This window comes from Electrona antarctica (assembly GCF_951216825.1).
Source record: "Electrona antarctica genome assembly, chromosome: 10".
NCBI lineage: Eukaryota > Metazoa > Chordata > Actinopteri > Myctophiformes > Myctophidae > Electrona > Electrona antarctica.
In genome coordinates this window covers 27,353,063-27,470,300 of record NC_136791.1, presented here as the reverse complement: position 1 = coordinate 27,470,300, position 117,238 = coordinate 27,353,063, and the positions used below count along the sequence as shown (strand labels likewise).

General features: G+C 42.1%; 5 protein-coding genes and 1 pseudogene across 7 annotated transcripts; 3 read left to right on the top strand and 3 right to left on the bottom strand.

Moving 5' to 3' along the window:
* Positions 1 to 10,236: 10,236 nt before the first annotated feature.
* LOC306930796 (homeobox protein Hox-D9b-like) lies at positions 10,237 to 13,865 on the bottom strand (the record flags this gene model as incomplete). The annotated part of the gene is made up of 2 exons (XM_079511893.1): positions 10,237 to 10,527; positions 13,067 to 13,865. 2 exons carry the CDS (start codon positions 13,863 to 13,865, stop codon positions 10,274 to 10,276), a joined length of 1,053 nt encoding a protein of 350 aa, XP_079368019.1. The 3' UTR covers positions 10,237 to 10,273.
* A 4,987-nt stretch (positions 13,866 to 18,852) lies between these two features.
* LOC306931076 (2-aminoethanethiol dioxygenase-like) lies at positions 18,853 to 80,517 on the bottom strand. 2 transcript variants are annotated; one of them, XM_079512263.1, is made up of 5 exons: positions 80,287 to 80,517; positions 79,475 to 79,685; positions 78,670 to 78,897; positions 20,131 to 20,272; positions 18,853 to 19,143 (listed from the first exon to the last, which is right to left on the bottom strand). In XM_079512263.1, exons 2-5 carry the CDS (start codon positions 79,665 to 79,667, stop codon positions 19,050 to 19,052), a joined length of 657 nt encoding a protein of 218 aa, XP_079368389.1. In that variant the 5' UTR covers positions 79,668 to 79,685; positions 80,287 to 80,517; the 3' UTR covers positions 18,853 to 19,049. The 2 variants fall into 2 exon arrangements, with proteins under 2 accessions (XP_079368389.1, XP_079368388.1); XM_079512262.1 differs by lacking the exons at positions 18,853 to 19,143; positions 20,131 to 20,272 and adding an exon at positions 74,545 to 77,404.
* LOC306931437 (uncharacterized protein) lies at positions 70,176 to 71,081 on the top strand (the record flags this gene model as incomplete). The annotated part of the gene is made up of 1 exon (XM_079512838.1): positions 70,176 to 71,081. One exon carries the CDS (start codon positions 70,176 to 70,178, stop codon positions 71,079 to 71,081), a length of 906 nt encoding a protein of 301 aa, XP_079368964.1.
* Positions 80,518 to 88,307: 7,790 nt separating the features above from the next.
* On the top strand, positions 88,308 to 89,147 carry LOC306930795 (large ribosomal subunit protein bL19m-like; the record flags this gene model as incomplete). Its single annotated transcript, XM_079511892.1, has 1 exon — positions 88,308 to 89,147. The coding sequence occupies one exon, from the start codon at positions 88,308 to 88,310 to the stop codon at positions 89,145 to 89,147; it is 840 nt and encodes a 279-aa protein (XP_079368018.1).
* Positions 89,148 to 90,467: 1,320 nt separating this feature from the next.
* On the top strand, positions 90,468 to 91,010 carry LOC306930794 (large ribosomal subunit protein bL17m-like; the record flags this gene model as incomplete). Its single annotated transcript, XM_079511891.1, has 1 exon — positions 90,468 to 91,010. The coding sequence occupies one exon, from the start codon at positions 90,468 to 90,470 to the stop codon at positions 91,008 to 91,010; it is 543 nt and encodes a 180-aa protein (XP_079368017.1).
* A 5,794-nt stretch (positions 91,011 to 96,804) lies between these two features.
* Positions 96,805 to 97,527, bottom strand: LOC306930793 (large ribosomal subunit protein bL9m-like; annotated as a pseudogene). Its single transcript has one exon. The product of its transcript is annotated as a large ribosomal subunit protein bL9m-like (transcript).
* Positions 97,528 to 117,238: the final 19,711 nt, after the last annotated feature.

The window sequence follows — 117,238 nt, the reverse complement described above, 5'->3', positions numbered from 1 at the left end:
TGACCGTTACGCGCGCACATATGACCGTTAGCGGCCAATGGCGAGAGGGACTGGCTCGTAAAAACAGAGAGAGGGAGAGAGAGAGAGAGAATAATAGAACTATAAATCAGCATTCTATCCATTTCTCTTTCCCCCACTGACCACACATTAGGCTATTAATATAATCATGCCATTTTGGGTCCACATTTCAACTAATTTATGTTCAATAATATGTATGCATCACTGATATAAAACCCGAAATATTGTTCTCTCTCTCTCTCTCTCTCTCTCTCTCGCACGCAGCACGTGAATAGAATGCTACTAGTTCTAGTGTTCACTTGTCCTCACATTTTTGTCATGTATTAATGTATTAAGTATAGCCTACTTGTCCATCCCAGTGACCGCAATTATGTTTTTTTAAATCAATAATGTATGTATGTATGTATGTATGTATGTATGTATGTATGTATGTATGTATGTATGTATGTATGTATGTATGTATGTATGTATGTATTTTTTTAAAGACATGAATTAGTGGAAACATTTGAATGGACGTTTTCATTCGGACATCGTGGACATTTTAATTCTCAGAGGATCAATCATGCCAAACCTACCGTTGTACACAATCTATAGGCTGACATATTGTCTATTCTATAGGCTGACATAGTGTCTATTCTAATATGAGAACAACAAGCAAACAACAGGCTCTCTGAGCTTACATCATGAATACCAGCAGTGATCCTGGAAGCCCAACGTCGCCCTCTGGCGGACATAAGTCGTTACGACTTCCAGTGGTGGGCTTGTATGTTACTGCAATGTCGATAGGCCTATACTACTGTTGTGCTACACGTAGAAGTCCCGTACAGTAAAAGTACAAAAGTATCTGCATCAAAATATACTTAAAGGGATTGTGGAGAAAAGAAAAGGGATTGTGTGAAAAAAGGTTTTTGTAATTTTTCTTAGGTTTTCTGAGCTCAATTGCACCCAAAAAAAACCTGAACTTTTATCATTCAGTAGATTTTCTGTGGTCTGGGGTTTTCTGGCTCAAACAAGTACTCCTGCCGTTTTGTCACAGCCTGCAAATCCCATATATGTCAATGTGAGTTGCCAGCAGATGTCACTGATTTCACTGTTTTGCCTGTTTTCATTGCAGCTCAAAAGGCTTCCAAACCCCAGAAGAAAACTCCAGACCACAGAACATCAACTGAATGTTCAAAGTTTTACTTTGAACATTTTTTGGGTGTAATTAAATTGAGGTCATAAAACCTAAAAGAGTTAGAAAAATAAAAATAAATTAAAATGAATGTCATGAAACCTTTAAAGTAGGCTAGGCTATACCAAAAGTAATAGTGTAGAAAGTCCCATTACATAAAGATCAGAATATATTTTTTTTAAAAACCTTTGAAAATAGCTAATCTACAAGCTCACAATGCGTTGTTGCATCATCGTGACACATTGTGAGCTCGTGCTGTTTTCAAATGGCAGAAATATAGGCTATATATCTATCTATGGCTGAAGTGGTTAGTGTGTTTTATAATAATCAAAATCTATAAAGTAACATATGTTTTCATATCATGTCAGTGGAGTTAAAGTAGGTACAATATTTGCCTCTGAGATGTACTGGGGTAGAAGTAAAAGTACCTCGAAATTGTATTTAAATACAGTATACTTCAGTACATGGCATACTTTACACCACTGATTATAGGTGAGATCATTGATTTACAGGACATCATTATTTATATTAAATACTTTAATATCCCTGCAGGAAATGGTCTCAAAAAGTCACATTTATAGTTTCTGCAAGTTTCCTATTGCTTTCATCGATTGATTGATCGATCGATTGATACTTTATTAGTCAGAAATTACTTGTTTCAATTGTGGTCCTATATGTATTCAGTTCATATTACCACAATAATACATGTCATCAACAAATACAAACACTTACACTGTATGTTTGTTGCTGATTATCGTTGCAGTTTATAAATGCATGCACCACATCTCTGTACGTCTGTCTGTATACAGTACAGTACGTACGTGTGTACGTCTGTAATCCACGTAACTCGAGAACCGTTCGCCCAACCGACTTCAACACACACGTTCCACACCCACACAGGGGGTGCAGTGCCCGGTGTCGAGTCCGTCGGACCCCTGGTTGTCCAGAACCGTCACAAAAGCCTCTGCCCGGATCTGGACAGGGCCCAAATTAGCAAATTGATCACACCTAACCCTAACCCCTATTTTTTATTTTGAAATTTCCCTGAAGGATAGTCCCTTGAGTTGCAGCAACTTGTTTTCAAGGGAGTCCTTATGGCACAACATACAACAAACAAGTACAGTACAGTACAGTTAGATCTCCATATATGGAGCTGGCCTGTTCTGACATCACAATGTTGTTCTGACATCTGCATATAGACTGCATATATTTGGGCATTCCTGACAAAGAACTGCATATGGGCATAAAAGGGACACAGACGTAATATCTGTATGGGGCATTCATTTCCAACTTGCATCGTTCCAAGTAGGCCCAACGGGCACCGCTCTAGTTCATGATAATAACAATCAATCATCACCACCATCATGATAACAGTTTGTTTACAAGCAGGTATAGGGCCTAATAGTTTTCTTGTGTTTTAGGCCCATAGAAGCAACATTCACAGGCACGTGCACACATAGACATGTCATACTGTCATACTACTACATGTTATACACCACATGTATAACATGTAGACAGGTCCATTTGGTTCCATTTGTACACCGAGTTAAAGGCCCTGTAGAGGTCCATTTGGTTCCATTTGTACAGTTAAAGCCAAAGGCCCTGTAGAGGTCCATTTGGTTCCATTCATACACCGAGTTAAAGGCCCTGTAGAGGTCCATTTGGTTCCATTTGTACACCGAGTTAAAGGCCCTGTAGAGGTCCATTTGGTTCCATTTGTACACCGGGTTAAAGGCCCTGTAGAGGTCCATTTTGTTCCATTTGTACACCGGGTTAAAGGCCCTGCAGAGGTCCATTTGGTTCCATTTGTACACAGAGTTAAAGGCCCTGTAGAGGTCCATTTGGTTCCATTCATACACCGAGTTAAAGGCCCTGTAGAGGTCCATTTGGTTCCATTTGTACACCGAGTTAAAGGCCCTGTAGAGGTCCATTTGGTTCCATTTGTACACAGAGTTAAAGGCCCTGTAGAGGTCCATTTGTACACCGAGTTAAAGGCCCTGTAGAGGTCCATTTGTACACAGAGTTAAAGGCCCTGTAGAGGTCCATTTGGTTCCATTTGTACACAGAGTTAAAGGCCCTGTAGAGGTCCATTTGTACACCGAGTTAAAGGCCCTGTAGAGGTCCATTTGTACACCGAGTTAAAGGCCCTGTAGAGGTCCATTTGGTTCCATTTGTACACAGAGTTAAAGGCCCTGTAGAGGTCCATTTTGTTCCATTTGTACACAGAGTTAAAGGCCCTGTAGAGGTCCATTTGGTTCCACAGAGTTAAAGGCCCTGTAGAGGTCCATTTGGTTCCATTTGTACACCGAGTTAAAGGCCCTGTAGAGGTCCATTTGTACACCGAGTTAAAGGCCCTGTAGAGGTCCAATTGGTTCCATTCGTACACCGAGTTAAAGGCCCTGTAGAGGTCCATTAATGCTTGCGTTAAAACACGCTCACCCTCATTTCTTTCCACGGACCTCACACCGACTGTTGGTGGGGCGGTGCTTGTATTCGTTATACTGAGAATAAGGTTAGAAATAAATAAGTTTAGTGTTGGGCATAGTTTTACTGCGATTAGGTCAAGTTTTGGCACCATTTTTTATAGGTTTAACCGTTTAAGCATATAGTTTACCGAGGTTACGTTTAGGAATACCAGGCAGAGACCATTCCGCCGGTTGTACGCCCTGCAGGGTGACTGCATTTTGAGGCGAGTGTTCAGTATTCAGTTAAAGACCCTGTAGGGGTCCATTACTCCATTTGGACCTCTGGTGGTCCCCAAATCACATGACGAGAACCCGTGAGTTTAGACTACACCTCCATGCAACTTGAACCAGCTGCAGCACAAGCTAGACGTCTTATTCAACGCTGCAATTCATCGGAGCGACGTGTATCGCACTGAGGGTGGAAGTGCACCGTTATATGGCGCATCCCCACCGTCCACCAGTGACGTGACTCACGTCCCTTCCTTTCATTACGTTCCTTGGCACCAACCAAGGTACATGAAATGGAGGTAAATCAAGGTCATCAACGTCATTTTCACTATCACGCAATTCCAGACGGCAGATTCGTCGCACCATGCACGGGAGCCAAACTGCACCCGGAAGTTGGCAGAATGCACTGGAGTCAATAAGAGCTCAGTGACCAGCTCATGAACAAACGCTATTTCTGAATGACAGATCTTTTGTAAAGTACCGGTAATTGCTTCTGGCAAATAACAGAAGACATATAACACATTGTTTGCTGTGTTGCTTATGTGTACACTGTAATTTTATAGAGGTATCTAAAGAGCAAAAAATACATTTCTGCACGTGCAAAGTATCGCAAGACTGTCCACTGTTTCCTGTCTGGCAGCCAAATCTCGCGATACCCCCGGAACAGAAACAATACCTGCTGCTGTTTAAATCCTCAAATAAAATGTACTGTGCACTTTCTGTGCACATCGAAAAGCAAGTGATTAGAAAACAAACTGTGATATGTCTTCTTTTATATGCCTGAACCGATTATATGACACAGGTCTCGATGATTCATAAATAATGTTTGTAATGAGCTGGTCAGCTTGCTCCATTCACTGCTTTGTATTCATGACACTTCCTTCTCTACGCTTCCTAGGCACCAACGCGGAAGCTTGCCCTCACTTGAGGGGATCACCTTTTACGCAGAGCCTGGGAGTCGATGGTCACTGAGGGGACCGGATTAAGGTTGGCCACAAAACGGCCTGGCCAATCAGCAGCTATCCCGCCTCTAGCTGCTGCTGATTGGCCAGGCAGTTTTGTGGCCGGGCATCAAGTCTGCCTGAGAGTTCCCAGATGGGAGCAGGAGGGGGGAACCCAGTGTACTCTCTGCTGCCCCATCTGGCGGAGTCAGGTTAGAGAGGTGGTGGAGTTAGTTGCTTTAGCAGAGATTTTGAGGGTCCAATGGAGTTAAGGTTTTGTCCAAAGCACTTTACTACTTTCCATCATATTTTCGAAACAACACAGACGTAAAGGGTGTTCAATAGCACTGATTTATGGAGAAAAAAACCTCAAAAAACCTCAAAAATTGAGTTATGAGGTTTCCTCCCGACAGCAACGCTGGACAATGTAACTGGACAAGGTTCCCCAAGTCGGTACGGGTTCAGAATGAACAGAACCAGAGGCTGATGTAACAAAAAAAGTGCCAAGTTTATTCAACATGTAGAACAATATATTCAAGTTAAAAATACTGTAGGGAAGAGGATTAGTGCTGGGAAATCATGATCCTATAAAAGTGGGGCTGAGCCCAAGGGCAGGCAACATATGTGAAGGTTTCAGGGCGTACTTGGTCCTCCAAACTATATACACAGCAAATAAACTAATCAAATCAAACAATACAAATATGCAAAACCAAAAGAAAATAAAGTAAATTCATTAAAGTAATCACAGCAAACAAAATCCAAAAGATGCATTATTAATTATTATGGCCCAGTATATACACCCATGTCCTCAACACCGATGGTATATGGACCAACAAACATTTATTTTACCACCAAATCCAGTCTCAAGTACAATATGGCACGCTGGTTACTCCTCAATAGTCAATACAAACTCATTACATTATAGAAAATGTAGCTAAATAGCTCAAATGCAACAAAATACCCAAACCAATCAATACTCAAGGTTGTATATGCACTGAATACTGTGGATGTGGTTAAACCAGAGGATAAATTAGGCTAACAGTTGACTAACATTGTTCCCGTGTCAAAAACCCTCTTAAAAGTTAAAACCCATTCCCCTGCAGTTCCCCTGTACCCTTTACTGACTCCCAGCTCCACCTCACAAAACCATCACACCTGCCGAACTCTGTAAATGGAATATAGAATCATTCAGAATGTCACCGATTAAAATATATCCCCATTAAATAAAATAAAAAAAGCACCTCATGCCTCCTCCAGGTCCCCAACAAACACTCAAATCAGGCTTCTGGACAAACATGAGGCCTCAGAAAAACATGGTCACCCCTTTTATGCACTACCCTTAAAGGGGCAGTGCTACATTAAGGCTATTATTAGGGGTGCACGATTATGAAATTATGACCGATATCCGATCTCTGATTATTTGCAGGGTCATATCTGCCGATACCGAACGAGTCCGATATTATACAGAGAGGACCACAATGGAAACAAGCCTATAGGCCCTGGCATCTTGGCCCAAAGTCTTATAATAAAGTCTATACTCTGTTCCAAGTGTCTGTTTTCACAACTGGTGAAAACCGATTAAAATAATCTGGATTATTTTGAGACCGTTCCGATACCGATGTGGCATTTTTATGGCCGATTCGGCCTATATTTTCCGATTATGCTACCAATTATATTGTGCATCCCTATAGCTATTATTATTATATTTAATTGTTTTAACATATTTCTTGGGAAATCTTTAATTTATTAATCCAGCAAAGCATTGAAAGAAAAGAAAATGTAATGTGTAATTTGTACTTCTGAATAGGTTTGATATGTGTAGCAGTGTTGTTTTCGACGACTAAAACTAAGACGAAAAATGTTCGTCGACTACCTTTTTCCACTGACGAAAACTAAATGGAAACTAAATGAAAACTAAGCTATGATGACTATAATAAAACTAAGACTAAATATACTGACAATTTCGTCAACAAATAAAAAGTCATTTTACACTTGGTTGCATGCTGAAAATAGCCGATCTTACAAGCCTGCACTGCGACGTGTTGTGAGCTTGTAGATCGGCTATTTTCATCAAGACATCAAGGCCCGCCAACAGTTTGTTCGATTAAATCAACTGCAGATTTAGTCGACTAAAATCTTATGATATTTAGTCGACTAAAACACTAAAACAAGACTAACACTAAAGCATTCCAGGTGACTAAAATGTGACTAATAAATAAAAACTATTCAAGAGACTATGACTTAAATTAAAATCAAAATTTGCTGCCAAAACCAACACTGATGTGTAGGTTGATGTTCTTTGTACCCACCACCAGTGTTTGGGCCTGTCTGGTGAAATCAGACATTGTACAATGACCGCACTCCGCGTTTTCACACAGGAAGCGCCGAGCAGTAAAGCCATAAGAATCTATATGACTGTCTGGACTGAATTACTTTATGGTGTGTGTGTGTGTGTGTGTGTGTGTGTGTGTGTGTGTGTGTGTGTGTGTGTGTGTGTGTGTGTGTGTGTGTGTGTGTGTGTGTGTGTGTGTGTGTGTGTGTGTGTGTGTGTGTGTGTGTGTGTGTGCGTGTGTGTGTGTGTGTGTGTGTGTGTGTGCGAGAGAGAGAGAGAGAGAGAGAGCGAGAGAGAGAGAGACTATAGGATGAAAGTCACGTTTATTCGCCAAATGCATGCATTTGGTTTATGACCCTGCACTCTAGGGCGGACACACACGCAGACACACACACACACACACACACACACACACACACACACACACACACACACACACACACACACACACACACACACACACACACACACACACACACACACACACACACACACACACACACACACACACACACAGCCTAAAATGACAACAAAACATAATTATGAGAAATAATCATACTTTTAAATATGAACATTAGCCTACTACTGTCTACCACCAAAGAATAATACAATTAATATTGAATAATATTTAGGAAAATAATATTAATAATTAGGTCTAACTGTAATTAAATAAATTTGTATTTGTATTTACACAGCAATCCTGATTCCTCAGTATCTGTTTTAACTCAAAGAGTGGACCCGTGTATAAACCAAATTAACCCGTAAGGTGAAATGAACATGCAGCATGGGCGGCATTATCAAATAGACGAACAACAACCTCTAGACATTTTATTTTATTTTAAGTTTAATTCCGTTAAAAAACACAAAACACAACACAAACACATGTCATGAGCAGCATAATTATTTAGTTGAAGTAAAGCGGATAAAAACCTGCTGTTAAAAATCCTTAGTGTAGAAATGCACCCTCTGAGGATAGAAACGACCCAAGTGATTGTGTCAGGATCTGCCTTCTGTGTGTTGTGTATGTTGTTCTTGAGACTTATTTTGAAGTGATGCTTTTGTGTTTCCTGTCCTCCTTTGTAGTAGTTTCCTGCCTTGTCTCACCTTCCCTGATCTTTGGTTCTTTGTTTCACCTGTGTCTTGTTCCCCCAGCCAATCCTTGTGTTGATTTGATTTGAGTTCACCTGTGTCCTGTTAATCGTGTGCCTATTTAAACCCTGTGTTTGGTTGTGTTCTCTGTTGGATTATTGTCTTGTATCCTGAGTTTCATAGTCTGTTCGTTTGTTAGTGTTGCTCTCCTGCAAACCTCTGTCTAATTAAACTTCCACTTCAAGATTCTGACTTCCTCGCATTTGGGTCCTACTTGGAAACCACCTCCTGACATAAAAATAAGTCTCAAGAACAACATACACAACACACAGAAGGCAGATCCTGACAGATTGTTTTTACATGAATGTGTAATACATTTTTTATTGTAGGCCCACGTTTACTTTCAACGATAGTCATTTTACTTTGTATAGTTTTAATTCAAAACATTTTTAAGCTCCATATTTTACACTTCAAGCTATTCGAAACCGCTTAGGCAGCTGCTCTCGCGGCTTCCGGGGGTCCATTACTCTCAGAGGTATCAACATTCAACACTCAGGGTTTCTATATTTTATTTTTAGGCTAACATAGCCGAGTTTTTTTTCTTTTGCTCTTGGAGCGAATTGTAGTTGTTTGTGCGTCAATTTCAGTGACAGATTGAGAATAATAATAATAATAATTAAAAAAAAGTTTCAAATTAACTGACAAGTTGATTTGAATTAATTAACAGTTCATTTTAATTAATCAAGTTAATTATTTTGTGTTCCAGAATGAAAACAGCTCGCTGATGTGAACAACAATAAACACACACTGTCTGACAACAAACAGCAACAACAATAAACAAACAAACAACCCGCAAGTTGCGGCAACAAACAGCAGTAATTACAGCAATAATAACAACAAAGCTATTGGAACGTCCCGTGCGAAATCAAATACAAAACGCCGTCCAATGCCTGCAGCTCCCATAGTCAGACATGTGACGCGGCGGTTGTTTTTGTTTGTGTAGGCCTAGACCTCATTTTCAACTTGTCCTCCATATTTGAGGCATAATTTATATCAACTGTCACTTGTGTACATTTCAAATGACAAAACCATGACAGGTCTATTTGCTATGGAGTTCAACATCGTCAATGAATGGGTCAAATAAGAAATCCGTCCAATTTCAACTTTCAACAATATCACAACTTTCACACATCATGTAGCCTATTGTGCTAAATGTGTTGACGTAGCTCTCCCATATGTTCATATGATGATCATATTATGAATTCAGTGGCGTCCGCCGCGTCCCTCTCTCTGGGCGGCGAACATTCGGCATAAAGAAATACAATAATAACAGATCTACAGTGCAATTCAATGCATTATTATTATGAGATTGTAGGCCTATATGTTATTTTTGGTGTAGAACTTTGGTGTGGCCTACAGCTGTACAGCAGTCAGTCAGTGGTTCCAAATCTGGGAGGTCGTATACTCCCGAAATGTCGGCCGCTCTCCTCTCCCCTCAGATGCAACATTGTTTTCTCACTGACTGTACAGTAAACAAGCCAACAGTAGGCCTATAGACTATAGGCTAAGTGTGTATACATGCAGGGTATATCTGCACATTTCTAAAGTGATAATGTAATGACTTTAACACTTTTGTTAATAACAAATTGGCCAAATTGTCAAATATTTCGTATAAAGAGCAAAGAGGCAAAGACGTTGTGACATTGCGCATCCTGCATCTGTAGTAGAACAGAGCGACTCAGACTAAAATATTTTGCAACCCATTTTTTTCCACACATGTGTCAATTTAATATATCCTGGGGCGGTAGACTCTCTCTGGCAACCTGGGGAGAGCAACAGACTGACCTCATCATGCCAAGCGCGCAAGCCGCTTCTTTTCACTTGCAGGGGGGATAAACGGGCCACGACGCGGCCTATAAAATGTTCTGGAAACTCTCTAGTCGTAGAGAGAGAGATAGCGGAATATATTACAGTCCAATGAGTCCATAATGTGTTCTGAATGAGTCGTGCGTCATCATCCTCATCATCACAGGACGGTTCTCCTGTCGCGGCCCATCAGTTTCTTCATCTTCATGCGTCTGTTCTGGAACCAGATCTTGATCTGGCGCTCGGTCAGCCTCAGGCCGGCGGCCACCTCCAGCCGCCGGTCCCTGGTCAGGTACATGTTGTACAGGAACTCCTTCTCCAGCTCCAGGGTCTGATGCTTGCTGTACGGGCAGCGCTTCTTGCGCGTGGAGCGGGCCGTGATCCAGTTGGCGGCCGGGTTGGGGCTGCTGATGGCTGGGGAACACACACAGTGACAGACGGGGGTGGGAAAACTTTCTTTTTACCTATTGGACCACTTCTCAACCTATCTTCATATAATTGGTCCTCACAAATGTTCATGATAAAATGCCACATTTTTTTCCTGGACTAGGGCTGTGGGCAGTTCAGAAACCCGCCCACCAGTGACATCATCATTTGATCATTAGGCCGATTTAAACAAAAACAAAAATGCAACTTTTCAGGAAGAGAAAGCCTGCGGTTTCTATTAGCTTGGATTCTCCATCGATATGTCACTGGTGGACGGGTTTCTGAACTGCCCACAGCCCTCCTATGAGACACAGACTGAGTAGCCTATAAAAAAATGGTGCTATTTCATCATGAACATTATTGAGGACCAATTATATGAAGATAGGTTGAAAAGTGGTGTAGGCCTATATGTTGCAAGTAAAGTCCAGAATTCCAAATTGACTAGAATGTCCCGTTTCACAATGTATCATATGTCTGACTAAAATGTATAAAGATCCTTTGAAAGCAGGTCTGCTATTTTCAAATAGTCAAAGTTTAAACAGGGCTGAAGTGATTTATGTAGGCCTATATGTTTTACTATTAAACTTTATTTTAAATAATTGTAGGCCTACTGCTACTGGAGTAAAAGTACAATATTGAAAAATGTATGTAGGCCTACTTAAATAAAAGCATGTGCCATTTTGAAAATATAGCCGATCACAATATGCATCGTATTGCGACGCATTGTGCTTCAATATAGCCTACCTGATGCACCAAAGTAAAATAATATTGTGCAAAAATGTATTAAAATCAAATAGCCGATCTAAGCTTTTAAGATCTGCTATTTTCGCATGGACGAAATATATATAGGCTGAAGAGGTTAGTGTGTTTTTTGTAATAATGATCTAAATCTATAAATAAACTATAGTAGGCCTAACTAAAGTTTTCATATAATAAGTAACAGTATCCTAGGCTACTTTGCTCTGAGATGTAGTGGAGTAGAAGTCAAACAAATAATATAGCTTATACTGAATTATCAAAGCAATTGTTTTGCAATAGGCTATACCCAACGTGAAGTTGTGTGTGTGTGTGTGTGTGTGTGTGTGTGTGTGTGTGTGTGTGTGTGTGTGTGTGTGTGTGTGTGTGTGTGTGTGTGTGCGTGCGTGCGTGCGTGCGTGCATGTGTGTGTGTGTGTGTGCGTGCGTGCGTGCGTGCGCCATGTGCATTAATGCATATATACATTGCGCTACTATAGTTCTGATTGAATCAGTATAGCGCAATCTCCTAAATACAGTGTATTCACCGCGGTGCGTACGATGGTGTCGCATGCCGAAAATAGATCTGCAAGCTCACACCTCTATAGGCCTATTATAGCACATCTTTGGCCTTGATGGTAGCCTGCTGCATGCTGTGCTGCATGCATGCTGCCTCATGGTGGACAGAGAGCCTTGACACCATGAACCCTACAGGCCTATGGGCGAAAATAACAGATCTAAAAGCTCACAATATGCGTTACAATGCAAAGAAGGGTGAAAACAGCCCGGTGTCTGTCAGACTTTCAGTGGTTAAAATAATCAACAGTCTATTATTTTTATTTTTTTTCATTTTTCTGAAACATTTGACATGAAATATTTGTTTATTTTTTTTCTTTGTGCATGGTGTGAAGATGGTGTAAGCATGCGGTGTAAGAATTTGGTTGGGAGAAGCAGTATGGTTTTAGCGTGCGTGTGCGTGCGTGTGGTGTGTGCGTATGTGCGCGTGCCACCACGGTGGTTTAAAAGTGACGCCAATGTTAAATGAGTTTGTGTTGTTCTGACCGCGCAGTGCATGTGTGTGTGCGTGGCTCGGCTCCAGACCTGAAACCACACCGTAACTTTAACACGATGTTACACTGCTCTATAAACGGTTGTACAACTGGATTAATGTCATACAATATAATATATAGGCTAATACTATTACTATTAAAATATAAAACATGTTATTATATTATATTCCATTATATTATAGCCTAATAGAATGGAATAGAATACAATAATATGTTTTGTATTTTAATAAACACAATATAGGCTATTCACAATATATCGTCCAATATAATATAATGCAGGCTAATTAACATATTTATAGATTGATATTATTTGATACAAACATCCAAAGCAATGGACCGAATAACTGTCGAACATTGTCTTTTGCCTTTTTTTCTCAAAACAAGAGCTTGTTTTGCTTTATTGTTTTTAAAAAAAAAAATAACTGAATGAACAGATTATGTTATTTAATTTAAATTTGTTTAATTTGGTTCAGAGTCTCAGAACACTCTGTCTGTCGCTGTGCTGAATATATACCTCTGATATTACATAAATTATTTTGATGGACAATAAACTTTTACATTTAACTATTTACAAGACATTTATAGGGCAGTAAAAGTCTATAGTCACACACACACACACACACACACACACACACACACACACACACACACACACACACACACACACACACACACACACACACACACACACACACACACGTATAAAGATCTATAATGGCTTACTAGTGTCCAGAAGTAGTTTTTCCTTATTCTCTTTATTATCTCTCGGCTCCTCCGCGGCGGCGGCGCGCCTGCCGGCCTCCGCCTCGCCCTCACGCCGCTCAGGAGTCGCCTCTGTCGGACTGACGAAGCTAGAATCCTCGGTGGTGGTTCTGGTGGAGCTATTGTTGTTGTTGCTGGGTGGAGGAGTAGTAGATGTGTGTGGTTTGGTGAGTTCATCGTCGTAAGACCCCGCAGGGCCGGAGGAGGAGGTGGTGAACCCGGCCTGGGAGGGCAGGGAGCCCGTAGCGACCACCGGAGACTCTCCCTCCCAGCAGCGGACAAACTTCCCCTCCGACGCCGAGGATGGCGCGAGGTGCTGGGCGTGTGTGTGGCTGTGCGAGCCGCTGCTGTAGTAGGCGGAGGACTGGTGGTGGTGGTGGTGGTGGTGGTGAGGGTGGGGGTGGTGGGGGTTTAGGGGCTCGTGGTGCGGATGGAAAAGCCCAGGTATCGACGAGGAAGAGGAGGGGGAGGAAGAGGCGGTGATCCACGGGGACAGCCCGTTCAGGACGCTCTGTTTGAAGCCGCCGGAGAAGCCGGAGGAGGAGAAATGGTGGGAGAACCCGTTCATGTTCATGCTGCCTGCGGCGGCGGGGAGCACGTCCTCTCCTCCTCCTCCTCCGCCTCCTCCTCCGCCGCCGCCGCCCCGGGCCGGCGCTGCGGCTTTGGCCGCAGCCTGCAGCCCTCCTCCCGGCGGACCCTGGAGGAACGCGGCGCCGCCGCCCGCGTACAGATCCTGATCGCTGCTCTCGTGGCCAATCATGGAATAATAATTGGTTAGAGAAGACATGTTTTTATTTGATCATTTCAATAATAATAACAGTAATTATAAACTATTAAAAGGGTAAAGCTGTATAGGTGGGGCGCTGCTAGCTTTCATCCTCCCCTAAAAAAAACGTAGTATTCTTTTTTTCCTGCTCATGTCTGAGTCTTGGATGGTCATTGGTTCAGTGCAGGATCACATGGTGATCCTATATTTACCTACAGAGGAAGCTAATGGAACCATTCTGTTGTTTACTGGTGAACAGAATTATTATTATGATGCCACATGCCGGTGGTCCTCATGAAATGATGGAGAGTTGGTAACCAAATGGACCCCTTATAGATCTTTATCTTTTGAGAGTGTATACATGAAATGGGGCCCTTTATACGGGTCCATTTGGTTTCATTTCACACTCTAAAGTTAAATTATTGTTATACATCTGGCATTACTTATATTTACAAGAAGTCTATACAAAATTAGTTTTGAATTGATCTCCTAATGGTACCAACATCAATACAGCATGGAATTGTGCAAAAACACCGCAAATAATGTAGCAGTTTTTGCATTGACCTGTAGGCCTACCTTCCTTGGACTGTAGGCCTATTGCTATATTCTGCAATCTGTTAATAAAAATGTCAATCAATCAATCAATCAAATATGGAGCAACATCGTGTTTCCATCCATGTTGAGAATGGTTTACAAATGTTCAAAACATTTTCAGAAATATCTCACAACAACGCAACTTGCAACCCATGGTGTGTGAGCTTGTATTTCTGCTATTTCCACTATATTTATGATTTCGTAACAATTTCTGAGTATTACAAATATTAAATTTGGTGCATATGTTGATTATTGCCAGGTGTCTGTTATTTGTCTGTGTAGCCTATTTTTGTCATCATGTCTGACTCTGTCCCCGTCGTGAAACTTTCGTCTACAAAGCCTAAAAGCCAAACAATTCAACATTTAATTTAAATGATTTGTTTGTATGTCAATTAATTGTCATGTAAAATGTCAACACTGTTTATAGGAGTGACAACCCTATAATTACCTTCTCTGTGCTCTCTTAATCAATATCATATTCTTTCACTTTGCCATTTTCAAAGCCTTTAGGTTCATATTTATAACAATTTATAGTCTGTCTGTCTGTCTGTCTGTCTGTCTACGTTATTGACTTTAAACAAAGAATAATCATTCATAGATTGTTTATAACGGTCAGAGGCATGACGTCAAGCTCGATGACGTCAGAGGGAAATGGTCGCCTATGAATACAATATTCACACCATGCACAAAGTTCCCTGCTCCTGCCTCTAGGTGTCGCTGTTCCTCTAGCTGATGATGAGATGGGTCGACATGCAGTTAGCTTTTGGTTTAATGTCACATAGTTTAAATTAATTAGTTATATATATAGTTATATAGTTATACTGTTATTAAGAAAGATACACCGATTATACAAATAAAAATTGTATTTTTTTATGAACACGTCACAGCGTATATAAATTATAAATATAACAAGGAAGGGCATGGTAAATATATACAATAATAAATGTGAACAATAACCCAGTGAAATTATGAAACAAATTACATCACAGGTTTGTACATTTTAATTTATTTATTTTATTAGACGTTTAACTGGATAATTTATATGACACGAAGTTTTCCTATATTCAACGGCTTTACATCAAAGACTATTAGGCCTATTTGTGTATGGTCAAAACATACACAAACTCTATCGTTTATTGCCCGGCCGGAGTCAATGCTTGTGGCATTCATTCCCTCATCCCTTCTCTTCAAACACATGCACGCACCTGCAGGCCGGCATACGCACGCGCGCACATAACACAAACGCATTGAAGAGAGAGAGAGAGAGAGAGAGAGTGTGTGTGTGTGTGTGTGTGTGTGTGTGTGTGTGTGTGTGTGTGTGTGTGTGTGTGTGTGTGTGCGCGCGCGCGTGCGTGCGTGCATGCATGCATTGCCCCAATAAAGCCATTATGTTCAGGAAGTTATAGGGTTTTATTGTCTCGGTTCAAGGTTTGCTTTCAGCCTTGGACCCTGTCTGTCTGTCTGTCTGTCTGTCTGTCTGTCTGTCTGTCTGTCTGTCTGTCTGTCTGTCTGTCTGTCTGTCTGTCTGTCTTTCTGGCCTGCCTGCCTGCCTGCCAGCCAGCCAGCCAGCCTGCCAGCCTGCCAGCCCGCCTGCCTGCCTGCCAGCCAGCCAGCCAGCCAGCCAGCCAGCCTGCCTGCCTGTCTGTCTGTCTGTCTGAACAGTCCAGATGCATCAAAGGGAGGCCTTTAAGTTTCCCATTAAACCAGCATGGCTGCCAACATTAAGACTCTGAGAATCCAGGAGATTAAAACTTCTAACAGTCATTTCCTGTGTTCTGGTGAATTTGGAGACTGATATAGAGCAAATTAAGGGTTTTCAACCTTTTTATACCAAGTACCATGCACCACAGAAAATATCTGTCTCTCCACCATAATAACAGATGTTAAAATACAGGAGCGTAGACCTGGACCATCCTATCCAGCTATAACACAGGAAGAAAATGTAATTTATTATTTGAATTGTTTTGTTTTTGTTCCATTCCTAAGCCAATTTTGCTGCTGCTCTGATGAAACTCTGTCAAAATGTAATGCTTTCATGGTGTCGTCCACACATGTGTTGTGCTTGAAATGTACCTATTCTGCAAACTGTTAATAAATACTTCAATCAATCAATCAATCAATCAATCAGCACAAGTGATATTTCTTCATGCTCATTTCAGCATGGCTGGAGAGGCCTATACCTGTAGTAATATAAATATTCATCATTCCACTTTTATATTTTTTCTCCTTTTTTGGGTGACTCCTCTGCGTACCACCAGTGACCAGAGGTACTAGTATCCCCCTCCCCCCCCCCCACACACACACGCACATATATCCCTCATAGTTCTATTACGAATTTATATTGGCTCTTTTTTATTGTAAAAATGTGATTATTAAAAGTGATTTGAAATTTGAAACATTTTAGATGCTGATAACCAAACAAAACAATCATTCATTTGTCAATCGCTGCATATACAAATCCCCCCCCCTCCCCCCCACACACACGCAGAGATTAAATAGGATTTCACTGTAAATTCAATCACATGCGATTATTTTTTTAAATGTGCTAATAATAATAATAATAATAATAATAATAATAATAATAATAGACATAAATGTTTGTGGTGAGCCCAACGTAAACATTGTGATTACAATTTAGAAATTTAGGATCCGGAGCGATTTATCTATTTCTATATAGATTAAACTATAAGAACTAAAAGTAGAATATCCGGACATTGAAATAAACAGGATGCCAGATCAATGATTAAATAAATAACAATAACAACAACAACAACAACACCAACAACAACAATAATGTACGGAATATATGATATGAAATGTTGTGGTGAGGTTAGATATGTGTTCATATTGTATTCAGGTGTAGGCCTACAATATATTTTTGTACAAGTCCTGCCTGGTCATACATGGTTCACATCTGCAGGGAATGTCATCATTTTATTAAAGCGTGGGATAAAAAAAAATCACACCTGTGTGAAGTGAGGGGCGCTCATATCATCGTACACCATCATGACGTAACATGTCGATTTGCTCGTACATTCTCCATTCATTGTCAATGGGAATTTAATGTTTGTGTAGGCTTAGGACAAAATAGCCGATTTGCTCGTCCACATACGACGTAAATTTTCCATTCATTGTCAATGGGAATTTAATGTTTGTGTAAGAAGAAAATCTACACTATAGGCTATATCTGAATATAGGAGGGGCTAGCGCCCGTCAAAAATACTTCATATTTAAATGATAAAACATTCAACGTTCAAAGACATTAAGTTCACCGACATGTCTGGTGATGGAAGAAGTACTCCACTACATTTATTTACTCAAGTTAAAAGTATTGAACGTATACTCATTATGCAGAATGTCCCATTTCACATGACGTTTCCAAATGTGTGAAATCCTTTAAAAATAGCCGATCTACAAGCTCACGTGTCACAAAGTGTCATATGTGCCCCATGTGCACCTTTTGTCCGTGAAGCCTAAAAGGCCAAACAGAAACGTAACAGTGGGCTCGAGTAAGGAGCCCTCATGTTATCGTAAACCTATCGTACCGGACCCGTTTATTGTACGGTTTCGCATCGTACCGTTATCGTACCGAGCCCATGTTATCGCTGGAATCGCTAAGCGCAACTGTTTGAGCGACAATTAACGGGAATTAAGTATAAAAATGTCATAATGGTGCGACAGCCCCCCTGCCGCTTCTTCACTTGGAGAGGAGTCCAAGAACGATGCTTCCTGTGTGTCTCCAGTTCTCGGGGCATGTCCCACTGGCAGGAGGCCCGGAAGTAGGTCGGGAGTGGCTTATTGTCGGTATCAGCCAGTAACACGCGGGAGTCTGTCCCCGTTACAATGCCCTATAGACCCCTGGGAGATGGCGTCTGTCCCCATTACAATGCCCTATAGACCCCTGGGAGATGGAGTCTGTCCCCGTTACAATACGCTATAGACCCCTGGGAGATGGAGTCTGTCCCCGTTACAATGCGCCAGACCCCTGGGAGATGGATTGCTGAGGTGGAGCGCCACACCTGCCATTTACTACACGACTTGCCACACCCAAGTCGTGCTACTCATACGCTGAGTTGGCGATGCCCGGGATTGAACCCAGCATGAAAACGGTAAAAAAAAAGAAGAAGAATGGTGCATTTATATAGCGCCTTCATCCAAGTCGCTTTACATAGATTGTGCATTACATTCACCCATTCACACACACATTCATACACCGATGGCAGAGGAAACCATGCAAGGCACCAACCAGCACATCAGGAGCAATTAGGGGTTCAGTGTCTTGCTCAAGGACACTTCGACACTAACTCTGGGGGAGTCCGGAACTTGTGATCCAAAGGCGAGAGCTCTACCGAGTACCGATTGAGCTACCCGGACACCGGGGGTCCTTCATGGGAACGCCTCACAATCCCCCCATGCATGAATGAAGTATAGTTAAGGTGGTCCGGGGAAAGGTTAGGTGTGGAAATCTCTGTTGGAACTGTTTCCCTCTGCGACGCGACTCCCGGATAAGTAGATGAAGATGGATTTTTGCTGTGTCTGCATCCATCACAATCACAACAGACGGTTGGATGTGGTTTTGACGCATCAGAACAGCAGGTTGGATGTGTAGTACTGGAGTCGTTCTCTGTTCAGCTTCTTCTCCTTCATTCGTCGGTTCTGGAACCAGATCTTCACCTGTCTGCAGAAGGAGAAGAAGAAGAAGAAGAAGAAGAAGAAGAAGAAGAAGAAGATTGTCGACAACCTTTTTTTTTCTCTGGCACAAACTAAATCATATTAATGTAACAAAATATGATGACAATTTCGTTAACAAATATAAGCTAGAGTCTAGCTTATATTGTTAATTGGGCCGCCCCAGTGTCATGTTCTCATTCACACCTCTTCATACCGGCTATTTAAACTGGATGTTTTGCACTGCTCATCCTGCTTGCTTGCTGCTGCGTGCTGCGCACACTGATTCTGCTGCGCTGCGCTGCTTTCTGCTAAATGTTTGCTGCTCACCCTCCTCCACCCCAGCTAGCACCTGTCTCACTCTCCTCCACCCCAGCTACCTCCTGTCCCACCCTCCTCCACCCCAGCTACCACCTGGCGTTTTGGATCTGGTGTTTAGGTACGGAGGATCCGGAGTTGGGACTGATGTGCTTGATCTGAGTACCTAAAAAGCAGATCCAGTTCATCACCAAACCATAATACATATATTGCTCATTTTTATAATAAATAAATATATATTCCAGCCATTCATGAGTTGTCCTGACTGAAGTGTAGAAGAGATCTAGTTGAACAATTATTAATGAATAATTCTGAAATAATAAAGTATCATTATCAGAGATACCCTATTTATTATATATGCACTTTTGTCCTATACGCACCTTTTTAAAGGCATCAGCCTTTAAAAAAAATGATTTGGGCACCAACATTTGGTGACCAAACTGTGGAATTGCTATAACCTCCATGAACGCGCCTGAATCGAGTCACGAACGAGTGCTTTGTGTTAAACCACAGCTGCGCGCTCCTTTGCTCGTCCATCTGCACGCACGCACACACGCACGCACGCACGCACGCACGCACGCACACACGCACGCACGCACGCACGCACGCACGCACACACTCATACACTCATACACACACTCATACACACACATATACACACACATTCACACACACACACCTGTCGGTCAGACAGAGCAGGCGTGAGAGCTGAACTCGTCTCTCCCTGTTGATGTAAACGTTGAAGAAAAACTCTCTCTCCAACTCTCTGAGCTGCTGCTTGGAGTACGGACACCTCTTCTTCCTGCTGTTACCACACGACTCTGTGGAGATTTTAGAGTTTTATTAGGATCCCCATTAGCTGGTGCATAGCAGAAGCTAATCTTCCTGGGGAACACACAGAACATAAAAACATGACATTCGACATGAATGACATTACAGGACAATGATATATAAATAAAATAAAATAAAATAAATAAATCAAAATATTTGATCAACAATTTCCTCATCCACCTTTTGATTCCCCATTTTCTTGGAAGAGAAACAAACCAAAAAGCATATAATTATATCTACCACAGTTACATATTAGCCTTCCATTCTCCTGGGGTAGAAAACAAAAGTAAAATAAAATAAAAATTGAAAATATTATCCTAATCATGATCATGATCATGCTGTGTGTGTGTGTGCGTGTGCGTGTGTGTGTATGTGTGTGCGTGTGTTGTATGCGTGTCCTGCATTGAGAGAGAGAGAGAGAGACAGAGAGAGAGAGAGAGAGAGAGAGAGAGAGAGAGGGAGAGGGAGAGGGATTATTATTCTACATTATATTGTCGTAATTTCTATTACAAGTTCTATCACAAAGTTGCAATGTGACAGTCCTTCAAGGAGCTACATTAGTTGTTTTTATATTTGTATTGTGCACTGCAGGGCACTGGATGTTGTTCTGGGACTCAACACAAGCACAACCCCCAGAAAACAAACAGGACTAAACCAAATTATAAGTAAACACAAAGAGAAGAAAAACATCTACCCAAAGCCAGAGCAAAACAATATGCGATGTAGCACTAAGGTCTAAACACACCGTGGCAGAATACATGAGCACTGTGACTGATCCAAAACGAAGGAAAACGTTCACCATGTATGCACATATGACTCAGTGAGCAGTCTTGCGATCAAGAATGGCCGCCATAGGCAGACCAGACCAGACAAGACAAGAGAAGACAAACACTGCCCACGAAACGAGGTAGAAACTTCACCCAACATGTCTGTTGCAGTGATGTAAATAGGTTTTCAATGTAATGAGTCCCGGGATGCAGGGATAGTCTTTTAGATGAGTCCCATTTATGAGTCCCACACTTCAACGACGTTAGGAGTCATTTTGCCATTTTTACAAATTGCAGCATTTAACTCCCATTTCATTTTATATGGTTATAATGTGGTTATATTCATGAAGAAAACAGAAGAAGAAATGATTATTATAACTAAAGCTAGCAAAATAAACTAGAATAAAAAACAGTAGTACAGTAGTGCTTCCCGTGGATGCAGATGTCGTTTTATTGCATCCCTCAACTATAAACTGTGTTTTGGGATGAAAAATGCACCCTATTTTAATCTCTGCTGTTGGTGTTGGGTGCACAGTATCCGTTGAGTGACATACAACAATGTGCAAACACAGCAGCAAGATTTGTGAGCTGTTGTGACAGGAGAAGACTAATGGAATACAGTGACCTAAAAACTACAAATCATTGTGTGTCCCTGCACTCGGTACATGCATGCTGTACACATAGAGCAAAATAATATTAAAAAACATTTTAATAAATTGCGTTCAAATATTTGGTATGTTTACACTTTTTAATATTTAATTGTGCATATTGTTTTGATTGCTTTGTTTTACGTTTGCTTCGGCAATCCACACGCGCGCGCGCGCGCGCGCGCGCGCGCGCACACACACACACACACACACACACACACACACACACACACACACACACACACACACACACACACACACACACACACACACACACACACACACACACACACACACACACGTGCACACACACTCACACACAGAGAGAGAGGGAGATAGAGAGAGAGCTATGCCACAAAAATGTGGAACGCCCTACCGACGGTCATAAATTAAACAGGAATCCCTATAGCCTCCTTCAAAACCACTCTGAAAGAGCACTTGGCTGCAACTCAGAACTGGCCTGTAAAAAGTCAAACGCCTGTCCAATCAATCAATCAATCAATCAATCAATCAATCAAAATGTATACTTTTTCAGTAAATGTACTTCTTCCGCTGACTGTCTGGGTGGTGGTGGGGGGGTGGTTTTGGGGACGGGGGGTTGGGGGGGATTCAAGGAGAAAGTCAAAGTCTTGAGTCAGCAGGAAAAGTTCAAGATGGCAGCAGAGGTCATAGGTCACTGAGTCGTGACCTCTGTCACATGACCTCCGTCTGACTGGGCCTGTGTCTCATTTCCACAGTGCTGGTCTAAGTATTTATAAATACTCAAGCAGTGTTGATTTCGTCGACTAAAACTAAGACGAAAGATGTTCGTCGACTACCTTTTTTCACTGACGAAAACTAAATGGAAACTAAATGAAAACTAAGATGATGACTAAAACTAAGACTAAATATATTGACAATTTCGTCAATAAATAAAAACTAGACTGATATGTTAGAAGGGGACTAGTGGACAAGAGATCCAGTATAAGTCATTTTACACTTGGTTGCATGCTGAAAATAGCCGATCTACAAGCTCGGCTATTTTCAGCATGCAACCAAGTGTAAAAACAGTCATTACGAGTTACGACGGCATCAAGGCCCGCCAAAATGCATTTTAGTCGACTAACTGTAGATTTAGTCAACTAAAATCTCATGATATTTAGTCGACTGAAACTAGACTATAAACACTAAAATATTCCGGGTGACTAAAATGTGACTAAAACTAAATGAAAACTATTCAAGAGACTATGACTAAAACTAAAATCAAAATTTGCTGCCGAAAACAACACTGTACTCAACACACTCAAGTATTCAAACAAACTAAATGTGTTTTTTATATATCAATGCATTGCTGTTATTGAAAAAAAGGTATTAAAATGGTGAAAATGTGTGAGTTTGTAGATCTGCTATTTTCACTATATTTGAAATATAGGGCTTAACTGGTTAATTCATAATGGATATTTATTTTGGTCAATAGTCCCTAAAGCGCCTGATGGCCTAGCGGTCTAGGCTCATATACCACATATCTGTTTCTAATCCAATCCCGAGAGCCAGGGGCGAATAGTTTTCATAAACCTCATGGGGGCCCGTGCCGCCCCGCCTCCCTTTTCATGCACATAATATGTCAGAGGGCAGTCCGCGGACAAATACTTCTGGGTGTCCTTTAAATGGAAAAGAAATGGGAACCACTGGTTTAAACAACATTATAGGAAACAAGCCCAGATGAGCAACTTTACTATACACTTTAAAAACAAGCCTATAAAATCGCTTATTGGGGGCACGGTGGCACAGTTGGTAGTGCTGTCGCCTCACAGCTAGAAGGTCCTGGGTTCGATTCCCGCTCGGGACGCTGTGGGTGCTGGCGGCGTGTTTCCTCCTCCGCGTCATCAGTGCCCATACCCGAGGCCGGGTTGGCGATAGGGCCTTTCTGTGTGGAGTTTGCATGTTCTCCCCGTGTCCCCTAGGGTAGGTACCCTCACAAAAAACATGCAGTAATCTTGGTCTCTAAACTGCCTCCCCCTGGCCAGCCGGGGCGCCTGATGGAGGGGAAAGGAACTGGTTGGAATAACGTGTTCCTTCCACGCGCTACGTCCAACCAGGGAAACTCCTAGCCTGGCTAATAAGCCAGACTAATATCACACAACACTGTCGCGGTATATCAGTCTGGGCTGGCTCCACTTGGATTTCATTTCCCGGGGGGCGGGTTCAAACATTTTCTCTTTGACGCAATTGGTCAGAGCTACTGTCAGTCAAAAGTCTCAAGCATTGAACGTCACTGTACCAAAGCCCGCCCATATTGCATACCGTGTCCCGATTGGTCCGACCTGTTCTCGATTGTAGGAAAGAGGCGTGCTACTGAGCCTCGCCAGACCGAAATCCGCTGGTAGGCAACTTTTTTTTGCCAACGGCTGATTCGGTCTGGTTTATTAACCAGGCTAGGAAACTCCCCCCTGTCAAGTGTAAAGGAGCAACTTGGACACTCAGGCATGAAGGAAGCATGAGTTCAAGTCCATTGCTCTCCCCATGTCCCCCATATATGGGGACTAGGTTGGCGGAGGGTGTGTAGAGCCCAGGATCACATTAGATAATTGACACAGGGGTGAAAAATGGGTTACAAAATCGTGGGATAAAAATAAAAATAAATAAAAATAAAAATAAATCACTTATTACAGTGGTTTTCAACCCTTTTCATATCAAGGTCCATTATTCATTATGATGGTCCATGACCCACGGACCATCATTTGATGACATTTAGCCTCAAAGACCCAAAACGTAAAATAATATTTTGTTATCGTTGGATACGATTTCGTCCACACCGACAGGCAATAACAATTATTCTTCCACATTCTGTAGACGTCTTTTAAATTAAGTAATGCAGATGTTTAACAATAAACTTGAGAGTTTCATTATTTTTTAACTGTTTGGGGACCACCTGGAACCCCCTCAAAGACCACCTGGAACCCCCTCAATGACCACTGGTGACTGTGACTTATATGCCTTGGAATGTGTTCTGAGGGCAGCATTCAATTTCATTGGCCCTCACGTGCGTCCAATCGGCTAAGAGTGTGAGGCGGGTCATTGGCAGTTTTAATTTTGGAGCGGCAGCCATTGCTTCACTCTGCTCCAGCTTCCAAACCTGCTCTCTGCTCCTGCTGAATTTACACCAATTCCTGCAACTACTGCTCTCATAAGGTACAACTTTTAAACATTAATATGTTAAGTGCTAAGTGCTACTTTCATTTAGCTAATGTTAGCTACTGTAACTATCAAATGTTACCATAACTAGTCTGCTATGTTGAATCTAGCTGTTAATCTTACATGTGTACCTTCCATTGCGTGAATTGCAGTGATTTTAAATCATTTTACAACTTAGCTAGCAAGCTATAAAGGCACATTCTGCAATCAGGGCTCAGCTGCCCTGAGACCAGCATTCAAAAGCTGCCCTCAGGGCAGCAATTTAACATTGGTGTATGTATAGCATTTGACTGCCCTGAGACCAGCATTCAAATGCTGCCCTCAGGGCAGCAATTTAACATTGGTGTATGTATAGCATTTGGCTGCCCTGAGACCAGCATTCAAATGCTGCCCTCAGGGCAGCAATTTAACATGGTTGTATGTATAGCATTTAAGCTGCACTGAGACCAGCATTCAAATGCTGCCCTGAGAGCAGCAATTTAACATGGTTTGAATGTATAGCATTTAAGCTGCCCTGAGACCAGCATTCAAAAGCTGCCCTCAGGGCAGCAATTTAACATGGTTGTATGTATAGCATTTAAGCTGCCCTGAGCCGACAGCAACGATATAGCAACATGTGTTTTTCAGAAAACGGTTGGGATTTAGAAGACATTTTTAGAAACGACCTCAGGTCTTAATAGTTTAACCGTGATTACAGTTGAAGAGCTTCCAGACAGAGGTCATGTAGCCTGTATGATGTATAAATATGTATCTTTTATATACTTTTGAATCATTACATCCCTAGGTACATCCCGGACAACTTTGCAGACTCGACCCCTGCATCTGGGGAAATGATTTCTGGAGAGTGGAGAAGACACAGTTGAAGGGGACCTCAACCTTCAGGCCACAGTGAGACTGTCCCGTTCTAGAGCCTCACATTCTGCTCATGTGACCAGGGATGATTTTGCAGACTTCTTCCAGACACCAGAAGGACTTGTACCGTGGCACAGCTAAACGTCGTCCGACAGGGTTTACTGAATGTTTAAGCCATTTCGGCCATTTCGGCCCAGACATATTGGTGGGAGATCGTCTGGCTGGTCCTCTACTTTACACCTGACACATTAGATCAGTTGTTTTCAACCCATTTCATATCAAGGCCTATCATTTACTTGGCATTTTAGCCGCACAGACCACCATTTGATGAGATAATTTGGGCTCGCAGAACCGAAAGAATATTTTGTTTTTGTTGGATGGATAAGATTTTGTTCATAATTCCATGCTGTATTGAATGTTGGTACCATTAGGAGAGATAACAGGCAAACGTTGATCAAAATAACAATTCTTCTACATTCTCTAATTGTAGACTTCTTGTAAATTAAGTAATGCAGATGTTTAACAATAATCTAAGTCTTGAGAGTGTAACATTAAATTACATTCCATTTTACAATCGAGAGTCAACTCTCCATAATTTAGCAGGGAACCAAACCATCTGGAACCCTCCCAAGGACCACTGGTTGAAAACCACTGCATTAATGTGTCTACTAGAAGTAGAGTCTACTTGAATGGCCAGAAAGTCTCACTTCAGAATACTTTCTTATATATATTTATTTTATTAGCATTGTGTTCTTGCCTTTGTATTAAGTGCATATGTCATACTCGTGTGCCTCTGTGATTCAGGAATAATTCCACAACCAAACTTTGTTTCTTCGGTGTGAAAGGGGTTTTATGGAAAAGATATGTGCCATATACAGTATATCTTTGTATTCTCTGAAATACTTTGTTCAATGTGTCACCACTTATGTTGTAGCTGATCATGGCTATGAAAAAACAAACAGTAAATTATATTATATCATTATTTATTGTGTCAAGGCTGAACTACTTTAATGCATTTGACACCTTGGGCTATATCTTGCGCCACCCCTTAACCCTTATCCCTTATTTGCAATTTTTTACTATTTAAAACCTTTTAAAATAGTTAAAATAGCTGATCTACAAGCTCACAACGTGTAGATGTAGATCGGCTAGTTGAACTATTTTAAAATTATTTTCAAAATAGTAAAAAAATGGCAAATAAGTTTAGGGATAAGGGATAAGGGTGGCAAGATGGAGGCCCTTATCTAATGTGTAAGGCGGTCTCCCTATATATCTATGTCTCATGAAATGGGTGGACAAATTCTTGTTTGAGTTTTTGACTATAGCTGTACATCTCTACTTCACATTTTTGTATGATAACCATTGCAGAGTGCAGACTTGCAGCTTAGTGATATCATGCATTGAATACATGCACCCCTATATTGTCACACGCAAATTGTGACAACAAATATATGATTCACTTTTGAGCCGCAGAGACCAATGAAACCACCATATATTTTTTTTATCCCATGATTTTGTAACCCAGTATTCACCCCTGTGTCAATTATCTAATGTGATACACCAATGTTAAATTGGTGTATCACACTGGTGGTCCCTCAAAGACCTCTGGTGGTCCCTCAAAGACCTCTGGTGGTCCCTCAAAGACCACTGGTGGTTCCCGGACCACTGGTTGAGAACCACTGACTTATTAAAGGCAGGACATGGAACCACTGGTAAACAGGAAAGCCATTGTCGATATGGGCTACTGAAGTACAGTACAGTATATACTTGAGTAAATCTAAATGTAATTAGTTACTTTCCACCACTGTTTACTGGCCATGTGTCCATGGAGAATGCTGTCAGCTCTGATGTCTAATCCATCAGACACATTTAAAACTCCTCGTCCGCACAGAAGAACTGGGCCTTTTTACTTCATGCCATTGCGGCGTGCGTGCGTAATTATAATGATCCAAAGGATTAAACGATAATGACCCAAAAAGATGAATTATGCACGAATGAAGACGAACATATAGGCTATACACATGTGACTCAAGGTCATTCACACCATCCTTATGTAAGTGGATATGTGTTGTAAAGTCAGTTATTTGTTTTGCATTGGCGTGTTAACACACTCCTTCCATTTATACATAAAATGCTCTTATATAGTGCAAATTAAGGCCTCCTCCTGATAGCAGTTAAATTAACACTGCATTTTATTGTGCAAAAACATCCGTCATGACGAGAGGGAACTAACTGTATCCTATTTTACAACATCCGTCAGTCATTTGCATCATTCCAATAGTTTGTGTTCCAATGGATGCAATGCAATCGTCTTAAGTTCCTTTTGAGAATAATATTGTTGTTGTTGTTGTTGTTATTATTATTCACATTAGGTCGGGATAACCCCCCCCCTCTTGTATATGTTTCTTTTGCCTTTTTACCTCCTTACATGATTTCCTGTTCTTTTTGGCTATTAGTGTCTATTTGTATGTCTCTAAATGTTCTGATGAATTGAACATGGTGGACCATGTTGTAAAAATGGTGCAATGCTTTATCAGTGTGTCGTCCACAGTAACTTTGTATTGAGTTGTGCTTTCATGTGAAATATGCAAACTATACAAAATATACAAACTCCAACCAAACAGTCTGTCGCTAGACCCCATGGGAGATGGAGTATGTCCCTGTTACAATGCACTACTAGACCCCTAGGAGATGGAGTCTGTCCCCGTCACAATGCACTACTAGACCCCTAGGAGATGGAGTCTGTCCCCGTCACAATGCACTATAGTGAATAGACCCCTGGGAGATGGAGTATGTCCCCGTTACAATGCACTATAGTGACTAGACCACTGGGAGATGGAGTCTGTCCCTGTTACAATGCACTATAGTGACTATAGACCCCTGGGAGATGGATGCTGAGGTGGAGCGCCACACCTACCATCAGCTCCAGTACTTATCGCACGACTTGCTGCACCCAGGCCGTGCTGCTCATACTCATATACGCTGAGTTGACGGTTCCCAGGATCGAACCCATGACTTGTGGTCCAAAGGAGATAGCTCTATACCGACTGAGCTATACCCAGACACAAATACTATAGGCTACTACTACTACTACTACTACTACTATATACTACTACTATTACTACTATTACTATATACTACTACTAATAATACGACTACTACTACTATTACTATACTACTACTACTACTATTACTACTATTACTATATACTACTACTAATAATACGACTACTACTACTATTACTATACTACTACTACTATTACTACTATTACTATATACTACTACTAATAATACGACTACTACTACTATTACTATACTACTACTACTACTACTATTACTACTATTACTATATACTACTACTAATAATACGACTACTACTACTATTACTATACTACTACTACTACGACTACTACTACTACTACTACTACTACTACTACTAATAATAATAACAATAATAATAATAATAATAACTATTATTATTATTACAACGTTTTATATAGAGCACGTTAAGACAGTTAAAGTTACAAAGCTTTACATAAAAAATACATCTAATAAAACATAATAAATTAATTAAACAAAGCCAATAAAGCTATACTAAAATACCTGGATTATAAAACAACTATTTCATCTGTGTCATATGTCTGTGTTTTGCAATGCTTTATAGCCTATCTAGACTATAGGTCTAAATGCTATATTAAATTAAATAATATCTATAGGCTACTATTCATAATTAAATATGATCAGATTTAATCATGAGCGATGGTCTTACTGGATAGATGAGGGCCTTCGTCTCCATTGCAGCTGGATAGGAACGAGTCCCCGTCCTCCCTGTCCGCCCTGAGGGCCTCAGACCCCGGCCTCTCCTTCTCGTCCACCCCGGGCCCCTGCTCCTCATCCCCGGGTGGTCTCTGCTGGTCGCCCCGGCCCGCCCCGCAGGGCTCCGCCAAGTTCGTCTGTCCCTCCCCCTCCTCCTCCGTTATCCCCCGTCCTTCGTCCTCCGTCGGCGGGTCGTAGAAGTGGTCGAAGCCGTGCGGGAGGACTCCGCTCCGTGGTGAGAGCAGCAGCGGTCCGCCGGGCCGCTCACACGCCGTGGTCCTCCGGGCAGCGAGCCCGGGGCTCTCGGGGGGGAAGTGAAACGCCTGGCCGTAGATGAAGCCGTCGCTGTTGAACCGTCTCTCCGTCGGCGGCGAGGAGAGTCCCTGGACTCCCGCCGGCTCCCTGCTGCGGAAGAGCCGCTCTGCGTAGCAGCAGGAGGCCGAGGACCCGACGCGGTTCGCCCGGTGGTAAAGTGACAGTTTCCCCGCCTGGTGGTGGAGGTGGTGGCACCGCGGGCCAGGGCACTGAGAGCAGTAATTTGGGGGGTAATAATCTGCTGCATTGCCAGTCGGGTGGTGGTGGTGGTGCTCCAGTAATCCCGATGTAGGCTCGTATAAATCCCGGTAAACGGTCGCCGGGTTGGGTCGCTGGAGGGCGGCCGGGTTGGGTCTCTGGTGGGCGGCGGAGGCCTGCACCGTCAGGTCGGTGTGGAGAGGCTGCTGGGCCGACGGAGGGTGGACGGAACCGAGGTAAGTACAGCTGGGTAAATACATGACGGGATCATAATACTCCACATGACAAATAAAAAATGCATTTGAGTAAATCTGAATCAAAGTTTCTCATATATGCCTATGTCGACTTTCCAAACTCTATACTCTTGTCCCGTAAACTTTTCACATCCATATAAGTGTTGATTCATGAGCTGTTCTGTTCTTTTCTGCTCAGTGAACTTCAGAGCTGTCTCTTATTGCAGAGGCGGGTTTTTTCATCTTTTTTCCCCTTTTTTTTAAAGGTGTGTGTGCGTGGGTCAGATTATATATCCAAGGAAGCCTCGCCTATACTGCTCGCTGCACACGCACGCGCGCGCACACACACACACACACACACACACACACACACACACACACACACACACACACACACACACACACACACACACACACACACACACACACACACACACACACACACACACACACACACACACACGAACACACACAAACACAGTAAAACATTTTCCAGCTTGTTGGTGTGTGCGTTTTGCAGTGTTGCACCATTATTCAACAATTAAGTGTACATGTGTGTGTGTGTGTGTGTGTGTGTGTGTGTGTGTGTGTGTGTGTGTGTGTGTGTGTGTGTGTGTGTGTGTGTGTGTGTGTGTGTGTGCGTGCGCGCGTGCGTGCGTGTGTGCGTACGTGCAAAACACAGTCGGCGACAGTAGAAACAAAAAAAAATGTTATAACATATGAAGCCTATCTCAGCACTGTAGGCTATCAACCATATCGGTATGCAGATGCAGGCAAATAATATGTGTAACAATTCAGATCAGGAATAGGTCCTATAGTGCAAAAGGGCAAAGACGATATAGGCAGATATACGCATTCACTAAATGCAATATTAGATTTGTATATTGTATATAATTAGCATTATAGGCTGCAATGATTTCTATAGGCCTATACTTTAGGTCATAATTTTGATAGGCTACCAATAGCCTATACTTTTGTACTTTTACCCAAGGAATAGGTCCTATAGTGCAAAAGGGCATGCCATATGCAGATATACGCATTCACTATTAGTTTTGTATATTGTAGATATATTATATAGCATTATAGGCTGCAATGATTTCTACTATGCCTATTGGTACTTTAGGTCATCATTTTGATAGGCTACCAATAGCCTACTTTTGTACTTTTACTCAAGAGTCAAGATAGCCTTTAATTCTGGACTTGTACGTGGGTCCCTCTTGAAAATGAGATGCTGCATCTCAAGGGGCTGTCGATCCTTCAATACAAGTCTGACATCTGAAATCTATACTTCAGAATATTTCTACATTGCAGTATTACTATACTTTAAGTAAAAATGTGAGCCTATACTTGTTCCACCACTGCATGTTGAAATGGAATACATTCAATAATCCCGTAATAATTCCGTAAATTGGAGGTTTGTGTCTATATGTAAAAGAGAATCTACCATGCAATATACGTGATCCCCTCATTATTTCCACTCTAATCCATTCTTCAAGGCTGCTTATAGAGGACATCACAGATCACACGATATTTTTATAGAAATCTACATGCACGATTAATGACTATATAGCCTACAGTTGTTGACTGATACGGAACACGCAAAATGCATTTTTTCTATACATTTCACCCAGTTTTCCTATAGAATCACGTCCAACGTTGCTTTTCCTATAGACGATAATTTCGTGTCTCCGTGCGATTCTGATCAAACATTAAATAGCCATGCAATATATTAGTCATCTTAAAGCTATTTAAAACAACCCGATTTGTCGCAATATAATTGTTCATTCATTGTTGGTGGAACTTGGTGCCGATTGACGAAGGAAATCTCACCTCAGCCCATTTTAAACTTGGGTATCCAAATGAATATAAAGCTGTGTGCTTAATATAGTGATATATATATATATATATATATTACAATTAAGTCATTAAGCCAGATTTAAAGCGTATATATGCCTTATAAACCACCTTATTCCTAACCTTTTAACCTCAGTAAAACTATGCCTAAACCTAACCTTATATAGGCTACATAAACTTAACCCCAGTAAAACTAGGCCTAACCCTAAACGTATTTCTAACCTTATGCTCAGTAAAACAAAATAAAAATAAAGAGTATAGGCCTACAAGAACCGCGGCACCGAGCAGTCGGCGGAAAAAAATCGAGGGCGAGATGGAAGGGTGACGGACGGTACCTCCGTACCTGATACCATTAAAGAACAATACATTCAACAAAACAAATGCCAACGGTTGATGAATATAATATAGACTATAGCCTATAATATTTTACCCTATAATTTATGAATAGACCACTGTCATATGATTATGATTGAATGATTAAAAATAACATTTTAACATGGCGTCGTGAAGGTGCATCACATTGATCATAGTATAGCACATATTATTTTAATTTTAATAAAACTAAATGCAGTTTCAGTGATGTGTAATTCATGTCAAGCTTAGCCTATACTCTCTTGTTGTTTTTATTGACGCTCACATATACGGACCAGCCATTGGTTAATGCGTTTGTTGCAAGTCATAATGGAAATTCCAGAATAAATTAAAAAAAAATAAGAAATCTGGCATAATATGCATGTCCATATGAACTTTTTAACCGACAGCATATAAGATATTAATTATTGCGTGTGATGATAGCCAGCCTGCAAGCCCTCGCCACTGGAAATATGATCTAATTTTATTCCAATTTATACTCCATGCATGACAAAAATATCTGATGGCGTCTATTCGGCAATTAAGCGACGATCGACACTATACATGTTGTATTGGCTAAAACTAAAATAATCGACATTTTTCAGAAAGCAAAGTGTAGTTAATTGAAAATCATATGGATCGGTCGGTGAATGAGAACGGGGCTTATTTAGAACCGCGCACACAATGCACGCACGCACACTATCTATCTATCTATCTATCTATCTATCTATCTATCTATCTATCTATCTATCTATCTATCTATCTATACGAACGGAATTATATAGCAGTTTAAAAATCATAATTCTATGCTTGATGCCCTTTTGAACAAATTCCAATGCAGATGTTGCCTGCATGGAATTGCTCAATCTACGCGCGCTTGGCTTTCACCTTGACGGTTCCAATTAAAACTACATTTGACACATTTTTAACTGAAATAAAACAAATAAAAACGAGGCTTTGTACATTTAAAAAGACAACTAGAAAATAAAATGCCCTTATAGTCTTTGTCAAATATATTAAAGCTAAGAAACCGTCACGGCTGTGCTTGCAGGTCTGCTATCATTTGAAGATATTTTTGTGACCTTATTGTTGAAACACATTTAAAACCGAAAGTCAAAAAAAGTTCTAACCCATAATGTAATATAAATTAACCTCTGTCTTGAATCATAGTCCTCTTACCTCGACTGGTCAATCCAGACAAAGCATGGCATGCAACCACCACATTCACAGGCATGAGTGTGTGTGTGTGTGCATGTGTGTGTGCCGCTGCGTGTGTGAGACAGAGCAGACATCTGTGTCAACACCACTGTGCGTGCGTGCGTGCATGTGATTGCGTGTGTGTGTGTGTGTGTGTGAGTGTGACACTGCCAAGTCCAAAATCCCCCCCCCCCCCCCCCAGTTGTGGCTTTGAACCATATAGAGTCATAAAACACAGCAGAGCATCAGTAGTTTGTTTACTGTCTGCTAAAAGCCCTCTGTGTTTAACACTGTTAAATGTTAACTGATATTGTGCAGTCTTTCAAGTGACAAGCTATACTCAACTCCACTGTTCACTTCATCAGTGGTGGAAAAAGACACAAAGTACTGCTTTTTTGCCAGGTGGTATACAAAGCACCTATTTGCACACACCACTACTGACCACCGAAAAGACGACTCTAAACTCCCCGCCCCCTACGAGGACCCATGCAGGAAATAATTATACCTGTTCATTCATAGACATTTCAAAAAGTATTTATTTAAAGACCTTTTAAGCCTCGTACAAAGTCACAAATCATGAAAACAAACATAATTTTTTAGGCCAGACAAATAATTAGAAAGAAGAAGAAAACGGCAGTTTACAACACTTTTTGTTGTTGTTTTTCTTTAAATTGCAATAGTAATCGTTCAAGGTTTTTTATGTTCCTGATGAGTATAGGTTCATCCAAATAGCATATTAAAAATATAGAGTATTATATGAATTGTGTATCATGGCAAATTCAGGGGTTGAAAGTTGGAGTACACCATTAAAAACCTATAAGGCATTTTAATTATGCTTTAAGAAGCATGTGTCAAACTTAGGGGTTTTCATGATTCCTAATCCTAAGGATCAGAAAAAACTTTGAAGGATTACTTTTGCAATTTCTTTTGGGTCAGGCCCTTTCTTAGCTTAGATTGATTGGCCTATAGTCATGATTGGCTGCCTCCTAAACTAATGGGAGTCTGAACGGCATAAAAACCCCATCTGAACGCAGTAACGCGGAGCAGTGGCAACAGTCAGCTAATGCTATGAGCTAACATGCAGGAAAGCCATGACAAAACACAGTGAGTGAACCAACAAAAGAACGAAAACGGGCGCTACAAGAGCTTTGTTGCACCTCCTGGCATGAGTCATGACTGAGTCATTTTCTTGTTTTTTTACTAAGTAAAAGTATCAATACCGTGTAGAAAATAAATACAATGTAAAAGTCAGGCAATTCAAAATGTACTTGAGTAAAAGTACAAAAGTATTGGCATTAAAATGTACCTAAAGTACCAAAAGTAAAGTACGAATTATGTAGAATGTCCCATCTCAAGTTTTCAAATGTGTATATATATATATATATATATATTTCATATATTTGAAAATAGCAGATCAACACGTAGATCTGCTATTTTCGCCATTTTTGGTCCCGGGTACTAAACTCATTTTCTGCCGAGATCGCCTTTTGATGCCTCCTGGTCCAAACGCCCTCCACGCCAAGATCGCCTTCTGACGCCTTTTTTTTAATATAAATTGATTACGGTTCACAACTGTGTTCTCTACGCGCTCATAACACTCCGGTCCGGGTGCGATGAAAAAACAAAAAACACAAGAGAAAATTGCGCTGGCTTATATGCTGTCTATGGTGACGCAGTTTTTAGAATCGCAATCTCGGATTCTTCTTTTTGGATCAAAACAAGCTTGATTTGCGCCTCATTTCTATAAACAATATGATCCCTGGTTACAAAATTAATGTTTTGAGTGAATTAAATAACATTAGTGGGACCCGTTACATAGTGATTATTCACTTCCTGCTTCTCGGTTTCCGAGTGAAATTACTTTCAAATAAAAGCACTAGGGTCCCTCATAAAGAATGAACTACTGGCGGTCCTGGACCTGGAGTACACAATTCAGACACCAGATGGGGGTGTTGGCACTAAAAGAGTTAATAAACAACAGACCTGAGTTGCACTGTGATTGGTGCATTCCTTTTCCATCCACACCAAATTAAATCTCTTACCAAAACATTCGGCAAATATAGCAGATCTACAATCTCACCACAAAATATGTGAGTTTATATTTTTGGCAGAATGTTCCCCCCAGAATAGGGATGCTGGGTTTCAAGTGGTTAAACGTATAAAGTATAACATTGCTATTTTCAATCTGTCCTATAATGGAAACGGATATTCTGTCAAGTTTTCCTCGTGGACATATAGCTATAGCTACTGTATCTAGGAGGGAAGATTTACACATTTACCTACCGTAATGTGACATACGCTAAATGTAAGGCGCTGTACCGTTAATAAAAGTATCAATGTAATTCAGGGGTACCATGGATGAAATATAGTTGTTCAAGGTTCAAGGTTGTACTTTATTGTTACATCTTGTGTAATTTTCCTGCCGCCCTGACTCTGAGACAAAAAGGTTTGAGAACCACTGGCGTCGTAGCTCGTATAGGGTGTCACGCTCTGGAAATAGTTGATCTACAAGCTTGTAGATCTAACTCAACTAGATTTATGGAAAGGTAGAACCTAACTGGAGGCATGGCATGGTAGTTAGTAAAACATGGCTGAATTATAGACCTATAGAGCACCGAAGTCTGACGTCAATATCGGTAGAGGGCGCAAGTCCACGGGTTCATGTACTTTTCATTTGTATTATAATCCCCATAGGAGGATTTTAGATCGCCTCATATAAGATAAATAATGAAAAATAAACATGGTATCCCGGCCATTTCACTCATGGATATGAAGAATCAACTGACTGAGAGAAAATGCTATTGTTACTGCTACTGAATTAGTTACATTTTCGCTAGAAACAGACTATCATATATGAGTGACTGACTGTCGCAAACGATACAGAGACACCTTCCTGACAATAACGCAGAGACATCTTGTTTATTTTTGGAACACAATGCTTATATGAAACGATTTTAAGATGACTCCATGTTATTCTCCATCTAGAAATGACTTCCGGGAACCAGGCAGAACCAGGGGATGAGCGAGTGACGTCAGGACTTCGGCGCTCTATTGAGATGAGATGAGATGTACTAGAACTAGATTATCCCCGCAGGGAAATCGATATACGCTACACCAGCATAGTGTAAAAATAAACAACACAACACAGTAATCAAACAGACAGAAAACACATCAGACACAAAAGGACATAATCACAAGTTCACAACAAGACCAAGGACCAGACACAAGGCCAGAAGCATTGGGGGAGAAAGTTCTTATGTGTTGTATAGTCTGATGGTTGGCAGGACGGAGAGTCTGTGATTGGTGGAATCATAGACATAAAAAGGCGTGTGTTTCTCGAGAGTAGGCAAGCTTTCCCGAGATTCCTTGCGAAGCATAGCGGAAAAATGAGAGGAAGCTTGCCAGGCTTCCGCTTCACAGAAAGGAGACGTTCGGTAGGTTGGCCAATCAGAGGCAATATGAATGTTTGTTTTCTCATGCCAATAAAGCTCCCTTGGATTGAATTCCAGTCCCAGAAAAGACACGCTGTGATTGGCCAGTAGTCACTTGAGTGGCAGCGACGCAGTCCGCCTTCCGCTTGACTTCCTAGACACATGGCTCCGCCTCCAATGAACTGCAGCGGCCATTGCCGGCCAATGAGGCATCTATTTTTGCGTGAGCACAAACATTGGCTTGTGATTGGGCTGAGCACCCCATAGCGATGATTTGATTGGAAATGGCTGAAGCTAAACATGAGGCCAGAAAAGTGAAGACAGAAAGGTGAGGACGCAAATTGTGATTGGCCGGTGTGATGATGTATGTATGTATGATGATAAGAGACAAGGGTGTGATTATTATTATTTTTTTAATATCTATGGGTGGGATGATGATTGAATGACCTGTTGAGAGACAGAGATGAATGCTGATTGGATCATGAGACCTGGGAATGAATGATAGACAACAAGAAGGCAAAGGCAGGGGAAGAAAACAGCAAACTCAGACACAAGTGTATGCCTGATGATCCAACTAAATCCAAGATTTAATCTGTCTTTTAGTAGGACAAAATTAGAAGAACAAAATAAGACAAAACATTTGCTGTAATTAACTTTTTTTATCCCACAATTTTGCAACCCATTTTTCACCCAGTGTCAATTATCTAATGTAATCCTGGGTTGCAGGTCGCATGGTGAGCTTGCAGATCTGCAATGTCTAATCTAACTCCAACCTGAATCTTTTCCTACTTATTTAGCCTAACCTGAAACCACAAAACAACCACTTCTCTTTGAGGCCCAGGAAATGGTCTCACGCACGCACGCACACGCACACGCACACACACACACACACACACACACACACACAATGAGTTGTTCCAATGCATGCAGTAAAAGTACTCAGTGTGTTACACAGAGAATTTTACTGTGTGCACGTATCTGTGAACACAAAGAGCCTGCTGGCTAATGTCAGTCCTCCAGACCCTCCACCTCACCACATGACGTCTGTCTGTCTGTCTGTCTGTCTCTGTCTGTCTCTGCCTGTCTGTCTCTACCTGTCTGTCTCTGCTGCTGCAGGCAGGCAGGCAGGCAGGCAGGCAGGCAGGCAGGCCGCCCGCCCGCCGGGTTTAATGTTTGTTTTTAGTTCAATGTTTGTTTTAAAAACGCCATTGACAATGAAGGGAAACACCATCTTGTCCCTAACACAAACATTAAATGCCATTAACAATAAAGAGAATTTAATGTTTGTTTTGCGGGCGGGCCTGCCTGCCTGCCAGTCACGCAGCGCTCCAGTGCAGAGTGAATGACACCCAGGAGGGTCCATGTCTCAGCCTCATACAGCAGCACTGACTCCACTGTGAGGGTTCATACTGAATTACTGACTCCACTGTGAGGGTTCATACTGAATTACTGACTCCACTGTGAGTGCCCATACTGAATTACTTACATGTCTCATACAGCAGCACTGACTCCCCTGTGAGGGTTCATACTGAATTACTGACTCCACTGTGAGTGCCCATACTGAATTACTGACTCCACTGTGAGGGTTCATACTGAATTACTGACTCCACTGTGAGGGCCTATACTGAATTACTGACTCCACTGTGAGGGCTTATACTGAATTACTGACTCCACTGTGAGGGCCCATACTGAATTACTGACTCCACTGTGAGGGTTCATACTGAATTACTGACTCCACTGTGAGGGCCCATACTGAATTGCTGACTCCACTGTGAGGGCCCATACTGAATTACTGACTCCACTGTGAGGGCATACTGAATTACTGACTCCACTGTGAGGGCCCATACTGAATTACTGACTCCACTGTGAGGGCCCATACTGAATTACCGACTCCACTGTGAGGGCCCATACTGAATTACTGACTCCACTGTTGATGGATCTGGTAGATCTCCTACTTTGGTATTTTTTGTGGACATGTGTCAAGTGTTCATATTTTGTCATCTTGCCCTTTGACCATCAGTTTTATCACCCTCCACAGGCCTAATCATCTCAGACCTATATTATTATATCATATTATATTATGGGTTGCCTGACGCCAAGTTAGGACTCACTGTCTGTCCCCAGTCGAAAGTTAACTTGCAATACTGAGAGGTCTATTTTGATTTGAGACACTACATGTATTTGGCCTTGATGCCCAGTGAGAAAGTAGATAGGAGTATTTCTCTCTGTCTCTGCTAGCAGGGAAAGAATGTTATCAACAGGTTGCCTGGCAACGCCAGCCTCTGTGCTTTCCCGGACTATGGCCATCAAGGACGGAATTAAGGAAGCTGTCCCAATATCAGTCCCATCATCTATGTGCTGGTCCAATCAGCGTTCGACACCTAGTGCCAGCGTGGCATTGTGGAAATTAACTGTGTAGTCAGCCAATGAAATGTGTATCAACAATAACGTATTCTACAGTATGAATAGCCTTTGAAATGAATTGTTCGTCAGAGACTACCCTGTGCCCTTTTGGTGGTACAGGGGAGAGTAATTTGGCTGTATGCGGATCTGTTCTGTCTCTCTGATCTGAAAATGAATTAACTAAACCATAATTGCTCGGACTGGACAATCCTTCTTCCTGGTGGTTTCATCTTTTAATTGGGTACAAGGTATTTTTTCTAAAAGAGTATTTCCTGCTTAAAGTACTCCTGTTAAAACTAATTGTTAACTTGGTCATAGGCTCTCGGCCTAGTTGTGGTGCTGGGTATTTCTGTGTACTCTTTGAGTACTTTCTCTAAAGTATTTTTTATAGTTTAGCCCTGTGTGGCTCAGTAATTCAGTATAATACAGTCCTTTTATATCTTTGGTCCCTTTTGCATTTTATATGCAACAAATGGGTTTTATCTTAATTATAAATCCATCAAATTGGTCCATTTCGAACCGTCTTTTTTCCGAGTATAAGTCTAATTTATTTAATTAGCACCTCCGACAAAAAGGAACCAGCACCACCCCCATTTTCATTTTTTTTTTCTGCCGGAAGAACAAAGTCCATGGTCATATTTTTGGAGCAGGGGTTTTGTCGATCCATGTTCAAGTTCTGGAACCGATCCTCCCCATTTTTGGGAACATACAAGCCGCGGATCTGTGGACGAACGAACGAAGCATGAGTTATACAGCTTGCCTTGGCCGGTCCTCCACAGACCCTCCTGTCGTCTGTCCGAACGACGGTTCCTCTCCGCTTCGGTGCCCTCTGTCTGGGTCCGGTCTGTCTACGTGATTCTCCCAGCTTGCCTTTCTCAAGTTAAGTAATTTACCTTTCTGTTACTTTCATAGATTATACTGTTATTATAATTTATTGCCGTACATTCATGTCTGGGACTTAATCCCTGAACATGTCTCAGTCACATTACTTTTCTTCACTTTAGATTTTCAGGAGGCAACGCTCCGCGGGCGCTGCGTCCTAATTCTATTTTATCTATCTGCTTCGATTTCTTATCTATTTATAGTATTTATGTCTTTCAGCATACGGTTATCATTCGTAGGACACCCTTGTTGATATATCGCTGTAAGAATCCATAGATGTTACTTCTTTTATAGTCTTCTTTCTCTCAAACCTCGGCCGGGGTGCGAGAGTAGAAAGGTTCTTTTTATACCGTAAAAGGTCTGTGAGCCCTTTCACCATTGCATTACACATGATTATTTTTTATTACCCCTTTTAACATTGTTTTTAGAGTGTGTAGGCTCCTTATCTAAGGAATTTAGGGAGGAGAGCAACAGGCTCTCCTTCGGTCTGCTTAGGGACTGAGTGCGTGGGCGTGCGTGTTAGAACGCATGGCTCCTTCTCTCCTTTTTCTCTATCTGCCTGTGGGCCTCTCTGTCTGTCTGCGTGCGTATTCGTGCGTAGGTGTGTATATCACTGTCTTGTGTTGGAATGGATGTGTGTGTTGTCCCGTAGAACAGTTATTCTTCTTTTAGGCCTAATAGTTGAATGATGTGGGTGTGTGTGTAGCGTGCCATTCGTTCAATGTCACCTATTTACGCTGTACATAATTTTATTTGTATTTAGAGTGACTGAGTGAGTACGTTTATCCTGTGGGCGGATATGTTGCCCTTGTCTATGTGTGTGCATGCGTTCGTGCGTGTGTCAGTAGCTGAGACAATTACGCACAGGGTGCGTGTGTGCGTGCATATGTGTTTGTCCGTGTTCATGTGTATATGTGTGTGGGTGAAACACCATTTGATTGTTTTTGTTTTTTTTAGAGTGTGACAGTACGGGTACTTGCGTATAGCCTCCATTCTAATGATTAGTGATAATATTAGGGATGCGTGACGACTATTTACTATTGATTTACTTATCTGTCAGGCTCCGTGTCCCGCCATTTATCATCATTTCATACACTTTATAATTGCCTAGTGGCTGTGCCATGGTTTTTCAATTTTAGATAGGACCCCATGAACATTTAAAGGCCCATTATCATGACAATTTATTATTGATTTCAACCAATCCCCTTATTGATTTAAATTCATTTATTATTTTGTATTATTTAATTTCATTTATTTTTGAGTGGTGTCAACCATTCATTCCCAAGACATTTTAAATTCCCTATTATTATAATACTTATTATTTTATTTTTATTTGTACTCTACTCTCTCTTTTTCTCTGCCTGGAACGAGTTCTGCAGGCTCCTACAGGTAGAACTTGTGATCTCACAATTTCTTTTTTGGCGTCTCTTACGCGACATTAGCTACGTCATTAATAGCGTATTTGATAAGTACATTAGCATACATGTGTTTTTTTAGGAGTGATGACCTACATTGTTTATTTCTGTCCGTGTTTGCAATGCCATGCCATATTATGCATGATAGTCTTAAAGTCCAGTGCAAATACAGGGCAAAATAGACTTGTGCGTTTATTCTGTCATCATCAAGCTGTGTTTCCTGTGTTAACGGATTAATCACTGCACCAGTATTATAGAAAACAATTAAATAGAAAAAAAATAGAATACTTTGTTTTCTTCTTGAGATATCTTTCTCTCTCTCCCTGTCTCTACGTAACCTCCCTCCAGTTGTTTATCTCTGTGTAAATGCGTACGTAGAACGCTGGGTCTCTCTCTCTCTATCTCTCTCTCCTTGACCTGTCTCTCTAAGTACTCTCCCTCCATATAACTGTGAAATGCGTGCTGTGAGAACGTCTGTCTCTCTAAGTACCTTCCCTCCATATAACTGTGAAATACGTACTGTAAGAACGGTCAGGAGAAGTACAAATATTAATATTATTTTTTTTTATTATTATTTAAATTTTAATTTTTTAAACCATACCCTGTCTACCTACACGCCCTACTTTCACCATAGCTGTGGAACATGCGCGGTTGGTAGAACAGTCATTTTCATTTTTTTTAAAAAACCATACCCTGTTGATGTTTACCCTGTTGATGAATTGTTTATCATGGTTGTTTCATTTCATTCACCAGTTGTTTTTGTTCTTTCTGTTTTTATCTCACAGATACGGATTTCTGGTGGTTTCGTGGGTCAGGAACAAACCCGGGACAGAGTAATCTAGAGGTCAACAAGAAGTGATGGAGAATAGTGAAGGAATGTGTTGTCGACCTCGAGATCCCTTTTCCCTTAAGTTTAGGGTTTGCCCTTAGACCCCGACCCACTCAGAACCGTTTAAAAAACAGTATTAGGCCCGACCCTATAGAACAGTATAGGCCTTATGCCATCTGCCCATAGATTTCCCATCGGGAACAAATTAGAATTCCACTCATGTTTCACCATACACATAATTGTTCCATGTTTTTCTTTTCTAAGACACTGTATTTTGCTAAAACGCTGTTACCCTTCCCTACCTAGTATTAGGATTCATTTGATCATTCCTTCTCCCCTCAATTGATTAATATGGTATTTTGACTATTCATTTTCCAGATCCCAGATCTGCTTCATTATATAGATTATGTAAACTGAATTATCCCATCTTTGGACAATCTAAATTTCCTTCCATTAGGATTCATTATCCCACCTCATCATATTTTTATTATTTTAGATTTGATTCATATTTTACCTCTGAATTTGGAATATCCCTCCATTGTAAACATTTAACCTTTATTATCCCCGAACCACCCCTTGACCTTACATTAAGTGATTTAGAATAGGGACATCTTCCCCTTTCATTTCATTTTTATTATTTTGTTTTCATCACCTTGAGTTTGACTTGATTAGGCATATATATCCTCCCCTGAATAGACTTGATTCTATATTTGGCCTTCATGGTACTAATGGACTCGCCAGGAAGCGACACGACATCATCAATTACCCTGTCCCCCCCTTTCCAAGCTCTGCTTGGTATAAGAACTGTTAGGGGTATCTCCGGCCGTTTTCTCCCGTTTGAATCACAGAGATCAATTATCTGTCACTGAGAAAGTATAGGCTGAGATTGTCACCTATGGGTCACCTGTTATGTCACCCATCCTGGGGGACAGGGCGAAGATTCGGCTCCGACAACGAGCCAAACCATCCAGTGTCTGCTCTGATGAGCCACAAAGAACTTTGTTGTCAAATGACACTTTCGACGGCGTAGGAACGCTGCAACATTGCTGAGTTCTTTGAGAACCCCGAAGATAGAAGATCGAGAGAGAAAAGTCATTCTGTTTCTCTCCCACAGTACCATCTAAATAAGGAGTGATTGTTTGCCTAGTCTTAAGTCAAAACTATTTTTTATTTTTCATTGTTCCTGTTTCCAATCTAATATAGAGTGAATTTTTATTTCTCATCTCCCAATTGACCCTTATATTATTTTAATTTAATTCCCTGAAGATTGATTATTGATTATTGATCACATTTGACACTTCATCCACAAAACGTGATGGAGTTGATGGATCTGGTAGATCTCCTACTTTGGTATTTTTTGTGGACATGTGTCAAGTGTTCATATTTTGTCATCTTGCCCTTTGACCATCAGTTTTATCACCCTCCACAGGCCTAATCATCTCAGACCTATATTATTATATCATATTATATTATGGGTTGCCTGACGCCAAGTTAGGACTCACTGTCTGTCCCCAGTCGAAAGTAAATGGTAAATGGTAAATGGTGCATTTATATAGCGCCTTTATCCAAGGCGCTTTACATAGATTGTGCATTACATTCACCCATTCACACACACATTCATACACCGATTGCGGCGGAAGCCATGCAAGGTACCAACCAGCACATCGGGAGCAATTTGGGGTTCAATGTCTTGCCCAAGGACACTTCGACATGTAGACAGGAGGAGCCGGGATTCGAACCGCCGACCCATGGATCATTGGACGACCTGCTCTACCTCCTGAGCCACAGGATACTGAGAGGTCTATTTTGATTTGAGACACTACATGTATTTGGCCTTGATGCCCAGTGAGAAAGTAGATAGGAGTATTTCTCTCTGTCTCTGCTAGCAGGGAAAGAATGTTATCAACAGGTTGCCTGGCAACGCCAGCCTCTGTGCTTTCCCGGACTATGGCCATCAAGGACGGAATTAAGGAAGCTGTCCCAATATCAGTCCCATCATCTATGTGCTGGTCCAATCAGCGTTCGACACCTAGTGCCAGCGTGGCATTGTGGAAATTAACTGTGTAGTCAGCCAATGAAATGTGTATCAACAATAACGTATTCTACAGTATGAATAGCCTTTGAAATGAATTGTTCGTCAGAGACTACCCTGTGCCCTTTTGGTGGTACAGGGGAGAGTAATTTGGCTGTATGCGGATCTGTTCTGTCTCTCTGATCTGAAAATGAATTAACTAAACCATAATTGCTCGGACTGGACAATCCTTCTTCCTGGTGGTTTCATCTTTTAATTGGGTACAAGGTATTTTTTCTAAAAGAGTATTTCCTGCTTAAAGTACTCCTGTTAAAACTAATTGTTAACTTGGTCATAGGCTCTCGGCCTAGTTGTGGTGCTGGGTATTTCTGTGTACTCTTTGAGTACTTTCTCTAAAGTATTTTTTATAGTTTAGCCCTGTGTGGCTCAGTAATTCAGTATAATACAGTCCTTTTATATCTTTGGTCCCTTTTGCATTTTATATGCAACAAATGGGTTTTATCTTAATTATAAATCCATCAACTGTGAGGGCCCATACTGAATTACTGACTCCACTGTGAGGGCCCATACTGAATTACTGACTCCACTGTGAGGGTTCATACTGAATTACTGACTCCACTGTGAGGGTCCATACAGTACTGACTCCACTGTGAGGGTTCATACAGCAATACTGACTCCACTGTGAGGGTCCTACAGTACTGACTCCACTGTGAGGGTCCTACAGTACTGACTCCACTGTGAGGGCCCATACAGTACTGACTCCACTGTGAGGGTCCATACAGTACTGACTCCACTGTGAGGGCCCATACAGCAGTACTGACTCCACTGTGAGGGTCCTACAGTACTGACTCCACTGTGAGGGTCCATACAGTACTGACTCCACTGTGAGGGTCCATACAGTACTGACTCCACTGTGAGGGCCCATACAGCAGTACTGACTCCACTGTGAGGGTCCATACAGTACTGACTCCACTGTGAGGGCCCATACTGAATTACTGACTCCACTGTGAGGGTTCATACTGAATTACTGACTCCACTGTGAGGGTCCATACAGTACTGACTCCACTGTGAGGGTCCTACAGTACTGACTCCACTGTGAGGGTCCTACAGTACTGACTCCACTGTGAGGGTCCTACAGTACTGACTCCACTGTGAGGGTCCATACAGTACTGACTCCACTGTGAGGGTCCTACAGTACTGACTCCACTGTGAGGGTCCATACAGTACTGACTCCACTGTGAGGGCCCATACAGTACTGACTCCACTGTGAGGGTCCATACAGTACTGACTCCACTGTGAGGGTCCATACAGTACTGACTCCACTGTGAGGGCCCATACAGTACTGACTCCACTGTGAGGGTCCTACAGTACTGACTCCACTGTGAGGGTCCTACAGTACTGACTCCACTGTGAGGGTCCTACAGTACTGACTCCACTGTGAGGGTCCTACAGTACTGACTCCACTGTGAGGGTCCTACAGTACTGACTCCACTGTGAGGGTCCATACAGTACTGACTCCACTGTGAGGGTCCTACAGTACTGACTCCACTGTGAGGGTCCATACAGTACTGACTCCACTGTGAGGGTCCTACAGTACTGACTCCACTGTGAGGGTCCATACAGTACTGACTCCACTGTGAGGGTCCTACAGTACTGACTCCACTGTGAGGGTCCATACAGTACTGACTCCACTGTGAGGGTCCATGTCTCAGCCCTTATACAGAGTAGTATTCCTCTTATAATATTTGTTTGTTTTATACATGACAAAGCAGCGAGGAGAACCATATTTATTCTCATTGATTATAATACTAATGACTTTCATACATTATTTTTGAGGGCCCTATATATACAGGTTTAATGTTTGTTTTTAGTTCAATGTTTGTTTTAAAAACACCATTGACAAAGAAGGGAAACACCATCTTGTCCCTAACACAAACATTAAATGCCATTAACAATAAAGATAATTTAATGTTTGTTTTGTCCCCGTTTGTTTTACATCACCATTACATCACCTAATCAACATAAGTTAGACTTTAATATATTAGCGCCCCTCACTTCACACGGGTGTGATTTTTATTATTATTACCGTATTGTGCCGAATATAAGACGACTCTGATTAAAAGGACCCCCATTTTTCAAGACTAATTTGTGGAAAAAGAACATTGAATGTCAAATAGTCTAGTCACCGATTATAATACGACCCCATTTTTTTAGGATATTTCCAATGGGAAAAAGTATTATATTCAGCACACGTATTATTGTTGTCATATTTCAGAATGACAGTCCAGAATATGTAAACATCATTGATTGATTGAATTTGATTGAAATATTTATTAACAGTATTGAGCACAAACTCAATACAAAGACTGTTAACTGTGAGTGGACGACCCAATTAAGCATTACACTTGTTTACAAGAGGGTCCACCAAGTTCAATTCATCAAAACATTTAGAGACGTACAAATAGGCACTTCTATAAAGTGGTTGTAGACATTGATCATCCAGTTTCAGTTAGTTTTAATTTGTTTTTAATATTAGTTATCTAGAATTAATGGATTGATTCGTGTATTACCATCAACAATACATGTAATTATTTATAATTAATGTATTCAACAACACTCACATTACGTCACCATTTTACTATAGGCTGGAAAGCTCATTTCACCGCTCCGTTTACACTGTGAATGCAAAACATAGGCTGTGCTGCCACCTTGTGGTGACAACGGACAATTGCAGAATACACAAACGTCCAGACTTGAAATTAGTGATTTGATTGCAGTGTTCATGATTTCGTCGACAAATACTATGACAAAAAATGTTTTTCGACTACCTGACAACTACACCTGACTACGCTGAAAAAAACTAAATGGAAACTATTAAAACTAAGCTGACTGTAGGCTAACTGAGACTAAAAATATTGACAATTTCGTCAACAAATAACTAGACTAAAATGTTAGGAATTAGGGACTAGTGGACAAGAGATCCAGTATAAGTAATTTTACACTTGTTTGCATGAGCTTGTGGATCTGCTATCCAGCCATTATGATGAAAATACATTTTAGTCGACTAAATCAACCGTAGATTTAGTCGAATAAAATCATATGACATTTAGTCGACTAAACAAACACTAAAACATTCCAGGTGACTAAAATGTGGCTAAAACTAAATGAAAACGTTGATTGAAGTGGTGTAAAGTGCATCTGCATAATGAGTATACTTTCTACTTTTGGTACTGTAAGTACATTTTTAAGCCAATATTTCTGTACTTTAACGCAAAAGTAGGCTATTTCTATATTGCAGTAAGCCTATTGATACCGGTAATTGTGAGTACTTTTTCCACCTCTGGTGATTTGCTTGTAGTGTGTCTGATTTGCTTGTATAGAAACAATATAACTATGGTTATCAAACATGTCAGCATGTTTGATATTTGATAATATCACAGGATAAGATGTAGCCTTATACTGTATCAAGATCACATGTTCACACCTGTATTTACGTGATGAAAAAAAAGGTTTTGTGATCTAAATGGTAAATGGTGCATTTCTATAGCACTTTTAGCCAAAGCGCACATAGACTGTGCGTTATATTCACCCATTCACACACACATTCACACACATCGATGCCGGAGGAAACCATGCAAGGCACCAACAACCTGCCCAACGGGAGCAAACTATAGGGGTTCAGAGTCTTGCTCAAGGACACTTCGACACTAACTCTGGGGGAGAGAGCCCACAGGGATCGAACTGGGAGCCTTGCGATTCCCACTGGCTTCTCCCCCCCTGAGCCACTGTGTTCGTTTGGTTTGCGAGCTAGTTCAGCTACAAACCAGAGCAGAAAGCTGGTATGTTTGTACACCAGGTTTACAACACTGATGATGTGTCCAAGTTCATGCATCAGTATCTATGTTTATAACTAAACAAACAGACGTATTTCCTATAGAATGTCTATGGACGTTTTCACAGTATTAAAAAGTGTCAGAGTCTAGTCAACCTAACTTGTGGATATTGATAACAAGATAATATATTTCTAATTGTAAATATATATATATATATATATACATCATAAGTACCCTCAGCCCTCCTGGTCTTCCAGCAATAAGGTTAATGACCATGAACGGCTCCAATGCGATGTGGCCGGCGCCATCTACCTAGGACAAATAAAGAGGATAGTGCACGGAGGTGCGGCCCACTCTCCTGCGGGAGGTTTGCACATGCTCAGGAACTGCGATGATGGAGTGTTCCAGCAGAGGTGCTAGAGGTGCATGAGCGTTGCTCATAGATATATATAAACTATGGAGTTGCTGACCCTGAACTGAAATAATAAAAAGGATATCACAAAAAGAGAATAGTACAAAGTTCATTTTGTTTTTATTTTATGAAATCAATTCATAACTGTGGAAAAAATGTTGTGTATAACAGACTGAAAGATAAAGGACAAGTACATTTACTAATGTTAATGTTTTTGTGGATTTTCCATGTTCTTTAATTAGTACATGTGTCAAACTTTTATTTTTGTGAAATGACAAAGAAACATGGATACTGTTCATTCAAGTGCTGTGGATGATATAAAACATTTGAAAAGGGAAGGGTGACTGCTGTTTAATTCTCAACTGTTCTGGATCTCATTATTTACATGAAAGTTATGAGCTTTCTATCTAGCACCTCTGCTGGAACACTCCATCATCGCAGTTCCTGTTTACATTGAGCATGTGCAAACCTCCCGCAGGAGAGTGGGCCGCACCTGAAATTAAATGAAATGATTACTATATTTACCCAGGGTATCTGGGCTAAGCTCAAGAACTTGTTTCCAGCCAGGCCCTGCTCATAGAACATTTCATTGTAGTGGTTCAATGCCTTGTTCAAGGGCACTTCAACGGTGGTAATTTTAACGTGTCGGACCGCTGATTCGAACTGGCGACCTTCCGGTATCAAGACCGCTCAGCAATCCGTTCGGCCACCGCTGCCACTACCTCTACCTCCGTGCACCATCCTCTTTATTTGTCCTAGCCATCTACCCGGAAATACATGTTTGGGACAAGAGTTCTAAATTAATTTCCTGTGTGGGCATCACACCTTCCAAACCAAAAGCCTACGGAAAATACAACGAATATTCTGGCCCAAAACCATCTCCAACCAACACCTTCTTGACCTGTGCAAACAGGAAAACATGGATACCATCCTTAGGAGAAGACGGTGGAAATGGATTGGGCACGTAATCCGTAGAGAGCAGGACGACCAGAGGGCAAGCGCAAAAGAGGCCGACCCAAGAAGAGCTGGCGTAGGACAGTGGAGGGAGAGTTGAAGACCCTGCATATCTATAAAGACGCTGGCCCAGAACAGACTGAAGTGGAGATCCTTTGTTGCTGCCCTACATGCAAGTAAGTAAGTAAGTAAGTAAGTAAGTAAGTAAGTAAGTAAGTAAGTAAGTAAATAAATAAGTAAGTATACGTATCACAGTGGAAGAAAGTAAGGCAGTGAACTTAAAGGGGAATACCACTCATTTTCAACATTGTACTATGCCATTAATAGTAGGCTACCTTATTACCTTAGAGCAGGGCTACTCAACAGTCTCAACTTATGATGGCTCAGGGGCCACTCAGCTAAATACCAAATGTCCGAGGGCCGCACGCCCAAATAATGTTGGTCATATTGGATTTTTTTGTCAGTCACAACCTACATTTCCATCTAGGAAAGGCCAAACCTCATTGAACAAAATGATTGTCATGACATGGAAAGATTAATAATGAAATTAAGTTACAAAATGAGGCTTTTATTCACAAAATGTGAAGAGAACATGAACAGATTACTGTTGCAATTAAATCAAATATCAGAGGTAGACCAAGATGCCAATACTACTGAAATGAATAAGCCATATCACAGTCTCATGGACTGGTACAAATAATAACATAGCCTACCTATAAATTACAGTTTTGGAAACAAACATATATTTTTCCTACTTTTTTGGTTTTCAGTGACATTCAGTCACACTTTACTAATTACAGCTTACAAATTAAAACGCATAGTTTAATAAATCAGCTAAATCAGGTTTGATTTGGGCGACATCTGTTAAAGAAGAGGTAGGAGAGACAACATACATCGGGGACGGTAAACAACTATACGAGAGAGAGAGAGGGAGAGGGAGGGAGGGGGAGATAGAGAGGGGGAGAGAGAGGGGGGGAGGGAGGGGGAGAGAGAGAGAGAACGAGAGGGAGAGAAAGAAGGAGAGAGAGACAGCGGGAGAGATTTCTTACTTAATGTGACACTTGAGTCTGCATTTTCGCCACTCAGGTGGTCTGGCTCGTATATGGAGTGTGTCTGTGTGCAGACAGTCGCGCGCATGCATGGTGCTTGTCACTGGGAGCATTGCGCTGTTTTGACTTGATAATTCCCATTGTTCAGAATAAGGCACTTTCACACACATACCGGTAGTTTGATCCGAAACAAGCCAGGAGGATCTTCTTTGCACAAAGCACAACACATGCTGTTTTCTGTCCGCGTCCGTAACTTGTTTTGCATATGACGGTGTTGTTTACCGAACGCGAGACGATCTGTTCTGCTCAACGCGTCGTGGATGCATGCTGCAGCTGTGCTTATGTGGTAAATCGACAACATCACACCCACTTTTGGTCAGCAGGTAGAACATACAGCTCAGTAGCGCTGCCTTGGAGAAATGATAAACAAGAATTGATAAACCAATTAATTACCAGCTGCATTTTTATTATCATAATAATCTCACTTATCACGGAACACTGTCCCCCCCCCCTCCCAGTGAGCTGTGGCGTTCCACAAGGAAGCATACTAGGGCCTCTACTGTTCCTAATATATGTTAACGACATGACTTCAGCTTGTGACTGCAACTTGTTCCTGTTCGCAGATGACTCGGCACTGCTGGTCTCGGACAGGGACAAACTGCAGGTTGAAAATGCCCTCAGCTCTGAACTCGGTAGAATCTGCACCTGGCTCGCTGATAACAAACTATCTTTACACCTGGGAAAAACTGAATCCATTCTCTTTGGATCTAATAGTAATCTCAGCAAGGCAAATGGCTTCTTGGTTAGAGTGGGTGACAATGTTATCACACGTAAAGATGGAATTACCTACCTAGGTTCCATCCTGGAGGCTAATCTTTCCGGTGATAAAATGGCCACCAACGTAATCAAAAAAGTCAACCAAAGAACAAGATTCCTTTACAGGATCTCCTCACTGGTCGACAAAAACACCTTGAAGACCTTAACAGGAGCCCTTGTACAAGGGTTCTTTGACTATGCATGCACCTCCTGGTACCACAGCACCTCAAAGGCCCTTAAAACTAGGCTCCAGACCTCCCAAAACAAACTGGTCAGGCTCCTACTTGGCCTCACCCCCCGAACCCACCTCACCCCTGCCCACTTTGACAGACTGGCATGGCTTAGGGTCGGCGACAGAGTACAGCATCTTGCAATGGGTCTGGTCCACAAGATTCGATACTCCACCAAGATACCCATGTACCTGTGTAGATACTTCCTTAATGTTAACGAAGTCCACACCCACAACACCAGAGGGAGTGCAACGAATCATGTTCAACCCAGATTCGGCACAAACAAGGGACTAAATTCTTTTCGCTCCTATGCCACCAAAATGTGGAACGCCCTACCAACAGTCATTAAGACATGCAAATCCCTTGACCCCTTCAAAACCGCTCTCAAAGGGCACCTACGGATGGCTGCAATTCGAAACTGGCCCCCGTAAAATCTGAATCCCCCCCCCCACCTCCCCCCCCTTTTTCCCCTCACTGTATATGTTTCTTTTCCCTTTTTACCTCCATTATGATGAATTCCTGTACTGTTCTTTGTCTATATAGAAGTGTCTATTTGTACGTCTCTAAATGTTTTGATGAATTGAACATGGTGGACCCTGTTGTAAACAAGTGTAATGCTTAATTGGGTCGTCCACTCACAGTTAACAGCCTTTGTATTGAGTTTGTGCTTGAAATGTACTGTAATTCTGCAAACTGTTAATACAATTTTCAATCAATCAATCAAATCAGTTTCAGCGCAGTAGTTTAGGTAGGAACCAACATTCTTCAAGGCGGAACTATTGTGTTCTGAGTCGTTTGTTTCCGCCCGGCCATATTTGCTATGTAGAACGTGGGGTCATGTGATCAGTGACATCATGTGGGTGTACTTTGCACGCAGGCCTAATATAGCGTTCACACAGGGCAGATTAAAAGATGCAGTCTACCATTCATTGTCAATGAAAGCCGACAGTGACATGACGTTGCAAAGGCGCAACGATGCATGTAGCTGCTCCAAATCAACTCGTCTTTGCATCGTTTAATCTGCCCGCGTGTGAATGCACCACAAAGTTATGTAGCTTCTTCAAGTTCACCACCTCTTTCTGTTTACACTGTGATGCCTACAAAGGAAATTAACTTGGAACTCTTGTCCTGAAAGTTGAAACTATCGGGGGCCTGCAGGTCTGCAGGTCCTGCAGGTCTATACCTGCCATGTGTAGGTCAAACGTCCAGCGGTAGGCCTATACCTGCCATGTGTAGGTCAAACGTCCAGCGGTAGGTCTATACCTGCGCAAATGGGAGCCGCCAAGCATATACTGGTCATACCGCGCACATGGCCACGGTTTGTGTTGCGAGTGACGTCACACCACGGCTCCCGACAGCCTATACAAGGCATCGTGATGTCGTCTTCTACAGCGACAGAACACGTCACAGGCCCGGAGATAACGACAGAAAGACGAGTAAACCGTAATACCCTTACAGTCACACGACGACACTTATATAACACGGCATATTTTATTGTATATAGAAAGTCAACAAAACGAACGAGACGATGGATCCGTTGGGCAACAGGATGCAACAAGCGCTAGCACTCCCCTCCTCCGTGGAGGCCAAGACGCACGGCGAAGGCACGGAGCAACAAAACCGCGACCACGCGGGCACCGTCGTCGTTCATCCGAACAAAGCCGCGCTGTACCACAACAAGCACGGACAGCATCAGCAGCAGGTCTACAGCCCCTACAGCCCCTACACCCTCGACGGGCTCACCATGCCCAACGAACAACAACAACTACATCAGCAGCAGCAGCAGCAGATCCACTACCAGGGCCAGGGGTACCCCACCATGCAGTACTTCATTCAGCAACCGGGCTCCGACATGGCGCTGCCTTCCGGCCCGGGAGACAACATGCCCCCCGGCGGCGCCTACCCAGCTCCCGGCTACATGATGTGCGCGGTGCACGCCGGCCCACAGCAGCAGCAGCTGCTCAGCGACGACGCCCTGCGCAAGCGGCGACAGCGCCTCGACAAGAACAAGGAGTCCGTCCGCAACTACCGCAAGAAGAAGCGCGAGGAGGAGATGCGCTACAAGTACTACGTGCAGCAGCTGGAGCGGTCGGGCCAGCAGCACCGGGCCAACGTCGAGAGGCTGGAGTCGGAGAAGGACCAGCTGGAGCTCCTCGTCCAGACGCTGCAGTCGGAGATCAAGCAGCTCAGGAGTCAGCTGGAGGAGCAGAGCCCGCCGTTGTGTTGAGATTAAGGAAGCGAGGGGGCTCAGTGGAGAGGGTTAGCGGAGAGGAGAGTGACGTAGGTTCTGTCAAGGCACACGTAAAACACACGTCTTGTGTCTGTCTCGGCGGAGGAGGGTGACAAGACAAGCTTGCAAGTCACATGGTTTGAGGGCTGTGTCTCCCCCCATCTCCATCTCACCCGCATCAAACAAGGCTGTCTCAGTCAAACCATGTGACTTCCATTGGAAATTAATTGCAACTGTCTTGTCACCCTCCTCCCCCCCAGGACAGACACAAGGCACACGTTTTATATGTGTGAGTGAGTACAGCCTTAGGGGACCGGCTCAGTGGGTCCTTGTGGCATCGAGTGTCCCGTTCCTCTCAGAGAACAGGGTTCGATTCCCAGTACGGCCGGGTCACACTGCACACTATATGAATGGGACCCAATGCCTCCCAGCATTCCCTACAGGGAAGTGCCTGGGACATGCTAGCATTGTGTCCAGGGGGTGTTCTTATATATATCACGTCCATGGCGTATACTTCCCCAAGCAGCCTCCACGCTCCAGAAACAGGCTCCTGAATGAACCATTGGTTCCCAAGGCCTATTTAATACTGTCAGGGTGGACGGGAATCCATGCTTCTGCTTTTGATACCCCCCTCTCTGGTCATTCATGTTTATGGTTGGTGGGGACGCGTTTAATCCATCGCTTCTGGTCAGACTTGAACTAAACACATCCATTTCATTTTGGGAAATGTAGTCTGGCATGGTTTGATAATATCACAAGATTTAACAATTCAATTAAATGTTAAACCCTGTTAACCCCGTTAACGTCTCCGTTTTTCCCAAAATGGTGTCAGATTGTCAAAAATGTTATTTTATTTCAGAAATGGCGAAACCAGCAATGCGATGAGTCTGCACGACAAGTAAAGTATCATCATCGTGGTGGCCTTCGAAAACGAGGATCCATCCTCCTCCTCATCCATTTCGTTTGCTCTCGTGTTGAGCTATAGCCGAAGTAGCCGAACCTTAATAAGCACAGGGCTCTTAACTAATGTAGTGAAATCATGTGAAGACGTTCAGGGACGTAGTTCAATCAATCTGCACAGAGATCACAAACTCCTGAAGCAGAGGCCAAATAAAATGTTTCCTTTTTTTTTGTTCTGAGGGGGAAAGACTGGAGATGCGGGAGAGAGGACGGATGAGATGCAGCACCTGCTGGACAGAAAGAAAGAATGGATGTTTGTACTCCTACCAGGTGAGATTTTTTTTATTTAATCATTTTACTGCGTGGCATTTGCAAGGGGCTAGCCGTATAATAACACCTCCTTGACCGAGGGCGCTCCGCTAACAAAACATACCCAAATGAAAATAATAAGAAGCGGCGGCACACCAACATATAAGACTGAACGACGTACTACAATATACTGGAGCACTCGACTGGTCTGCAGTGCACGTCTTTCATTGTTCTGCGGGAGTCACTGGCTTTTCCACTTTCTTGACTCTGATGAGGAAGACGCTCTCAAAGGGCACCTACGGACGGCTGCAATTCGAAACTGGCCCCCGTAAAATCTGAACCCCTCACTGTATATGTTTCTTTTCCCTTTTTACCTCCTTTATGATGAATTCCTGTTCTGTTCTTTGGCTATATAGAAGTGTCTATTTGTACGTCTCTAAATGTTTTGATGAATTGAACAAGGTGGACCATCTTGTAAACAAGTGTAATGCGTTATTGGGTCGTCCACTCACAGTTAACAGTCTTTGTATTGGGTTGTGCTTCAAATGTACTGTACTTCTGCAAACTGTTAATACATATTTCAATCAATCAAAGACGGAAGTCGCGAAACAATAAAAAAAGTGCAGACCAGTCAAATGCTCCAGTATATTGTATTTGGGTAGTCTCTCCTTACGTGCCCAGGTATTATTGTTCTCATGCTCTCCCAGAGATGTATTTGGGTAGTCTCTCCTTACGTGCCCAGGTATTATTGTTCTCTGATGCTCTCCCAGAGATGTCCGTCCAGTCCACCAGAGGACCTTCTCGTGGTGTCATGGAGGTTTTCCTCGCTGCACGACGGAGGCCTAAAACCGCGGAGAAAGGGAAAAGGCCGAGAACAGCAGCGGGAATCGGTTGCAGGTGAGGAGGAATCGCCGGCCTCCAAGAGGGACACCGTATCGCACATCAAAATGTATCGCAGATCGAAGGTGATTCGAGGGGCGTCTGACTGAAACGATGCATAGCCAGTTCAGGTAGATATACCAGAGTAAGTGACATGCACGCACACGTGCATCACTATGTAAGTGTGACGATATATTACAGTAAGTGACATGCACGCACACGTGCACCACTATGTAAGTGTGACGTGTCAAACCGCCCACATATTTATCTGCTTGTTTAAGCTTCGCCTCATTGCCCTGCAGGGATGGATGTATAGGTCTGCTTTTGAAAGTAGCAGATCTACAAGCTCACAACGAGTTGCACTGCGACACGGGTGAAAGGGCAGGGACTCAAGGCCCCTCTTGATGTCTACCTGTGCGCGTGGCTGTTCCACTGTTGCTGTGGTTCTTTGTCACGTAAGCACGCCACCATCGGGCCGGATTCTAACCAGAGGCTGCAGGAAGGAGTATGTATGTATGTGGGATGATGTCCTACCAGGTAAGATTAGTTAATTTTTTATTTAATTTTAATGAGTGGAGTTAATCATGAAATGCGCTTGACTGATCAGCAACCAAACTTTACACACACGTTGCACAGAAGTACCTCCATTCTTTTTTTCCTCCCAAGTGTTTTAGACACTACTTGCTAAATCAAACTTTTTGCTCCTCCTATGCACAGCTTTGTGTGTTTGAGTGTATGAGCATGGAATGTGATGGATGATGATAAGAGCGCCCCTCACTTCACACAAGTGTGATTTTTTAAATTTCATTAAAAGTCTTATGTTATTGATACGTCATAGATTACCGACGTCGCAGACGACTGATTGTCACAGGCGGAGACAGTGGCCTTGTGGTTAGAGTGTCCGCCCTGAAACTGGGAGGTCGGGGGTTCGATCCCCGGCCGGGTCATACCAAAGACTGTAAAAATGGGACCCAATGCCTCCCTGCTTGGCATCAAAGGGTTGGATTGGGGGGTCAAATCTACTAATCAAATGATTCCCGAGTGCGGCATGGCTGCAGCTCACCGCTCCTTGGTTGCGGCTCACTGCTCCAAGAGATGGGTCAAATGCGGAGAACAAATTTCACTGCGGTAACGTGTGTGACACATCGTATGACTTTGACTGAGACTGGTTTGATTGATCGATTGATTGAAATATTTATTAACAGTTTGCAGAATTACAGTACATTTCAAGCACAACTCAATACAAAGACTGTTAACTGTGAGTGGACGACCCAATAAAGCATTACACTTGTTTACAAGAGGGTCCACCTTGTTCAATTCATCACATGAAATCCAAGATCTATACATCCGAGACGTTTTTTTCATACGTGTATTCAGCCGAAGGTTGCAGTGACGTCAAGCTATGGCAGCTGCCATGCATTGGCTCTAGGGGAGGAGGTAAAAAAATGAGTTTATAATATCCGCACATAACCGCAAAAACAGGCCAAAAAAAGAGGAAAATAACCGCACGTAATAAGCGCAAACATCTTGGCGCTCATTGGCACGATGCATGCACGCGTGTGAGCATGCCATATTAGCTGAAATGACGCCACTGACTGGAACAAACATCAGATGTTTGTTCCTTCTAAAAAAAACCTTCTAGACGTGTTGTGGAGGTCGAGCACCAGTGCGACAGAAGCTTAAAATCACACTCGTGTGAAGTGACTGTGGGCTGCCACATGATGTCACTGCCCAAAGCAAAAACATCAAAAGTCCATAGACTTGGCTGCCACATGACGCCACGAGTGGGGGACTGTATGTTGTTTTTTTCCGTCCGTAGACTTGGTAGATTTTCGGGGCGCATGAATAGTCGAATATGACTGGTCAATGTGTCCGTTTCACGGGGGACATTCAACCGTAAATGGCAGTTACTTAGTTTCCCTTTCATTTTTAAGTGGTGCAACCACTTAATTACGGAGCTTTGTGTGTCTGTGGCTGGCTGGTTGGGTCTGTCCGAGCACGAAAATAGCGTTTGGTTTGTTTCCATCACCAAGTGTCGCAAGCGCACATGCACACACACACACTGTATATGATGATTTCGGGTGTGACAGTACAGTGACAGTACAGTAGAGGGACCCCCACATGGTAACTGTCATTTCTCGACCGTTTCGGACACGGGGCGGCTCGCCGGAACCGGATGGCACCCTGGGTGCGTTCCTGGGGGTCTGGATGTTCCAGGGACCCCCTGGCGACCCCCACACGGTAACTGTCATATTTCTCGACCGTTTCGGACGCGGGGTGGCTCACCGGAACCGGGCCGGCACTCTGGGCGCGTTCCTGTGGGTCTGGAAGTTTCGGGGACCCCCCGGGGACCCCCACACGGAGTTGCACCACTTACTTCACACAGGGTGATTTTTTTAATTTTGGAGTGGTTCTCAACCTATTCAGGCTGTAACCCCCAAAATAATCATATCTGAACTTGGGACCCTCCAAGAGAATCATATTTGAACTGGGGACCCCCCAAAATTGTTTTGAACTGAACAGCCTGGGCCATGGCTCAATGGTCCAGGCACCTTGGCTGGTAATCCAGTCTGGCAGTGTGCCGCGGGTTCGACTCCCGATCCCGACGGCCTTTACTGCATGTCTTCCCCTCCATCTCTCTCCCCATTTCCTGTCAGCCTACTGTGTCCCTCCATAAAAAATATAAAATAAAGGCGAAAGCCACAAAAACAAAACCTTGTATATTTGAACTGAACAAACACTCTATAGCAATGATTACTATCAGAGTAATAGTGATTTAAGCTTTTTTTTCTTTTTAACATTTTGTTTTAACCAAAATATCACTTACACTATACCTTTAATTTAGGAAAAAAGGAGTTATAATACGCTATGGAGTAAAGAGGTTTCTGCCTGACGACAACAACCATTTACAGAAAAATGAATTAGAATATGGAGTTAAGAGGTTTCTGCCTGACGACAACAACCATTTACAGAAAACGTTACATTCGAGGTCGTAGTGACGACGTCATGATGTATGATGTCATGTGACCACCTCACTGCAGTCACCTGACCCCAGAGACCTCCATCCACCCACACACGTGCAGTCACGCACACACACACCCTCTCTTGGGGGGAGGCTCTGTAGGATACCTCTTTATCCAATCCTTTCACGTGTACACGCACACACTTTAACGTAAATTCAGCTGAACATAGGTACAAATGTCAGTCAGTTATAAAGTTAAGAACTTTCTAATACTAGTGTAGTGATGAGACCCTATCTGTGGGAGAGACACCCCCCCCCCCCCTCCCATCTACACTGAAAAATGCTCAGTGCTAATTCAACTGTGATAGTGTACACTCTGAGAGTTACAGACCCTTTTACCCCTGAAAACCACAGCAGCATCCGTAGGCTGATTCTGAAAATGTTGAGGGGCGCTCTTATCATCATAATAATAATATATCATCTCATTCCGGCCAATCACAATTTGCGTCCTCACTTTTGTCTTAAATTTTTGCGTTTACACAATGTTTGTGTTTACACAAACACTCCGAGCTGGACATAGGAGGGGCTAGCGCCCCTCAATAATGGAAAGCAAAATCAAAAAAATGGTCAATCGTATAGAGCAGTGCTTTTCAACCCTTTTCATATCAAGGACCATTATTTATTCTGCATTTGAGCCACGGACCACCATTTGATGACATTTAGCCTCTCAGACCCATTTGAGCCACAGACCACCGTTTGATGACATTTAGCCTCAGACCCATTTGACCCACGGACCACCATTTGATGACATTTAGCCTCTCAGACCCATTTGAGCCACGGACCACCATTTGATGACATTTAGCCTCTCAGACCCATTTGAGCCACGGACCACCGTTTGATGACATTTAGCCTCTCAGACCCATTTGAGCCACGGACCACCATTTGATGACATTTAGCCTCTCAGACCTAAAACATATAGTACATTTTGTTGTCGTTGGATAACGACGGCCCGTGTACAGCTAATCTCCGCCACCGTTGGCCTGGTCGATGCCAAACTGTGCACACACTCCCTGGATGCCAACGCCGAACCTCTGCCCCACAACGGCCTGTTATAGCGCCACCATGAGGCCGATTTTTGCTAAACACATTTTCTTATATTACTCGCACAATTTGTATCCATAACATCACGCAAATCGGTACACACCATCTCTCCACGACCACAGGTTAGTTTTAAACCGACCACGGGTTAGTTGTAACCCGCCACGCATGTCAGAACTCAGGTGTTTTAACCTGCCACATGAGTTTGTACATCTGCTACATCAGGCAAAATGTGACGGTAGCCTACAGCTGCTCTCGTCATGTTTAGTACACGGCGTCATAGACAATACCAACATGTGCTGTTCCCAGGTCAGCAGCTGGAACCCTGCTGGCCCTCGGGTCGGACACACTGAAACACGCACGCACACACGTGCGCACACGCACGCACATGCACACAAACACCTCCATTTCGTCCGAAACCAACCACATGTCCCCGTCTTCTAATCTGTACTCATTTACATGACAATTAGACAACCTACGCACGCTGTCTGTCTGCTCCTGTCTGTCTGTCTGTCTGTCTCTCACTGTCTGTCTCTCTCTCTTTTTCTCTCTATAACTCTCTAATTGTTTGTCTTTCAGCCTCCCCCCCCCTCTGTCACTCACTACTACCCACATGTACATGTCGTACTGTCAACCTGTCTCACTCACACTTCCCACATCATCGTACTGTCAACCTGTCTCACTCACTACTACCCACATCTACATGTCGTACTGTCAACCTGTCTGTCTCTCATGTTATCTTTATCTATCCACTCTCTCCATTTCTTTCTTTCTCTCTTTCTTTCTTTCTTTCTTTCTTTCTTTCTTTCTTTCTTTCTTTCTACTTCCTCTCTCTCTCTCTCTCTCTCTCTCTCTCTCTCTCTCTCTCTCGCGCTCTCTCTCTCTCTCTCTCTGACCCCCGTCTTTGTCTGTATACTTCTTCTTTTCGTTCTTTTTGTCCAGATCTGCCCACTGGACCCGTAGGAGGGTCCTGGTAGGAGAGACTGATAGAGAGACAGAGAGAGAGAGAGAGAGAGAGAGAGAGAGAGAGATACATAGAGAGACACAGAGAGAGAGAGAGAGAGAGAGAGAGACATAGAGAGAGAGAGAGAGAGAGAGATTTGGTGGGGTCACACGTTAGTGAGCGAGCTCTCGGCCACCATCTCCACTCTTTCTCTCCGTCTCGGAGTCTCCATCCCTCCAGCCGTTATCTGTCCCATACGTGGTCCGTGTGGAGGAGAATCACTACTTTGGAGGATTCTACAAACTCAACACGAGAAGAACCTTCGTTTTCAGGTGAAAGTCTCTTTAAACACTCCATCCTTTGTTGTAAAACTAGATTCCAACGGACGAATGGACTAGCAGTGCGAGTGAGTGTGCGCTTGTGTGTGTGTGTGTGTGTGTGTGTGTGTGTGTGTGTAAGAAGTTTTACATTTGTCCTTTGTACATGCCCACCAGCTCAATATCAGCACCATGCAGGTTGTGAAATAGTTGATCAGTATTTGTAGATACTAAAGATACTGTGTTCTCATTGTATTTGTATTCCTGAAAGAGAGATAGAGAGAAAGAGAGAGAGAGAGAGAGAGAGAAATTGCTGAAATAAACTATAGCCTGTATCAAATTGTTCCAAAGTGATTGAATCTGAATCCTGATGATGAAACAAACCACATGAACACTCGTTCCTATATTCTGGGACGGAACATTCACTCAAAATAGCAGATCTATATGTAGATCTTATTCTTGGGCTGTCACGATTACGAAATCTTTAGTTTTTTTTAATTTTCATACACATAATTGCGATTAACGGTTGAATTGTGTGGCTTATAGGCCTTGTAAATGAACAAAAAATATGCACGGGACACATATGACAAAAACTTAAATACACAATTGAATGACTGACAGTGACCTGACAGCAATAATAAAAATAAATATTGTATTGTGGCCAAAATATGGCATGTTTATAACTAAAAATGTTTTACAAAATAATGGAAATGGCAGATTAAAGGCTCACAGCACGACATGTTTATGAGCTCGTAGATCGGCTATTTCCACAATATATATATATTTTAAAAACGTACTACTACTACGTTCTCAACATGGAATGGATTATGGCGATTCAGCAACGTAATAGTTAGCTCAAATAATTGCGATTAGGCTATCATGTAATCATTGTGACAGGTCTACAGTATATAGATCAGCTATTTCCAGCAAAGAGATTTGGTGTAGAGACGCAGGTCTGTTTTAGTAAGAACAGAGTGCTCACTGCTTATAGTGGTTAAAGACTCAACCAACAAAGTGTATACCGTGGTTTTCATTTCGCTCATTGTGACTTCAAACTGACTGGAGTGATATTCAGTATAGTTCGCCTCTGAGCAGTGTAAATGTTGATAGCAACTTTGATTTTAAATAGTTGATTTGAATAGTATTTAATTTAGTTTGTCATATTTTGGTTATCTGAAAGACACATGAGCAAAACTAAGCATGAAATGAGTTGTCTTAGTTCTACTTTCTGGATCTCTTCTCCACTAGTCCCTCCTTAACATTTTAGTCATAGTTTTGGGTCATCAAAGCTTTGTTTTTATTTAGTTTTTGTTTGGTTTCCGTCAGAGAACAAAGGTAGTTGACAAGACATTTTTCGACATATTTTTTGTCTGCAAAATGAATTAACACGTCTCTGTGCAGTTCATGCAGACTTGAAATGTGAAATAAGTCACCAAATGTGATGCTGCTGGAAATCAGATTAATTATGAAAGTTAATACAGAAAGAAACAATAGAGAAAAACCTCATTGAACATCAGCATACTGTGTCTGTCTCAACATACATGTGTAAACATTACGAGTGCAACAGTTAAATCCTAATTGGTTGATTGGGGGGGGTGGGAAGTAACTGATAGAATAATCACTTTGCTTTTAACCAATAGAATAATCACTCAATCTGCTTTTGCTTCTTTTGAATTGGAATCCTGAAAAAAGTAACAGTTTTGGATGGGCATGTAACGATTCACTCAACTCACAACACGATTCCAATCACGATACTAGGTTCACGATACGATTTTTCAAGATTTTCTAAAAACATTACTTTCCAGACAATTTTCTTTTTGTCTTTTTTTTTTAATTATTTCTCTTACATAAATCCAGTTTTTTCTTTCTCTTTTAATTTTCTTCTCTTATCCTCTTTTCATTCCAGTATTAAATTACTGAAAACTATTTTTTAATCAATTAATTCTCTTACAAAGATCCTGTATTTTGTTCTCTTTTTTTACGTGCCGATTCAAATTGTGATTTAATCGTGATTGAGATTGTCACCGGTTTGAATCGATTTTAATCGATTTGCAACATATCTTTTACATGCCTATAGTTTTGGACATACAGTATGAGGTTTCTACCTGACCCGACAGATATAAACAGAACACAGTCCTCAGAATGTCACATTACTGTATATTATAATGTATAAACAGACCCAGACACTGAGGATTGGATTGTACTGGAAGAGTTGAATGAACCCATTAAAGGCCTATTCATGTTGTAGTTTTAGTAAAAACAGAGAGATGTATTTGTGTGAGTGGTGAGTGGCTTATCACCGCGGTTCAGTGATGTCATGTTGTAGTTTTAGTAAAAACAGAGAGATGTATTTGTGTGAGCGGTGAGTCTCTTACCACCGCAGCTCAGTGACGTCATGTTGTAGTTTTAGTAAAAACAGAGAGATGTGTTTGTGTGAGCGGTGAGTGGCTTACCACCACGGCTCAGTGATGTCATGTTGTAGTTTTAGTAAAAACAGAGAGATGTGTTTGTGTGAGCGTTGAGTATGAATAGGCCTTATATGAGACCGGGAAAGCATCTGTGTCTCTTTGGATTTTTAACCACCATTATTTTATACTTTGACTATTCAAAAATAGCAGATATACAAGCTCATGGCGTGCCACTTTGTGCCGCATTATGAGTTTTTACATCTACTACATTAGAAAAAAATCATGAAAATGTGTGCACATTTTTGAATATAGGCCTAGATGCATTTTTTTAAGTGAACAACTTTGCTTCCCGGGTCCCTGGCTGGCTGGAACAAAATATTTTGAGATGGGGGTCCGCGGCCAAATACATAACTTTAGGTGGTCCTTGACAAGAAAAGGTTTTGAGCACCACTGATAAACAAACACACGTTGTATCCAGAAGACTGGATTTAGAAGACATTTGTATAGAATCGACCTCAATGCATTGTGCAAGAATTCTGGATGCCATGTTGTGTAAAATTGCAGAAAGTAGTAGAGAACATCGTGCAGTGAAGTGTTAATTTGACTAACGAACGTGTAAACTTGTGAGTTACTTTGTAGGCGTGAGCCAAAGGTTTATTGGCTTATGTCAGTGCAGGACAATATTTTAAAACCACATTTTCTTTAAATAAAACAACACACAACTGCAATCATCTATGATAACAGATAACATGATAGAACATTTTAGTGAGCAAGATCTGTTACTTCCTTTAGCAAATATTATATCAATTACCTTTTCAGTTAATACAATAATCAAGAAGCATGTTCATCAGCGAAACAATTCTGATATTTCTTTTAAAATAATTGACTAAGGACAAACCAGTGAATTGATGGGGATGAAACATAAAACTATTGGATACAATTGGTATAACAAACTGGAAATGTATTTTCTGTTTACTGAAGTAATACACTATACTAGCAATGATTACTATCACATATAGAGCTATTTAACACCGTTACTGAACACACACTCTATATCTATAGCAATGATTACTGTCACAATATAGAGCTATTTAACACTGTTACTGAACACACTCTATAGCAGTGATTACTATCACAATATAGAGCTATTTAACACTGTTACTGAACACACACTCTATAGCAGTGATCACAATATAGAGCTTTAACTGTAACAAATACACTGTTTTCAACCAGAATAAATCACTTACACCACGTTTAAAAACCCATTTCTATAAAGTAACATCGCTTCATTGTGATATCATTCAGCGCCATTGAGTGATTACAATGTGTGTGCGTGTCCGTGCGCTCAGTGAGTGTGTTTGTGGGTCTATTATCCAGCGCTCGGCAGTCAATACGCATCTCATCAATAATGTATCAGTATATGGAATCGTGTCTTATAACGTGTAAGAGTTAATTCTCAAAATAATAAGTCTCCAACAGGAGATGGAGTCTTTCTCCCCCCAAAATGGATGCTTTGTATTTTTTTTTAGAAGGCAAGGCAAACACAATTATACAATGACTTGAAAAATGAAAAATAATTGAAAATGTATAGATGCAGTTACAGTGAAGAGAAAGAAAATAAAATTACCCTATTGGTCTGAATATAAGACGTTTTTTTGTCCCAAAGGAAATATCCTAAAAAACGGCGTCATATTATAATCGGGGACTAGACTATTTGACATTCAGTGTTCTTTTTCCACAAATGATTCTTGAAAAATGGGGGTCGTGTTATAATCAGAGTCGTCTTATATTCGACAACAATACAGTAAGTACCTTAATCAGCGGTAGTGTCCGTTGTGTTTTGGTCCCCTCGGCTAACTCTGAGCTAGATACGTGAAACAGACTTCCGTTTTAACTCTCCTTTTACCTGGAATCTAAAATAGAATGCATGTTAAAAATGGACTCCATGATCTCAGGTCATCTGGGAAAGATCTGTACAACCCAAAAAAGAAACGTATGGAAGCAGATTTTAGTGTTTATGCTCCACATATCTGGAGCAAACTCCCAACTCATTGGGGCCATTTAAAAACCTGCTAGCTAATCTTGTTGTTCTAAATGGTCACTGTTTTAATTGAGTTGCTCTTGTTTGTTTACATGCTCGTTTTCTTTTACATTGTACAATTCATCGTTTTTTGCTGTTCTTATCTTCATTAGTATTATTGCACTGTTGTATTGTGCCTTTTGTAATCTCGGCATCATTGAAAATGATGAGGGGTGAGGGCTATCTCAAGAGAAAATAAATAAAGGTTGAATGTAAAAAAAATAAAAATAATAGTGGCAGCAGAAGACCTGCAGTTTTCTGGGAGTTTTCTCCAGATATGTGGAGCATAAACACTAAAATCTGCTTCCATACGTTTCTTTTTTGGGTTGTACAGATCTTTCCCAGATGACCTGAGAGGTCTGGATGGTTCATCATATCATACATCAGTGGTTCTCAAACCTTTTCATGTCAAGGACCCCCCAAACACCAACACAGAACACACCCACACACTAGCAGTGATTCTCAACCCGTTTAATTTCAAGGACATTTTTATCAATAGTTAAAATAGTCAATCTAAAAGCTCACAACGCGTCGATGTAGATTGGCTATATTTAACTATTCCAAAAGTTTGTCAAAATAGTAAAAAAAAAAAAGCAAAGTAGTTTAGGGATAAGGGATAAGGGATGGACGAAAATAAGAGCCCCAAATCTCTCTCTACTGAAAATAGCTTATCTACAAGCTTGTAGATCTGTTCTTTTGGAGAAGTGTTGGCCCCCCGGTATAGGGGGGCTTGGGTTCTTGTGGTTAACCAGAATAACCTCCCAGACAGACGTGGTCGGAAGTGGAGGAGGTTTGGCCGTTTCACTGACTGCACTAAAGAGAGAAAACGTGATTAGTGCTTCATTCAAACATGTATGTAGGCCTCATATCGTCAATGGCTTTTCAGGATTTCAAATTCAGAAGCATCAAAAGTAGCAGATCTGCAAGCTCGAGGCTTCAAGCTTGCTTCTGTGCGAGGCTGTAGTGTGAAGGCCGTTAATTTACGGAAAAAACGTTTTTATATGGAGATGAGAGATTTTAGCGACGATATGTATATAATGTGTATCATATGACACACGCACACACACGGTATAATGATATAATGACAGCCGGTAATGTATGGGCTGATGGGGATATAGAGATATATATATATATATATATAGTGTATAAAGTGTCAGCCGGTAGGTAGGTATGGGCAGGAATGGAGGACAAAGATCCGTATTAACAAAAAGAACACATGACACATGATGAAGAACACATGACACATGATAAAGGACACATGACACATGATAAATCGGCGTGTTGTGGCGTCGCAGCCCGCTCGGACCCCCGGCTGACACCACCGCGGCCGCCAGACAAAAACCCACCGTCCCCAAACCCACCCCACCGAGAGGCTGCGTGGGCGAGGGGTGCACGGGGCCAACAGTCCCCATGGAGCACGGTGTGCGTGTGTGTGTGTGTTTGTGGAGGATGGGGGTTTACGGCAATGTGTGTTTTTGGTTTGTGTGAGCACTTTATTTGTGCGACAGCGGGACAGTGAAGGAAGTAAAATAGTCTCTGTGTGTGTGTGTGTGTGTGTGTGCGCGCACGCACGTGTGAGAGAGGGAGCGTTTTTCTGCAAGTGTGAGAAAATTAGTGGTTTCGAAGTGTGTGTATGTGGGTGTTTTTGTCAGAAATCGACATGAGTGTGTGTGTGTGTGTGTGTGTAATGGACCAAACCCCCCATCTGTCACATGGTGGGCGGGGCGTCTCAATGACACAATACAATACACACCAACATTTTTGTAACTGTGGGCGTTCAAAAGGAGCAGTGGAAACAGGGAGACCGAGCACTGCAACCAGAGAGAGAGAGAGAGAGAGAGAGAGAGAGAGAGAGAGAGACAAGGGTGTGTGGGGGTTTTGTGACACAATCAAGTTGCTCCCAAAATACTAACTCAAAAAAATGAAAATGGAAACTCACTAGCTATAGTGTTTCACTTAGTGCTGCACAATTAATCGAATAAAGATGGAGATGTAGATTCAGACACCTATGAGATCTCATTTTGTGAAGAATTGTAATAAACGGTGCAGCACTAGTTGGCTGTCCAATTCATTGTAGTTACTCTTATGTTTTTGCTACAAGACTTTAAGAGAGGTTTAACTCAAGCACTTTGATGTTATCTGTTTAAAACCACAGTAGTTATGGCTCCAGGTGACACATTTTGAATGTAGTAATGTTCAGCAACTACATGCTAAAGGCAAAAAAATAAATAATAATAATAATTGTGTGAGAATTGTGATCTCAATTGAGATCACAAGAATCATGCAGCAATAATATAATGTGTATTTCTCTCTATATCTCACTCTATATCTACAGTATATCGCACTCTATATCACTCTCTATATGTCTGAGATGTCTCACTCTATATTATTTTACAGTATATATCGCATTCTATATCACTATGTATCTCACTCCAAGTAGAGAGGCTAAAGGTCAAGTTTACAAAGAATTGAGGGTTTAAAGTCATTAAATCTGAAAGCACACATTTAACATAAATCAAACATCCCTGTCCCTGCTTCATCTCTCTCAGCTAAGAGGTCCCTGCTTCATCGCTCTCTCAGATAAGGGGTCCCTGCTTCATCGCTCTCTCAGATAAGGGGTCCCTGCTTCATCTCCCGCTCAGCTAAGGGGTCCCTGCTTCATCTCCCGCTCAGCTAAGGGGTCCCTGCTTCATCTCTCTCTCAGCTAAGAGGTCCCTGCTTCATCTCTCTCAGCCAAGGGGTCCCTGCTTCATCTCTCTCTCTAAGGGGTCCTTGGCCTGAAAGAAAAGAAACATTGAAGACCCCTGCTTGTAGCTACTTTTCATGCTTTTGTGTGAGGCTGTAGTGTGATCATTTGAGATGAGTTATATGACATTGCTTCAACATTAACACCTCCATAGATCCTTGACGACACGCTCACAGAGTGATAAATACAGTGTATGACAGTTCCATGGTGTGTCATCATCATCATCAACACCTTCACATTCTATTTCTGTATTTCCCTTTTCTTTAAATATAAGCTATGGTCCTTTTTTACGCAACTGGACCAGGAGGGAAGGAGTTTCCTGTTCCCTCCGTTCTATTTCAGATTGAACCAATACGACAACAACCACATCATCACAGACATGACTAAGAGCTCCCACTACCAACCACTACTCCATGCAAAACTCTGAAACACACACAACACACGCAAGTTACCATCCACTATAGGCTCCATGTAAAACTCTGAAACACACACACAACACAACATAACACAACACAACACAAGACAACACAACACAACACAACACAACACACGCAACAACACAAGTGTTGTTTCTGTACAACAGTCTAGTGACATAGCTTGTATTGTAGGTAAATTGGCCTGAAAAAGAAATAAATAATAATAAGAAAAAAAATCTATCCAGAGACCACAAGGGGAGGTAAATGTAATCTCTTTCGTACAATAGTGTTTTGTATACATTTTGTTTGAGCTATGTTGATGAATATTGAATACCATAGTAAGTATAGCCTATTCAATTGATTAATCAATACAATTATTATACAAATCGATTTCAATGTTAAGTGTTAAACGTATATTAGACATGTCATCTACGGCATTGGTTCCTTTCACAATGCAATGCCCCAAAATAATCATATTTGAACCCCCCCCCCCCCCCCCGATTAAAACGGTATATATAACACTCCTCCAAACCAGACCGAAATGGAATATTCTCTTAGTTTAGTTTATTTTGAACATAAGATCAAGTACAAAGTGGTTTCAGCAAAGAAAAAAAGGCATGGGCTGAAGCTAAAAGCATAGAGCTTATAGCTTCTTCCAATTGAGGTGTTTACTGTACATGGGCAATTTTATTCTGTGGTACGAATGTATCACTAAGTAGATTGTGATTTTCTTATTTTTTTTCTAGGTCGAGGCTCCAGCCGTTACTCCAGGGAGGCTGACCCGACGCAGCAGGTTTCGGTGTGGTCCGCCCTCCACCGCCCACCATCCCCATCGTCCCGGAGGCCGACCCCGGCTTCCCCCCCCCCCCCTCCCTCCGAGAGCCGCGGCGGTGCGCAGGCAGGAGGCAGGCAGGCATGGCGCACGGCGGCCAGCCCGACATCAGCCACCACATGTACGCGCCTCCTCCTCCTCCGTCGTACTCATGCGCGGGCGACGTGTACCAACAGGACCCGTCGTCAGGAGGAGGAGCTGCAGCCGCAGCGGCGGGGGGGTATCTGTCCGCCTCTGCGGCGTGCGCCGTGGGCGTGGCATACCACCACGCGCACCACCACCACCACCACGCGCCGCCACCCGCCTACAACTCGGCGTCCAAACCCAGCGCCGTGCAGGTGGACGCCGGGGCCGCTCTGCTGTCCATGGTCCCCGACTACGGAGGCTTCTACCAGCAGAGCTGTCAGCGGGACGCGATGGTCGCCCCGCCGTCGGTCTTCTCGGAGAGGAAGTCGTCATCGCTACCGTACCCGTTAGACGGCCTGCGCACGGCGGCCCCTCCTCCGCCCCTCACCCCTCTGAACACCATCAGGAACTTCACACTGGGCGCCATGATGCCTGCGGCACCCACCGCAGCCCCCATCGAGGGCCCCATCATGGCCGCTGTCGCCTTCCACGGCCACCCCCACCACCACCACCACCTGCCCCTCAGGCCCATCCTGAGGCCCCGCAAGTACCCGAGCCGGCCCAGCAAGACGCCCGTGCACGAGCGGCCGTACCCGTGCCCGGCCGAGAGCTGCGACCGGCGCTTCTCGCGCTCCGACGAGCTCAGCCGGCACCTGCGCATCCACACGGGACACAAGCCGTTCCAGTGCCGCATCTGCATGCGCACGTTCAGCCGCAGCGACCACCTCACCACGCACATCCGCACGCACACGGGCGAGAAGCCCTTCTCCTGCGAGCAGTGCGGCCGGAAGTTCGCGCGGAGCGACGAGAGGCGGCGGCACGCCAAGATCCACCTGCGGCAGAAAGAGAAGAAGACGTCCTAAAGCAGTGTGTGTCCTGTGTCCTGTGTGTGTGTGTGTGTGTACGTCTGTAATCCCACCAACTCATAATTTTTCACACGCGTTCCACACCACCACAGGGAGTGCAGTGTCCGGCATTGAGTCGGTCGGATAACACGGTTGTCCAGAAACGCCACAAAAAGGCTCTGGTCAGCCTCAGCCAGTGGACCTAACGAGCCCAAGTCCCCTCACCTGTAGAATTCCCAGCCTCAGCCAGAATGCCTCAGCCAATGGATTTCCATGGCAACCCGACCACACCTGCCATTTGATTACTTAACCAGTCCACTTTTCGCAGTCAGTTTGCACTCTTCAGACACAGCTAGACGGACAGATACAGAGATCTCCATATACAGTATGGGCACAAAAGGGACACAGACAGAAAAGACAGACAGTTTAAAACGGGTGCTATGACAACGGGTATTGCATACTAGGTTCCCAACTTGCATCGTTCCCAAGTAGGCCGGTGGCCGACGGGCACAGGTCTAGTATTAACAATGCATCACCATTGTTCCGGCGCGGCCCGGCGTGCAGCTAGCTAGCTACGGTACAGAAGATCTAGACAACATGGCTGAATGTAGAAGTGTGAAGCAGGGGACATCACCATGCTAGCTTGTGGTGAACATTCTTGTCAAAATTGCATTTTTGCCACGGACATAGAAAATGAGCGGACAATAACATTAATAGAAAGAAACACATAAAGAGCTAGGTCTGAATGATTATAACAGGTCTGTAACTCCGAGGCCCTTTTTACACCGGTTGGGAACGGTTCAGTTCATTTTGGTTCTTAGTCCATGAGCCAGAGCTCCAAAATTGGAACGTTAATTATGAATTGAGTGGGCAAAACCATACCTTCGCCATGAAACTTACTTACACAAAGACAATGATTTATTGTATTACAAATCTTACATTTTTGAATATGCAAATGATGCATTATATAGCCTAGGCTACTACTTTGGAAGGGTTATCATAAACATATATAATTTACTTATATTGATCCTATAAACAATTTTATATAGGTATGGTTTTGCACACTCAATTTAATAATTGATGTTCCTATTTTGGAGGTTTGGCTCATGGACTAAAAACTGGTTCTGAACTGAACCGGTTCCCAACCGGTGGAAATGGGGCCAGAGAGTGTTCACTCTCTGAGTAAACTCTCCGAGTTGGTGTCCTTGCAAATAAAACGTTTGAGACCCACTAGTAATAGTGGACTCATAATGTGCCATAGTGTCGTAGTAAATCACTGTCATACATATTCTGAAGAAAATCTGGAGGCGTGGTGTGTAAAAACCGAGGGGGTCAGTGCTTTGTGCTCTGTGCCCCGACAGTTTGTCATTGTGCCATTTGTTCTCAGGGATACAAAATAAAACAAAAAACAGTACAAACCACCAAGTGAGATTGATGGAGATTGTTTTTTTTTTAAATTATTATACATTTTTATGCCACGATTTTTTTCACCCATTTTGGTCACCCAGTGTCAATTATCTAATGTAATCCTGGGCGCTACACTTCCTCTGCCAACCTGGGGAGAGCAACGGACTGACCTCATGCTTCCTTCAATGCATGACGAGTCCAAGCCGCTTCTTTTCACCTGAAGGGGGGGGGGGGGGGGGGGGTTTCCTTGGTTGGACGTAGCGCGTAGAAGGAACACGTTATTCCAACCAGTTCCTTTCCCCTCCATCAGGCGCCCCGGCTGGTCAAGATTTTAGTTTTAGCTTCGCTGCGATAAAGAGATAGCTGATGTGCAGTGTCGTGTCGCTGCTGTCTGGTAGAAACCTCCTATCTCTCCATGTTTTAACTTTTTGTGTATTTTCTGTAAATCAACGCGCCCTGCTTCATCACACTACAGCGTCACACAGAAGCATCGAAAGTAGCAGATCTCAAAGCGCGAGAAAATATCTCTTCGTCTTTGAATAATAACATGCATAGAATTTGAATTGAAACAAGGAGAGAGAGAGAGAGGATTTAGGGAATAGAGGGTATGCACGTGACATCATCATCATACTAGTTATGCAGGAACGCCTACCGAGTGGCAAAATAATACTTTCTGGCCTTGACAGCCCCATACAAACACAAAAGTCCTATCTGATTGCATTAAACAACGTTAAACAACATTAAACTCGATTTTTGCCATTCACTTTATGCATGCGCATACCCCATATAAAAAGGCACTGGATTTAATTTACTGGTGGTGTAAAACAAGAAAACACAAACTTAAGTGGACATCACTAAGCTCTGCTGGGTACAGCAGTACAACTAACAGACCTCTGGGTGGGGCTAAAGAGCTGCTCCAAAGCCTCTGTCTGGTCCTTTTCTATTGAACTACCTACCTACTAGCATTTCAATTTGTTTTCAAAAATAGCATTCATCATTCCTACATACAGTAGTTCCTACATAACTCTAGCAGTGAGTGACCAACATCCTGTCATGATCACATGACTTCATAGATGTGATGTCCCAGATGTCACAGGGGTAACAAAGTGCAAAAATAGTCACTGTCACCCAGTAAAAATAACAATATAATAATAAATATATCTGCAAGCAGCGATAAGGCGGGACCAAGAAAGAAGACTATACGCAATAAGAAAAATATGCACAAATACTCCTACTAAAGAAATCGCCGTAAAAAATGTAAAAAAGAAAAACATATTTAGCCCCATGCTCAAATGTCCCCGCCCCCCTGTCAAAAACAGCTAAAATCACTAAAACGAAAGAAAGCAGCAAATAAAATAAAAAGTAACATTCATCTTTTACTTACCTACCTAAAACATGAACCTTGGTTGAAAAAAACCCTAAAATTGTCCTTTATTAAGGTTGTTTAATGCAATCAGATGTGTTTGGATGTATGAGTTTTTTTGTCACTCATTAGGCACGCTCCCACAGAACTTCACAGAACTTTGTCACTCAGTAGGCACGCTCCCACAGAACTTCCCGGTATGATGATGATGCCACATGCATACCCTCTATTAACTGCAGCAACTGTGCCGTCAGGAATGTTTTTTCCTTTTTTTAATCAAATTTGCACTCATGGAGACAGTAACGTAACGACTCTCATGGGAATAGAAACCTTTTGTGCAGACAGTCATTTTATAAGAATGGATATTTTGGAGAAAAAACAAAAACGCTGGTGGTTTAGTTTTGCTACGGTACAGGTCTGTTCACATATAACACCAGCAATGTTGAATGTATAAGAAAAGATGAAATAAATTATCTCAGCTCTGATGTGTCAATTATGATTATTATTATGAAAAAAAAGTCCAACGCTGAAGCTTCTGTTGGATAAGGATTGATGAAAATCATTGTAATAAATACAAACCTGTAGAACTGTGATTCTCAACCTTTCTTTTATTTAAAAATAACTTTGTGTTCACATAAATAAACAATTAATGTATCGTTGCTGACAGGCAATTTAACCCCACCCCACCCCATTTGGTTCCATTATGTACAGTTGTACACTCTCAGAGTAACAGACCCCGAAAGGGTCCGACACATTGAGAACTCTGAGAACGCTGCTCTTCTTCCAGGCCAGAGTATAGAGCACCGAAGTCTGACGTCAATATCGGTAGAGGGCGCAAATCCACAGGTTCATGTACTTTTTATTTGCATTGTAATCCCCATAGGAGGATTTTAGATCGCTTCATATAATAACTGTTTGAAAAATAAACATGTCATCCCGGCCGTTTCACTCATATGGATATGAAGAATCAACTGACTGAGAGAAAACGCTATTGTTACTTCTACTGAATTAGTTACATTTTCGCTAGAAACAGACTGTATCATAAGTGACTGACTGTCACAAACGATACAGATACACCTCCCTGACAATATAACGATACAGACACCTCCCTGACAATAACGCAGAGACGATGTAGAACAGCTAGTTGGACTATTTTAAAAATGTTTTTCAAGATAATAAAATATGGCAAAGAAGTTTAGGGGAAAAGGGTCACGAGACCCAATCTGACATTTTGTGAAACAAATATCTGTATTTAAACATTGAATGTATTACTGGTATTTTTTATGTATATACTTTTAGGGGAAGTTCTCGATAAGCCTTTTGGCTTCTAACTTCTCCGGCACAATATTAACATGTATGTATCTTTCTTCTGTTTTAAATTTTTTTATGTGCTAATAAATAAAACCTAAAAACCTAAACGTGTGACGTGGAAAAAGGAGCCTTAACTAGAGCCTTAAGCTTTGGTTTTTAACCTCCACTTTGCTTGAAATACATCAGATACATTAGAGTTTAAAAGAAGCTGCTTCTCGATATGTGTAGAATCATGCATTCTATTGCTAGACTGACCAAATCAAATCACCTTTAATCCTAAAAAGGTGTTGCAAGTGATCTCTCTTCGGCTGAAATAATAATGCTTAACTTCTACATTCATATAGTAATTATTGCTGTAGTGTTTGTTCAGTAACAGGGGTCTTACCCGTCTCTCCAGCTTGTTAAAATGTTTTCATGTCTATAAATATTTAGGTAAGCCATCATTTCCCTCTAGAAGCCTCTATATTATTGTTCTGGTGTAAAGACACATCCCTCTGGCTGTAGTTTTGTTTTGCTCCCCAGTTTTTATGTCAACGTTCATCCCTGTGCCGGGACGCCTCTGCAGACGCGTTGTGAGCTTGTAGATCTGCTATGTTCAGCCAAGAGGTTTGGTGTACAGGGGAAAAAAGAAAAAAGTACAGAGCCAACGGTCAAGTTTACTAATTATGGAGGGTTTAAGCTGTTAAATGTCTGAAAATATACATTTTAACACAAATTCAATGTGTAGTCCCTGCTTCATCCGTCTCTCTGTTATGCTATGGGGTCCTTAGTCTCGCGTGGCCAGACTGTTGCCTCTCGCAATTTTCAAATGCTTCCGTCATACAGTCTGGAGCAAGCGGTAAAGCCTCCTCCCAACTTCCGTTACATCTTTACAGTCGTGCAAATGTATCCTAGTATAAACAGAAATCCTCTAAGCATATATAGCTTGCTGCTTAGCAGAAATGGAAATACAAAAATAAAACGTAAAGATATTTTAAAATATATTTTCATGGACGTAAATGGCAGCTTCCTTACTCGGATTTGGGGGAGGTGTAGTTCCAGACTCCACAGTACTATATAGCATTCGGAGTCTGGCTACGCGAGACTATGACGTCCTTGGACAGAAAAAACGTTGCTCTATTATAGCAATCACAATATAGAGCTATTTTATTTAACACTTATTTCAACAAACACAACAAAAATCACCCCCTTTAATTCATCCATTTCAAATCAGAGAGTTCACCACGGAACGGAAGCCCCGATTCATACTCGACGGTATGGAAGTGTCACGTGCCATAATCAGACCATCTGATCTGCTATTTCTGGAAGGCTTTCAGAATAAACTTCTGACTAAGAAGAAAACAGGAGATGCCATGCAGGGTCGAAAAGTGGTTCGATCAGATCATTAAATTACAGTGAATGTTTACAGGGTATGAGCTACCCTCATACAAATGGGTGCATGTGTTTGGTTTCGACATACTGACAGTCCAACAGGCATTAGTCCGACACAATACCCCAACCCCTAACCCCACAGGGAAGCCGCGGGTGAGTCTTAACCGGCCACGCATGTGTCTTAACCGGCCACGCATGTGTCTTAAACGGCAACGCATGTGTCTTAACCGGCCACGCATGTGTCTTAAACGGCAACGCATGTCGGGAGGTAAGGGTGAGTCTTAACCGGCCACGCATGTGTCTTAACCGGCCACGCAAGTGTCTTAAACGTCAATGCATGTGTCTTAACCCGGCAACGCATGTCAGGAGCTAAGCGCTGAGTCTTAACCGGCCACGCATGTGTCGGACTGTCGCATGCTAGTAGGCCTACGTTGGACCAACGTATGTGCCGCCATAAAAACACCCCCTCCTCATAAAGTCACGTGGGGGCCGGGGTACTGTTCGCTTCCGCACCAGAAGTCGGACGGCTGTGAGATCTCCATGAGCCAGACCTCCTTGTCCTCCTGTTGCTGGCGGTCCTGACCCTCACTTCCCGCCACACCGCAGCCGGCCTGCACAGACGACGCCGACGGCGGCGCCGGTAGCACTTTGTAGTAGTGGCAGTCTCGCCCGTCGTCGGGCTCGTAGGGCGGGGCCAGCACGTCCAGGAAGGCGGTGGGCCCGTCCACGGCGTCGATCTGGTGCAGGTTGTTGGCGTGCGGCGAGAGCACGCACGGCGGGCTGTCCTCCGTGTACTCGCCCGTGGAGCGCAGCGCCGAGCGTCGCAGGGCGCCGCGCTGGAACAGCGAGGTGGGCGGGGGCTCCGTGGAGGAGGAGGAGGCCGACGCACCTGAGCAGCGGTGGAAAGTTAACTCCGTTAAGACCTGGAGACCAGATTCTAATCTATATGTCTTCTAAATCCTGACAGCTTTTCGGGGGGGAAAAAACAACTAGGTTTCTTCATCAGTGGTTCTCAAACTTTTTTAACCCCCAGAATCATATGTATTTGGCCACGGACCCCCATCTGAAAATAGTTTGTTACAGGGACCCCCTAGAAGCAAATATCTGAGTTAAAAACGAATACAAATAATTAAAAATTATATAAGCTTGTATATCTATATTTTTCAATAGCTAAAGTTTAAAAGAATGTTTAAAAGTGGTTAAAAGCTAAAGTAACATAGTTCCAGGTCTTAATGGGTTAAACCGAGTACATAATGTCTGTCGGGGGGGAACCTCTTATCTCCATATTTGAACTGTTTGTGATTTGACGGGCGCTAGCCTCTCCTATATTCAGCTATTAGTGTAGATTTTTGTCTTATACAAACATTAAATTCCCATTGACAATGAATGGAGAATGTATGTCATATGTGGACGAGCAAATCGACATGTTACGTCATGATGATGTACAATGATAAGAGCGCCCCTCACTTCACACGGGTGTGATTTTTCATAAATGAATGCCCTACTACTTGATCATACTACACAAGATCAACAAAAGAAGCAGATCCACAAGCTCGAAGCACGCTATAGAAGATGGCCATTTTTCATTGGATATATTCAAGGTTTAAAAAGTGCTTATTAAATGATTGTTTATTGAAGGGTAGCTTGGGAAGCATTCCTTTTCTGGTTTCTGATCCAGTCAGGATATATAGATGGTTTGTTTGGTATATCCATGCGGATGCGGTCGGTACTAACCTGGCTGTGCCGCGGTGTCGTGCGGTCGGTACTAACCTGGCTGTGCCGCGGTGTCGTGCGGTCGGTACTAACCTGGCTGTGCCGCGGTGTCGTGCGGTCGGTACTAACCCGGCTGTGCCGCGGTGTCGTGCGGTCGGTATTAATCTTGCGGTGTCGTGCGGTCGGTACTAACCTCGGGGTGTCGTGCGGTCGGTACTAACCTGGCTGTGCCGCGGTGTCGTGCGGTCGGTACTAACCTCACGGTGTCGTGCGGTCGGTACTAACCTCACGGTGTCGTGCGGTCGGTACTAACCTGGCTGTGCCGCGGTGTCGTGCGGTCGGTACTAACCTCACGGTGTCGTGCGGTCGGTACTAACCTGGCTGTGCCGCGGTGTTGTGCGGTCGGTACTAATCTCGCAGTGTCGTGCGGTCGGTACTAACCTGGCTGTGACGCGGTGTCGGTGCGGTCGAAGCAGGTGATGCGCGCCGTGCCGTAGACCACGCGGAGCAGGCCGTGCATGCCGGGGTGGTCGTGCAGAGGGATGGACGCTCCCTTGGTCAACAGGAACACGCCCATGCTGAAGTCCTCCGTCTCACAGATGTGCATGTAGGTGACCGGGGCCGCGCCGTGGAACGGGTGCACCGCCGAGCCGGCCGGCCGGCCGTCACCTGCGTGGAAAAAGGTAAATGGTGCATTTATATATTAGCGCTTTTATCCAAAGCGCTTTACATAGACTGTGCATTACATCGATTCACACACAAATTCACACACCTTTACATAGACTGTGCATTACATTGATTCATACACAAATTCACACACTTTTACATAGACTGTGCATTACATTGATTCACACACGCATTCACACACCTTTACATAGACATTACATTCACCCATTCACACACTGATGGCGGAGGAAACCATGCAAGGCACCAACCTGCACTTCGGGAGAGCAATTAGGGGGTTCAGAGTCTTGCTCAAGGACACTTTGACACTCTAGGGGAGCCCACAGGGATCGAACTGGGAACCTTCCGGTTTCCACCTACCCGAGCCACACAAAAAATAGCAGATCTACAAGCTCATAGTGCGGCAACCAGTGCCGCACTATGAGCTTGCAGATCCGCTATTTTTTAATAGCTAAAGTATAACATAATGCTTAAAACACCAAAAGGGGTTCCCATCCTGATTGGGTTAAGTAAAAACATTTGAGTATACCATTCCCACCACTGCCCCTCTCCTCCTCCTCACCTTTCCTGGGGACCAGGCTCAGGTCCTTGGCTCGGAGCTGGTTCATCAGGCTCCTCAGCTTGCCGTGGTTGTCCAGGAAGGAGGCACCGTGCCCAGGGCATGGCCCTGTGAAGGTGGCCAGCGCCTGGCGGGCGATCCTCTGCACGATGCACGCGGTCGTCATGCTGCTGCTGCTGGGGTCCCGGTGGAGCATCCCACCCCAACCATCCACCTGCGTACGCGTGGAGAGAAGAAGCACGTCTTAAGGGTGTGTTCGGAAATTCGCACTGAAGCGCACTGGTGTGGTGTGCCCTCTTGTCGTTCGTTTATATTCAGTGCACTTGGTGCGTTGTCGTTTGAAAATCTAGTGCACTTGCTGCACCCCGGGTGTTCCGAGTACCCGCACTGACCGAACCTACTCATATTGTTGTTGTCAAGACAGAAAACTCATATCTTCGTCAATTCTGTCCAAAATAACCGATCTACAAGCACGCAATATGCTTGTAATGTTATTGCCACAGATAACAACATTACAAGTACAAATAACAGGACAAATACATGCAGTTACTAATACTGGAACAATAAAATAAATGTGGAAAAAAAAGCAATATCATTCTTCACAGATTCTTCTGGTTGTCATAGCTGTAGTGTTAGTACATAATATGTTAAGGTTTCTAAGTATGACAGTGATAATAAGGATTTAAAAACAACAACATGTGGACGTCTGTTGGCTTGCAAATTTGACACAATGAACATGAAATGTTGCAATTATGTTGTTTCTCTCCTCCTGCCCAACCAACCGACAGAGACCTCCACGCTGGGGGTTTACGCACCGGTGTTGTGACGCCTCTTGTCTGGGAGGACTATGTCTGTCTGTCTGGAGGATTATCGTCAGGATTATCGATCACAATCGTACAGATGGATGATGGATCGATCGTTGTGGATTCCATAGATAGATGACCTGGTTCTGGCTCAGCGGATCACGTCGTTTCTCTCCACATGACCCATTTCTGAGTGAATGTTAGTTATGCTATCACGTCCGCACTGTCTGAGACCTCTACGGCAAAGACACATTACCACAGCCTGAGCCGGGCGTGGTGCCTTGTGGGGATTGTAGTCGATTCCATATTTAATAGTCTCTAGTGATACAACTCTAAATGAGCAACGCTTAAAATATTAACTGGAATGTAAGCTGTGTTATTAACATCCGTGTTATTGGCGGCATAGGGAATTATTTGTGTATTAAATCGAACTATTTTGTCCCTGTTTTGTGGATAAATTGCACTACAAAGACCAGCATGCATGCAGTGGTGGGGGCCGATCTGATCTTTGCCCACGCGGTCACACTTGCTATCCCATGATACAAGTTTGTCCAGTGTGTGTGTGTGTGTGTGTGTGTGTGTGTGTGTGTGTGTGTGTGTGCGTGTGTGCGTGCGTGCGTGCGTGCGTGCGTGCGTGCGTGCGTGCGTGCGTGCGATGTCTACATTCTCTGGAAGTGGAGTAGGCCTAGTTGTTTTCAGTACAGAGAAAGAAACAGTGTCCTATTTTAGGTTGTGAAGGCAAAAAAGAAAAACAAAACGATTATATTTTTATTTCAGCCTTTATTTTTTCTCTATCAGCCTCTTGACATAATTTGAACACACACACACACACACACACACACACACACACACACACACACACACACACACACACACACGTGCACGGTTAAATACTCTAAAGGTTAAGTGTAAGTTCAGTTACAAACAGCTAGTGCAAGTTATTATGCAATAAAAGTCAAAAACAATAAACATATTAAGCAGTTGCATCAACCAAACATAAACATCACAAAATATGAAGATGAAAGCATACGCAGAGACGGGACGGCCAAAATCAACAGAACAGAAAGTCTCTGTCTGTCTGTCTGTCTGTCTCTGTCTGTCTGTCTGTCTGTCTGTCTGTCTGTCTGGGCGGGCCGCGCAGCGCAGCGCTTGCAGTGGCTCAGGGGTAGACCATGGCCTGTCACCTGTGTAGAGCGGCCGGATGGATGGGTTCCCCGGTTCGATCCCTGTGGGCTCCCCCAGAGTTAGTGTCGAAGTGTCCTTGAGCAAGACTCTGAACCCCCTAATTGCTTCCGATGTGCAGGTTGGTGCCTTGCATGGTTTTCCCCGCCATCGGTGTATGAATGTGTGTGTGTGTGTGTGTGTGTGTGTGTGTGTGTGTGTGTGTGTGTGTGTGTGTGTGTGTCAGTGTGTGTGCGTGTGTGTGAAAGAGAAAGGATGAATGTAATGCACAATGTACATTTTACAACAGTGTTAAAATAATAGCCCAGAACTAGCCGAAGAATAGACCAGATACCATACCACCTTTATTTATATAGCACATTTAAACAACAACAACATACTGTACACAGTGTCGCATTAAAGATATATCAGATAGTAGAACATATCTAGGCCTATACAAGCTTGTGGATCGGCTATTTTCCAGTGCACAACACCATGCAGCACATGACTATCAGGCATATAACCCCATCTAATTGTAAACAAACTCCTTCCAAGGCACTGTTGCAGCACCCATTCTCTGGAATAGCCTCCCTTTTTATATTAAAAGTGCTCAGTCCATTGAACTATTTAAGTCTCTTCTTAAGACTCATCTATTTTCTATGGCCTTTGATCATTCCTGATTTTTTTATTTTTGTCTTTTGAACTGTTTCATTTCTTGTTGTTATGTGGGTGCACATCCATAGGCTACTTGTTTGTCATCTGAAATGTTCTGAAGCCATATTATTAATCCTGTAATTTCAGGCTACATTTCACGTAAATGTCAGAGCTTAATTTGCCTGCATGTAGGCCTAAGCCCTCTTTCCTGTCTGTCTTCACTTCACTTGTATATGAATAAAGGCAGAATTATCATGTGATGTACATTCCAAATAAACAATTATTAACCAACGTTATGTTATTGAATTAATGTATTTTATAAATAACATAACGGTTTCTGAAAATGTCCGCATTTCTTCTTCTTTGTCGGTGTGGGATGTTGAGTGATGGCCTAAGATTGGCTAATGCCGTATGACGCAGATGTCTGTGACTGGTCAATTGGGAATCTGGTCAAGTCTTAACTACTCCTCATTTAGCTGGGGACGTGGGACCACTTAATCCCTGTATAATGCTGTGAGCTTGTATATCTGGCATTTTTAACAAATGTTGTAGTGTATGTTTTTTTGTTGTTGTGGGGAACATGTGAAATGGGATTCTTCTTTTGGTACAAACCACATGCTATATGAAGAAGAAGAAGAAGAAGAAGAAGAAGAAGAAGAAGAAGAAGAAGAAGAAGAAGAAGAAGAAGAAGAAGAAGAAGAAGAAGAAGAAGAAGAAGAAGAAGGAGGAGGAGGAGGAGGAGGAGGAGGAAGAGGAGGAGGAGGAGGAGGAGGAGGAGGAGGAGGAGGAGGAAGAAATGAAGAAGAAGAAGAAGAAGAAGAAGAAGAAGAAGAAGAAACTAATTAGTCTACTGGAAATTCCATGAACCCAGAAATGGTGATTGAATGGTGAGAAAACAGATTATAAACAAAATACTTAGTTGATGTACTAATATTTAACTAATATTTTAAATCTAAACGTGTTTTATTCACATGATTTTGCCTTCCCAACAAAATTTGTATTACCTTGCCTTAGCTTTTCTTCCATTGTGGAACTCCACAAACTCATCATCATGGATTACTCAGTTAGGGATGCACAATGAATCGGTAGCATGATTGGAATTGGCCATATCGGCCATGAAAATGCCTTATCGGTATTGGAATTAAAAATGAAAAATAATTCTACATTTAATTTGTGTACTCATCTCATTCAGTAGTCATTCAGTTGTGAAAACAGACACTTGGAAAAGCGTATATGCTATTTATTGATTGATTGAATACTAACAGGCTATAATATTAAGCCTAGGATTGTTTCCATTGTGATCCTCTGTATAATATCGGAATCGGTCAGATATGACCCTGCAAATAATCGGAGATCGGATAACGGTCATAATTTCATAATTGTGCACCCCTCTGGTTTTCGATTCCACCAATCTAGCCCCAATTGGGAGTCAGAAAATATGTATTAACATTTATATTTGAAAACTGCATTCATTTAAAACCACAATTCCTAAGCAAGTGTCTGATCTTACAGCTTACTTCTTGAGCATCCAGAGTCCACTCAGTCCAGGATTTCATTTCCTTGGCTGTTTGGCTCATTGCTGCCCAAGGCATCCATCACCTTTGCTGGCCTTCCTTCAACGGTTGCATCAGCCTCCACAAAGCAAATGTTCAGTGACCTTTGAACTAAACAGTTTTGCCATTCACAACCTCGGCCACACTGATTGTCTCTGGACATCAAATCATACATATATTTAAATTCACAGCAACTGTAGTGGCAGTTTTAGAATGCCAATTCTACTATTCAATAAGAACTATAATTGTATTCCATTCAGTCAAATAGGATGGACTATCACAAATACGCATTCGGACTGACCGACAGCTGTCACCTGACAGCTGTCACTATTGCCTCTACCTACTTGGGTGTGTTCTCAAATTAGTTGTTTCCTGCTTGCCTCCAACTATCTCCCATTTAGAGCAGTCTTCCTGTCAATCTAACAGCTGACTTGACTCCTCCATACTGTCAGCAAAGGTATACTTATTTGTGTGTCACCCTTATCTTTAGCGCAGATCCTTATATGAACATTTTGTATAGCATCTCTGTTATCCCATTTAGAGTAGGTTCCTGTCTGTCAGCAAACACCATGAACAACACCATGAACGGAGATGTTGTAACACCACCTGTTATTATCTGTCCATGTCCTGTTGTATTTGAATAAAACACCTGTCACTGACTGTCAATTTGGGGGTGTGTGGTTGGGAAATAAAAGGGGGTTGTAGGTCATTGATGGGAAGAGCTGTGGGAGAGTGCTGTTGGACTGTTAAACCATTCTGCTGTACTGAGATGATCGGAATAAAGAACGAATTGACGATATGCCGGACTCCTTGTGTCGTGCCTTCGCCTCTGCTGATCACCAATGATGGGACCTCATAATTCCCATAACAAATGGCGCTGTGAGCAGGGTATTTGGATCAGCGTTGGCCAGACGGGTCATTAACAAAGGACGCAGTGACGCAGGGCCGATATTTCGTCTTACTTGGGAAAAAAAACCCGACGATTTTAAAGATGGGGGCAAGGCAGAGCCGAAAGAAACTTCGACAAGAAATGAGCGACGCACAGCAAAGGGAGGCGATTCTTCAACTCCAACTGGAGGACCAGAAAAAGCTAATCGACCAGGCAGTATCACGTGTGACACTCCTGGAACAAGAACTTCAAACTGCGGCGTTACTACTACACGCCAACACAACCAACCACCCGGACCAAGCCAACTACGCCGAAACAACCATTCCTGTCAACGATGAAGATGATAGCTACTACAACGACCAAGGAAGGGACACACAACTCCAAGTGTCCCTACCAAACAACAACTATTATGCCGACCGCAACCACAACAGAGACCAGCCAGAACCAGACTTTCAAATGACCAAACACAGAGGAAAAGAAATGACCAATCAACTGAGCGGCTTCCAGCTAGACCACATCAGCAAGCCTACCCCAAGACCAAGACAACACCCACCGCCGTGGGAAGCCTGGCGTAACCAGCCTGGCAACCCAGGACCATACCACAGCCGACCAGTGAGAGGACAAGTACAAACCCGAGCCAGGGTTGATGCTGTACTCCAGGAAAGGAAGGACAGAAGAAGACGGCAACTAAACCACGCACGCCACATGGGAGAGGATGAAGCCAGCGCAGCCAACACCATTCCTGTCAACGACTTGTGCTATTACTGCGGCCAGACAGGTCATATGAAACGTTGGTGTCCACTGAACCATGCGGCTGTATTACGGCGCACAGCAACGACGGGCCAGCAAATCAATTTTGGCTAAAGAAAACAAACTACGACAGGGTAAATACAATTGAAAATAACTAGATCTTTAGTTTGTAATTGGTAAATACAATTGAGAATAACTAGATCTTTAGTTTGTAATTTACCCTATGTGATTTAATCTATTTAGTCTTACATGTGCAAGTAGTGAACTACAAGAGTTTTGATAAACTACTAAAAATCTAATCTAAATTTTAATCTAACTAGACTCCAATCTAAAATTTGTAAAAGTATAGGCAAGAACAACAATGTTAGAAAATCCTAAAATAGGATGATAAGATATTGGAATTCATTTCCACGCACATATACTGTACTAAAAGGACTCCTCATTGAACACCCCGTGCCCAAAATGGCAAGAGGGGGAGGGGTCATTGGTACAGCCTATGTGTGGGTTAGTTAAAAGGAATACATTTATAGTTTTGCAAATAAATTAACATGGATCTAAGTAATTATTCAAATCGTGAGTGTTTCAAGGTGTTAAAATCAATAGTGTGAAATCAATCATTTATGAGGGTTTAACAAGGTTAAACGTCTAATATTATTTTATCTCCTGTCAATTCTGGTATTTACTAGGTAGCACTAGGCCTTTAGTATAGAAAACAGAGAGAAAGGATTTATTTTCGGGGTGAGATCTGCAAAAAATCGAATCTAGTGAGCTTACGAAAGTTAAATAGTTCCTTTCTCTTCAAGGTTGAACGTCCTTTATCAGTATAGTAATACATGATATAAAGCAGTTTCGGGTTGAACGTCCCTTATCAGAAAGTCACTGGTATAAATATGAAATATTCTTTGGTTGAACGCTAACTTAAGTAATATAATACAGAAAATGTTGAACGAATGGAGATAATATTAAGACAAAGAGACCTCACCTTGGTCACATCAGTAACAGTTTAATTTGAATTAATTCGATATTGGAAAAAAAAAAACAAATGTCTGATTGACAGCCTTCCTTTCTCTCTCTTTCTCTGTCCAGCTGGCAGAATGGGGGGGGGGAGGAAAGGTATTTGTGCGTTTGTGTGTAACTGAGTTAAAAGTAGCAGAGAGCCTAAAATACAGGACGTGGTCATTATCAGTCTATTTATTTATTTATTTTCGGGTGTGAAAAACAGCCTGAGAGGGGACTAACAGTGGCCATAGTTTTGTTCAATGGAGAATATCCTAATGTTAAAGTTTTACCAGGTTAAAGTTTTAAAGTATTACATTATTTTAATTGTTGAGTGTTTAAATTCTATCCTAATATAATCCATTTCAATTATTTTAATTTGAGTTAAATCATTTCAGTTCATTTGGTTCTTAAACTAACTATTATAGGTATTTTGTAGTGTGGAATTACAAAGTTAAAAAATAGTATAGGGAAAGAAAAAAATATATAAATAGCAGATCTACAAGCTCTACTATCTTCTTAAATTTCTTCCTAAATTTAACTAGATGTGTTTACTATCTTCTAATTTAACTATAGATGTGTTTTTCTTGATTCTAGATGTGTCCAGTAATTTTTAAATTTCTTAATAGCGAAACCTTCTTTATCTGACCACTGTCATCAAACATGAATCTAGCCATACAGTTTTAATCATCAATATTTGTCATTCTAAAAATCTCCTGGGCCATGTAAATTAATAAGGTATCAATTTTCATATATAAAGCGGTGGATTGTAGTGGCAGTTTTAGAATGCCAATTCTACTATTCAATAAGAACTATAATTGTATTCCATTCAGTCAAATAGGATGGACTATCACAAATACGCATTCGGACTGACCGACAGCTGTCACCTGACAGCTGTCACTATTGCCTCTACCTACTTGGGTGTGTTCTCAAATTAGTTGTTTCCTGCTTGCCTCCAACTATCTCCCATTTAGAGCAGTCTTCCTGTCAATCTAACAGCTGACTTGACTCCTCCATACTGTCAGCAAAGGTATACTTATTTGTGTGTCACCCTTATCTTTAGCGCAGATCCTTATATGAACATTTTGTATAGCATCTCTGTTATCCCATTTAGAGTAGGTTCCTGTCTGTCAGCAAACACCATGAACAACACCATGAACGGAGATGTTGTAACACCACCTGTTATTATCTGTCCATGTCCTGTTGTATTTGAATAAAACACCTGTCACTGACTGTCAATTTGGGGGTGTGTGGTTGGGAAATAAAAGGGGGTTGTAGGTCATTGATGGGAAGAGCTGTGGGAGAGTGCTGTTGGACTGTTAAACCATTCTGCTGTACTGAGATGATCGGAATAAAGAACGAATTGACGATATGCCGGACTCCTTGTGTCGTGCCTTCGCCTCTGCTGATCACCAATGATGGGACCTCATAATTCCCATAACACAACACACCTACATTTATAGGAACGCAAGATGAGATTTGGGCATGAATCGTATATATTCAAAATCACAGTAACACACCTAAACGTATATGAATGATGATTGATTTAATCAGTATATGCCGACATAAGGGCATGCCCCTTGTTGTGCCCGTATGGAGCTAACTGATTTGTTTGCAGCTGATGTCATGACGACACATTGAACACACTCCATATTTGGGCATATACTGTAACTGCATTGGAAACTCCTTACATGGTTATGGCTGAGTGACGTCAGAGGCCTGCCGGTGCCGGCCCACCCTCCCATTATTACATTTGAATTAATATAGGACACCACACTACGAGTACTAGTCGTTATAGTTACCACCGTGAGTCAGGCCACATCATTGAGGAGTGCGTAGTCCGACGCCCCGATAATCCCACATTACTAAGAGTTGACCCCAATGTAAACAAGTCTTAGTGCTTTTCTGGGTTTATCGTCTGAGCAGAACTGTGCTTTCGTCAAACTGTTAATACAATTTTCAATCAATCAATCAATCAATCAATCAGTTATATGTGTAACATACCCGTCTGCGCGAGGAAGCTTGACAGAATGTTTGCATTAAGATTGTTACGAAACTTCAAAATTCACGAAAGGTTCCTGTCTACGTCTGTACCTCGGTTTGCTCTGGGCAGTGACGATGGGGGTCCAACCAAATTTATTCCTCCTCCAAAACCTGTCATCATACAAACGGAGTCATCCCACCGAAGGTTTCTGAGTCCAGAGTTTATCCCACCTCGTGAGAGAACAGATCCGTTCAAATTCCGCATGGAGAGGAAGGATATGATCCGCAGGAGGAAAGTACTGAACATTCCCGAGTTCTACGCGGGGAGTATCCTAGCCGTGAACATGGCTGACGCACATGCCAGCGGGAAAACCAACCGCTTTGTGGGAATCTGCACTAAGAGGAGCGGCAACGGACTGGGAGCCACATTTGTTCTCAGGAACATCATCGATGGCCAAGGCGTGGAGATATGCTATGAACTGTACAGCCCTCGGATCCAGCGCATCGACGTGCTGAAGCTAGAGAAGAGGCTGGACGACGACCTGATGTACCTGAGAGACGCTCTGCCCAACTACAGCACCGTGGACCCAGACATGAAGCCCGCACCCTGCTCCCCTGCGGAAGACGTGCCTGTCAACAAGATCAAGGTGAGGATGCGTCCGAAGCCATGGTCCAAGCGCTGGGAGCGTCCCAAATTCAACATCCAGGGCATCCGCTTCGACCTGGCCCTGACGCCGGAGCAGATGGAGCACGCCCAGAAGTGGGCACGACCCTGGGTCCAGTATGACATGCTCAGAGAGTACGACACCTCTAAGCTGGAGGTGGACATCCTCAAAGAGGTCCAGGCTCCAGCAGGAAATGGACAAATGAAAAGGCGTCTTTCATGACACCCCCCCCCCCCCCCCCCCTTGTCAGCATAGAAGTTTACACGGTCGGTTTTTGAGTGGTGCAACCACTCCTATAGGCCTGTCCCTGGCTGTGTCCGAGCACGAAAATAGCGTTATAGCGTTTGTTCACCACCAAGTGTCACTGTTGCACAGCCTAACACACAGACACGTGACCCATGCGGCCGTCGAGAGTGACAAGCTGGAGTTTTAAATGCATTGTTTTCAAAGAGAGCGGCACAAATGTAGGTATGTGTGCAACATGACAGCAACTAACGTCTCTGTAATGTTTACTACTACTACTAAAAAAATATATCTTAAATAAAGAGCTGTGCTGTTGCGTTTCATTCACTGAAGTGACTGAAAGGCAGCGATACTGCCGTGAGAAGAGGCACCTAGCTGCAGCATTGGAGTGCTCTTTTGAGACGTCAAATATAATCATATTGTCTGCCAATCAGAAAACAAGGTATCTGAAAATAACCGGTGATATGTCTTCTTTCATATGACTGAATCGATTATTTTTTACAAGGGTTTGTAAAATGCTCGGATACGACATTGGACTGGCCCCATGATGGATACGACATTGGACTGGCCCCATGATGGAGACGACATTGGACTGGCCCCATGAAGGAGACGACATTGGACTGGCCCCATGAAGGAGACGACATTGGACTGGCCCCATGATGGAGACGACATTGGACTGGCCCCATGAAGGAGACGACATTGGACTGGCCCCATGATGGAGACGACATTGGACTGGCCCCATGAAGGAGACGACATTGGACTGGCCCCATGAAGGTAACGGTGACGACATTGGACTGGCCCCATGAAGTGAACGGTGATGTCTGGGATAGCACACTATGGTTTGGGAACCACCTGGAACTCCACATACGGAGCTAACTGACATGTCTATGTCTGACGTTGTGGACTCCAGTCCATCAGTACTCCATATATGGACGTGACATGGATGTGACCGACTCATAGTGACACAAACACCGTAGTCAGATATATAAAAGGCACTGCAATCTCAGAAACTGTGTGTGTCTAGCAGTTTCCTTCTGCAACACAATTTGGAGTACGCGAAAAATCACACTTGTGTGAAGTGAGGGGGCGCTCTTATCATCATACATCATCATACATCACATTCCATGCTCAGCCGTGATCAGCTGAGCACATTCTGTGCTCATACAGACAGACATACATACAAAGCTGTGCTAAGGTGGGGTTAGTAGCGCCCCTCAAAAACAAACAACGACAACGTTGCTCATTTGGAAACAGCATGCTTATCCGTGCCTCTTGTAGGATAGATAATCTATTGTAAAGATGCGGCTGACATTGCAAATGTTGATATCCCATGGCCGGGTGCACAGGAAAATGGGCCTGGGCCCTGAATCCAGGATCAACATGCTCCGGAACCTTCTGACCGGACTGGTCCGCCATGAGAGAATAGAGACCACCTATGCTCGGGCAGACGAAGTTCGCTTCTATGCGGAAAAGCTGATCGACTACGCCAAAAGGGGAGACACGGATCCGAAGGCGATGAAAATGGCAAGCTTCTGGCTCACGGAAAAGGACCTTGTGCCCAAGCTCTTCAAGGTCCTTGCGCCCAGGTTTGAGACGCAGTCAAATGGTTTCACCCGATTGGCACAGCTTCCCAGAAGGGAGAACCTGGACAGAGCTAAGATGGCGGTGATCGAATACAAGGGGAACCCCTTCCCGGCCCTTTACCCTGTCAGAAAGGTGAATGCACTGTCCCTGATAAACCAGCTGCTGAAAGCCTACAGAGAGGAGAGGGCACAACAGTTGACAGACTGCATAAAAACATCACCGTCACTGGCTAATTGTGTGTCGATCATAGTGGATTAACCTGGTTGATCCTGTCAGTAGCATACACTCGTATCAACACAAGCATAGTGTAGAGCAGTGGTTCCCAAACTTTTTCATGTCAAGGACCCCCGAATTGGTACTAATTGGCCCGTGGACCCCATGAGAAAGCAATTCTCTCATGGTCAAATAGACATTTCCTGAGTCTGACTTTAGTGACATGGTTTAATAGAGCTTGTCTCCACACGCATTGTCCACCGAACTGCTGCCATGTACAGAAAGGTATTTCAGAACATGCTAAACTTCATGTACAGAGCATGTTAAAACTACATGTACAGAACTACAGTGGCTTTCTTCCTGTTTTGATGACATATAGATTTTATAGCAAAAGGCTGATGCACACCTCAAAAGGTTGGTGACAGTTGCGTAGGGCAATAGTGCATATATATTAAAAATTGTATCTTTGAAAACAAAGAAGAGGACCTGCATACTGTCAGAAACTTGCCAGGTCGCTTAGACCTTCATCAGGACAGACAATGACTGTCCGGATGAACGAAATGTCGACCTAATAAAGAGCAAAACGAGTGTCTGACAGTTTTTTTGCTTTTGCTTATGTACAATAATTTGTAAATAATTTGTATTGTCACGTGTCAATGTATTAACATTATGCAATTATTAGTTCCTACTTAGGTAAAATTGTATCAAAATACATTTGTGTTGAGGGTAATACTGAAGAATACGAGACATCTCACCCCGGTGAGTTGTCTTCACTTTTTGACATGTCGGGGTGAGATGTCCGGACAGCTCACCCCGGACAGCTCACCCCGGAAAGTGAAGACAGCTCACCCCGGAAAGTGAAGACATCTCACCCCGGTGAGATGTCTTTACTTTCCGGGGTGAGCTGTCTTCACTTTCTGACATTGCGGGGTGAGTTGTCTGTACTTTCCGTGGCACCCATTACAGTAGGCATAATTCAATTTCGGATCTAACTATCGGTTCCTACAGACGTGCGCAGTCACGGCTAATTATTTATTTATTTAACAGTAAAATCCGGTGAAACACGTGTAAGGAGTAGAGCGTCTCTCTCTCTCTCTCTCTCTCTCTCTCTCTCTCTATGCAGCATTGAGGGGGGGGGGGGGTCGTTTGTGGATAATGTTTGCGCTTCAAAGGCAGAGTCTGACGGCTGTACAAAGTTGCTAATTAGACGCACAACGGACGCACAGTTCTAATAGGCCTATACTGACTGAATTACATCTGAATAGCAAAGCAATATCGATGATGATCTTGCTACTGCTAGTTACATTAGCATGTGAGAAAAGTGACAGCCATCTGGAGTAACCAAATTGAGAGGGGTTCAGTTCACATTTCTTCAGAAGTTTGCACACACACACACACACACACACACACACACACACACACACACACACACACACACACACACGCCTTGAATTCATGGTGATCTTTTGTTTAAAGACATTTTCAACAATTTAAGATCTCCATTTTGGCAGGAATATGCTTGGAAGATGGAAACAATGTTGCACATTCATCTAATCATATGGGTAGGCTACTGGGTAGCCTACATACAAACAATAATGTTTGTATTTGTAAGGTTTATTATGCATTTGACCGTGACATACTTAAAGGCGAATTCAACATTTTACTGTTATAAATATATTTACATCTGTAGCCTGTAGTTTCTATATTTAAATAAACTACATTACATTTGACCGTACATTTAACTCTTGTGTTATATTCTTGTGAAATATTCAGTAAAGTATAGCTCAAAGGCTACATATTCAGTCAGACTTTTGGTGAGTTGTCCTGACAACTCACCCCTAAACGTGAAGACATCTCACCCCGAAAGTGGCCAAAAGTGAAGACATCTCACCCCGGAAAGTGAAGACATCTCACCCCTAAAAAAGCAGGGGTGAGTAGACAACTCACCAAAAGTGGCTTTAGGGGTGAGTTGTCTTGTTACCATACTGAACCTAGACTGAGGCTTTGATTGGTGGAGAGAGGTTCTATTGTTCTCCTCTTTGACCAATCATTGCAAGCCGTTAGTGGTTCCACCTCAGGCTCTCTAGTATAAGAAGAGTGTGCAGTTGTAATGTCTCCACAACTCCTCCAGGATATCAAGTATTTCAACCACAACTGACTGTGGACTCCAGACTTCTGCTGAAGATGAACTGTCTCAATCCCACCAAGAACAACAGTTCTGCTGAACAGGAGGAACTCTGTAAGTAATTTGCTTTCTTTTATTTTGTCATATAGCTTTGTTGAAGGTTAGATCAAATCAGAGTACCTCTTTTATATCTCACTCTTCTCTAACTTTTACATTATTTCTCTATTACATTGTTAATGTATGCATTTGGAGGTGTGTATCTGATGAATTAGCTTTGACTTTAAAAGGCCAACACACATTTAAGAAAATGAATTACACTTGGATTACATTGTGTATTTATTTAGGCACATAAAAATGATTGTCACCAATGAGGGATTCTAAAACCGTTTTAATTGTAATGTTCATTTCCTAAATCTTTCAATTTCTCAACATCTTCCCTTTGTCTTTGGTTCCAATGCAGTGTTGCGTCTTCCGTCTGGCTTCTCTGTCCTACCTGCAGTAAATGAACAGACAAGCTTGGCTAAACCAAAACAACACAGATGTGACCAGTGTGGAAAAAGGTTCACTCACATATCTGGCCTTAAAACTCACCAGAGAATTCACACTGGAGAAAGACCATACCAATGTGACGTATGTGGGAGCAAGTTTAAGACAAATGCTGAATTAATACAGCACCAGAGAATTCACACCGGGGAAAATCCAAGGTGTGACCAATGTGGAAAACACTTCACTACAAAGACCCACCTTACAACACACCAGAGAATTCACACTGGAGAGAAACCCTATGGATGTGATCAGTGTGGAAAACACTTCACTAGAATGGAGCATCTTAAAAGCCACCAGAGAATTCACACAGGTGAGAAACCCTATGGATGTGACCAGTGTGGAAAACAGTACACTAGAATGGGACACCTCAAAAGCCACCAGAGAATTCACACAGGTGCGAAACCATATGGATGTGATCAGTGTGGAAAACACTTCACTAGAATGGACAGTCTTAAAATACACCAGAGAATTCACACCGGAGAAAAACCATTTGAATGTGATCAGTGTGAAAAATACTTCACTCAAATATCCAGCCTTATTACACACAAAATGATTCATACAGGAATTAAACCCTACCACTGTGACCAGTGTGGAAAAAACTTTGTGTCAAAACCTCACTTAATTAGTCACCAGAGAAGTCACACAGGAACTAAACCGTGTGACCAGTGCGGAAAGGCTTTTAGTCACCCACAAAGTTTAAAACGTCACAAAGCTAGTGCACACATGATTTAAACCCTATCCTTGTTTTATCCTATGTTTTGTATTTTTTTTCCAACCTGAATTATTACCTGCTGGTAGGTTATTGATAGAACAATGTGAGCATCATTGTCTGTTCACATTTGCCACAAACTAAAAAGTCATATTCATTCATATTCATTTAATAGTTGTGTAATTGGAACTCATCGCTGTGTTGACATGTGTGTAACATATTATCATAGTACATTTTCCTTCACTTTTAAGTTCAAACCTGTTTTTCGATGGCATTTACACTGTGTTGTCAGCTTCCACATAGGCTATTTAAATGTTGAATTGCAATGGCAAAGATTTACTCTGTTAAAATATGTCCATATATTTCTTCTTTTTCAAATAAAGGTTTGCCAGCTAAAGGTCCTTTATGTGTGTTCATTACAGAAAGGTAATCACAACACATGTGTTTCACTTCCTTTAATTATGGACATCTTGTACTGTGAACAATACAGTGAGAAGAATGGCTTCATTTTACATCCTGCATACCAAACTATTACTGTAAGGAACACGATAGCATGATTCATTTCACAGTCTACACACCTTTTACTTGAACTATTGCTACATTGAACATGACAGGAGTAATGAGTCTTAATGTTACCGTTTTGTTTAATTCAGTTTATTAAGGATTAGTCTACAGTATAGACTAATACTGTAGTTTTTTTCATTTCATGTGTAATCATGAGGGACATCTGAAGACACTCACAATGATTCATACAAGGGAAAAGCCCTTTAATTGTACAGTCTGTGACACAGGCTTTGTTCGAATGGATCGTCTAAAATCACACATGATGGTTCATACATGGGAAATGCCGTTTACTTGTACAGTTTGTGACAAAGGCTTTGTTCTAATGGATCGTCTAAAAACACACATGATGAGTCATACCGGGGAAAGGCCCTTTACTTGTACAGTTTGTGGCAAGGGATGTATTCAAATGAGTGTCTTAAAAAACACATGGTGACTCATACAGGGGAAAGCCCTTTGAGTGTACAGTTTGTGGCAAAGGATGTAGTCAAAAGAGTTCTCTAAAAAAACACATGATGACTCATACAGGGGAAAAGCCCTACACTTGTACAGTTTGTGGCAGGGGGTGTATTCAATTTAGTGACCTAAAAATACACATGGTGACTCATACAGGGGAAAAGCCCTGAGTGTACAGTTTGTGGCAAAGGATGTAGTCAAAAGAGTGTTCTGAAAAAAACACATGACTCACAGGGGAAAAGCCCTTTGAGTGTAAGGTTTGGGAAAGTAGTCTAAAAACACACATGACGCATACAGAGCTGTTAAATGATGAGTGCAAATTAGTCCAGCTAGATACATTCAACATGATTGACTGTAAAATGATTCTGTTTTTTGCATGCAATAGTAGTGTATTAGTTTGATCATTTGTTTAGATTATATGTCATTGTTTGTCTTCATTGAATGTTGAATTGTAAAGGCAAAGATTGACTCTGTAAAAATATATGTATATGTCCTCTTTTTTCTCAAATAAAGGTTTTCCAGCTACAGGTCCCTTATGTGTGTTCATTGTAGGTTATCACAACACATGTGTTTCACTGCCATTGATTATGGACAGCTGGTACTGTGAACAAAATAGTGACAATAATTGCCTCATTTTACATCCTGCACACCAAACTATTACTGTAAGGAACACGATAGGAGTATTAATTTTAGAAAGTCTTAATGTTACAGTGTGCATATACTGTCCATTGTACTTAGCCTGTACATGCAAATCTAGTGGAGAATAAAAATGCTCCATGTTCTAACAGTTGTAAGGATAGTGACACATCCCTTAGTCATACTGTGATGATCTTAAAACTATTACGACAGCATAATATCATAATATTAGTAGTGGACATGAAGTTGATGTTTTCTGACAATAGGTATGAATGAAACATGTCTTTCAGATTTACCAGTTACTATTGATGACTATATATATATATATATATATATATAGGGTTTAAAATATACACAGGTTTAGAAGTGGACAAACATGTCAAGAAATAAGCAAATTATTAAACAACCATTCACACTGTCTACTGTCCATTCACTCTCAATCTGACTGATTAGAATGTGTTGAAACCCAGTGAAGCACATCATCAGAGTGGTACACTGCATATTAGCATTAACATGTCCCACTCAGCTTATCACAGATTTTTACTACAAACATATCGACATTTCACTTTAGTTATACAAAGAACAAGCAAAACAGTGCCTTTAATTCTCCAGTATTGTTACAATAAAAATTGAAGTAATTGGATTGAAAGCCAGCGCTCAGCTTTAATCCTTGATGTAGTCATGGACTCAGAACTGTGACCACGTGACCACCATACATCAGAAAATTTGATTTATGTCCAAACAGGATCCTCTGACGTGACTGAAGCCTCAGCAAGTGGAGTTTCAAGAACTTCCACAGAGCGCTGTCAAGTACTTTCACCAGCGCTGTCCACTGTCTCCACCACAACTTCCTCTGCTTCTGAAATGGCTAGGTCTGGCGTTGGCACCACTTCTGGCTGCATCTCCTGTCGGTTCTTCCTTGATCGGTTTTCATACAGCAGTAAGGACATGGCGACACGCACTGTATCTATTCCGTTAACCGTAACTTCACACCAGTAATCTCCTAACTCCTTGATTAGCTCATCTGGAAGTCTCAATGCATGGGGAGGCACAACAACTCCCAGCTTCTTCAAAAATTGTCTGCACACTATTTCTTTGGTGAGCTCAAAATTAACCATGGGGGGTATTGAATGAATCCTCAGCGATGAGCGCTTGAGGAACTCCAGTGTCATTTGTCCGGTGCATGTTTGCGTTCTTTCCTCTGGCTTCCCCTCACGCAGAAGTCTCATCTCCTCAGCAAACATGGCTTTGTTCTCCGGCGATGGATACACCGCAAGGCCTTGGGGCAACAGCTTATTTCGGCCAACGGACTTCTTCACGAACACCGTGTCGCCTCGCCCACCATCTTCTCCTTCGGTGCGTGTGTGGTGTCCTCGACCAATTTATAGATACCTTCCTGGGCCAATGGGACCTGCCACCACCGTTCTACAATAACCATATTCCTGCACGCTGTGACAGAGAGGAACTTGACGAGGGAAGGATGTGTTACGAGATCCCGAAAGACACAACGGCTTGAGCTCCACATATTCGTCAAAGACCACAGCTCAAATGCACGTTTAAAGACCCTCTAAACAGGCAGGGGCCTTCAGTGGCCAGTAACAAGTACCCTAGCCCAGTAGGAGGTCTATTACCAGTGTTATGTATTGACTTTTTTTTGTCAGAACCACCCAGCCAAATTAGAATAGTTAAAAACCACATAAGCTGTTGTTTTTCGGCTTATATGACAGTGGGGGTGTCCACTGAAGGCAGTGAAACAATTATTTTTAGACAAAAAGATGCTGATGCAATCTAGGGTATAGCATGACACACTGGCCAAAATATGGCAGTGCACTCCACGATATAGCATCAGAAGACTGGCAAAGTTCATCAGTGACTCTGATGACATCACTGAAACTCACCTGAGCGTGTCATCAGGTGGTGTTTAGCCCTGCCCAGAAAACTGCAAAATGCCCAAAACATTTCCTGTGTCCATGGCTCAGCTGCTGACCTCGCCATGTTCTCACTGGTGCCAGTCTCAGATTAGGCCTCTTCGACCCTACTCCTTGTATGGCTCCATATGTGGGTATCTTGTATTTTGAGCTGGTATAGCATGGAAACCGCCATTTCCTATGGAATTGTGTACCAAAAAGGAGAGGATGGCAGCCTGGTCTGCTGTGTGGATGCCTGTACTAGGGCTTTCACACCTAGTGATTTTTACTACTACTTTTTACAACTATTTATTTATTCAGGCATTTTAGCTGCTACAATATTAAGAGATGAAAACTGGACTCACCAAAATGCTTTGTCTCTCGTTAACCCAATCTATGCACCCATGGTGTGACGTCATCGAATATCCAAAATCTCCTCTTACACACACGGCACGCGATTTAAAGCATCTTTAGGGGCTCCGATTGAGGAAATGGACTACATTTACAGCTTAATACAGCTAAAAACACACATGACGCATACAGAGCTGTTAAATGATGAGTGCAAATTAGTCCAGCTAGATACATTCAACATGATTGACTGTAAAATGATTCTGTTTTTTGCATGCAATAGTAGTGTATTAGTTTGATCATTTGTTTAGATTATATGTCATTGTTTGTCTTCATTGAATGTTGAATTGTAAAGGCAAAGATTGACTCTGTAAAAATATATGTATATGTCCTCTTTTTTCTCAAATAAAGGTTTTCCAGCTACAGGTCCCTTATGTGTGTTCATTGTAGGTTATCACAACACATGTGTTTCACTGCCATTGATTATGGACAGCTGGTACTGTGAACAAAATAGTGACAATAATTGCCTCATTTTACATCCTGCACACCAAACTATTACTGTAAGGAACACGATAGGAGTATTAATTTTAGAAAGTCTTAATGTTACAGTGTGCATATACTGTCCATTGTACTTAGCCTGTACATGCAAATCTAGTGGAGAATAAAAATGCTCCATGTTCTAACAGTTGTAAGGATAGTGACACATCCCTTAGTCATACTGTGATGATCTTAAAACTATTACGACAGCATAATATCATAATATTAGTAGTGGACATGAAGTTGATGTTTTCTGACAATAGGTATGAATGAAACATGTCTTTCAGATTCACCAGTTACTATTGATGACTATATATATATATATATATATATATATATATAGGGTTTAAAATATACACAGGTTTAGAAGTGGACAAACATGTCAAGAAATAAGCAAATTATTAAACAACCATTCACACTGTCTACTGTCCATTCACTCTCAATCTGACTGATTAGAATGTGTTGAAACCCAGTGAACTCAACTCAACTCAACTCAACTTTATTTATAGAGCACATTTCAAACAACCACAGCTGCCACAAAGTGCTGTACAGTGCATAGGTAATAAAAACAGTAGCTAGAAACACAGTATACAATGACAACACACAGAACAAGAAAAACTGGGGGGGGGGTCAGCACAGGGTCAGTGGTCTCATGCTATGTTAAAAGCCAAAGAATAAAAGTGTGTTTTAAGAGAGGTTTTAAAAATGGCCAAAGAAGGGGCTTTCCTAATCTGCAGGGGAAGGTCGTTCCAGAGCTTGGGGGCCGCGACCGAAAAAGCTCTGTCCCCTCTAAGCTTCCGCTTCGCCCTCTGAAGCTTAGAGGGGACAGAGCTTTTTCGGTGAAGCACATCATCAGAGTGGTACACTGCATATTAGCATTAACATGTCCCACTCAGCTTATCACAGATTTTTACTACAAACATATCGACATTTTCGACCTCTGCCTAGTGGGAATGTGCATGAAAGAAATCCCCTCAAATTGCACTCTGCACTGCGTTCATGATTTGAGGCCTGCCTGCCTTAGCCTGCACACAATCACACACATTTACTTATGTGCTTACTTAAGTTGCAGGCCACAATCCAGCAAAATCTGTACAATAGATGGCGGGTATGCGCATGCTTAAAGTGAATGGCACATCAAGTGGCAAATCGAGTGGCAAAGCAACAGGCAAAGTGAGTTTAACATTGTTTAATGTTATTTAATGCAATCAGATAGGACTTTTCTGTTTGGATGCATGGGCTGTCAAGGCCAGAAAGTTTTTTGCCACTCAGTAGGCATTCCTGCATAACTTCCGGGTTTGAGAATGATGTCACGCGCATACCCTCTATATCAACCACTGAATATTAATAGGCCTACACAAAAACGATTCAAGCTGACTGTGGTTTTTACTTCGAGTCATCTTTCACAGTAGCCGCATTACAATAAATATTACAAAATGCTACTCAAATATATCCAAAAACAGATCCCGAAAGACACAACGGCTTGAGCTCCACATATTCGTCAAAGACCACAGCTCAAATGCACGTTTAAAGACCCTCTAAACAGGCAGGGGCCTTCAGTGGCCAGTAACAAGTACCCTAGCCCAGTAGGAGGTCTATTACCAGTGTTATGTATTGATTTTTTTTGTCAGAACCACCCAGCCAAATTAGAATAGTTAAAAACCACATAAGCTGTTGTTTTTCGGCCTATATGACAGTGGGGGTGTCCACTGAAGGCAGTGAAACAATTATTTTTAGACAAAAAGATGCTGATGCAATCTAGGGTATAGCATGACACACTGGCCAAAATATGGCAGTGCACTCCACGATATAGCATCAGAAGACTGGCAAAGTTCATCAGTGACTCTGATGACATCACTGAAACTCACCTGAGCGTGTCATCAGGTGGTGTTTAGCCCTGCCCAGAAAACTGCAAAATGCCCAAAACATTTCCTGTGTCCATGGCTCAGCTGCTGACCTCGCCATGTTCTCACTGGTGCCAGTCTCAGATTAGGCCTCTTCGACCCTACTCCTTGTATGGCTCCATATGTGGGTATCTTGTATTTTGAGCTGGTATAGCATGGAAACCGCCATTTCCTATGGAATTGTGTACCAAAAAGGAGAGGATGGCAGCCTGGTCTGCTGTGTGGATGCCTGTACTAGGGCTTTCACACCTAGTGATTTTTACTACTACTTTTTACAACTATTTATTTATTCAGGCATTTTAGCTGCTACAATATTAAGAGATGAAAACTGGACTCACCAAAATGCTTTGTCTCTCGTTAACCCAATCTATGCACCCATGGTGTGACGTCATCGAATATCCAAAATCTCCTCTTACACACACGGCACGCGATCTAAAGCATCTTTAGGGGCTCCGATTGAGGAAATGGACTACATTTACAGCTTAATACAATTTTAATCCGACTTTAAGAGTAAAACAAAAACATTGTTTAGGTTACATGTTGAGAGGACGCTTTGGACTGAAGCTCTGTGCGCCACACAATTACTTCCGGTTCAACCATCTATCTATCTATAAATGCACCACATCTCTGTATGTCTATATACGTGTGTACGGCTGTAATGCTCATAACTCACCCCGTTCAGAAACGGCGCATGTTTCCACAAGGAGCGATTCTTACCCTTTTCTAAACAATGAATCCAAAACGTGAAGGGGCAGAAAGGGTTTACACTGATTCAAACTTAGCAACGTCCAAGAAAATCCAACTTTAAACGGTTACACGAGCGTCTAGCGGTTGTTTAGCATGTTTTTCAAGGAAGTTGAAAAGCTTTAGCGCCTCCCCGGCGCCTCCCCTGGTCGAAAATTTCCAACTGACTTCAGTTCACTCGACATGCACGTGCACACGCACGAATCCCTTGATAAACATGGAAGCGGCTGACTAAACCAACCGCTGTAACGCTCGTAACCGTTTCAACTCGGATTTTCTTGGACGTTGCTAAATTTGAATTAGTGTAAACCCTTTCTGCCCCTTCACGTTTTGGATTCATTGTTTAGAAAAGGGTAAGAATCGTTCCTTGTGGAAACATGCACCGTTTCTGAACGGGGTGGGAGGGGCCCTGTGTGTGACCTCATCTCGGAGCTACAGAATGAGCGTAGGGAGAGGGGGATAAGACAAATACAGAAATCTCCATATATGGGCATATATATATATATATAGACGGTCTACATTTAGACCTTGATTAGCCAGGCTAATCAAGGTCTAAATGTAGACCGTCTATATATAGACGTTGAAACGATGCATACAAGTTTTCCACAGATTGGTGCAGTTATAAACAAGAATCGGCATAGCGCCATGAGGTTGATGTGTACGTTTTCAAGTGGCATTCATTCCTCTGCCTAGTGGGAATGTGCATGAAAAAAATCCCCTCAAATTGCACTCTGCACTGCGTTCATGATTTGAGGCCTGCCTGCCTTAGCCTGCACACAATCACACACATTTACTTATGTGCTTACTTAAGTTGCAGGCCACAATCCAGCAAAATCTGTACAATAGATGGCGGGTATGCGCATGCTTAAAGTGAATGGCACATCAAGTGGCAAATCGAGTGGCAAAGCAACAGGCAAAGTGAGTTTAACATTGTTTAATGTTATTTAATGCAATCAGATAGGACTTTTCTGTTTGGATGCATGGGCTGTCAAGGCCAGAAAGTTTTTTGCCACTCAGTAGGCATTCCTGCATAACTTCCGGGTTTGAGAATGATGTCACGCGCATACCCTCTATATCAACCACTGAATATTAATAGGCCTACACAAAAACGATTCAAGCTGACTGTGGTTTTTACTTCGAGTCATCTTTCACAGTAGCCGCATTACAATAAATATTACAAAATGCTACTCAAATATATCCATGAGCAGTCAACTCACCAAGATAATCAATCAAAATCACCCAGAAAACTATGGCTCTGTTGTCTGTCTTTCTGGCAAAACTGCCTAGTCCTCCTTTCAACCCCCACGTTATGGGCGCCGGTGGCTCAGGGGTAGAGTGGCTGGATGGTAACCGCAAGGTTGCCAGTTCGAACCCGGGCTCCCCCAGAGTTACTGTCGAAGTGTCCTTGAGACACTGAACCCCTAATTGCCTTGCATGGTTTCCGCTGCCATTGGTGTATGAATGTGTGTGTGAATGTACAATCTCTGTAAGGCGCCTTGGATAAAGGTGGATAAACAGTGCACACATTCCTTCCTGTTTCTAGGGACCATCTCAAATGTATGCATTTAGGGGCCGTCTGTACATTCATTTGAATAACTAACTAGGGTTACATTTGGCAACGAAAAAATATAAAGTAAGTTATAAAGTAAGTTCACGAAGTGGGTCATATTGAATAACAACAGACAGGAATATATCTTAATTGAACAATGTTTATTAAGTTCAGCAGAACATTTCAAGTCAATTCAAACACAAAGTCCAGTCAATTGAACAACGTGCTGGACCACTGTGTGCCTCTTTGTTCGATTCTTCGTCAGTGGTCAACAACGGTCATAGCAAACAAATTAGTATAATATTGAGGAACAGAACAATTATGTAAAATAGCATGTACAATAAGCCTATTGCTTTGTGTTTCATGGTGAAAATGATCATACTTGCATACGGCTTTGATAACAACACTGTAATTACTCAACCAAAAATAAATATTTGTCTGCAATCCATCCCTGTCTTGTCTGCTTTCACAATACTGACACATGGTACACATGCTATGCAAAACTCAAAGACATAAACAAATAAAAAAACATAGTAAAAAAAACCCAACTCTTTGATAACATAAATTATTGCAATATTGTGGTTAATGTCATTGTATTTGTACTTCCACATTTGAGCAGGGGTTCAGTGTTTCATTGTAACCCAAAAAAAACGTGGAAAAGGGGGGAAAAATCGCATGATAAGTTAACAAAACATGCAGCAATTATATACAGCATCATTCAACGTGCTGCTGTATATTCCAAATTCCAATCGATGTGTGGGTGCACTGATTGGTTTTTAGATTAATCTGTCTACTAAAGCTTGTCTAGTTTTCTGTATAGCCTACAGTAAAACAACTTCCACATTGACTACAATGAAATGATTTAGATCCTGTGTGTCACTCGTGGTGTTTTAAACAATTTGAGTGCCTAAAGTGGTGCCTAAAAAAATGGCCACAGTGGTATGGTCTTTCTCCAGTGTGAATATTCCTGCTTTTTTAAGGTAGGACTTAAAAAAGTAGGAGTGTTGTCCACACAGATCACATCCATAGGGTTTCTCTATTCACACCATAGGGTGTGCATTATCTGGTGACTAACTAAGTCTGCTTTTGTTTTGTAGTTGTTCCCACACTGTTCACAGTGGTATGGTGTGTGAATTTTCTGGTGATCCTTTAAGTGAGATTTTGTAATAAACCTGCTCTCACACTGGTCACAGTGGAATGTTTTTTCTCCGGCGTGCATTTTCTGGTGTGTCTTAAGGCTGGACTTTCTACGGAAGTGTTTTCCACACTGGTCACAGCTGCGATGTTTGGGTTTAGCCAAGCCTCTTTGTTCGTTGACTGCTGGTAGGACGGGGAAGCTAGACGGAATATCCAATACTGGATTGGAAACAAGACAAAAGGAAGATAGTTGAGAAGTTGAACGATTACATAGGAATTAACACTTCTAGGAACGTGCATACATTTTAACCAAGTGTAATCATATTCCTAACATTTTTCTTTGGCCTTACTAGTCAAGGCTTTAATTTAAAACGTCCTAGCTAGTGATGACAAATGCATATATTCGGAATACAATCAAAAGAGATTATAGAGAGACTATAAAAAAAGTATAATTTACAGATATCTTGATGGTCTCTGGGTTCCATGTGTTCAGCTGAACTGTTCCTGGTGGGATTGAGAGAGTTCATCTTCAGCAGAAGTCTGGAGTCCACAGTCAGTTCTGTTTGAAATGATTGATATCCTGGAGGAGCCTGAGGTGGAACCACTAGAACTGCTTGGTTCCATTCCATTGTTCTCTTCCTTGGTCAATTGCACCAATCGTTCACCAATCACAACCTAACTCAGTCTAGGTTCAGTCCTCCTCTTCAACACTACTTTAATCTCATGTTCTGTATGAGCATTTTCTGGTATCAACAATATAATTGTAAAAATACAAAGATAATTAGACCTAAGTAGAAACTAATACATTCAGAGTATCAATACAATGAAAAATACAATACAAATAATTCAATGCAGGCAAACCAATGCAATATTGAACATAAAGCCTAAGCCAAACATTTTGCTACTCATCCCTCTTTCACAACAACATGCAGGTATGAATTGGAATGTTCTGTTTAGGAACTCTTCTGTTTCTTCCTATTCCCCCTCTACCCCTCTCCCCCGACACGGTCGAGGCAGCTGGCCACCCACCCTAGAGTCGGGTTCTGCCTGACGTTTCTTCCTAAAGGGGAGTTTTTCGTTACCATTGTCGCAATATTGCTTGCTCTGAGTGGATCTTTGTTGGTTGTAAAGTGTCTTGAGACAACTTGTTGTGATTTGACACTTTAATAAAATTGAATTGAATTAAAGATAATAATGGAATGTTACGTATTAAACAGCTAACAGCCTCAACTATTTTATTAACCATGTCCATTTCTGTGCTTTGACAGCTCATCCGGAAGGGATCCCAATTGACCAGCTGTGTCAACAACAACCCAACATTCTGGGTCTTAAAACAAAATTAAACATGTATTCAAGAATTGAGGTTGGTTATTGATGTGCCCCAGAACATTTCAGTCAATAGTTATGAACATGCAGCCCTCTCACACAGAAAACAAAGAGAGACTTCTAATTTAATACTATAATGTGCTGGAACACTGTGATCTGGTCAGAAACCGTTGAACCCTTTAGAAAACGTTTGCTGTTCCACAGTATCCGTTGCTAACGGCCAGCACTCGTTATGGCTGCTCCATCTTTTGTTTTCTAAACATTCAGCAGCCTTACACGGCACTGATCGTTGAACAGAAGATGGTGCTTCACACATTCACACGGTGAACAATGGTTAAGACCTGAGCCTCCATCTGAGCAGTGATCACATGCAATCAGACCCTCACACTGCATAGCAATGGCTGCATTCCAATGCAAATATTACTCTGGAAGAACAATCTGCTATGTCTCTTTACTGTGAGTGTTGTTTTCACGCAGATCAGAAAGTCATGTAGCAATGAAGTCATGTCATCATGTCATTGACAGCATCAGAGCTGTTGCTCGTTTCTCTATATCCATACAAAGACAGGTAAGGTAAGAATAACATGATTGTAAACAAATGGATCTAAAATACAAAAAACAGATCATGTATTACAATTACAATTACATTTGAATGATTAAAATCCACGTCCACTTTCCACCCAATAGTATGTAGGACTCGTTGGTTAGGCAGGTTAATCACTGGCACTGCAAATAAGCAAAGTAAAACATACTCAGACTCAGAGCCAATTAAGCCACTGCAAAGACCACTAGAACACACTCAAAGGCTAAAGGACATGAACTCCACACAGTAAAAGGACAATAATCAATTAAGTGTAAATCTGCAGTATAACCATTAACCAAGTATGTTTCTGTCTTTGGCTGTAGCCTAGATAACCCTTTGGTTGGACAGTAAATGAGGACTCGTTTAAAGCCACATATACAGCACAACAGAAAAAATAAAGGCGTGAATGGTAAAATTGTGCATTTATAGCAGCAGCATAGACTGTAAAAACACACACACACACACACACACACACACACACACACACACACACACACACACACACACTTGTCCCCCCCCCCATACCACCACTCTGATTGGTCCATCAAACACCCTGTGAGTATTTAACAGTGCTCTGTTTCGTTGTAGAAGGCTGAATTATCTTATGGACTAGATGAAGTTAAGCAGGCAGGTTTCTGATCATTATCTGTCCTTGACTTGAAGAGGGAGCTGATTTTGGATTGTCACAAATAAGAAATGGCTTTACTGCAAACACTGAAGTCCTTGGTCAATGAGCGACTGTCTGCAGCCGCTGAAGAATTATTCTCGACCTTTGGAAGCATTCTGACAGAGTACGAGGACGAAGCTTTCCATTTGAAGGAGGAAATTTACCACAAGCGCAGACTCCTGGATAAGATTTTAAAACCATACATCAAATTACACAGAGCCGGTTTGTGGACTTTAATTTGTTCATTTTGGTTAAGTTGATTTAGTACTGAGAGCCTAGAGTGTACTACCTATGAGGGAGTTCTAACTTCTATGTGGAGATTAGTTCTGGTTAATTATGTTGGTTAGTCTCCTTATTTGTTCCATTTTGAATAGTAGAGTATAGGCTATATTGTATGCCAAATTGCCAATACTTACTGTCTAATTGTATCTTTTGCCCAGACATTCCACACCTCCCTGTGTGTAGAGACGTGGTTTCACCTGAGCAGCAGGAGAGGACCTCCACCAAAAAAGGCAGACTTCCACCAAAAAAGAGGAACCTGACTTATCTTATCCCTGGCCCTGAGTGGTTACATGAAGACTCGACAGTTAAAAGGAAAAAAACTAAAATTGGTCTGCTAAGAAATGGTAACCACAAAAGTCCAGCCAAAGTTGGAAAAACACACGTTGAAGTGACCAATACCTGTGCATTTGATTCATTTTGCCAGTGTCTCAGTTGTGCATTCTGTGACAGTCCGACTTTTTGCAATTATGTCAACGGAGAAGTTCACAGGAATGAAATGTTTCATTTAGTTAGGACAATTGCAGCAAAGGGAGTGGAACAGGATGCATATGCACAGAGGGCCAAAATGCTGTGCAACATTTTTGATTCTGAGAAACTCAAGTACGGTGCTCAGCACGTATCCGCAGAATGCCACGTGTATACCATCATCAGTGAAACAATGAAGCAAGCTCCAAGCGTGACAGCCCATAAGCAGTGCTCTTCCCCACACTGCACGTTGAGTACAGTACAGTCGAGCGAGCACCCAGTCGTTGTGGCCACTAGTCTACCGACAGATGGAGTGAAGAATCTCCAGGGTGCAGTCGAAAAAGGACTACTGCTAAAAGCATCCACATGTCTGCGGCCACTGAGGACACCCGAAGAGTGCCCAGACCTGTTGAAAAGAAAAGACCCTTCTTCGTCACAGGTATGTACTGTAGAGATACATTTGTTTTAAATTCCTTTTCCAACTTGTTTGTCCCAATTTCACCCACTGTTTTTCACCTGCAAACCTGTGATGTGACATCATGGTTCTGATTCACAGATACCTGTCTGCATGGGCTCAGTCACACACAGCTACACAACTGGACAACTGCTCTGCATTGAGACAGCCAGTGAGACGGAGACATACTACCCTCTGTGTGACTTTCCTGTCAGTCTGCAACTGCAGCAGTCGTTTACCCTGAGAGGGATAGTTGCGTTCTTACCAGGACCAAGAGGTGCTCTAGGACACTATGTGGCCTTTTGCAGGAGGTCCTCCTCTGTCTGGGAGAGATACGATGACCTGTCAACTTGTGTCACAACGGTACCTGAAAAAAACAAAATACAACCACATGTTGTGTTATTCACAAAGGACAACTAGCCAAAAGCCAGACGGATCAGGTTAACATTTATCTTAACCCATGTGCAACAAAACACCCCTCCTCCTCCTCCACGATACTTGGCACCGGCCTGGAGGGCAGGCACAGGTGACCCACAAACAATTCATACAATTAAATATTTGCAGTCCTTCAATCCTTCAAACAATTATGTAAAATAGCATGTACAATAAGCCTATTGCTTTGTGTTTCATGGTGAAAATGATCATACTTGCATACGGCTTTGATAACAACACTGTAATTACTCAACCAAAAATAAATATTTGTCTGCAATCCATCCCTGTCTTGTCTGCTTTCACAATACTGACACATGGTACACATGCTATGCAAAACTCAAAGACATAAACAAATAAAAAAACATAGTAAAAAAAACCCAACTCTTTGATAACATAAATTATTGCAATATTGTGGTTAATGTCATTGTATTTGTACTTCCACATTTGAGCAGGGGTTCAGTGTTTCATTGTAACCCAAAAAAAACGTGGAAAAGGGGGGAAAAATCGCATGATAAGTTAACAAAACATGCAGCAATTATATACAGCATCATTCAACGTGCTGCTGTATATTCCAAATTCCAATCGATGTGTGGGTGCACTGATTGGTTTTTAGATTAATCTGTCTACTAAAGCTTGTCTAGTTTTCTGTATAGCCTACAGTAAAACAACTTCCACATTGACTACAATGAAATGATTTAGATCCTGTGTGTCACTCGTGGTGTTTTAAACAATTTGAGTGCCTAAAGTGGTGCCTAAAAAAATGGCCACAGTGGTATGGTCTTTCTCCAGTGTGAATATTCCTGCTTTTTTAAGGTAGGACTTAAAAAAGTAGGAGTGTTGTCCACACAGATCACATCCATAGGGTTTCTCTATTCACACCATAGGGTGTGCATTATCTGGTGACTAACTAAGTCTGCTTTTGTTTTGTAGTTGTTCCCACACTGTTCACAGTGGTATGGTGTGTGAATTTTCTGGTGATCCTTTAAGTGAGATTTTGTAATAAACCTGCTCTCACACTGGTCACAGTGGAATGTTTTTTCTCCGGCGTGCATTTTCTGGTGTGTCTTAAGGCTGGACTTTCTACGGAAGTGTTTTCCACACTGGTCACAGCTGCGATGTTTGGGTTTAGCCAAGCCTCTTTGTTCGTTGACTGCTGGTAGGACGGGGAAGCTAGACGGAATATCCAATACTGGATTGGAAACAAGACAAAAGGAAGATAGTTGAGAAGTTGAACGATTACATAGGAATTAACACTTCTAGGAACGTGCATACATTTTAACCAAGTGTAATCATATTCCTAACATTTTTCTTTGGCCTTACTAGTCAAGGCTTTAATTTAAAACGTCCTAGCTAGTGATGACAAATGCATATATTCGGAATACAATCAAAAGAGATTATAGAGAGACTATAAAAAAAGTATAATTTACAGATATCTTGATGGTCTCTGGGTTCCATGTGTTCAGCTGAACTGTTCCTGGTGGGATTGAGAGAGTTCATCTTCAGCAGAAGTCTGGAGTCCACAGTCAGTTCTGTTTGAAATGATTGATATCCTGGAGGAGCCTGAGGTGGAACCACTAGAACTGCTTGGTTCCATTCCATTGTTCTCTTCCTTGGTCAATTGCACCAATCGTTCACCAATCACAACCTAACTCAGTCTAGGTTCAGTCCTCCTCTTCAACACTACTTTAATCTCATGTTCTGTATGAGCATTTTCTGGTATCAACAATATAATTGTAAAAATACAAAGATAATTAGACCTAAGTAGAAACTAATACATTCAGAGTATCAATACAATGAAAAATACAATACAAATAATTCAATGCAGGCAAACCAATGCAATATTGAACATAAAGCCTAAGCCAAACATTTTGCTACTCATCCCTCTTTCACAACAACATGCAGGTATGAATTGGAATGTTCTGTTTAGGAACTCTTCTGTTTCTTCCTATTCCCCCTCTACCCCTCTCCCCCGACACGGTCGAGGCAGCTGGCCACCCACCCTAGAGTCGGGTTCTGCCTGACGTTTCTTCCTAAAGGGGAGTTTTTCGTTACCATTGTCGCAATATTGCTTGCTCTGAGTGGATCTTTGTTGGTTGTAAAGTGTCTTGAGACAACTTGTTGTGATTTGACACTTTAATAAAATTGAATTGAATTAAAGATAATAATGGAATGTTACGTATTAAACAGCTAACAGCCTCAACTATTTTATTAACCATGTCCATTTCTGTGCTTTGACAGCTCATCCGGAAGGGATCCCAATTGACCAGCTGTGTCAACAACAACCCAACATTCTGGGTCTTAAAACAAAATTAAACATGTATTCAAGAATTGAGGTTGGTTATTGATGTGCCCCAGAACATTTCAGTCAATAGTTATGAACATGCAGCCCTCTCACACAGAAAACAAAGAGAGACTTCTAATTTAATACTATAATGTGCTGGAACACTGTGATCTGGTCAGAAACCGTTGAACCCTTTAGAAAACGTTTGCTGTTCCACAGTATCCGTTGCTAACGGCCAGCACTCGTTATGGCTGCTCCATCTTTTGTTTTCTAAACATTCAGCAGCCTTACACGGCACTGATCGTTGAACAGAAGATGGTGCTTCACACATTCACACGGTGAACAATGGTTAAGACCTGAGCCTCCATCTGAGCAGTGATCACATGCAATCAGACCCTCACACTGCATAGCAATGGCTGCATTCCAATGCAAATATTACTCTGGAAGAACAATCTGCTATGTCTCTTTACTGTGAGTGTTGTTTTCACGCAGATCAGAAAGTCATGTAGCAATGAAGTCATGTCATCATGTCATTGACAGCATCAGAGCTGTTGCTCGTTTCTCTATATCCATACAAAGACAGGTAAGGTAAGAATAACATGATTGTAAACAAATGGATCTAAAATACAAAAAACAGATCATGTATTACAATTACAATTACATTTGAATGATTAAAATCCACGTCCACTTTCCACCCAATAGTATGTAGGACTCGTTGGTTAGGCAGGTTAATCACTGGCACTGCAAATAAGCAAAGTAAAACATACTCAGACTCAGAGCCAATTAAGCCACTGCAAAGACCACTAGAACACACTCAAAGGCTAAAGGACATGAACTCCACACAGTAAAAGGACAATAATCAATTAAGTGTAAATCTGCAGTATAACCATTAACCAAGTATGTTTCTGTCTTTGGCTGTAGCCTAGATAACCCTTTGGTTGGACAGTAAATGAGGACTCGTTTAAAGCCACATATACAGCACAACAGAAAAAATAAAGGCGTGAATGGTAAAATTGTGCATTTATAGCAGCAGCATAGACTGTAAAAACACACACACACACACACACACACACACACACACACACACACACACACACACACACACACACACACACACACACACACACACACACACACACACACACACTTGTCCCCCCCCCCATACCACCACTCTGATTGGTCCATCAAACACCCTGTGAGTATTTAACAGTGCTCTGTTTCGTTGTAGAAGGCTGAATTATCTTATGGACTAGATGAAGTTAAGCAGGCAGGTTTCTGATCATTATCTGTCCTTGACTTGAAGAGGGAGCTGATTTTGGATTGTCACAAATAAGAAATGGCTTTACTGCAAACACTGAAGTCCTTGGTCAATGAGCGACTGTCTGCAGCCGCTGAAGAATTATTCTCGACCTTTGGAAGCATTCTGACAGAGTACGAGGACGAAGCTTTCCATTTGAAGGAGGAAATTTACCACAAGCGCAGACTCCTGGATAAGATTTTAAAACCATACATCAAATTACACAGAGCCGGTTTGTGGACTTTAATTTGTTCATTTTGGTTAAGTTGATTTAGTACTGAGAGCCTAGAGTGTACTACCTATGAGGGAGTTCTAACTTCTATGTGGAGATTAGTTCTGGTTAATTATGTTGGTTAGTCTCCTTATTTGTTCCATTTTGAATAGTAGAGTATAGGCTATATTGTATGCCAAATTGCCAATACTTACTGTCTAATTGTATCTTTTGCCCAGACATTCCACACCTCCCTGTGTGTAGAGACGTGGTTTCACCTGAGCAGCAGGAGAGGACCTCCACCAAAAAAGGCAGACTTCCACCAAAAAAGAGGAACCTGACTTATCTTATCCCTGGCCCTGAGTGGTTACATGAAGACTCGACAGTTAAAAGGAAAAAAACTAAAATTGGTCTGCTAAGAAATGGTAACCACAAAAGTCCAGCCAAAGTTGGAAAAACACACGTTGAAGTGACCAATACCTGTGCATTTGATTCATTTTGCCAGTGTCTCAGTTGTGCATTCTGTGACAGTCCGACTTTTTGCAATTATGTCAACGGAGAAGTTCACAGGAATGAAATGTTTCATTTAGTTAGGACAATTGCAGCAAAGGGAGTGGAACAGGATGCATATGCACAGAGGGCCAAAATGCTGTGCAACATTTTTGATTCTGAGAAACTCAAGTACGGTGCTCAGCACGTATCCGCAGAATGCCACGTGTATACCATCATCAGTGAAACAATGAAGCAAGCTCCAAGCGTGACAGCCCATAAGCAGTGCTCTTCCCCACACTGCACGTTGAGTACAGTACAGTCGAGCGAGCACCCAGTCGTTGTGGCCACTAGTCTACCGACAGATGGAGTGAAGAATCTCCAGGGTGCAGTCGAAAAAGGACTACTGCTAAAAGCATCCACATGTCTGCGGCCACTGAGGACACCCGAAGAGTGCCCAGACCTGTTGAAAAGAAAAGACCCTTCTTCGTCACAGGTATGTACTGTAGAGATACATTTGTTTTAAATTCCTTTTCCAACTTGTTTGTCCCAATTTCACCCACTGTTTTTCACCTGCAAACCTGTGATGTGACATCATGGTTCTGATTCACAGATACCTGTCTGCATGGGCTCAGTCACACACAGCTACACAACTGGACAACTGCTCTGCATTGAGACAGCCAGTGAGACGGAGACATACTACCCTCTGTGTGACTTTCCTGTCAGTCTGCAACTGCAGCAGTCGTTTACCCTGAGAGGGATAGTTGCGTTCTTACCAGGACCAAGAGGTGCTCTAGGACACTATGTGGCCTTTTGCAGGAGGTCCTCCTCTGTCTGGGAGAGATACGATGACCTGTCAACTTGTGTCACAACGGTACCTGAAAAAAACAAAATACAACCACATGTTGTGTTATTCACAAAGGACAACTAGCCAAAAGCCAGACGGATCAGGTTAACATTTATCTTAACCCATGTGCAACAAAACACCCCTCCTCCTCCTCCACGATACTTGGCACCGGCCTGGAGGGCAGGCACAGGTGACCCACAAACAATTCATACAATTAAATATTTGCAGTCCTTCAATGTTCAACAGTGCATAGACTGTACCAATGATAAAAAACATTCAACACCGTCACTGATGCTACTAAAACAATTACATCCTCTAAGGAGTAAAGGAGAATTCCATGCTAGAATGCTTTCTTACATTTCTTTGTAGTTGTTACGTCCCCACCAAAGAGGTCCAGGTCTTTCTCTGTGAAAAATACCTGTGATACTAGCATATGTTTTTTTCCCATCACAATCCATCACTTTCTTGTCTGCTTTCATCATACTGACACATGCTACACATGCTATGCAAAACGCAACTTTAAGACACTATAGTTTGAAAATAAAATAAATTTTAAACGCAATACACACCAAATCTTTGATGACATATTCAGACAAAATGTGTAATAACAAAGATGATGGTCAGAAGTTGGAGTGGTTATTTAATCATTTAGTATTTAAGAGCTGTTTCTAGAGCCTGGAGTAGAAGACAATCTCAGCTCCGTGTCTCAATGGCCCAATGGTGTATTTTATTTTGTTTTATGTAGATGCATCTGTTTAAATGTATTTTCCCTGTTTCTCCACCTGTCCCCCCCCCCCCACCCTAAATTGGAAACAACAACATGGCGAGCTGATTTTACTATTTTACTCCTACAAATCTTTGATGTGACAATAAAGTTGTTACACAGAGCCGGTTTGTGGACTTTAATTTGTTCATTTTGGTTAAGTTGATTTAGTACTGAGAGCCTAGAGTGTACTACCTATGAGGGAGTTCTAACTTCTATGTGGAGATTAGTTCTGTAAGGCGCCTTGGATAAAGGTGGATAAACAGTGCACACATTCCTTCCTGTTTCTAGGGACCATCTCAAATGTATGCATTTAGGGGCCGTCTGTACATTCATTTGAATAACTAACTAGGGTTACATTTGGCAACCAAAAAATATAAAGTAAGTTATAAAGTAAGTTCACAAAGTGGGTCATATTGAATAACAACAGACAGGAATATATCTTAATTGAACAATGTTTATTAAGTTCAGCAGAACATTTCAAGTCAATTCAGACACAAAGTCCAGTCAATTGAACAACGTGCTGGACCACTGTGTGCCTCTTTGTTCGATTCTTCGTCAGTGGTCAACAACGGTCATAGCAAACAAATTAGTATAATATTGAGGAACAGAACAATTATGTAAAATAGCATGTACAATAAGCCTATTGCTTTGTGTTTCATGGTGAAAATGATCATACTTGCATACGGCTTTGATAACAACACTGTAATTACTCAACCAAAAATAAATATTTGTCTGCAATCCATCCCTGTCTTGTCTGCTTTCACAATACTGACACATGGTACACATGCTATGCAAAACTCAAAGACATAAACAAATAAAAAAACATAGCAAAAAAACCCCAACTCTTTGATAACATAAATTTAAAAAATAATTGCAATATTGTGGTTAATGTCATTGTATTTGTACTTCCACATTTGAGCAGGGGTTCAGTGTTTCATTGTAACCCAAAAAAAACGTGGAAAAATCGCATGATAAGTTAACAAAACATGCAGCAATTATATACAGCATCATTCAACGTGCTGCTGTATATTCCAAATTCCAATCGATGTGTGGGTGCACTGATTGGTTTTTAGATTAATCTGTCTACTAAAGCTTGTCTAGTTTTCTTTATAGCCTACAGTAAAACAACTTCCACATTGACTACAATGAAATGATTTAGATCCTGTGTGTCACTCGTGGTGTTTTAAACAATTTGAGTGCCTAAAGTGGTGGCTAAAAAAATGGCCACAGTGGTATGGTCTTTCTCCAGTGTGAATATTCCTGCTTTTTTAAGGTAGGACTTAAAAAAGTAGGAGTGTTGTCCACACAGATCACATCCATAGGGTTTCTCTATTCACACCATAGGGTGTGCATTATCTGGTGACTAACTAAGTCTGCTTTTGTTTTGTAGTTGTTCCCACACTGTTCACAGTGGTATGGTGTGTGAATTTTCTGGTGATCCTTTAAGTGAGATTTTGTAATAAACCTGCTCTCACACTGGTCACAGTGGAATGTTTTTTCTCCGGCGTGCATTTTCTGGTGTGTCTTAAGGCTGGACTTTCTACGGAAGTGTTTTCCACACTGGTCACAGCTGCGCTGTTTGGGTTTGGTCAAGCTTCTTTGTTCGTTGACTGCTGGTAGGACGGGGAAGCTAGAAGGAATATCCAACACTGGATTGGAAACAAGACAAAAGGAAGATAGTTGAGAAGTTGAACGATTAAATCATTTAAGAATGAACACTTCTAGGAATGAACATTTTAAATGTTCATTCAATGTATGGCCAGACTCATTTAAAACTACCTACCTACAAGATAACCTCAAGATAAACACAATACAATAAAAACAGATATTGAAAGACTGACGACTAAAGGTGATATAAATCTAACCTACAACAAAGCTAAAGGAAAACATATAATAAAACCAAATAAACACAAACTATAACTTACAGATATCTTGATGGTCTCTGGGTTCCAGGTGGTCAGCTGAACTGTTCCTGGTGGGATTGAGAGAGTTCATCTTCAGCAGAAGTCTGGAGTCCACAGTCAGTTCTGTTTGAAATGATTGATATCCTGGAGGAGTTGTGGAGAACTGACAACTACACGCTCTTCTTATACTAGAGAGCCTGAGGTGGAACCACTAGAACTGCTTGGGATTGGCCAAGGAGGAGAACAATAGAACAATCACAGCTGCTCCATCTTTTGTAAACATTCAGCATCATTATATGAACAGAAGACGGTGCTTCACACATTTACATGGTGAATGGTGACCTGCTCTAAGAACAATGGTTAAGACCTGAACCTTCATCTGATCACATGCAATCAGACCCTCACACTGTATAGCAATGGCTGCATTCCAATGCAAATAGTTATTCTGGAAGAACAATCTGCTATAATGTCTCTTTACTCTGAGTGTTGTTTTTATGCAGATCAGAAAGTCATGTAGCAATGAAACTTGCATTTAGCATGCAACAATGCACAGGTTTCACCATCATCATGCCATTGACAGCATCAGAGTTGTTTCTCTATCCATACAAACACATGTGGTAACTTCCCCAAAAGTTAAAATAATGGCCAGCTTTAAATGCAAAATATGTATGGGTATATAGAAAGTACAAAGTATTGACATTGTAAGATAGACAAAACCCAACTTTAAGACACTATAGTTTGAAAATAAAATAAATTTTAAACGCAATACACACCAAATCTTTGATGACATATTCAGACAAAATGTGTAATAACAAAGATGATGGTCAGAAGTTGGAGTGGTTATTTAATCATTTAGTATTTAAGAGCTGTTTCTAGAGTAGAAGACAATCTCAGCTCCGTGTCCGGTCTCAATGGCCCAATGGTGTATTTTATTTTGTTTTATGTAGATGCATCTGTTTAAATGTATTTTCCCTGTTTCTCCACCTGTCCCCCCCCCACACCCTAAATTGGAAACAACAACATGGCGAGCTGATTTTACTATTTTACTCCTACAAATCTTTGATGTGACAATAAAGTTGCTTCTGGTTGTGTTTCACAGATACCCATCGG

What these genes read in the sequence shown, in the direction of transcription:
- LOC306931076 (XM_079512262.1), bottom strand. Translation starts at nt 79,667, where the DNA reads ATGCTCCACCGGGACCCCAGCAGCAGCAGCATGACGACCGCGTGCATC. An exon ending in GAGCCTGGTCCCCAGGAAAG is followed by an intron (nt 78,898 to 79,474) that starts GTGAGGAGGAGG and finishes TTTTCCACGCAG; the next exon opens with GTGACGGCCGGCCGGCCGGC. An exon ending in CGACACCGCGTCACAGCCAG is followed by an intron (nt 77,405 to 78,669) that starts GTTAGTACCGAC and finishes ACCGCTGCTCAG; the next exon opens with GTGCGTCGGCCTCCTCCTCC.